Source organism: Homalodisca vitripennis, chromosome 5, assembly GCF_021130785.1.
Source record: "Homalodisca vitripennis isolate AUS2020 chromosome 5, UT_GWSS_2.1, whole genome shotgun sequence".
Classification (NCBI taxonomy): Eukaryota; Metazoa; Arthropoda; class Insecta; order Hemiptera; family Cicadellidae; genus Homalodisca; species Homalodisca vitripennis.
The window spans coordinates 116,386,668-116,502,530 of record NC_060211.1 but is presented as its reverse complement, the minus strand read 5'-3'; the positions used below and the strand labels follow the sequence as shown (position 1 = coordinate 116,502,530).

Here is a 115,863-nt window from a genome sequence, read left to right as displayed (position 1 = left end):
TAGTTTGTTGTTGCTTAACATCATTAGCCCAAGTTTATACTTCTCTTCGGGATTAAAAAAAAAAAAAATCAAATCTTTCTATTAATTTGGGTGGTAGTTCATACAAGTTGTTTGCAGCTGCACACTACCCATGTATAGTATCTTTCCGTAAATATTATTGGTGAGCAACCTGTCACCCGACATTGATAGTTGTGAAATTGTTAATGTCATGTTACAATAAAGTTCTTGATCTTAGATTACATTCTTTGTTTGAAGTTTATTTTTGCCGATGGAAGGATTGTGAAGGAAACAGGATTTTTCTGGACATTTGCCATCGTTCAGTGAAACAAAAAATCAGTAACACTACGTTTCGAGATCTGCAATCTTATCTCTTCTTCATGTAAATAAATAACCTAACACATAATTACAAATTAGTTTAAAATAAACAATTAAATTATACCAGAGCGTTGTGATACGCCTATGTCAGGAATTACAACCACCATGTTGTGCGCCAACTTCACTAACTCTAAAACATGCACTTAATAAAAACTATACACAACACTAATTATTAAAACTGAACTACAGAATACAGGTCACAATACGTCTGCATTCGTCTACCAACCTCCTACATCTGAACCTACATTACGTCTTATTACATTTTGTTTTATGATGCAGTTCCCATCCTTATTAAACATGCCAACTTTTCTTAGTTTAAAGGAATTAATTATTGAATTACAAGATTATTTATAATTATTTAGTAACAATATTTTGATATTTGTTTGCCGATTGTTACTTCAGGTAGAGTTTCTGAGACATAGTCAACTTGCAATTGTTAAGAATGAAATGTATTTAAACCCTAATACCTGACTGATTCAAGGTCAAGTAGAAATATATGTGTTGAAACTGTGAGTATTACTATATTAAAATCTATAATTTAGGTTAAATATCTATAGAACTGCTTTATGTAGATCAATTTAAGCATATTATTTTATTGAATTCAGCAAAAGTTAAAAAAAGCCTTTTTTTCCATAGAATCCTAGACTTTTAAAATCTAGTGCAATGCAATATGTAATAAGTACATTGAGTGTCCATTATTTTTATTTGTTCTAACAGTTGTAGCCTATTGGCCAATTTTTTCTTAAAAGATGTGTACTAGTTTTATGTTATACATAGTTAAGTATGTATAAAAATTGCAATACCATTTCCTCTTAAGTGCCATATTCGTCTATGATGTTTTTTATAAGTGACTGGACATATTTAACAAAATGTTCCTTATATTTATAAGTACATTTTAAGTTCCTTATTGTGATAACTTATTATTAGCTGTTAAAAGGCCAGACAATTATTTTTACATTCTCATAGAAATTCCACCTGAACTTTGTTTCCAGAGTTTTAGAAAATGTTATTGGCCAAAATTGCTTGTAATAACATACTGTTTAAAGATGTAAATCATATTTTATTAGAACAACATGTACTAGAAAAAGATAGTAACATTGTGTTGTATATTTGAACAGTATTGACCAATTCTTCATCATGTCGAGATAAGGTAAATTTAGATCAGGTTTATGCACTGCTTTTTGATGAACCCAGAGTGTTTAATAATGTTTTTTACAGTGTTTATCGGCTTTTAGTTGTTTCTTTAAAGTTTGTTATTGATGATGGATAATTTGAAAGGATAATTGAATTTCAGACATTTTTGTTCATGTAACAATCAATGGCTTTAGTGTTGTAATGATGTAAAAAGAGAATGACAATATTTATTTTTAGTGGCCTACTTGTATTCAGTACAACATGTTTATTTCAAAATGTTCTTGAAATACTCTTATTACATTTGATCAAGATAAAAAGACAACAGATATAATGAAATTAAATGTATTACAGAGGTGAAGTTAGGATTTGAAAATCCTCTCTGCCACTTAACCTGTAATAATACTGTTTGTTACATGCTATGATAAGAAAGACAGACAGGTCAACTTCTTGCTCTTAGAAATGAATTGGCAATATTGGTTGAGTGTAAATTCTAGGGATAGCTTTAGCCAATGTTGTAGAACAATGTAAGTAGGAATCATTGGATCTTTTTTATATGTATATTTTGAATAGTATACTTTGAAACCGAATAGTAACCCAATCTGAACCTGGTTCTGCATTTCTGTGTTTCCAATTTTGTTGTTAAATTTCAAAACAGGTACGCCAATAAGAATATATTTACAATTTTGAAATCATCTGATGGTTTTAAGTAAAATAAACTATAGTATTGTAGGATAAAAATTCATTGAACTAATAAATTAGAAAAGAAATATTGTAGACATACGTAATTGTCCAAACAAACACAATATTCATATCTTATACATTACACCTAATCAAAATCAAATATGTAGCACATTAGAACAAATGAATTCTATTAACTTTTGTTAAAGCTGGTCTCAAAACAGAATGGAATTATTAGTGAATGTTCAGTATTAAAACAGACAAAGAAATAAACAATGTTTCTATTCCCACCAGTTTGCCACCTGCGTGTATCGGCAGAAGTTTTTTTATTATAACCAATTTGTTAGTGGAAATATTTATTTTTACTGAATACATAATTTTATTTTTCTTGATTACTAAACAAATCTAAAAAAGAAATATGAAAATAACTTTTATTAATTTAATAAATAATACTGTATAAAAATAATTAACAATAATAAATAGTTCATTGGTATTTTAAAATCTGCGTTTTATTTTGTCATTTATATTTAGTAAAATAATTAATAACTATAATTTAATGTGGATCTCAAAATAGTTTAAATTAAATATGCTATTTCATTCTCATTCGTATATTTATATATATAGTATATATGTATTTGTATAGTTATATTTACGAGTAAAATGTATAAAAACGTAAGAAGCCCATATGGTAATGCTTAAAAGGTTAATCTATTTGTTACATGTATCTTATTTTAAAGTTATGTCATATTCTACCCTGAGACAAAAAAATAAAACTAAATTGTTCAAAACATTAGTTACTGAATATGTAGGCTTAATAAATTTAAACAAGGATATATTGTTTACTAGCTGTTTCCCGCGGCTTCGCACGCTTTTCGTAAGTTTTGCCCGCGTATGAGCATTTCTGGTTGAAGTAAATTATATTTCCAACCCCGATGTAGATTTTACCTTGATGTCACGATCAAGAAAATATGTCAAAAATGTATTGTACATGCATAATGTATTTTATTACAAAGTGGTCTACCACTCAACCTTTAAGTTCAACCAAAAATTTAGTTTAGACAATTATACATCATAACTTAGCGCCTTCAAATAGTGTTTCACTGTTTAATATACGTATCTATCTCGTAATTGCAGGTTATAATGTGCAGGCGCTTTGAAAACTTTTCTTCACTTTATTCGTTTATATTCACGACATAAGCGAATAATTCAGATAATAACTATCCTATCTTCTAAGTTAGACTAAATTACGGATACATGTGAAATTTGATTGAAATTGGTTCAGTCGTTTTGGAGTTTATTGGCAACATACATCGTGACTCAAGATTTTTATATATATAAGATAATGGATAGGTTTATTTGAAATTTGCATAAAATACATAGCATTAAAACTTTTGGCTAACAAGTAGGTCAGTGTTTGATAACATGAGTGTCATTACACACCACTAACCACTATTGTTACCTTTGATAGGTGCTAAATACTCTATCCATATCTGAAATTCTTTTCTGAGCTCAATCAAATTTTTCCTCCATTCTGCCCTTAGTAAAATTAATCATTACGAAAATGTATTTTGGACAAATAAATATCAGAATACAGTGCATAAACCTAGAAGATGGTTGACTCCCTTATGTACCTTCATGGAAGAAGTATTTTTGACCAAATTATTCAGAATAAATGTTATTGGTTTGTATTTACATTCTAGTCATGTTGTGCAATGTTTTACTAATTGTATTGTTGTTCCAACTTGTGATTGAAAAATGTAAAGAATGTGATTAGATTGAAAATATACAATTATATATTTATTTTTACGAGTTGTTTCACTAACCTTAACTCCTCTCATTACCTTTCATAAAGAAAGAAGATTTTAAAGAAGATGTTACGCACTCGGACAAGCAAGGGTGTAAATTCAAATCTCTTTATTGCTGTACATTATAAAATATATGGCAATTATCAGAATTAGTCATTTAAAATTTTAACAAACAACATTAAATCGACAATTAAACATGCAGTATATAATCGTCAGCATTACAAAATGCTTGGGACTCTTAACAAGCATTTCAAACAAGTAATTAAAGTCTCAGGTTTTTCCTTATTGAATTAGATAACTTATCAGTATAACACATCACCGCCTGTGAGGGTAAGTGTTGGTGTGTTTCCCAGTTCGATAGGGTCTGCCTCTTATCTCATGTCCATGTATGCTCAGCCCCTTCTCAGTGCACATTTAGATCTACAAAATAAGGCTGTCTCCAAAATATACAGACTAGGTAGAGTCCAACAGTTGTAACTTTTTAAAGGCTTCCTTACAAGATTCTCTGAACATTAGTTGTACAATTATCCGAATCGCTTGCGTTTGCATTTGAAAAACTTTAATAATTAACCATTTATACTACCCCTTATCCAAACTGTAGGTAAGGTATGGGTGAATCTTGCTGTAACCAGAACCTAAATAGTGTAGTATTTGGCCAAAGACCTCAGAACAATGCCCCAGGACAGTATGGAGCAAACATGGTCAATAAGAGCATTCCAAGGAAATTGGAACAATCAACTTCATTTATCATAGTATCATCCAATAAGACAGTTGGCTTGTCATTAGAATCTTCTGATCTCAACACGAAAGTCAGAAAATTTGATTATGAAGAGTTAATTGTGAGGCTATTAAAATGGGCATAATCGTTAATTTTAACAAAAGATTGTTGTTCTAGGATTGTTTGAAGGTGTTGAGAAAAAACATATGTTATCCAACTGACTCTCTCTTTCAGGAATCCTCCCTACTTTCACTACGACAGTTATATATAAAAAATTTACTAATTCACATCTATAAAAATGCTAATACAATATTTCCAGAAATTTTGCCCTCTTACCAAACAAGAGATTCAGAACATGTTGGTATCCATGTAATTAGATTAGATAAATCCTTTTCAAAAACCAATTCTTACTGTATTTCACATATTCTATTTAGAAACATATGTAACAATTATCAGAGTTTAAATTTATTTGAATCAGGTACTATTGCAAATTTTAAATATAATGTCACAGAACTTTTGCAACAAATGGAGTCCAAGGATCCGAGACTCATTCACTCAGCTGGGGACCAACCTGACCTTGACCCCTCTCCCTCCCCCCCCCTGTTCTTGTCATATCACGGTCTTGTGTATGTGGTCTTACTTCTACTGATGGTTTTGTCTAATATGACAGTATTATCTCTTATCTCCTTCATCACACAACTAAATATTTCTACATTATATGACTTAAAACACACCGACACGTAACAGTAACACTTTTTTCGACATCTAGATAACAGATAATTTTTTCAAAATTCACCGTTACTTTATTTGATTTAACTAAATATAAACTTTATTTTTATATATACATATAACATACTGTGCTGTCATAGAATATTACCTCTTTGTATTTTTAATGACATATGTTTTTATTTAGTACAAAATTGTTTATGTTCCTATTGTTATTATTACTTTTATTCAGTTGTGTGAGTCTGAAGATGTACTCATTGAGTATGAAAGGCCTCACAAAAATAAAAATAAAAACTACATTATTGGAGAGTTTGTTTGAATTAATAGATAATTTCCAATAAGAGAAGAGCTTCAAGAATGTATCTAGATAACATTTAACTTTTTAGTACAACTCTAGCCTACGCTCAGGTTTGATTGCCCACATAGGCTAATTTCCATTGTAGACTATATGTTTATCTGTAATATATAATTTAATAACTCGTACTTAAAATTAAACTGTTTTATTTTATTGCCGCTTAGAAGTATAGTAAAAGGGTAATTTATAAATTATCATCTGTAAATAGTTGTATATGTTTTTGGAAATAAATAATTTTTCTGTTCTGTTCTCTTTATTGAGACTAATACAATCTCAATGCTTATGAATGTCCATTTTATAGTGAAACAACACATATGTTGACATTCTTACCGGCTATTAAAATTAAATCATTTTCTGTACAGACCTGTTGAGTATTAATTGAAATTACTGTAGCTGATACTATACAGGATGAACCAGGTGGTCACCTAGGCCACTTATTGTAGTGGTATACCAAGTAAAGATAGAAACTTCGTTTCAACAGTATCCCCCCCATAGGGTAAAGTGCATCACGCGCCTGATGGGGTACATGTTGCTATGCATTTCCTTTTTGAATTTTTATTATTTGCCTGTCTTGGTATTTTGTTAAATATGATCATGTGCTTAAAGAAGTACCTCAGACTATCGTGTGCCCCTCACGATTGCTTATTTTTTAACTTATTTATGTACCCCTTGGGGTACATAGAGAAACAATGAACGAAAGTTTGAAATAAGTTTTTTGTGCAAAATTGCGAAGCCTAGATACTTGTTTTAGTTATACTTAGATGTTTAATGTAAAAAACTATTGCAGCTTGTTGCCGTTATTATTACAAAATTTGACAGTATATAAAAAAAAGTCTGGAAAGTAGCCATCGTAAACATGTTAAACTTATTTTGAGGCCAAAGAATTCGATAAAACTATTTTGAACCCCCCAAAAAAATGTGTAAGTATAGGATGCTTCCTATATTATTTAATTATTTATAGGAATCTTTATATTTTAATTAAGAGAATTGTGAATTAATATAATAAGTGAATTGTAAGATTGTGATCCTTCCAGCAGTGCTGAATTTCTTGTTGATTCGGGTTCGAGGAATGCTAGAAGCTTCCTTTTGTATCTAGGTATTGAGCATAGGTTACAGGTCTGGGTGGGATAGGTACCATACAATTCAGACATTGTGTTTGCTCAATTTCGATTGGCCAATGATAGGTTGATTAGATGGTGGGAGGGATTTCTAGATCCTTCCGGTGGCTTCAACCACGTTTTCAGGGGATTCTTTGCTGTGTGCTCAGAGAGAGAAGTTCGTGTAAAGTGATAGCCTACTCTTGCCGTATTGATTTTTCGGTAGGAAGGTTGAGTATTAAGATTAAAATTCTTTTCAAAATTTAAAGTTCGTTTTTTTTTTTTTAATTGATAAATCTATAATAGTCATTTTTGTTACTTGGTGAAGTCTTCAGGAGAAGTGTGAGGTACTGTGAAAGTTAGAATTTAACACTTAAATAGTAAATTGCTTGGTGATATTTTCCTGTTCATCTTGGTTTAATCAGGAATAGCCTACTGAAAAAGAAAATTTATTTTATGTTCTGAGATTCTATATATATTTTAACAAGTTCCTAAATTTAACATTCAAAGCCAAGCGGATAATTCTGGATAATTAAATAATTTGTAAATTTGAAATTTATGCAAAATAAGTAGTTTGAAATTGATACAATTTTGAGTTTAACTGGTTGGACATTGTCTTTGTTGATATATTAAATATTAATATTACCTTAATTTGTTTGATTTTTATTTTGAGAAGAAGTCTTATTTTATTATTTGTTTCATTTTATATTTGAAGAAGATTATTTTATTTTGAAGTTTAATGAAGATTTTTATTTCGAGTTTGTGTTGAATACATTAGCACTGAGAACTTGAAGGACACAATTATTGAATGATTGATTGATTGTTAATTTTAAGACTGGACTTGTGAACTTTTGATGGGTTAAAAATAAGAAATAATTGAGAATAAATTAAAAGTAAAGAAGGATAGCTTGGCGTTGCTGTATTATTGATTTCAAATTTTTATTAAAATCACTATTAATTTATACTGAGTTTGATTATTGAATTCCATTGGAATTTGTGCATTTTAAAAAAATAAAGGGTTATTAGTTTAGAATACCATTGATCACTCTTATACTAAAACAAAAATAGTTGTGATTTGTTTATAGAAGTTAACCTTACTATAGACACGTTACAGTAAGATATTTTTGAGGGGTGGAAGGTTGTTTTTGGGAAATTTTTAAATGTATAGGGCATTTGGTACCTCATTTTTAAGGTCTCTTGACATAGATAATTTAAAACAAAATTTCATTTTATCTTGCTGTGAATCTACGGGGTGTTAAAATATCTAAAAAAAGCTTTAACAGGTCTTTTTATTGTTTCTTTATTGAACAACTTATGAACTCCAAATGTTACACAAAATAGTTGAGGACCTACCCTCCAAAAATTAACTAAGAAAGTTCAGTTTCAAAAAAGTGTCAACATATAAAATTATTTACATTTTGAAAATAAAAATGTTTATAACTGAAAAATAATAAGTATAACAGTATGGTTTGCATTACACCAAATTAAATGCAGTAAAATAACAAAACATTTATATGTATTTAAATTTAGGTTTTATCTCAAACGGTTTTGGTTCTGTAGGCAAAAATAACAATCTCAAATGATTTAACCCTTTGAGTGCTGAAGCATAGCTATTTGCAATCCTGCATTTATATGCAAGAATTTCCAGAATCGCTATTTGCGATTTCTGCAATAACGCTTATATTTTATATAATATTTATCTAAATTGGCTCAATGACTATACATATGCATTCCAAAGGCTTCAATGTAATTTTTGATTAAGGTTTTGTTGCATTCAGGTTAGATTCTGATTTTTACCGTGGTTGTAAAGAGAGCGCGTCAGTTGAGTTTAGAATCAACAGCTACACGGACGAGCCGTCACATGTTTTGTTTGCGCTGGTGTTTATTTCACAAATGATTGTAAATATTGAAAGTTTTTAAGTGTAAATGGGTTTGTAGTGTCAGTATCTTCATATTATTTTGTTTGTGTATGTTGTTCTAGTCTGTGTGTAAGTAGAACAAATGACTTGACCGTAAGTTACGGTGATCGTAAGCAGCTAGTACTTTACTAAATACATTTGTATAGTTTTTATGTTTTTTGTGTTTGTTCAGTGATATTTATAAACAATGAGTCGTAAAAACATAGCCGACAATGAAGACCTACTATTGCAGGCATTAGATTTAAGCATTAGCAGTGTATACAATACACAAGAGTGTTAGGTTAGGTTAGAACATTTTTAGTTTTGTAGCAGTTCACATTTATTTTCCAAACTTTATTATTTTATAAGTATAAAAAAACGTTTTATATGTCTTTTTGTTAAGAATTAAACAGAGTATAAGATAGAATAACTGAAAGTGAAAGAATAAAATATTTCAATAACACCAAGTTGTCTCAAAATAAAAAACAAAATGTTTTATCTCATAAAGTTTTCGTTAGTATTTTTTTTATTGGTAAAAAAACATTAAATAAGTAATCAATGTATTATTTATAAAAAAAATATATTTATCTACAAACAAAAACCCAGGACCAATAAATAATTTTTGTATAATTTTTAACCAGACCCTTGCAAAATCAGGCATTTTCACTTGGCATTTTATGCATACCATATAGCAAAACGCCGCGGCACTCAAAAGGGTTAAAGCATTCATGCAATAAATTTTAATAGGACAGTTGAGCCCTACTAATACTTTTAAGTCATTCATTAAGCCCACCAACACCTTATCTGTAAGGTTGCATCTGTGCTCAAACTGCTTCCAATTGTTGCCAATGCTAAGCTCCATCTGCCCTTTGAACACTGGATTTCTTCTGGAATAATGGAAGCTACTGCATTTCGTATTTTTTCCATTACATCCTCTCTAGTAGTTGGTCTTGTAGCATAAACCATACACTTCAACCTCCCCCCAAAGATAGTAGTCTGAACTGGAGACCGGGCAGGGACAGTTACACCCCGTCCTATCCATTTATTAGGAAACTGTTCATTAAGTGTATTACTAACAGTGATAGCAAAATATGGAGTGGAATAATCTTACTGCAGCCACATTCTTCGTCTAATTTCGTTCGGAAGACTCATTAGTAGCTTAGGCAAGACATTGTGAAGGAAATAATTGTACATATCTCCACTAAAATTTCTTCAAAGAAGCGGGGCCAATCATTCCGTTTCCAACTATGCCACACCACGTGTTCAACATTCAATACATTTGATTGTCTACTGCAAGCATCCAATGTGGACTCTCAAAGAACCAATATTGCATGTTATGGTAATTCACCTCACCAAATGTCGCCTCATCACACCAGAGAATGTCATTAAAGAAGTCAGGGTCTTCATTCATTCCCTCTTGGGCCCACAAACAAAAATTAATACGCTGAGGATAGTAATTTTTGCTAAGCTCTTGATGTAATATCTTGTAGGGATGCATCTTGTTTTCGTGAAGGATTGTCAAAACCATTGTTTGACTAAACTCAGTCAGCTGCTTTTCTTCAGATTGAGGTCTTGTGGGTTTTGCAGAGCAGCCGCTAAAACATCGGCAGATTTTTTGCTTCTAACTGGCCTTGCAATCTTCGTACCTTTGTTGTTATCACAATACACAATCAGCTAATCTTTGAAATACCTTTGTGAGTAGAGATATCTATCAGGAAAGCGTTCAGCGTACAATGCAGTTGCTGCAGTGAAGTTTTGATAATACTCATCCAAAACCATCAATATATCAAATGCCTCGCACTGGTGTAAGATTTTAAATAAATAAAATTACAAATGAAATAAAATTGCTACAATTTTACATTGATTAAGTTTTAGAAACTAAGTATTAGAAATGTTGCAAGAGTAACAAACATCAAAGGTAATTCTTCCTAGCTACCATTTGCTTGTTCGGTACCGAATTGGCTATTTAAAAATTAGCAAACCAGGTTAAGATTTTATAACAATAACAAAAAAAGCTGCATTATTGTTATTGTTTACCAGAAGAATAATGCATACCTTATAAGCTCACAAATGTTGACAGTCAAATTCCAGAGAAGCTAAACTCATAAAAACATGAAGATAAGGCAAATTGCCTTGCACAGAAATTGAAATTGGGCTCGTAGACTTCGGTATTAGAGGATGATAAGAGTTTGAGGACCTGCGACAAATTTAAAAAAAATTATAAGGACATTGTTTAGATGATATTGTTTGAAAACAAATTGTAATAAATCAATTAAATTGTTATTTTTGCCTACAGAACTGAAACCACTCAAAATAAAGCTAAAGTTTAAATGCAAAATATTTTTGTTTTTTTTTTACTACTTTAATTTGGTGTAATACAAACCACATGAATTTACTTAATAATTTTTAGTTACATTTTAAGATAACAAATTAAATAATTTATGTCAAATTTTTTTGGAAGGGTAGTTCCTTAACTATTTTGGGTAACATTTGGAGTTTTGTAAGTTGTTCAATAAAGTAAAAATAAAAAGAGTGTTTTTTATATATTTGACTCCCTGTACATATGAGTTAAGAGACCTTTATAATGAGGTACCACATGCCCCAACTTTACATTTAAAAATTTTCCAAAAACAACCCCACCACCTCAAAAATATACCCCTCACAGTATTTTTGAGGGGTTTCAACACAATTTTATCAAATTTTTTGGCAACAAGATAGGGGAAACAGAGTTTCTATCTTCACTTGTTATACTGCTATAATCAGTGGTCCAGGTGGTCTGATTCACCCTGAATACTATTTGTGGACAGGATATTTTATGTTAAACTTCAATAAACGCTCTACAATTTTTTTTCTTTTTAGAAAATATTATTGAGCCATGCCAAAGGTAGATTTGTAAGAATAGCTTAAAATTACTAATTTTGCTGTCATATGAGTATGATTATAACATACATAACGATATTAGTCCTACCTTTTCTTGTTTATAATTTCTACCTAAAAGCACAATATGCTGAATGTTTCAAACAGATATAGCTTATGTTTTAAAGAACGTTACTTTTACAGAGAAAGAAACTAGACATATTATTGCTAAAGATACAAGCCTTGTTTTTGGAATTTATTGACTCAATTAAGTGGGTATACTAATTAATTAGCTTGCAGCCATGCATCTTATGCTCCGCTTTCAACATGGGTTAAAGTTTAAAACTGTGTTATAAACTCATTAGAAATCCATAAAAGTTTTACTTAGGAAATTTGAATTTGTCTCATAGCCAACGTAAAAAGTACGATAACCTCTTAATAATAATGGTTCATTATTTATATTCAGTATACAATTTCTTGTGGGAAAATCAATTCCTTGGAATACTTATAGTTTACAGACATTAAATCATTAAACTGAAGACGACTAACATCTTTACAGTGCAATTTCCACACAACAGTACAAATGCTATCACGGCAGCAGAAATACTTGACATTGGAAGTAGATTTTAATAGCCAGAATAAGACGTTTTTTAACTGAGTTATAATTTACTGACCTATGTATATATATGTGTGTGTGTTTTATATATATATATATATATATATATATATATATGTGTGTGTATTTTATTAATCAGAGCAATAATGCAAACACTACTATAACATCAGAAATATCTTAAGACCGTTAAGTACTCGTAGATTACAAGGGGGAAAGTAGACACTTTTTGTCCAAAGTATGTATCTCAAAATGTTTTTATTGAGAAATATACAGACCACGATTCTTCCACTCTGGCAAAAATACTTATAAGTGTTACTAAAAAACTGTTGGAGTTACTTAATCAAATGTTCTTTAAAGTTGCAAAGGAATTTGCTTATATTATTGGTACTCATAAAACTGCTTCACCGAATCCTTAAGTCCAATTTTGTAATGGTATATGTGATTGGAATCTTCCAATACACATCACATATCTCAGGAATGTTTATTACGCAATTTAAAAAGGATATGTATATAACGTCCCTTTTATTCAATAGGAAATTGCATGTTACACCGCAGTTAACTGCTAGTTGTCCATAATACTCAACCAATCTATTTTGATGATCATGATCTTAAAATACAAATTAGAGGAAAAGTATTTTTAAACCATTACAAAAATATACGTTTTAATTTACCACTCTTAATACTCAACATAAATCTCAAGTTAGATAAACTAATCTAAATTAAAAATTTAACAATGTACACAAAATATATACAATAAAACTTTATCTTGATATAGAACATTTTATGCAAAGGTAACTGATTTAAATACAATGATCTCTAATAAAATCTAAAATGTATCACAAAAACACATATCTCTTTAAATATTTCTCTGGTAGACAAGCATTGTAGAAGTAAATAGTTTATGTTATGTCACATTATTCACTGATGTCCTTGTTGCACAATCAATTATTTCAACGAGACAACGACCAAACTCCTCCAGAATAATTCTCTCCACCTGCTCCGTGAGCTGGCCATCTCCCTGAGCTAGCAGACACTGACACGTAGCCTCCACCACCTCTTGCGTCATCAAGTTGAAAGGCTGTCTGGAATTGAAATAAAATATTCTTAAGCACGAATTTTTGTACTAGGTACATTAATTTAAATTGCATATCACTACTTATGAAGGTCACTAGCCAATTTTTAATTTAAAACCAGGGTGATATAGATCTGCAAGACAAACTATACATTAAAGCCTTTCCCATCCAATTACCCAGGTATCTACTTTAGTATTAATTTGATTTAGCCAACTTTCTGCTAACAAATGTAGTATTTTACAATAATCTATACAGCATTATATTGACAGAACCAATAAAAAGTGCTATGGTCACAGGCAGTATTCCTCCTGCAAATACAGAGGGCCACTTCTAACTGGTTTCCATCCTGACTGACTAATACTGAAGATAAAATATTAGGAACAAGAATCATGAAGATATCTTGAAAGATATATTTTTTCAGTTTGTAATGAAGTGGCCTGTTAAATCAATGTGTTGTTTTATTAATGTTGTGATCTCGTTGAGTCCATAAAAGGATGAATTTACATATTAAAAGAAAATAGACATTCATTGTAGTAGTGATGTGTCCAAGCCGAATTCCAAATATTAAATCAACCAAATCTTCAACAAAGATTTGGATTTGAGAATCAATTGACGGGATTCAACAATCAAATCCGTGGTGATCTGCTATGTCATTAATTATTGCTGCAACGTCAGACACAAATTACTGATTGGTAAAAAGTCTTTCTGCTGAGATTTGTGTTTTAAAACCATAAATAATAAGCAAATAAACAAATTATCATACTTTCGTGAATAATATTTTGCTTGCAGTAAGTTTTTATGCATTTCAGTTCCTACATCACGGCATATATTTGAATACTTTTTATCATGACAGGGAGTGGTTTCAAATTATTCATTAAAAAAAATTAAAATACATTTATAAATGATAAAAATGTATGGCCGTACATTTTGCAGATTCACAACGTATATTCTGGAATCCCTAATTACAATCTTTAAAATTAAAGTAGAAGATAGGGGATATAACTTAGTTCTTAATATCTAGCTTTATCTGAACCTCAGCTGCAAGACCTTTTGGTGGTATTCTTCGATTATTTTTTATATTATCAAATCATCTCAAGGCTTTAAGGATGGTAGAAATTGAATTGGTAATAATTTTGCTATAATTAGTAATCATAGTTAAAAAAACTTATTAGGATTTGAGAATCGAGAATCAATTTTTTAATATTTGGTATCAGATTTGAGATTAGAAAATTCTGGATTTGCCCATCACTACATTGTGGATTGTCTATTTAGTCACTGAAATGAGGAATACGGTTTAATGAGAAAAATAAAGAAAGTTTTTGTAAGGTCCTAGGGTCTGACGGTACCCATGACTGGTCAGTTGTTTTCCTCCTAAGATGTTGTAGAAAGCCTTTATGTATAAATGGTCACCAGTATTGCTTGTATTATCTTGATGCTACGCTATGCAGAGCACTTTGTAGGATCCAAGCAATTTAGCAATGAGGGGCTTTTGATTTAACATGTGTAAAACAAATCATTCATATTTAGCAGCTTGTGTAACAGAGTACCAGACGTTCATATACTCTTGGGATGCTCCAGAGCTCTGGAACGTCCTTACATTTTTCCTGAATGAGTTAGTATTGGGAAAGAAGAATATAAAATAGTATTTCTAAGGTGCATATCAAACGCTTCATTGGAGGCATATTTTCGTTTGTGGTGCAGAAGATGAGAGTGGTGAAGCGAGACCAATAGTTAAACCCTCCATGCCAAAACTCTAGTCCTTACCACTCTCTCCTTCATTGGTGGGCACTCTACCATCAAGGGCTTATTCCACTATTTCAGAGACCTGATAAACTTCTTGTGTTGTTCTAACGTCTGTTTGAAATATTCTAGGCTTGACAAAAACAAACTATTTCATTATCATACAAAAGCAAGGCAGTTTAAGTATTAACTGGAGAATTATTCATTGTAGTGTTTAAAAATTAATAAGCCAGTTTGTGAATATGGTTCCATCTTTTACAAGTTCAATCTATTACAAAATACATCTTTTGTTTTATAGATAAAAATTCAAAATGAATAATCTACTGTTCATAAGATTTTTTTCCTTCGTTTTGACCATTGTAAAAGATGGATACTGAAATGAATGTATACTTATTCCGTGAATAAAACAAGCAATATGAAATTCTAAAATTAACAGTTGATATAACAGTTACTGCAAGCGATGAGCATGGCTGCTCCTTGGATGGTGGTCACTGATCACTCATGTCTTTGCAACCAACCCATATGTTAGCGTATATTGAAAACAAAAAAGAGTACAACTCTGAGGAGAAATAAACTGTACTCTTTATTTCAAGCCTTGTATTACTTATAAAAAAACAAAAAAAAAATATGATAATTTATTTTTTCATATTTGACCAACTGGGGATGAAATAATATTTGATCAATAACAATATATTCCTATTACATTTGAACAATACTAGCTTGAAACTGATATCAAAACAACTGATATGCATAGCCTGGAAAAAGTTCTTTTATCATAAAAATCCCTATATCTCAGGTGGTTTTAGTTAAAAATGAATTTCAGTTTGTGATAATGAATATCCAATACCACAGAAAGCGCTCTTCAACAACCTTTAAAACGATTTTACCATATTTATTGGATTTGTCCTTCAAATATTTATATTTATTTTTCAACATTTATATGTAATTGAAGTATTTGAGATATGTTGTGACCTAAGTAAAATAGTACAACATAATTTACATTGGCTTTTTTAAATATAAAATAAGGAATCTGACAAGTTTCAACTAAGACATGGACGGAGAGAGTAATATTTGTCAGTGATTATTAAAATTTAATTTCACTAAGTAAATTAAAACACATATTATTAGTAAATTTACCTTGTGCCCTGACTCGTTAAGAAGTTCTGAGATTTATATACACATTCTTCAATTTCAGACTTTAATTTGGATTTTACTGCTATTTGTTGATTTATTTTACTCCCTTCACTATTGTTCCTTTCTCGAGCATCCTTTGACTCCTCAACATTTCGACAGCCTATACATTTGCAGTTATTTGAGCAAGGTATCTTTGCCTGAAACAATAAGGAATAATTTATTGAGTATTTAAATTTTGTACATGTCTTATACATGACAGTACTTTACTGATACAACAAATAACATTGGAAATAATGAGTTCAATACTATCACATAACAATAACAATACTCTGGTAGGCACTGTTTGGCCACAAAAAATAAAATTGTCTTTATTTTCAATGCAGTCTGCACACGAAGATGACCAACATTGTATACTACAACTTTTGATTCAGATCAGATATTGATTATGAGCATTATTTATGTTGAATTCATAAAGAAAAGGTATATTTACAAAATGTTATGACAATTATAGACAAAATATACCTAGTCATACAAGCAAAGATTAAAATAGTTTATGCATTTCACTATAAAAAGGAGTAAAATCACAATACATGCATTGGTGTTTTATTATTCTCTGATGATGGTATATTTACACAAAAACACTTAAGCAATTTGAATCTTGGATTTTACGCCAAGGTATATTTTATTTAACAATTCTTCTTCTTCTTTGTCTATTGTCTAAAATTTTGCAATCCAAAATTATTTTTTTAAATTCTTACGAGGAGAACTTTTAATGGTAGATATATCACTTGTGTACCCAAATCGTGCTTCCAACTTTTTTCTCTCCCCACTTAGGACAAGAAGCTGAGAAATGGCACTTAGTCCTAACAGGACCTTTGCGCTGCATATGAAGTGACAGAATATTCTTGATGGGTAAGGTTGGGGATAGGGGCCACATCCTGCAGAGGTCCATGAGGAAAGATTTTGGACATTAATCTCTCAGTCATGTCTTCTTGGAAGAAGGGGAAGCCAGCTCTGTACCACCCTAGGCTAGCAACAGCCCTTAACACTTAGGAAGCCCAACAAATTCCATCTCCCGCCGTAGACTAGACCTATCGATACACCCTTGCACTCCAATATCCAAATATTTGCGGTTAGTGATATACCACTCCTGGATATGTATAAGATTGCCCAGATTTAAGTAACACATCAGTTTTTGCTGTAGGTTAAACTGGAAGCACTGGGGTTTCAATTACTTAAAAAAATGAACACAATATGAACATTTTTTGGTTTTGTATAACTATTGGACACATGTTGCATCAAGTTGTCTACTAGTTTTAATGTTTTTACTATTTTTTTTAACATTTGTTAGCCATTAAAACCTTATATACATATAATTTCTAATCTAAAACAACAAGAATCTTGTTAGCTTAACTGTTGTTTACCACTGAGTAGATATTATTCGCACATAGACACAGCAGATGTGGAAATGAAAAAATATAAATAAAAAATATGAACTTTATGTCCAATATTGTTATAAAATCACAATATTTTGAAATTAAATCAAAATATCTTTATTCCTTCTACAACATTACACTTCATGCATCATATAATGGTAGGAATATACTCGACCATCCTACACAGTTTTGATGGCCGGCAATCAAACAATATACACTATTATCAGTCACTACTTTTATGACACTGAGAATTGGCATTCAGCCTCTGTAGTGCTATCACTTTATTCGCTTACAAACTGTTGTGGACAATCTTAAACCATACTTATTAATATAAAATTAAGCAACCAAAACATAATTACTACAACAATTATAAACAATTCTTATCAAATACTGCTATTTTTGTAGTTTATTTGTTTTATTTTAAACCCATGAAACATACATTTTCCCTATACTCTATGTACAACCTTTTCAGCACTCACATATATACATTCAGAAATATTTTATTCAATTATATCTGTTAATTGTTTGGTTTCCTCAGAGTTCATCAGCCATTTTTTCAGGTGAGCTTTAAATGTTTTATTAGATCTACACTTTTTTATATCAATTGGTAGGTAACATATTAAAACACTTTGGGCCTAAAAAAAAACAAACAATTTAAAAAAGAAAAGATTTTTTAACTTTTGGTCTTAAAACTGCTTTGTTTTTTACGTTCCTCGTCATGTACGTATGCTTATATAAATGTTCTGTTCTATTGTTTCCGCTTCTTCTGAAAAAAATTTGTAATACTTTATAAATAAATAAATGTTGGAGTGGTAAAATATTCAACCTTTCATAGAGGAAAAGATGGTTCTCTCTTGTTTTTATATAAAATTATACGCAAAAAATGGTTTTGGGTTGCTCTAAGTTTACCTATTGAATTTTTAAAAGCTCCTCCCCAGCAGTAAATACCATATTGCAACCTAGAATGTATAAGAGCAAAATATAATGTCCATAATAGATCTGCGTTACATTTATTCCTTATATAATAAAATTTCCTAATTTGACGCTTTAAAGAATTTAGTATATATTCAATATGTTTATCCCATGACAATTTACTATCTAGAAAATACTCCTAGATATTTAAAATGCTTAACTATCTCAATTTTCTCGCATTTACGTATGTTTGTTTGATTACAATCAAAATCATGAAAAGTTATATCATTAATAAACGTAAAATCTCTTAAATTAAATTTAACTACTTTAGTTTTAGATAAATTTACAATCATTTTATTTTGAACACACCAAAACTTCAAAATGTTTAAGTCTTGTATTATACATTGCCATATCTCCTCTTCGCTTTCATTAACATATAATAGAACCAAATCATCGGCAAAAGCATAAATTTGCCCTTTGAATGTTTTTTTTTCAGTAAATCATTAATGTAAATCAAGAATAATGTCCTCGAGAGAACAGAGCCCTGTGGCACACCTTTTTCAACTATTTCTGGGTTACTACAACAGTCTTTAAATTTTACAATTTGTTCTCTGTTTGAAAGGTATGTATTAAACCAGCTGTGCGCCACTCCTCTTATTCCTGCATGTTCTAATTTAGAAAGTGACATTCCTTTTCTTACTTTGGTTATCTCTATGGTTTTCATACAGAAAGAACAACCAACAGATTATTTAGAAATCAGTCATTTCTTCACTGCTGAATAACTGATATACACATATTAACAGGAGCGGCGTTAGGGTAGGGCGCGGTTGGGTGACCGCCCAGGGGCGCCGGACGAAAAGGAGCGCCAGAAGCCATTTTTTGTATGTAATTGAATTGCAGTTAGGGGTTGCCGAAGAAATCTCACCCAGGGCGCTAGTAGTGCTAAAACCGGCACTGTATATTAACATGCTGTGATGTATGAACATAGACGTAGAAAATACGAGTTTCAAGTCCAATATTATCTTTAAAAATCACATTATTCTTATTTTCTATATCTATTTACAATTTTTTATGAATATTTTACTAAACCATTTAATGGAACAAATGTGTAAATGATTTGAAGTACAAATTAACACGTTAGATGCCAACCCCGAAAAATACGTTTTAGCGCTAAAGCGCCAAATTTTTAAAAGATAAATTGTTGTAACCTTTTGTTATTTTTCTCTTCTTTGGTTACTAATAAACATGATTTTATGATTTATGTATATTTATTACGTTTATAAAGCGTCGTGCACATTGGCCCGACAGAGCTTTTTACAAGGCGATATGTTACATAAATCATTTGCCGTCGGGCCTATACGCCCGACGCCTGATTCAGGGATATTCCGTTTTGTTGATGTGAGCCTGAATAATTCCCGCGCTTTAGTTCTCTGTCTGCAATTGCATCAGCTTACTTCTAACCCGCCTTTTCCACATAGCTGAGTGCCAATTGACGCGTTTTGTTACTGGAATCCTACATTGTGTTTTTTTATAAGTAATGTTTCGATAGTTGTGTGCGTGTATACTATTGATCGGTAAAAATGAGTGGCGATAATCTTCTTACGGATGAAATCGAACGTATGATTGAGAATCCGTCTTCCCTGGGTGATTTTTTTGCTGAAATAAGTGATGATGACAGTGTGGAGTCAATGGTGGTTAGTGATATACCGGATGACACTGATAGCGTCCTAGACTTTATTCCTGGTACTGATTCAGAATATTACTCTGATGACAATCAAGAATCAAACGTGGAACTTAATTCTACTGATGCTAATGGAACAGTTACAGATATCACAGGTACTTCTTTTATTTCTACAAACGCCAAGGACAATGATTTGGGCTGGGAAATGTTTGAGGGTAAGCAGAAAACGTTTCAGTTCACTCAGACAACAAAATTTAATTTTTGTTTACCAAACAACAGAAAACCAATAGATTTTTTTCGTCATTACTTGACAGATGAAGTAGTTGAACTTATGGTTGTAGAAACTAATCATAATGCAAATGAAGTAATTTCAAAGCTGCGACTAAGTCGTAAGAGTAGGCTAAAAGACTGGAAAAATACCAATCATGGGGAAATGAAACAATTTATTGGCCTTCTTTTATATATGGGTTTAGTAGGACTTCCAAGAATCAGTGATTATTGGTCAAAAAACCCTTTGTATAAATTCTCAGTTGCCCGAAAAATAATGAGTAGAAACAGGTTTCAGTTACTCTTACGTTTCTGGCATTTTAACGGTAATGAAAACCTCAAAAGAGATGGGCGAATTGGTAAAATAAAACCTATGCTTCTAGCACTAAACAATTTATTCTTCACTTTGAAAGTAGCAGAGCAAGATTTAGTTATTGATGAAACTATGGTGCCGTTTCGTGGTAGACTAGGTTTCCGGCAGTATATTCCCGGAAAGGCCCACAAGTATGGGATAAAAATATTCAAGCTGTGTGATAAAACAGGTTATACTTATGCAGTAAAAGTATACATGGGGAAAGGTACTACAGTAGAACCCCTCATATCCGGCCACCACGGGACCGAGCCCCTGGCCGGATAACGATTCGGCCGGATAAACCAACCTACAGTACACAGCACTTGACGAAACAAAACAATTGTACTGTACTGTACTAACCGGACTGGAAATAATCAACGAACTGTTTACAGGTTAAACCTATTAGCTCAACTGAGGACAACACAGGAAAATGTAAAGAAATAGATACACCAAAATAACGCAAGAGTCGTGGGAGACTAGTGCGTGCAACTGCGCGTCTGCAAGCCGTGGTAAATAAATTTCGATATTGGCTTCCGGGAAGTGGCCGGATAAACCGAGGTGCGGTAAAACCGAGGCCGGATATGAGGGGTTCTACTGTATAGAAGTGACAAAAGACAGATCTGTTGCGACTAAAGTGGTACTGGAACTCATGACAAACTTTTTATAAAGGCCACAAGTTATATACGGACAACTACTACACATCAGTAGAATTAGCTAATGCTTTGTTGTCAAATAAAACACATCTTGCTGGTACTGTGAGAAAAAGTCGTAAAGGCCTACCAAAAAACCTTTTAAAACAAAAACTTAGTAAAGGTGAAATGGTTTGCTCCGAAAATAAAGATGGTGTAGTTGTTACCAAGTGGAAAGACAAAAGGGAGGTACACATGCTTTCCACATTCCATAGGCCGGAGTACGTCGTCCTTGACAAAAAAAAAAAGTTGGAGGGCCAAATGTAATGAAGCCATTACTCATCGTTGACTACAATAAGGCGAAGGTTGGGATAGACGTATCTGATCAAATGTCATCATATAACACTGCAGTTTGGAAGACAATGCGTTGGTTCCACAAACTAGCTGAAGAACTTCTTCTTGGAACTGCAGTGGTAAATAGTTGGTTGGCCTACAATAATTTTCTTAACCACACTACATCTCATAATAAAAAAAACAAAACTTAGTCTCTATCACTAAGTTCAGAGATGAATTGGCCTGTTCCTTGATGAACGTGCAGGAAGAGCCACGCATTCCAAATGTGACCACTACAGGGCACCACTACCTGACGTCATCTGCTTTTGTTGGTGGAAAAGTACAAAAACGCCGACAAAGAAAGGTGTGCAAGTTGTGCTACAAAAATGTATCAGAGGAAAAAGGACGTAAGGTAGCAAGAAATTTGACACAAGTAACTATGTTTTGCAGTGAATGTCCCGAAAAACCATTTTTGTGTGAAACATGCTTCAAAATTATACACAAATAGTATATCTTCATTCATCTTTTGTATAGGGTAATTTTGTATTTACTTATTTTTCTTTACTTATAAGAATTGAATTATTTGAATAGTAAGGAAAGCAAAAAATATGAAAATAAATAAGATACAACCTTTTATTTACTACATTTACTTTTTGTGAAGCTTATAAAATAAATCTCTTTTTACTGTAAAATAACAAATCACATATTTTATTCTTCCTGGTAGCAATAATAAGGCTAAAACCTTATTATTTTATATTCTAACACCTATAAAAATACCCTATCTAATACCTAGTCGGGCAATGTAGCCCAACAAAAATGGCCAATGTAGCAATATCATTCATATCACTAATAACGAAAATAAACACAACAAACAACGTTCTGTTAATAGCTGAACTCTTCATAGTTCAATCAGTTTCAGTTAAAGTCGTCAGGGTGCAGCACAGGCACGAAGGTAATCAAAATGGTGGGTACCGTCCATTGTTATGCTGTCTGGCCACTTTACCCGACGTGCAATCTCTTAGAGACGTAGAGCGTCGGTCCATTTGGCCCGACGTGGCAGCTAACGTGTTAAATCATCTTTATAACTTACTCATTAAGAATAGTTAAACGTCAATGCCAAATTTATTGCATTAACTTCCAATATACTAGAAGATCGGTGACAAAAAGTTACTTTAGTTTTTAATTATTAGGGCTGAAAGCCAGGGAACATTACTAGTTGATAGGAAAATCTGCAGAATTACCTCGACAAATGGGAGACTTTAACATTAATGTAATGAATCCCACCGACCCCCTAACCCAGCGGCTTCGCGATGTTTTAAATTCTTTCCGTGAATTCACCGACACACGAGTGACCGCTACGACGAGTACTGCCATCGACAATGTTGTCACAAACATTCCTGACATCACAGTCTCTGTTTTGAAATCTGCAATCTCTGACCACTTTGCGCAGGGGGCCGTGATCCGTGGGTGCAAACTTGAAAGTCAAAAATTCAAAATTTAAAATTGCAAGAGTGATTCGGCCCCAGAACATTCGCCACTTAAACGATGTTTTTGGAAGCTGAGCCCTGGCAATTTTTGGATAACTCTGGAATGTCGATGACATGTATGCGGCATTTCAGTGATAGTTTCAACTATTATCTGGAAGTTGCTTGTCCGTTCAGAAGGACCAAAGTCAATCACACACCTAAAAAAGGCACGTGGTTGACAAAAGGGAATTCTTGTATCTCGAGAAAAGCTTAAATTCTTTCACAAAATTTTCATTGAAACCCAAAACGAACATTTCAAATTTTTTTTTCAGAAATTACCGAAGGATTATAAAAAAGTCATACGAGCTGCTAAAGCCTATGATGTTAATAAGGCCTTGGGTAACTGCGAAAAATTTCTCGAAAACAGCTTGGAAAAATCATAAACGACTTTTCTCGAGATACACACCAGATAAAAAACACCAAAGAAATCAAAATTTAAAATTGAAGACAAAATTGTTGAAAACCGAGCTCAAGTGGCAGACGAATTTAATAAATACTTCTCTTCCGTGGCTACAGTGGGTTCGGCATTAACTGAACCACGGTTCCACGGAGGAGATGCTGTTTGTATCGGTTGCATCCATGGCCCTGACTCCTGTGTGTGAGGGGGAGGTTGCACGAGTCATACAGGGACTCAACTCAAAAAAATCTTGTGACGCAAACGGGATGTCAGTGTGGCTACTCAAACACTGCTTCAGGCATATATTGAGACCACTCACAAAATTGATCAACTTTTTTCTTTTGAAAAAGGAACCTTTCCCATCACTTTTTGAAGACATCCAAAGTCATTCCGATCTTCAAACAGGACGATCCTTGCCTTGCAAGCAACTATCGTCCAATCTCAATTCTTCCAGTCTTCAGCAAAATTTTTGAAAAAATTTTCTATGAAAAGCTTGTAAGCTTTCTAGAAAATAACAATATCCTAAATCCGGAACAATTTGGATTTAGGAAAAAACAGATCCACAATAGACGCTGTGAACAATCTTTTGGACAATGTTGTCCGATGGATTGGAAGGACGAGAACATGTGCTCAGTATAATTCCTCGACCTATCCAAAGCGTTTGACTGTGTGCATCATGAAACACTTTTGCTCCAGTTGGATAAATGCGGCGTTCGGGGTCTCTCGCACTTATGGCTCACTTCTTACCTCAAGGATTGAGACCAGTGCGTTGAGGTATCGAACGTCGTCTCAAACAAAATTAAAATGACCCATGGTGTCCCTCAGGGCTCCATCCTTGGGCCTCTTTTTGTTCCTAGTTTACGTCTGCAGACTGAATTCAGTGATCCAGCATGGAAAACTGGTTCAGTATGCTGACGACACAACTCTCTGTATCAAAAACAAATCAACTCAAGACCTGGAAATCACATCCTTCATGGAACTGAATGCATGCATTCAGTATTTTGATGAATTGAACCTGAAAAAACAAATCATTCAAAAACAAATGTCATGTGTTTTAGCCTTCGACAAAAATGATCACGAAGTTCAGCCTGCCGTGTTTGTGGATGATGTGCTTTTAGAGGAAACTAACTCCACAAAGTTTCTGGGACACACAACAAAGGACAGACTGTTTCTGGTCTAGACAGAGGACTGACCTGGGCTGATCATGTTTACAATGTATGTGCTAGAGTGGCCTCAGGCATATATGCCTTGCGGCACCTGGCAAAGTTCTGTTCCCCCAGAGTTCTGAAAATGGCATATTTCGGCCTGATTCATCCACACTTTGCGTATGGAGTGAGGACTCTGGGGAGGTTGTTCCAAAAACAAAATGGAAAGAGTTTTCAAGCTCCAAAAAAAGGCAATCAGAATCATTGCAAATTTAAATTACAGAGAGTCGTGTAGGGAATCTTTCAGGGAGTTAGAATTGCTGACTTTGCCCTGCCTTTATATTCTGGAGGTGATCACGTTACTGCGAATCAAAGTGTGATTTGGTTCGTGGCGGTGACGTTCACCACTATGAGACAAGAGGCAGGGACAACTTCCGAACTCGGCAATACAGACTGACATTATCACAACATCTCCCTCAACAAGTTGGTGTCAGACTAATCAACAAGCTCCCTGAAAGTGTCAAACATTCCGCCAATCAACATCAATTCAAAAACTCGTCTTAAACCCCTTTTGGTGTCCAAAGCGTTTTATTCTGTCGATGAATTCATGGTCAGCCGCTGGGATGTCTAAATTTAACTTGGATCTGAAGTCAGTTTGAATGTGTTTGAGTGAATGCATGAATTGTAAGTATGAATGTGTTTTGAACGTCTAAGCCCTGTGGTTTATCTTACTTACTTCTGACTTTTGCAATACAATGTCCCATTGTCAAAATGCAATAAAGAGATTGATTTGACAATTATGTTGTACCACAGTATTCATTGCTGCATAGCAATAGGTGTATTAACACTCAAAAGATGTATGGCAGGTGGTTGAGTTAATATTATCTATGAGTGGTATACTCTGCTAGAGTGTATTGGCCCTGGTATAGAACACATATGTCTTAATGATGAAAGAGGATGGCTTATGTGTGGTGTGTAGTCCGCTTGGTATCAGACACAGCTCTCTATCATTTCTTTTTCACTCCTTGTTTGTGGACTTAGCAGTCAAAGTCAAATCAGTATTTGCCTTAGAGCACTTAACCTTTTAGAGAGAAAGAAAAAAATAGTTTAAACAATAATCATGACATTTGACATGATTATGCATTTTGCAGTAGAGGAGTAATCACGTCATATGATTGATTTGAAGTCTATATTTTAAGGCTATGTAGCAAAGTTATATACAATAGTTATTAATATACTGTTGTTGTATCATAGTTGTAAACTGTTGTGGGCACAATCTAGCCAACAAAACACAACAGAGCAGTAGTTCTATCTCATCATCATCATCATCATCATCGTCAGACGTTTCCGTTCTCACGGGTCGTCGTACACAGCCTCCTCCACTTTAGTCTATCGTTCCAGGTCTCCTCTTCATCCACCTGTATTTTCTGTAGTCCCCTTCTCTCTATGTCTTTCCACACTTGGTCCTCCCATCTTCCTCTCGGTCTTCCTCTTGGTCTTCTTCCTCCTTCTCCAGTGCTATTCTGGATATTATAGTTCTATCTATTTCCCACAAATTGTGCAGAATCCACTTTATGCTAAACCTATATGCCTGCCAACATCATTGCAGGAATTCCTGCCTTTTCAGCATCATTGTAACATTGCGCCTTTTATGTAACCATCAGTTAGTGATTGAATGTTTCTTTTAATGCACAGATGTAAGTGTATTCCTAAAAACTATTGAATTTTTGTTAAGAATTCTTTTGAAAATGGAGCATGATTGGGACTGTTAGTTACAAAGTTATGAAATTATAAAAGAAGTGGAAGGTTTGTTATTGAAGAAGATGGTTCTTATGATTGTGATGCAGATGTTTATGACAATGAAGAAGATGAAGCTAACAGTTCTGACTCTATGGACATCAAAATTAAATATAATGCAACAAGAAACGAACCTCTGAATTCTACGGTCGTTTCAGTAATACAAACTCCACAATCGGACCTCCCAGAAAACTACGATTACCAAATAACGTCCTAAGTACAGACCCTTTGTGTAATATATGTCAATTACACCACAATAGTAATTTTGTGAGTCTAACATTTAGAGGTAGATGGCAAACCTTTTGAAACGTTGAATGAAAGCTATATTTTTGCTCAGTTGTTTGATTGTGATATAATTTTACACATAGCAGAAGACACTAATAAATATGATTATGCTAATTTGCAAAATGAGCTTATTTTCAACTGGTCGAAACAAATTGTTAAAAATACATATACTAATAGAAACACTGAAGTGTTAATTCATTATAACAAAAATAAAACTGGTGTAGATTGACCGGACCAAATTATTGCCTACTACCCATTCAAGAGGAAGCAAATAAAGTAGTGGAAAAAATTATTCTTCCACCTGTTCATGACAGCAATTGCTAATGCTTTTGTGATTTACTGTGAATCGAGTCTACAACATCTGAGGAAGAAATGCCACCTTTATAGTTTTATCAAAGCTGTTGGTAAATCTCTGGGTGAAAAAGAACGGATGCTTGCTGGGGCTGGTGATGGCACTTCTTCAAGTTTGCTTTCTAATCGACTGACAGGTAAGCCTAATAATTTTTGTATGTATGACTTTTATACACACATATATTATTTATATAAAACAAATATTTTTGTTGTACTACATTACTATTACTTCACAACTTTTGGGTTTTACAGCTAGACACTTCCTGGGTAAGATACCACCTACAGAGAAAAAGGACCAGTGTGCAAAGTATGCTCAGAAAAAGTGAAGGAAGAAACTGGCAAAGCTAGAAGGAAGGAAACATCCTGGTGGAGCCCAGACTGTACAGTGTCACTTTGTGTACCAGTTTGCTTTAAAAATTACCACGCTAAGGCCAACTACTTGAACTAACAAGCTATGTAGCAAAATCTGTATGTATTTTTTACAAAACATTCAAGTGTATGTAATAATTTTATTTTGAAAATAAACTTTATATTTGTATAAATATAAAACAGTATCTCTACCTTTAAAATGTTATATAGTATGAGTTTTTATCATACTTGCCCTTTGAATGCCACAAGGCAAAAAATTTAGTACAAAAGAAATGCACTAGCAACTATATTGCAAGTCATATGCGAAAAATGCCAGGGAATAATAAGAAGTATTACCGGGCTTCCGGAAAAAGAATATATTTTTTTTATTTTTCATACTATTTTTATGAAACAGGTATCAAAATGTTTGTAAAAAATTGTATTACAATAAAATGTTACAAAACAAATGAAACAACATAAAATAATATTAGTTTTGGCATGTCAAAACCAAAAAATGTATAAAGCAATTTTTATTTTTTAGTTTTTATTTTTTTTACAAATCAATAAGAAACAATTTTACTATGGGAAGAATTTTTTTAATATTCTTTATAACATTGTTAATGTGAAAAAAATAATGGTTAACTTTTTTATATAATTACTATAGTTACATAACAATACTTGAAATTATGTACATAATGAAAAAATCATTTTTCAGTACCGGTAACACAACACTAAAACAAAAATAATTAATGCAGTACTTACATTTATCCTTTGGTTCTAAGGTATATCTACTATATGGTCTTCATATTTTCCAAAAAATATGTATACACACACATACACACACACACACACACACACACACTCACACACACACGCGCGCGCGCACGCACGCACGGAGATATCAATTTAACCCTTTGAGTGCCAAGACCATATATTGAGTTATGGAACTTTTTGCAACATATGTTATATTCAGGGGTATGTCTAAAAATGCCAGACCCGGAAATCCCAGTTGTGTAGCAACTTAGTAAAACATTTTTTTAACAGGATTATTTCCATAGAAACTTATCATGCTGTAGATCAAAATGCTTGGTTTTAATTGGGCTATACTTTTATTAGTAAATTTTCTTACAGTTTATTTCTTATATATATATATATTTTTAACACAAAACAAAAAAGTTTTCTTTTTTAAAATTTTTTTAAAGTTTTATTGCAGTTTTTACAAATAAAAAAAAACATTTTTACTATGGAAAACACTTTCTTTTCTAAGGGAATATTACTAATAAAAAATGTGCAAAATGTCATAGTGTTATGTTCAAAACCGGGACAAAAAAAAATTTTTTTTTTAGACCAAAACAGTTTGGAAAAAATACACACATAGCCTCATCATATACATTTGTGTGTGGTCTAAAAGAAAACTTATAAAATTTACTCACCACATACAGTATTTCTTATGCTCAAGAATGAAAGAATGAAATTTCAGTTCAAAATCTTCACTAAATGTTTATATACAATTATTTATATACACTATTCACAACAGTTTGTCTTCACTTCACTTCACTTGCATTTGTGCTTTGGGAAGCAGGTGCCATGACAGCCTTCCCCACAGTTTGTGCAAACTGTTCTAGACCTCTTCCTTCCTGTTTTGAAATCAGGCCCCCTCATTGTACATACAAAACAAGTCTTTTCTTTTTTTCCGGGCAATTTTTCTAATCCAATTTTTCTTTTGTCACCCTCTACGTTTACAGTTTTACCTTGCTGTGATACCCATTCATCAGAAATACTTTCAATGATTTGCACAGTATACTGGTATCTAGAAAGAGGTTTCCTGTTGTTTTGGACACAATTTTCCCTATATATAATGTAGGAATTTATTACCATTCTTGCAAAAAGATTAAAAACAACCTTTTTCCAATACTTAACTGTTCGTTTTTCGTCAAGGTAAGAATAGAGCATCATGTCGAATGTGTCTATCCCACCCATGTGCTTATTGTAATCTAGTATGATGGATGGTTTGTTTTCAACTGTTACCCTGCCATGCCTCCTTTTGGTATGTACAATATCTTTTATCTCAGCTTTTGAGGACAGCAAAACAACTGGTTTTTTTTGTGATGCTTGTTGTCTATAGGCCAGTGTCACTATGTTTCCTTAATGGTAGTACTTCTTCTGGCCAACTTGAAACTTTTCTTTGATTCCATCAGGCAAGCCTTTTTTATTCTTCCTTAGTGTGCCAGTAAAAAAGGTTTTTTCCTCATACAATTTTTTGACCAGCGGAATACTAGAAAAAAAATTGTCTGTAAAAACATGAAACCCTTTCTGTAAATAATTACAAGCACGAAGAAGAGAAGTGACAACCGAATAGCCAAGACCATATTTTTTTACCTCATCAGATGGAGATGTGTTCTTCTTACCCTGATAGCAAAATAAGCTCATGCAGTAATTAGATACAGAGTCACACAACACCCATAACTTTATTCCCCACCTATGGTGGTGCTTATTGGGGAGGTATTGTGTGATTCCGGTTTGACTTTTCGTCCCAATTAGAGATTCGTCGACTGACAACTGTTCATGGGCTGTATAAAAGAATTTAAATAGCCTATTACAGTGCTCAATTAAGGGTTTGAACTTTTGAGTGGGGTCGTAACCTGGTTGGTTGGCTTTAGGTAGTTTTTCATTGTCAACAATGTGAAAGAAACTAAGCAAAATTTGAAATCTATTTTGTGTGAACATCTTACTAAACCATGGAGTTGCTTGTGAGTCACTAGTTGACCAATAAGAGGGGATAGTTGGTTTCCTAATCAGGCCCCTATTTAAAACAGCAGCAATAAAAGCCTTCATTTCCAAAATGTTCACGGGGATCCAGCTGTGCCTACGACTACCAGGTGAGTCATTTTCTGCAAAAGACGAAATTGTCTGGTTAGCATACCTGTTGGTTTCAACCACAAACATAGTCAAAAGTGTTTCTGTAAAAAATAGTGTAAAATAGTCAATGGGCTTAGAGTCAACAGGTGGGCAATGTCTAGGTCCTGGAGATTCAACATAAGAAAAATCATGAGTGAAGTTACTGCGGCTCTCTTCGTTTATACTAAGCCAAATATCATTGTCTGTAGGCCCGTCGGCATCATCACCCGATTCAGAGGAACTGGATAACACACTCCTATCAATGATTCTACTTACGTTAGGTCTAGGCCTAACCTGTGTTCCTGACGTACTAGGCCTAGGTCTAGAAACATCAAAGTCACTCTCTGAGGATTGACCTCTATGTACATTTTTTTGTGGCTCATACAATGGATCAGCATCACTATCATCACTAAATAAATCACTAAGATCGTCTTCTGAGGTTAGTAAATTACCATCAGATACATCACCATCAAGTTCTCTGTCCACCTCACTTGATCTAAGGTTCTCAGGATCCATTATTCAGCCATTTGAAAACTACTTAAGTGTTTTACACACTAATAATAAACACTACACGCACAATTCAAACGATTGTAGCACAAAACGTAATAATTACGCTATTAGAATTCAAGCAACAATGTTTCAAAAGAAACAACACACTAGCACGCGGTTCTGCATTCGTCGTCTGCCACGCTAGTCAGCTGTCGGCAGCGCTGTGATGGCCATTGTTTTTTTTTTAGATTCTCTTCTGGATTGGATTTTTTTTTCCAAACACCACAGAAAATTAAAGGCATATTATTGGAAATACAATTTATTACGTAGAAACATAAAAATACCGAAAAATATAAACAAAGGATCTTAAAATAATTGGTGGCGAAGATTCGTCACCATGGCATTTCTCGCATATACAACTGGTGGCGAAAAGTCGTCACCGTGGCATTTCTCGCATTTATCATTGGTGACGAAATTTCGTCACCGTGGCACTCAAAGGGTTAACAAAATCATTTTAGAGATCCTAACCTCAAAACGATGTAAACACAACCATGTGACCGAACGTATTATTTTAGATATTACGCATACTATACGTAGCGAGTTGTTTACGCGCCAACGATGTTACGTGCCCGGTTGATCACCGCCAGCTGTTGTTGCTTCTATTATTCTGTGTTTTTTTTATCTTCACTAATATAAAGTACTATGTGAACTATTATTTATCTATTGCAGGATAGTTAACAAATAAAACAATATTGGTTGTGAAAAGAATTCATGAAAAATAAAGCGTTAAAATTACGATAACAGACGGCGACGACGGATCGTCGCCTGGCACTTTTCGCAAGGGTTTTTGGCGACGATGTATCGTCGCCGTGGCAAAGGGTTAAGGGTCTAGGGTAATAACTACCTATTTACAATGTATTTATGGCTAAAAATAAACTCAAAAAACATATTTACAACCGCGAAAAAATGTTCTTACTCTATTCACTACTATGCCAAAGTACTCATTTAAGGTAGGTTTCGTGGTACGTCATATAATGTGATTATTCCTTAAAAAAAAGCTGTTCGGATTATAACCAATATGAAGCCACGTGACAACTGCCGAGAGGCTTTCAAAGATTTTAACATTATGACAGTGGCTTCTCTATACATACTCAAAGTGATTCTGTATACTTCAAGACTTCACTTGCCAAAAAATAATGAGATCTACAGATGAAATATTGGACAAGATAATGACTTCTAGCTACCAACTCACAGGACAACTCTGAGAAGAAGCCTGGATATACTGAAGCAAGACTTTTCAATGCACTTCCTACAGAGCTAAAAATATAAAACACCAAGAATCTGAAAACATCTCTGTAACACTGACTCATAGACAAATCTATCTACTACATCAGCAAGATCCTCACCTGTGCAAGTGGTCAAGTGCACTACTTTATATACATTATACATACTTTTACTAAAATTTCTTACTGTTAGTAAAGTATGTAAAAGTGTTTTACAAACACTTTTACATACTTTAATAACACAAATATTCTTTTGACTTTTGTTCTATTCTCCAAAAATATGTTCAGTAAAGAATCTGAATTTTATACTTATTCTGGAATAAGTTTCAAGTCAAACCATTAGCTATTAATGAAATATATACTCACTTCATAACATTCACAGTAGTTCTTGAGACAACCTGATCGTTTACAGTTACAGCCTTTATTGTGTCTTCTTTCGTCTCCAACATATCCTTTCCCTATCTTTGGCCGAAATGCATTAGGATTTCTCTCTAGACATGCTTTAATAGCTCTCTGTCTCTCCTCTTCATGGTCCAAGTTATTAAAACAGCTGTTACAGTTGCACTGGAAGCAGAATTCTCCATTGGCAAAGCAATCGCAGTACCTAAATGCAAAGGAAAACATGTATTCAAATTGTGTAGATGCGAAATCATAAATGCACATGCCATACACATTTTAATTTATAGATATTTGTTTATATTTTATTCAGTTCATATACAATTTTAATCAGATAGGAATTAAGTATTTTTAATTAACAAAACATAAAAAAATATTATAATTACTTCGTTTGGTAAGGATATTGTATGACTCCTTTACTCTCTCCTGTGTGACAATTTTGGCTCGCCTCTGTATTATGTACATAGCCTAAGTGCTAGTTATAGTATTATATAATTTTTGTTGTATATTACTTCTGCTATTTAACCTTTTGCATGTCAATGTGCCTTCTACACGTTAGGAAATTAGTCATTTTGGCAAAACAGCTGACGTTCCATAATACAAGTATATCTACTTTATTGGCTTATTCATTGAAATTCAACTATTCAATACTAAAATATAGGAACAGATGTGTTTACTTTGGTTTATCGTATTTTTTGGACATCGGTCTTACCCACTACTCCTATGATCAGCCTGTCATTGAAATAATCACTGTGCTGATTGGGTTCGTACTTATCTTGTTTATTTTTTTTTTAAAGTATATTTTATACTACTGCCATGTTTATATTGCAAAATTAATAAAAGAGAGAGAGAGAGCACCATTAATTGAAAATACTATATGGAATGGGGGTAAATTTTATGGATGACAAACTCAGTGACGAATTGATTAAAAATATATCAAGAGAAATTTACAGCCATAGGAGTGGGGTAAAATGGCAGCTGTGAAAGCTAAATAATGTTTATTTACACTTAATTCAACTGTTAAGCGAAGGTAGCAAGGTAGCAGCTCTTTACTCCTTCGCCAATGGATTAACAGTTCAACTAGTATAAAAGATTACTAGATACATTTAAAATAACTTTCTTATACACCCAAGACAGTTATATAATACTCATTTAATCAAACAATTTTACTTTTATTCAGAAATTACCTGGATTGTTTTCATAGAGGAGAACAAGGATAGGAAGTGCAAGGAGGGCTTGAAAGCAACATGGTTTCTGTAGATGGTCATTCTAAAATAAATTGAAAAAACTGTATTAATACAAGAAACAAAACAAAAGAGTTCTATGAATTTATAAATCTCCATTAAACACACTGTACACCTAATATTATATGCAGTTGTATAATAATAATTTGTGTTGTATATTTATGATGTAAAAAGAGCAAGCTGTGCTATTCTGACAGTCTTCATTTTAGCCCTATAAGAACAATGTTTAAACCACACACACACACCTTTCTGCCCTAACTTTGGCCATAGAATTATAGGAGATTTAAAGATATGGTTATCTGTAGAAAATTTTAACCCTGGAAGCATGTCTATCATAAATTCTAAAGTGAGCATAATTTTTGTAGATTTTAAAGGGTCACTTTGTATATTCAACAAAAATATATTTATTTAGTATATGTATTTCTTATTGAGAATCAGAGAATAAAGTTATATAATTTTAAAGTAAAAATAATGACTTTATCAGGGTCAATTGCACCGTCGGTCAACGTTTTTAGGGTTAAAATTTGGAAATTATAAACTATAAAAAACTAAAAAGCTGTCTCTTAACCCTTTTAGTGCCACTCTTAAAAATATATGACTGTCCAGAATAAACTAGCAAAAACTGCAAAGGTGCAATATGTACTAAAAAGCTCTTTTTTTCTTATTTCTACTCGTTTGACCACCAAATTTCTTGGAAATGACATGAAATAACTCAATGATAATTTTTCTGCTTCGTAAAATATTTTCAAAATTGTTTTACTGCTTATGGAAATGTTATTACTGTGTTAGTGATGATGAGATAAAATAAACAGAACTTATTAATCTTTATAACAATACTTATACTTATGTATTTAACCAATGCAATGTTGTGCTAAATAGAATTATTAAATATTCAATTTGGCATGGGATAGAAAATAGTTAAGGCACTACTTGAATTTATAGAATTAATAAAATATAATTGTAATTTTGATTATAAAGCATATCCATGGCTATTCAGCAGTTACAAAGTTTTTATCTAAGGATCACATTAATAATTCTGATGAAATAAATGTGAAGAAAGCTTCTTATATGGGCATGCAGCTATTAAAAGATAAAAACGTTCAATTGATTCAAAATTTACTTAAATTTATACAACAAATAAGGCAAAAATAAATTATAAATTAGGAATTCAAATAGTAGCAAGACTAAGAGAAGGTTAACTACTAAACTACTCTAGGATCAAGAAGTCTAGATACACAAATGTTAAAGTTAACCACAAACTAATTCTCCATTGTGGTTAAAAAAAAACTACAATAATGGAATCCATTAAAAGTGAGCTTGTTTATTTCTGTGTTTAGACATGTAAAGCAAATTATTTACAAACTTCCCATTTTTACGTCAATAACAATGACAAATGCACTTATTTTTAGTACTTGTCAACCAATCTTCAAATAAGTCTGTCAAAGATCAAATAAGAGCTCTAAAACAAAATCAAGGTTAAATTGTTGAATCTTTAACTGCCCAGCCAGGATGTTAATTTAATATCAATTTTTTTTATATAGTTTTAAAACTCTGAAATATCATACTCAGTACATTTGTAACTGAATAAGAATTTGGCCTTAATAGAAGCACACTAGTTATGATGAAAGCACAAAGTAGCAGTTTGATTGAAAAGACAAAAAAAAACTGTACCCTTTTCATTATCGACATAATAACTGGAGATTATTTATTAAACAAGAATAATAAACAAGATAAAATTTAACATAACTCACAATGTTTTAGTTTTATTTGATAGTTTGTCATCAAACTTGGGTATCTAAACTTTTTGACCCGAGAGTAGAGTCCAATTAAATTAATCAAAATGGAGGGGTAACAATAAAGTAAAGAGAAGATCTTTAGACTTCTGGAAATTCTAAAGACAAAGCACTTAATGTGAATCTGTAAATACTGTAATGATAGACTTGCGCCTTTGCCCTCCTTCATCGTGCACATCAGTTCGGCCATCTTGAAACTTTCTACACCATTCACGTACAACACTATCACTCATAATGTTTTCTCCGTAAACATGACATATTCTCCAATGGATTTCTGATGCACTATTCCCATCTATTTGCAGGAAATGAATAACACTCCTTAATTCACATTTGGTGAGAAAATCAATAGAGGCGGCCATGTTTATGTGAGCGCAAACTGGCTGCTTGAACTCAGCACTGACAAACTCAGCGGGGAAGATGTGCGATCGACTACTGTGCACTTCACGGATCTACCATGTGTCTGGTCGTCCTAGCCCGAGATCGGAGTTTGAAAATAAAGGTCTTCATATTAATAAAATAAGTATGTTGAAATAAGGTAATGTTTTTTTTACACAATTGGGAATTAAATACAACAAATAAAAACAAGTAAAACAATATTGTTATTGTTAGAAAGCCTAGTTTTTAGAATTACCTTTAATTTTCAAAAATTACAGATTTTCTTTAAAAAAAGACTTGATTTATGTCAAGTAATTTGAAATACAGTCAATCATTTGAAACTATATTTTGGCTGAAATAAGCCTCAGCAATTTTATCTAACTAATAAAAACATGAATGGGCACTAAAACAATTAATGCAACATTTAATGATTGAGTGTTTGCTTTACTTGTATTTGATAATTGCTATCCTTCATAAAGGATTCCGGTAGAATAAGCGTCAAAAAGGGGATCAGTATGGCATAATATGATACATATATATCTTAAAACTGACTGATCGAAGGGGGAAAAAAAATCGAAGGAAAAGGGAAATCCCTTGCCAGGCAAACATAAATGTAACAGACTAGGTATAAAATTAAACTATCAGAACTTACAGTTTTAAACATTGAGATTTCGTGCAATTACATGGTTTGCGTGGCCTGATTCCATTTGGGCCCTCTGAAGATATTTTACTTTTTGGCGTTGATTGTATTTCTTTATTGCTCACAACTTCTTTTGATTTGTTGAGTAAAGGCGGTGGTGGAGGCACATTATTGGTAGGTTTTGGTGGTGAAGGTGGAGATTGCTGAAAAAAAAAAAATAATAATTAGAACCAATGACTAAAGAAAGTACAATAGAAAACAGTAATACTGGGTGTTGTTATGCAAGATAGAGATTACATTTATTTAATTGCGATATTTTGCACACAAATAATGCATCTAATATTTTTAGCAAACCTCACTACATGTCAGTAGTTCCATATTTTCTGCTGTGAGTGCGAAGAAATTTTATAACGTAGATATCAGAAAGGCAATATTCAACTACTACAATATTCAATGTTAAAACCATGTTATACTGGGCTTACATAAACTTAAATTTTGAGCTATTTTTGCAGCACAGAATTTCTAACACTGATTAATAGTATTGAAATGAACAGCTTTACCCACATTTGGACAGGAACGCATGTTCTCAAACTGCAGTTCTCAGTTTCAAACAATTGTTGCATGCAGAACTATACCAAAGTTACAAAAATGTGACACAGCACATAGAAAATTAGAAAAAACAGATTATTAGTATATTTAAGATATTGTAGTCAAAATAAAAAAAAAATGTTAATTATTAGTTTTCATAATGAAATTACCAATATTATTATATTGCACACAAGCATAATAAATTGTGTTACTTTCTTCAAAACTCAAGAGAGCTATTTAACCGCTTGAAAACAAATATATATTTTCTAGCTTTATTTTTTTCTAATTAATGTGATCTATCTATTTAAGTTGGAAATCAAACACAATACATAAATATTTGTATGAATTACACTTATCAATTTTATTACAGGTGTAGCCATTTTTATACAGGAAAATTATAAATGTTAGCATTCTATCCGATAAGATAAAGAGTGATACAATTTATTTGATAACATCAAGAGAATGTCTGAAGTATTTTTATTGATCCTAATCCCGTAATGACATTCCATAAAATATGGTTGTGTTGAATGTCATTTGCAAGCTGTTCTTTAATGATTTTCTCTAGCACCTTACAGAACACTCTTAATAGTGGAATGGGATGATAAGCTATATATATAGCTTGCTCCCGGCGGAGCAAGTACTTTTTGCGATTCAATGTTTATTGAAATTATATATATATATATATACTAGCTTTGTGAAGTGGGAATACTTTAGCTAACATAAAACTATAAGGGAATATTCCATACGCCAAGCTAAGGTTTATAATATGTAGAAAAGGTTTGGATAAAAACTGAATATTGTCTTTGAGTGTAGAAGCTGGGACACCATCATAACTAGGAGTGGACGCACCACGTAATGCTGTAATGTGTCTGATAACCTCCATTTCAGTAACAGTCCGAAGCGTTTATCCATGATTCCTGCCCATAATCTGCATCATCGATAATCAAAGTTATGCCCAACACTAATAAAAATAAAGTTGAAATTATTAGTGACCTCTTTATAGAATCAGAATCAGAATACTTTATTCATGAACATAGAGTACAGAATAGGCGTCAAAACATTACAAAGATTTAAATAAAAGCATACATAGTTGTTGACCTTTAAGGCGCTGTCGGTGGTGATGGTTAAGACTACAAGGGTTGTGTAGCTCTCACTGGAATACCGGTGATGTTCTCCAGTTCATGAACTCCTCAACTGTGTAAAATGGTCTCTCCACAAGCCAAGCCGTTAAGCGTTGTCTGGTGCTGCTGATGCTGGGGCCTTTTATTGTCTCTGGTAGCAGGTTCAGGAACTTCGCTCCCATGTATGAAGGCTTTTCTTCAAAAAGAGTTAGATGATGGACTGGAAGTGTGTAATTCATAGCCTGTCGGGTGTTGTGGCCGTGCCTATCCATACCTCGTTGGAGCTGTAGCCTGCTTGCGTAAGTAGCCACAGCTAGGATGTACAGACTTGTAATCGTTAGGATTTTTAGTTCACGGAATTTTGGTCTGCAACTGTCTCTCTTTCCAATATCTGCTAATATTCTTATTGCTTTTTTCTAGTGGATAACGTCTGATGTTGGTTACTGACGAGTTCCCCCATACTTCAAGGCCATATCGAAGATGTGATTCAAACAGTGAGCGGTACGCAATCTTGGCTATGCTGGTGTCACTTATGGTTTTCATCCTCCTTATCACGTAGATGCTGCTACTCAGCTTACTACACAGGGCTGTCAATGTGGGGGGGTCCATGTCAGTTTCTGGTCTATTATTAAACCTAAATACTTGGTTTCTTCTGGGCCTTCGATGTCTGGGATCCTGCTTACCCCACCATTTCTCCTGCCAAAGACCAGTTGTTGTGTTTTTTCTTCATTAACTACTAGGCTGTTGTTTTGGCAGTATTGTATTGCCATGTTAATGGAAACAAACGAGCTGATTTCAAGGGCTTCAGGGGTTTTTTCTCCAAGGAGGAGTACGGTGTCATCCGCATACATTAGAGTCCTGCTGTAGTCTTCCAAATAGCGAGGGAGATCATTTGTAAACAGGATGAAAAGGATGGGACCCAGCACAGAGCCCTGTGGAACTCCCCTCACTACAGGCAATGACTTTGATCTTACTGTTTGTGTAGATCCCTTTTCAGTGTATTTGAGTTCAACCATCTGACTTCTTCCAGTTAAATACCTCTTGAACCAATCTGCAGTTTCCCCACTAATCCCAATTTTTCTCAACTTGTTACACAATTGTGTATGATCTAAGAAGTCAAATGCTTTGCTGAAATCAAGTAGAATTGCGGTTGGTGTGTTTCCTTCTTCTAGATTATCTATTACATATTCAGTTAGAGATATTATGGCAGATGTGGATTTTCCCTGTACAAATCCATGCTGATGTGGTGTGAGCAGTTGATTGAGTGATAGGTGTTGAAGAAGTCTGTTTAGTACTATTTTTTCGAATACTTTGGAGAATGTGGGAATTAATGAGATTGGGCGGTAGTTCTTTGGGTCCAGATGGTTTCCTTTCTTGAATTTTGGGTAAACCTTTGCAATTTTAAGCCCACTTGGAAAAACTCCTTCCTGGAAAGAGCGGTTGATGATGTATGTTAACGGTCCAGCAAGTTCTTCTTTGCACTTTTTTAGTAGACTGGCGGATATATCATCTACTCCAGCAAATGTTTTATTCTTTAGGCTGTTGATCACTTGAGTCAGTTCCTGCTCATTTGTTAACTGAAGAGACATCTCAGGTATCTGACAGCGTACCTCTGTGATTTCTGCAGGCTGATTGTGGTTTTGAGGATTTTGTGCAAGGGTGTCATTAGCTATGTTAACAAAGAACTCATTGAGATTATTAGCAACATTTTGAGGATTGTTGGTTTTGAGGCCATTTATTTCTAGTTTGATTGATTTTTCTGTGTCTTGAGTTGGCTTTCTTTCTCTGTTGATAACCCTCCAAATTGTTTTGGTTTTATCATCAGCTTGCTGTATTTGGACTGCTGTGGCCTGTCGTCTTAAGAGTCTTCAGTTTCAGGTCGTAGTCTTTTTTTCTTGTTTGACATTGTAATTTTGTCCTCTGCTGTTCCACTCAGTAGGTATTTGTTCTGAGTCTGTAGAAATTCTTGCTTTAGTACCTCAGCTTCGTAGTTTGCTATAGGACTCTGTTTTCTGGTCTTTTTTCTTGACTTTACCATTGGGCAGGATTGGTTAATAGCTCCTGCAATAATCTTGCTGAAGTTACGATAAGCGTCCTCTGATTCATGTTCATTGAAGACACTTTCCCAGGTTTCATGGGTAAGGATAGATTTTAAGTTCAAAACATTCCTTTGGTTGAATTTCCTAGAATAGAAAGTTTGATTCTGAGCTTCTGGGGCAGAGGTATTTATTTTGCAGAGCTGTGCTGTGTGGTCTGAGAGTCCGGCATTGAGAATGTCAACCTGGATATCATCATTGCCTAGGTTTGTGCAGACACAGTCGATTGAGCTTATTGTAGTAGGTGTTATTCTTGTAGGAAGCAGGGGGAGGCGTGTCATATTGTGGCTAAGAAGAACTTCGTTTAATTTTGTCATTTCAAGGTTTGGCTCCAAGCAGTCAATATTGATACCGCCTATGAGAATAACTTGATTTTTCCATGTTTGTGCTTTTTCTAGGGTTTCAGAGATGACATCCAAGGATGAGTCCAGGTTTCCTTGGGTTCTGTAGATGCCAACAACGTGTAAGTTTTTCTGGCCCTGTTTTATTTTCACAGATATTAGCTCACACTGTAGTTCGATGTTGAGGTTTGTTATATCTGTAGGTGTAATGGTGTACCTAGCATTGTCATTTTTATAAATAGCTACACCACCTTTTTGGTAGCTGGTTCTACTATATTCTGCAATAAGTGTGTATCCTAGAATATGGGTATTCTGAATTTCTGCCTGCTTTAAGCCATGTTCAGTCACTACAAGGAGGTCTGGTTTAAGGTCCTCCAACAGGTGAGTTAATCTTTCAATTTTATTTGAAAGCCTGTCCATATTTTGGTGAAGTATTGTGAGTTGTTCATATTTTTTTGACTTTCTGGCTACATTTTGGTTAAGACTTGTCAATTTGTCGCCTTGTCTCTTTCTTTCTTTATTGAGCCAATCTCTAAAAAAGGCTGATTGTTGAAATTTTGTGAGAAATGTTTACTGAGATCTTCTTTTGTATATTGCGCAGTGCGTTGGATCCACTTGGTCAACACATCTTCTTTTGATGTCGATATATATGTAAAAGACTGTGTGTCTTGTTACGGCCACAACACAGTGGGGATTTGAATTGTAAATTTCCTCTTCATCTTTTGACATTCTTACCACTGCTATGTGGGCGGCTTGTTTTCCTTGGAATTCATGGATGGTAGAGCAATTATATCCCCACTTTTTCAGCTCGTGCTTTTCTGATTGTTTGAAAACCAAGATTTGATGTTTTTCTTTATCCACAGGAAGGGTAGCAATGTTTTCAAAAGGTAATTTCTTAAGCTCGTTACTAATGGCATTGCTTGAAGTCATACCCCCTTTGTACATATTGGACAGCAGCTTTGCTACAATGACAGGACATCTGTAAGTGTGATTGAGGGTTTTTGTGGTTTTTGCAATGTTCAGAATGTCATAATACATTGCATTGCACTTTGGATTTCTATTTATAAATGGAATTTGGTGCTGGTCTCCAATCAAGATTATCTCTCTTACCTTTGCCAAGGCTGCTGTAAAGAATATTTCTCCGGCATGTGGCATGAGTGCCTCATCAACAATCAGCCTCCTGTAAGTTCCACCTGCTTTGAGATGTTGTGTGGAGTGAATTATAAAGGAATGGATGGTGTGGCAGGAATCTTTTAATCTTACAAATTCTTCAGGATGTTTTTCCTTTAGCCTTGAGCGAAAGTCGGTGGCGCCTTCTCATGTGAGAAACAGGACTAGGTCATCTGATTCAAAATTGCCCAATATGAAAGTTGTTTTTCCACAGCCGGGTACTCCTTGAACCAGGTTGACCTCAAACTCACGAAGTAGCTGGCCAATATAAATTTCTTTAACAGAGTTGTACAATATTTGATCATTCATAAGTCTAGTTTCATCAGATACTACTACAAGGCTGTTTATTGGTTGTGAGTTTGGTGCTACAATGACTTCTCCTTCATCATTTTGTATTAGTTCCAAAAACCTAGCCCCATCAAAGCCATATTGATATTTTTTAGTCTCTGACTGTTTAACTAAAAATTCTCCACGTTGGAGGTCAACTAATGGGTAGTTGTCTTTTGACTTGAGCAGAATGTCTTGGACTTCAGTGTTGACATTTTCTCTCTTATTAAGCCCATATTCTCTATACACTTTAGAGAATTTCTCTAAAAGAAGTTTCTCCTTCACTCTCCATGATTCTTTGAGCTCAAACATTGCTGCTTTGATGAATCCAGGTGTTGAATCAGTTCTTGGGCGACATCGGGTGTAGATTTTTGGACTTGGAAATGAATTTGTCACCATTCTCCATGTGTTGTATATTTCTCCGTCCAGGCCAGGCGAGACGTTTTATTTTTCTTTGGTGGTTTTGTATAGTGTCAACTGTCTTATCTAGAGTTTTCTTGGAATTTTTCACTGCGGTGTAGAGCCGTATTCTATGCAAATAGGAGTTGCTTGAAAACTGAAGCAGAACCTGAAGCAGTTCTCTCTCATCGACCCCAAGTACTTTAAGTATGTAATCTATTTCCAATGAGAACAATGTAGGGAACTTGAAACACTCACTTGCCAAGTCCAAGAATCTGTATAGCTGTTTTTTCCAATTCTTTTTTTGTGGATGAATAAACAATTAGAATGTGGCTCTTGCCCAGTTCATCATTTGCTGTTAGAAAGTTGTTGAATGACAGCTCTTTTCTGAGGATTCTTTCCTTTACTCCAGATATGATATTAGTTGTCAAGGAGTGCGAAGAACACTTTCCTGTATCTTTGTTAAAAAAGTTAATGCTACATGTGTCGGAAAAGTCCTGATCTGTTCCTAACTGTGTAGACAACAGAAGAGTTTTGTCGGGTGAGAAGGAAAATATCTTCAAGGTTTCTACATTCTTGAGGTCCTTGGAATGCAATGAGGACACTTTTCTACTGTTGATATTGAGATGTGTTGTTCTGAGAGCTTTGGCAAGTTTTGGTCTAGTGTCAGTAATCTCAGTGTCCTCTTCCTCGCTCATTGGAGGCTCTAGACCCAAAAAGTCAAATCTGCACTGTAAGTTGTCAGACTTGACTGCTTCTTTTCCGCCAGCCATGAGATTTTGAATCACAGAGCTGTCACATTTGTTACGGAGCACATATGTCAGGGTGGACATACAATCAGTTTGATTGAAAAAGGGTATTGAAAAATTAGTAAACATATTCGGATTGCTGTAGTTGGATATTACGTACTCTACAGCTAAAATAAGCAATATACCCTGAATAACACTAGAAAATACCTTTTACTGAAAATTAACCCTTGTTATTATTTTTACCTGCCAATCCTATTAATTACAGCCCAAAAAAATTACTATCATTTTGGGATGTATTTAATTTAGACCAGTAGTAAACATGCTTAGAAGTTTTGATAGAATCGGTAATATACTCCCTTAAAGCATGATCATTATTTTAAAGAATTACATTAAAAGGCTGTTTTTAACTTTTGTTTCCAGTCCTCTATTGCAAATTAATTTAATCAGATCATTTGTTATTCAAGAGTTAATGTAAATGACTTGTACTCCTAGATATAACAATCCCTTTAACTACCATTTAACAAAAGTATGCAAAACCATTTGCATTTTCGTTCTGAGAAATCACACTCCTGTTGATACGAGTAAGATTACAGGATAAGAGTGTAGAGTCTATAATCATCTGTGAAGCTGTATTTATCATAACTTATAATGCTATAATATATTGATATTATCCCCTTCTTTTGCATACAAATTCATATTATAATGTGTGTATGCATGTATTTGTGTATGTACATGTATTATACCTTGTGAAAATTAAGAGTAAGAAATAATATTTCAGGTAAAGCTTGCACTATTAAATTTATATTCTCAGCAGTCTTTATTACTTGAAGATGCAACTGGCTTCCATTCACTGCATTAATTAAATAATTTTCATTACAGTACTGAATGGATGAACGTTATCTTAGCACAACTACATGACCCGAGGATGACTGCATCACCAGCAGTCGAAAACACATTTGTCGTAAATAAGGTAACGTCATCCATTCAGTACTGCAGTGAAAATAATTAAACAATATAATATATCATAAAATCGTTTTATTTCTATTTTTCATGTAATGTTTATTTTCCAAAATTTTCAGACTTCTAAAATTTGAAGATTTCATTTATTAAAAATAGTTATATTTTGAAATTATTACTCAAAATGTTATTACCATAAATCCTCAATCAATCAATAATATCTTTATTCAAGACATACATAAAATGTACATGAATGCGTCATTCTTAATAAATAAATTCAAGGTGATGTTATATTAGTTGCACATATATACAATCCTTTGAATGTAAATTATTTTCAAAATCTTAACATAGTGGAAAATAGGTTTAATATTATTTAAATAGTTTTTTTTTATTACCAAATTATAATTAATTCCACTAGACTTCAGAAATAAAAATCAAAATACATGGCTCTGGGAGTAAAACTCTTCAAAGTTATAACATGATAAAGCAATTAAAAATGGTTTTAATTTATTTTTGAATCTAACACTATTTTTTTTATTCCTGATGCTACCTGGCAGGTTCCCCATAAACTTGTTTTCTAAACATTTTCAGATAGTAAGATATTTACAGTATTTTTATTATAAAGTTCACATACAATATTTGTCACACAATAATAAATTATATAGATTATATAAAACATATATGTCCTATAACGTTATGTATTTTAAGGCCAGATATATTCCAAAATCAACATATAATTGAATTAAAGTTTACATCTAGAATATTTATCACCTAAAACTTTTAAAAACTAATTTCTTCCTACTAAAACAAATCTACACATAGTTCATATTGCTTTAAATTATAAAAATAAATTTTAAATTATTTAAAATTAAAATAACATTTTAAATAAAATCTGAAAACTAAATAATGAAATAACTCTATAAAATACTTAATTATGATAAAGCAAGTCCGCTCATTGAATAAAAATACTAACGATTCGCCATAACGGCACGAAACAAACCGATTTTCAACATATTTGACAACAAATCGAATTAACTAATATCTAAATTTTAAATCCATATTATTAATTATTTATTATATTTGTATTAGTTGTCATGATCCCAGAGAATTCAAATAGAACCTTAGTTGGTTTTTATAGGTTTTATACATGATTTTTACCAGTGAGACTTAACATTTCAGCTTAGAATATATCATAGTTTAAATTATACTAATGCTTTATAGATAGTCAAAATATAGAAAAATTAACTATTTTACTACATTTTATTCTGTTTACTTCTATTGGGTTCATCTTCATCAGTTGTGTCCTACCCCTAGTCCTTCACATAATATACCTTCTCTCTTCATGTATCAGATTTGACCAACACTCAGAAGTCATATAAGTAAGGTAACAAATAATATCAAAAAAACATTATTGTTTGTGATGAAACAAGTAGCTAGCTGATTATAGTTGGTTATGTACACAGTCTGATATTTAATTTCAAAATCTGAAATGTATTCATATGATTACCATTTCCACTTACATTAGTGACTGGTAGAGGTTTGTACTGTTTCACATATTCTGCTGGAACCATGACAATGTTACTAGTTGGAGGTTTGGAATCAGGCCCAGTAGCTGTTAACTGACTCAGACCTGGACTTACTAGCACTCTTTCAAAAGAATTATTATTCTGAAAATACAAAAAAGAACAATAACTAATCAAAATAATTTAATAGTAATGATGTATAAAGTGCACTATTTACCCACATTTCATGAAATCTAAACAAGACACAATGTTATTGTAGAATGCAAGAGCCCTCACATCCTTTGGTCTTTGGTGGACCTTCTCCCTCCCATCAAAAATTACTTATCCATGGTATCATATATACATGAGGAAACTAGTCCATGTCAATGGATAACTAATTAATACAGTGCAATACATTATCATAAAGTTAAAAAAAAATAATAAAGCTGTTCAACTTAAATATAATTTCAGTGACACAATTAGATTTATAGTTTTCTTTAGTCATACTACACAGTGCTTCATTACAGCTGTCATGTTATCAAAATAAAATGCCATTATAGGTCATAATACTTATTGGGGTACTCAAAATGCAGGAATGCAGAATATGTATGTTTGAGCTCATACACAAAAACATACACAAAGAATGTGTTTTCTACATACACAAAAATGAGAACCGTACACGTCCAACCAAAATGTTTGGCTGAGTGTCAAAGCCTTTAAGATAACTTGTGATATGGCATACTCCTACCGGTTACTAATGGTAAAACTAAAAGTTATGGAACCTATGTTATTTCTATAAAAAGTAAAATTAATTTAAGTGATAATATCAACTGATGGGTGAATTGTATAGAAATAAGATTGATATTTAAGAAAATTATAAAGCGATTTTTATTATAGTTTATTTAGGAACATATTATTTTATAATAATACAAGTTTTATAACATAATTGCTAAAAAGAAAGGTACGGTACGTTTTATTATTCTAAAAAAATTCTTTCAATACAAGAAAAACTTGAAATTATAAACCAAAGAAATCTAAGTGAATATTTACATATTTTAATTGTACACAAAGGAAGTAGAATTGTTCAATAGTATTTTATTCACTTCATTTCCCCTTACCCAGTATTATTTTTAGTAACACTCCCATCATTAGCTATTGCTCAGGAACTAGATAAAACCTCACATCCTGGGGTACAGGCCAAGCAAAGTCAGGCTGACAAAGTCGGGTTAACCTATGCATATAGATGATAACAGTTGAGTTGAGATGTGTTCTCTGCAAGTCACCTGTTTCTTCTTAATCTAGTACACAAAGTGCTAGATTATTTAATGTAATTTCTTATTTATGGGTTACAATTGTATTTTCATATTTAATGCCATAACATTATGCTACCAAGTTTCTTTATTCAGATTTCCCCAGACTTTCCTGAATTGACTAACATTTACCACAAGCAATTCTCATGTAATCGGACATATTCTGCACCCATGTCAAGATGTAGTTATGCAATTTTCATTTGTGAAATATAACATCACAAAAAGTTGAACCACCATCTACAATATTCTAATTTATCCTGAAATTTTTCAATTACTGGATTACAATGCACTATGGACTATATAAATGTACTGCAGTGGCTTCATTCTTATGCAGTTTTTTAAATAAGCAAAAAAGTTGCTCTTAAGAAAGCTCCTTAACATAAAACTTGTAAGATTGCCCACATTGCACAAATATTTGTTTTGCATGCAGAAATGTTGATGTATATTTACTTGAGAAGCAGAAGGTTGAGCTGGAGCTATAGGCACCACTTTAAGCTGTGATGCGTTAGACAGACTAGTGGTCAGTGCCACTGGGATAGGTCTGGACATGGGGGTGCTGACCGACGTGATCAGGACAGGTTCTGACTTGCTCACAGTCTCCATGGTCTCAGTCGTGGCTGGGTTTACTAGTCTCACATATTGTACCTGACATAAGTAAATACTTACTTGAGAAGCAGAAGGTTGAGCTGGAGCTATAGGCACCACTTTAAGCTGTGATGCGTTAGACAGACTAGTGGTCAGTGCCACTGGGATAGGTCTGGACATGGGGGTGCTGACCGACGTGATCAGGACAGGTTCTGACTTGCTCACAGTCTCCATGGTCTCAGTCGTGGCTGGGTTTACTAGTCTCACATATTGTACCTGACATAAGTAAATACTTACTTGAGAAGCAGAAGGTTGAGCTGGAGCTATAGGCACCACTTTAAGCTGTGATGCGTTAGACAGACTAGTGGTCAGTGCCACTGGGATAGGTCTGGACATGGGGGTGCTGACCGACGTGATCAGGACAGGTTCTGACTTGCTCACAGTCTCCATGGTCTCAGTCGTGGCTGGGTTTACTAGTCTCACATATTGTACCTGACATAAGTAAATACTTACTTGAGAAGCAGAAGGTTGAGCTGGAGCTATAGGCACCACTTTAAGCTGTGATGCGTTAGACAGACTAGTGGTCAGTGCCACTGGGATAGGTCTAGACATGGGGGTGCTGACCGACGTGATCAGGACAGGTTCTGACTTGCTCACAGTCTCCATGGTCTCAGTTGTGGCTGGGTTTTACTAGTCTCACATATTGTACCTGACATAAGTAAATACTTACTTGAGAAGCAGAAGGTTGAGCTGGAGCTATAGGCACCACTTTAAGCTGAGATGCGTTAGACAGACTAGTGGTCAGTGCCACTGGGATAGGTCTGGACATGGGGGTGCTGACCGACGTGATCAGGACAGGTTCTGACTTGCTCACAGTCTCCATGGTCTCAGTCGTGGCTGGGTTTACTAGTCTCACATATTGAACCTGGACAGTCATTACTCTCATATATTATCTGCTACATGTTACAGGTGGACTGAGACCTGGTATAGGATGAGAAATAGATGACTGAGCTAATAGGATATTTAAGTGAGGCATAGGTGCTTAAATAAATTAATATATCTGTACTTAGTGTCAGTATTAGAAATGTATAATTTTCAGGCACATGAGCGAAATTCTTTCACCTTTTCTTGTTTGGCATTAAAAAATGTTTATATTAACCCGCTTAATTGTCTGTTTTGCAATCAATTTTAAGCGTACAAGTGGTGGTCATTGTATTTTGTAGTGTCAGGCCATTTTAGAGCTGAAAAAAAAAAAATATATATATATATATATACATATTCATTCAAACCAGTTTTAAAAGAAAACTACAATAATTATTGACTGTACAATATTTTGTTGTTACAACTTTTCAAGTACACTGTATAAAGGTACACTGAATAAAAATAAACAAACAAAAGAAGAAACACCTGATAACAAATTTTCTAAATGTAAATAACAGTTTTGACATTCAAACAAATTTTTATTAGTTGTTGACTTTGAAAAATAATATAACGTAACATAATTTTGATTTTAGATCAATTTTATGGATGTTATTGTGTTTCCATTGAATAGACCTTTAAAATAACGCCACAAGATAGGGGTTGTAATTTGAAAATCTAAAGTTACCCCCCTTTAAAAGGTAATTTAATTAGTATGATGAAGGTTGTACATTGATATATCAATCCGTTTGGAATATATCTAGGCTTATATGGACTTAATTTACACCCTGTATGTGAGACACATTGAGTCCACTTTGACACAGTAACTGGACTGCATGTGTCTCACATACTAACTGGTAACTAATAAGAGATGACATGGAAAAACCAGCTATTGGTATTCCTAGGACTTCCTAATGGACTTCGGTCAGAAAAAACTAAACCTAATAAATGCTATGTTAACCATGGTATTTTTATGTTTGTTGATTCTTGTAATAACTTGTTTCATTTCGGTTTTTTATTTTTAATATTTATTATTAATGTTGTTGATTTCGTGTCGTAAGTTCTCAAAGCAACTAACTAGTGAGTAAATGTTTTATCTGCTGTACAATAACTTAAAACTGTGGGAGTTTTATAAACAATCAAAACTTTAATTGGCTACAAAATTTAATAGAGTAACATTAGATACCTCTAATTTGCACCATTCTTCTTCTTTATACCTTTAAAATAAGGTGTTACTTGATAGGGTTCGTATTTAAAATTTTTTACTTACCCCCAGAATGGGGTATTTTGGGAGAAGAGTAAAAGATTTTCATACATAAAAAACTCCTCAGTTGGTCCAAAGTAAATCACTCCAATTCTATTCATAAGGAAGTTAATGGCGGGGAGAACTTTTTAAGACACCCAGTGATGACATATATTGCCCCAAAGTAAATCACTCCAATTCTATTCATAAGGAAGTTAATGGCGGGGAGAACTTTTTAAGACACCCAGTGATGACATATATTGCCCCAAAGTAAATCACTCCAATTCTATTCATAAGGAAGTTAATGGCGGGGAGAACTTTTTAAGACACCCAGTGATGACATATATTGCCCCAAAGTAAATCACTCCAATTCTATTCATAAGGAAGTTAATGGCGGGGAGAACTTTTTAAGACACCCAGTGATGACATATATTGCCCCAAAGTAAATCACTCCAATTCTATTCATAAGGAAGTTAATGGCGGGGAGAACTTTTTAAGACACCCAGTGATGACATATATTGCCCCAAAGTAAATCACTCCAATTCTATTCATAAGGAAGTTAATGGCGGGGAGAACTTTTTAAGACACCCAGTGATGACATATATTGCCCCAAAGTAAATCACTCCAATTCTATTCATAAGGAAGTTAATGGCGGGGAGAACTTTTTAAGACACCCAGTGATGACATATATTGCCCCAAAGTAAATCACTCCAATTCTATTCATAAGGAAGTTAATGGCGGGGAGAACTTTTTAAGACACCCAGTGATGACATATATTGTTTTGTTCAGAATGAAACAAACATATTTTCATTGGATAATAGGCCATAACAGATTGTCAATATTGTTTTTTATGACATGGAAATTATTTTGAAAATAATTCTAACATTTGAGAGAGAGGCATGCTTAAAAATGAAGTTGTGATGAAAACAGAAATGTAAGATAGACATATTGTGTCAAATATTTTCTAGTTTTAGAAAACATCAACATTATTTCATATTTAATTTATAACAGGAAGTTATTATGCAATTTATCAGCTCCATATAGAGAGTTCAGACTGAAACACCAGAAACTGTCATGCCAGTACCAGTGTAATATATTTCTATTCCCAGTAGAACGATACAACTCCTGCAGCAAGCAGCAGACAGTCAAAACAAAATTTTCATGTGAAAAGTTAACCTAACAATGATAGCAAATTCGATTTCATAACAGAGTGTGAAAACCTGTACATGTCTACCATAAGAAATATAGTTAACTTTGTTAGAAAACATAATTGTAAGTTTGAAAAAAGTCTAATATAAGATAAATGTTCCTAAGAACTGGACAAGAACTAGAATCTATCTATTCTAATTCTATAATTATACCAGAATAGTAAATAAGAACATACATTTTTCACTTTTACTGATGAAAAAGATAAAAGAACAGATATCTCATGACATCTTAAAAGATCCAATCCACTAAAATACAAATAAAATGTTAACTAAAATATGTAATGTATAATTTTATTGTTTACCTGTTTCCCTGGTATATGAATTTGATGTATTTGATTGTTGATATTTTCTTGGGATGTAGGTATTTGTAGAATCTGCCCTTGAGTGCTAGTGGAACTGCTTGCTAGAATAGTTCCAGAGAAAGTTCCAGATTTTACTGTTGGAGACTGTAACAAAAATACTATTTAATTAATAGTTATTTTCCACAACACTACCAATTGCAAACTGATCTTACAGACGTGTTAATTTGGTTATTTTTACATTTATTATATGTTAAAGATTACATAGTCAGTTTCAGTCTCACATTTAAATTACAGTAACAGCTGTTCAAATACTGTCCAATTACGGGCTATTTAGTTTACATGTGCAATAAGAAACCTTCTATTAAACCTATTTCCTAAGCAATTTTTACATATGAGGTATCCTTGGAAAGGAAGTTACTTAAAAACTTTTTTGTGTTATAAAATTTTGATAAAGGTAGTGGTTTATTAGACATAGACCCATTTACCAAGTTTTGTAGCGATCTTAAAGATAGCAACACAGATACAATTATTTTAATTACAAAAATCTTAAGTAACTGCTAAACAAAATGAAAATTGGAAAAACTATTCTTAATTTTTAGCTCATAATCACACATAGCATCTGAAAATGCATAGTCAACTCATCCTTTTTGTTACACTTGTATATAAAGTGACTGGTGACAGAGATGCATTCTTTTTTCAATTAATTATCAACAACAATGGTTATGTGCTCCAAACGGTTACAATAACTAGTATTACATACCTGACGTATTAGTATTTTATGTGGTGCTGAAGTCAAGGTGTTGATGGTTGGCGAAGGAGCAATAGGATGTAGCTGACCAGACGTTGGCAATGGTAAGATTTTAGTTGGAGATGACTTGACCATTGTAACAGTTTTGTTTGCACTCACTACCATTCCCTTCTTGACCATATTCTAGAGAACAAATAACATTCATATTCTTAGTTTGAAGTTTGTTTTTGACAATGGAAAGATTGTGAAGGAAACAAGATTTTTCCTGGCGTTTGCTAGTTTGTATCCGTTAGTGAGACGAAAAATCAGTAACACTAAGTTTCAAGATCTGAAATCTTATCTCTTCTTTTGGTAAATAACTAACCTAACATATAATTTTTTAGTATATTTTAATAAAACATTGATTGGGGTCTACATAAAAAAAATACTTAACAAATAAGAAGTATAATTGTATTGCATTTTGTCAAACATATAATAGATTGAATATTCATAATATATAGCATATTAAATTACAGATATTGAAGAAATAATTCTGTGCCTTAGTCATAGTCAAACCACCATTCTATTATATATACAAAGTACAAAGAATGCCATCACTTTAATAAAACTACTACTAATATGTATTAATTTAAATACATACATTTTTAACCCCGACAGTTCTTGATGTAATATTATTTTCATAGCGATTGCATTAAAGTGTGTTACTGATGTGGTATTACGCATTGTTACTTTGTTCTTGTTTTATTCTATTGTCTGCCGTAATATTACAAAAGAAAATTTCTATGACAACTGTGCATCATAAGTAGTTTTGGCGTTCCCTACTAGATTTCTCCACTTCCTTGGTCCTTTGTCATGAGTGTTTGCACCTTGGTGAGTTCACTGTAGTTTGCACAGTGCAGACAGCTAACACTTGTTGATATTGACAAACATCCTGGAGTATTTTATGGCTTTATTTCTAGTGTAATTGTACTATGGAAATATCCTATCCACAAATAGATGATTGACTTCATTTTGCGTGTTCTTGCTATGGACACAGATAGTAAAAATAAGTTAGTAGAAAAAAAATATTTAAAAAATTTGAATATTTCTTTTCTCTTCTGTTGTTCAACTCGGCAAATTTTGCATCTCAGTCTTTTACGGGTAAGTGATCTCCTGAGGAGCTAGCACAGAAAGAATGTTGCACTTGTTCCACTTGAATAAAATGTTTAATTATCACGTCCTTAAAGCTGAGGTGTCATCTTGCCACTTAGCTTCGAAAAGATGCACGCACTGTTCCAGAGTGCGATATCCATGAGATGAAAGAATATCTTCATATACCAGCGTAGGGATTTCATTGGACTGGAACAGTAAGATAGCATTTGATAGCTTTTGTCAATGCCACTCATTCCTTTGTTATAAGCTACGATCATAGAAGGCTTCTTTGTAACTGTTCCTCTCTTGTTTGTGGCGTCTGTCATATCAGCCCCATGTGCTGTAGAAATACATAGCACATTACGTTTGTCCCGCTATTTCATGACAGTTACTTCGCTTTTTTGCCTGCTGATAAATTCACCCCTCTTCAAGTTAGCCTGAATAACTTCTTGTGTGTTGCCAACTGCCAGCTTGCAGGGTCAAGACATGTTGGTTTGATTTTTGAACAGGTCTTCAGCTAGCTCAACGCTATTGTAAAAATTGTCTAAGTAGACAATATGGCCTTTGTAAAGAAAGTTTTCCATTAGTTTCATCACCACCTCAAATGTGTGACTCTTTCCTTGGTGTTGTAAGGTTCCTTTGCCTTCATAAATGATTACGTTTAGAATGAATCCATCTGATGTACATAGTTCATACAACTTAACTCTGTATTTGTGAGCCTTGTTTTTAATATACTGCCGGAATGATAAACTTCTCCGAAACAAAACCATCGCTTCATCGAGGGACAGTGATTTTCCGGGTTTGTAAGTATCGTTAATATTTTGTGAGAGGTGATGTAACACTTGGCTAATTTTGTGCATTCTGGCATCAGTAGGATCTGTTTCAGAATAATAAAAACACAAACATTGTAGAATGGTTTCATATCTATTGCGAGACATTGTATGCCAAAAATATGGTATGTTCATATAATGGATCATTCGACCAATAGTGTTTCAGTGTGGGAATGCCTAAATTGCCCATAAGCATGGTTAGGCCTAAGAACTTTTTTAGTTCATCTTTGGTAACGTTGACCCATTTGTTAAGAAGTGAATATTTAGTAAGAGGGTTTCCTCGGGAGACTACAGCTCTTTTGTTCGTCCAATGGACGATTTTATCTAGAAGACAATCGTCAAAAATACTGCTAAAAACTTCTACTGAATCATTAGTTTATAGGTTGATTTTCTCACTACCTGTAAATTGTGTGGCTGATTGTATCTTTCCAGAAACCTTGCAGATTATCGTAACGCTCATGAACAGCGTTGACAACAAACTGTACATTAGGATTGAGATTTATTACGTTACCTTCATTATTATTATATCCATTAACTAGTTCCATGTGAACATCTTCTTGTACATAAGTCAATTCAACTTCACCTTCAACATCATCACCATGTTTGTTCATCCCAACCGAACTTGATTCAGTATCAGAACAATCAGAGGGACTATAATCACTCTAACCTCCTGAAGAAAGAAACTAGATTCACTGTCACTCAGAAAACGATCGATTTCACTGTTTGTGCTAATAAACAATCTATCTCTGTTAGGCTTCATTGTCAAGATAAACTAATGAACAACTCACAAACACAGTTTGGCGACTCCAAACATTGAGGTTATTTGGAGTTTTTAACGGAAAACATATGGTAGTTTAGTCAGCTGTTTGTATGACGTCACTAATTGTCAGACCCACAGACCAAGTGCCTCACATATGCGGCAGTCATCCCTGTAGACTGTTATGAAATGATCAAGGCTTTAAAATAGACTTACTTTTTTTCAACTATTTCATTATAGGAGAACAACGTCGCAAATGTGCGGCAGCAGTCTATTTTAATGAGACCAATGGCCACAAATGTGGCATTTATATAAATTGAATGTAAATAAAAGTCGTTTGACAGGTATTTGGTCTTCCGATCATATGTTAGTTTGGTTATTTAAATGCATATGTGACAGATACGGTCAAATAAAAAATAATTGAATCGTAAAAAGTAAGGCTCTGTGGTGTAATGGTAGCACATTCACCCGGCAAGTGAGAGATCCGGGTTCGAGTCCCGGCGAAGCAAGTACTTTTTGTGATTCAATGTTTATTTAAATTATATATATATATATATATAATGTATGTATGTATATATATATATATATATATATATTATGTATGTATGTATATATATATATTATGTATGTAATGTATATATATATATATATATACACAGGGTGATTCATGAAGTTCTCCCCCCACTTCTACAGCACATTGTACTAGTAAAAAATAATGAAAAAATGTTATATAAAACATAGGTCCGAAAACGCTTGTGTCCGATTTTATTCAGTATAACACATTACTAGTTTTTAAGCAAAATTAATCAGGTTGGGCCAACCGTACGCACCTTTTTATAATAGATGTTCGAAAATGAGGCCATCATTATCAATACATTTTGCAGCACGTTTGTGTATTGCTTTTTGTTGCGTTTCTTAATTTTTCAGGACTTTCCTGTATCTGCACAGCCGAATCCATAATACGGGCAATTAATTCATCACGAGAATTCACTTTTTGGTCTTGTATACAATGTCTTTCATCCATCCCCAGATGCAATAATCCAATGGAGATAGATCTGGTGATCTTGGTGGCCAAGGGTGAGGCCCTCCACAACCAATCCAGTGTCCAGGAAATTGATGATTTAAGTAAGCAGAAACGGCACGTGAAAAGTGGGGAGGTGCTCCGTCATGCTGGAAGTACAAATTTTGTCTGAGATGTAAAGGAACATTCTCTAACAGCTGCGGCAAACTCTTCTTGAAGGGAAATGCAAATAAAACTCAGCATTTAGGCGTCCAGGTAATATGAAAGGTCCAATCAGACCGATTGTGCAAAAGGCCACACCAGACATTGACGCTAAATCGGTGTTGAAAAGTTCTGTTCCACTACCTCATGTAGATTTTCTTCTGCCCATGAGTGTTCATTGTGCAAGTTATTGACACCATCCCGAGTGAATTGTGCCTCATCCGTAAACAAAAATACGCTTGTAGAGTTGAATATTAATATTAAAAAAGTTGCAAAACTCCAAGCGAAGCGGACCATCCCCTAGCTGTAGATGTTGAACCTTTTGTTTATGAAAACGAATAAAATTTGTTTCGATTAAGTGACCTCCACATCGTTGACTGCGAAACTCCTATCCGCCTAGAAATACGTCGTGTACTTACACCTGGACTGCGATGAACAGCATTAATAACAATATCATCATTCAAGTTGGACAGCTCGTTCATAATTGGTTCTAGTACTTGGTAGTGATCCTGTTTCCCGAAGAGTACGAAAAGTTCCTGAAAATTGTTTTGGTATCTGGAATCCTCCTATTAGGGTAACGTAGTTCATATTATTCTACAGCAGCTCTAGCATTACCATTACAGTAACCCAAAATAAAAACCATATCAGCGTATTCCTCTGATGTAAATAAGTAAGGCATTTTTTCGCTGAATAAACAATCGAATTATAACTCACAGAAAAATTGCATTTAATAACACGATTCACAGAACCCACGATCTCCTGCTGTAGCTTGCAAATACCACTAATACACAGTTCTAACGTAACAGTACAGAATACCATTGTTGATCAGCTGTTATTCGTGCGTTACCAACTTAGAAATTAATAAAACAAAAAACTGCATTTCGATGATTAGTAAACAATAATGGGAAAATGTTTGCTTCATTTATTTTCAAACATTTGATGTAAATTTTTATTTAAAAAAAAATACAACGTAAATAAAACATGATATTTTTTTATTTACAAACAAATTTATTTAACAGTTAATCTTGTTTTCTCAATTTAATCTCATCATTAAGGAAGAAACATTTTGTTTTTGTTTTATTTTAACTAAATACCGTACGGTATTTCTTTACAGCTAGTAATGTATTATACTGAATAAAATCAATTTTTTGGTACTTATTTCTGTTTTATTTTAGACTTTGATTATATCAATTTTCTCAGAATTAAATTCTCTACAATTAATGTTTGTTGATTTTTATGTATTTATTACCAATTTAACAAAGTTATTGTACATCAAACTTAAAAAAACATTGTTTCGGGCCCCAATTTTTTTGCATTTAACCCTGAATCCCTCAAAAACTACTACAGGTACAGTTCTGAAACCTATTTTATTAGCTTTATCAGGTAAAAATACATAAGAATCCACGATATTTCTTACTTAACCTTTCCAGCGTTATTGACGCGGATCCGCGGAGGGCCACTACAAGCTCAAAACGTTATTGCCGTGGATCCGCGTTTTTTGCATTCTTTATTTTCTTACTGCTATGTTAGTTGAATATTTTGCTGTTAGATGGTTCTAGTCGTCATGCGACATACAGACGGGTTGCCCTGCCTCAAATTCTGTTACAAATGGGAGTGGCAGTTGCTTCTAATTGGCCAAACACTGTCTAGCGGGCGTGGCCCCGCGCCTTTTCACAAAGTCATTGACGGGAGCTCCCGTCAAGGCATCTAGCCAGTTGTTAGTGAGAAGCGTCCGGTACACGCATATGTATTTCGGTTATCGCTAATTTTCTGTTGTGTCTTATTCTTTTTAAAGTAAATTATTCATATTAAATTACACAGCAGTTTCCAGTATTTATTTAGTGTTTTTTTTAACCATTATTCGTGTGAATGGCCTATCCAGACGATTCGGAATTTGAAGATTTGGTAATTCTGAGCAATTACTTGGTCAACCCCAAACTTTTTAATATTTTACTACGGTCATAAGGATGTTATCACAAAGCAAGAAACATAATTCAAGCCCTGCAAGGCTGTCCTACACGTTGCCGAGCGATAAGAAGGTTCAAAAGTCCACGCGATAAACAGTGGCTTGCGGGAGACGCGTGGAATGTCAGTTGTGGACAGCCCGCCACTAAATAAACACTCTTTGTCTACTTTTGTATTTTTCTAATTTTATTGGTTTGTAATATAGTATACGTTTATCTATAAAACTGTGTTTTCATTTTCCATACTTACTGAATAAATTATAAAAAATATTAGTGACAACTACACTGCTATTCTACGATATTCTCAAAAGTTAAAAATTATCCTAGGTAATCCAAAAAAGGCTAAACGAATTTTATTTACCGTTAAATAACTCTATTTTGACATACAGAAACGAAAATAAATTTAACTTTACACATTGGAAATTTAAAAAAATTGTAACTTTATCAAAGATCAGGTCTAATTTTTCATGACGCTTAAAGGGTTAATTAACCTTTCCAAAAGTTCAGTATGGCTTTATTTTACTCTTTACCCAGGAATTCAGGCAAAATCTTTCGCTAGCTGTAACTCGCTAACGAAGCGTTTTCGGACCTATGTTTATATAACATTTTTTCATTATTTTTACTAGTACAATGTGCTGTAGAAGTGGGGGGAGAACTTCATGAATCAACCTGTATATATATGTATATACATACATAAATACATATATAATAAAATACAATTTTGACATTGAACACATCAAAATCAGGTGATGTTTCATCACTTATTGTAGTCATTTCATCATACATTGGCGGCTTTGGTTGATTAACCCCCCTCCCCCTCTCAAGTTCAGAATCTGTAGGTTTGTTTCTCTTTTGCCTGTCTTTTCCTATTATTAGAGGGTTCAGGCACACAATCATTAGGATCAATTTAATGAGGAAGCTAATTAACAATTTCAGCTGTTATAAGACTAACACTCACAATAAACAATGGCTCAAAGCTGTCTTCACTAACCAACTTTTCTTTTGCCTAGGTCTAAGATCACATAAGTTTGTAGTTTTTCATTTCTTCGTAGTTTTTCATTTCTTCGTAGTTTGATTGTGGGAAGTTTTGCATTAGTGGAAGGCCTATCATAAACACACTTGGCCTCTCACTTACCTCTTAATCATGAAGGCTAACCTCAAAATCTGGGTTGAGATCATGGTCATCAAGAAACCCACCCTCTGATGCAGAATCATAAAGCTAGTCCAAGATTCTTTAGAATTGTATATTTCCTTTCGATTATTATATATTATTGTTCCCCAGTGAATACAAATAAAAATGTTTGGAAAGTCATTAGAATACTATCTCTACTGGTTTAAAATACCCAATTTTTCTCCTTGGCATGAAAAATCAGAAAATCCAAGGTTCTACAACGATTAAAAAGCATGTGAGTATGTAATAAATTTTAAGTTTTCTTAGTAAATGTTTTACTTTTATATAACAGGAAAATGTAAAAAATTGTCTTGATATACAAACATTTAAAAACTTAGAGGCCTACTGCAATACTCTAAAATCTAATGTGATACAATACTAAGAAAACAGAAAAAATGCATACAACTGTATAGTTAGAACTATTTCTTAAGAAATAAAAACATAAATCTGATATTTTATAAAATTACTGATACAGTATTGTTGTGGTTACCTTAGATTGGTTCGGCAATAAGTGGTGCACTTTTCCAGAGGTGAGCAGTCCCATCTCCCTGGCCTGGGCAAGAGTAATGGTCTTAGGGGAGGAGGTGACTATGGTCTTGTTCTGGCCAACTAATCTGATCGCTTGTCCTCCAGCCTCTCCAAATATAACTGGTGCATCAGGCGCTGCATGATTGTTGGGAGTGAATATCACCTTAGTCAACACCTGAACAAAGATCATAAAATGTGACTATAATAAACTTAAAAGAGAAAAATAAACCAGGTCAAAATACCAAACACAACCAAATACAGTACAATCCCTACAAAGTAAATTGATTTGTTTTCTCTATGATAAGAAGCCGCCAAAGAATCCTCTACACTGATCTTCACTGTTTCTGGAGTGACAGGATATTCAGGAAAATTAGGTTGAGGTATTGGGTCTGTCTCCTATTAAGATCTTATGCTGCGATCACCATAACAAGGAATAGTGGGTAGTACAGTGTGTTGATAAAAACCATTATTTTATCTTGCCTCCTAGATCTCCAGATATTAGTTTGTGTGTGTGTGTGTGTGTGTGTGTGTGTGTGTCACACAACAAATTATCAAATTATGACCAAACACATCATCAGGCAGACAACTAACACTTAACAAAAGAAGTTTTTTTCTTAAATGCACCAAAAAAATTCTTAACTCCACTTGACATGACACTTAAAATAGGTAAACAAATCAGTAATGATGAAAAACAATGTATTAGCTTATCACTTCTGGAAAATAAATGGGTGACGGATGTTACAGTCTTGCTGTACTATGATACACACTCGTCTTTTATTTTACAATCTGACAAAAAAATTTGTCTCATGAATGCTGTTGTAACACATTCAATCACATGCCTCATTGATTATGACCATCTTATTAAAACCCCTGAAATTAGACCAAAAGTCACTTGTATTTTTCCCTATTCATGATCTAGTTCATAACATCAAAATTAAAGACTGATGATACACAAAACCTTTATAAAACAGAAGGTTCACACTGGAGCCTATGGTTTTCTTAAGAAGTATAAATAAATTCCTGTACTTTGACACAAGCCAAACCTATAATTTGACCCATGTTTAGGAGGTAAGCAAGAAAGTAAATAAATAACTTAGGGTTGAAAATGAGATTTCTCTTCATATTGTGGTAGTGCCCCAGCAGACTAACACAGTTGACTGTGGCGTCTATCCGACAATGTTCACTGGCCTTATCTTACAGGTGGACAAATATGGTGACCTTGACACCCTTGGGGTGAATGGAAGTCGGCTACTGTGTTAAATTAAACCTGCTGACATCATGACAAAACGAGGCCAACTTGCATAAATATGGCACAATCATAAACATCTACAGTAGAATTCGCTGATATTCTCTGATATGATGGAATCCTCTGAAACCATACCTGTTCAGTCTGTACCTGTGGAGAATAAATTTAATAAGCCCAATAACCAAAGAACAAACAGTGTAAATTGGCAAAAAGTCTATAACTCTAAATGTACTAAACACCATAATAGGAAGTCTAACAAAGCCAAGTCAAAATACGTAGATTCAACTTTCTTCCCAAATAAAATCTTGACCAACTTAAGGATCCGCTAGGAACACCTAAAACAAATCAAACCAGATTTAGGAGCACAAGATGGAAGGGATGGATCTGTGTAGGCTCCCATGAGATTGAACAAGTGAACCTTTTTGCAGATAGTGAAGGGAGAGGGCTTCCTGAAATTGTTGGCTCTTGTAGTAATGGGAAGATCTCAATAGATGATTAGCAAAGGCTGGTGATAACATAAAACATCATTGTGATCAGGCTGCTAAGTCATAGCATGGGCTCCTCGTCCTACTAGCCGGAACTAACAACCTTTAAAACAAATCTCCACAATTTATATATAAAATAGGGAAACCTGTGATATAACCCGTTTCTGCTCTGAGTTGCACTTTGAAGAATCCGTAACCTTCATAGATGAGTTGAGAATTATAGTGGTTTGATATACCTTACTAAGTGGTTCAAATAATACCATAGTGATACTACCCTTATTCTACAAAATCTTTTTAAGCGATACAATTACCATTACTGTACTTAAATCGAAATCAAACAAGAGGAACAATTTCTTAGATAATGTTTTGCAAATAAGAAAAATTTTCAGGGATATCCCTCTTGTCAAATTTTTATTTCCCTTTCTCAGATCACAGTTGCATCCCCGTCGATCTACGGAAAATTTCAAATTACAATGTCCAAGATAATCAGTAAAATAGTGCTAGTGATTTAAAAATAGTATTTTCTAAACATTCCCTTAAAGATCTTACTGTGACATTGGCATCATATGACTGGGATGTCATAATTTATCAATATTATAATCATAGTGATGTACCACTTCTCTTCAGCAAATTTTGGTCTGTCATTGATGATGCTTTATTGAATTTCGAAATTCTACAATATGTTATCTCCAGTAAACCAAAGAAAATAACAAATAAGTGGTATAACCAGAACTTGGCTAAAATGAAGAAAAACCTATTACATTTCCATAATATATAAGAAAATAAAATCAAGTTAAAACAATACTTTTTAACCCTTGAAACTAAGTAGAGACAAGCTATTGCCTCAGCCAAGCTTCTATACAATGAAAATTATAAATGGAAGCAATAATAAATGCAAAGCCGCTTGGAAAATTATTTAAAAAAATTATCTGTAAGATACCAAATTAATCCAATAAAACTAATTAATCTGTCCTGATGTTTTCAATAATTATTTCATCAACTCTGTCTTAGATATTAAAAAGAACCTAACTCCAGTTATAGGAAAATTATTTGAAGCCCAGTGTATAAGCAAATGTATAACTAACTACCTTGAAACAAACAATACATTGTTTGATTTAATACATTAAATCCCATGAAATTTGGTTTTAGAACAAACAAATCTACTTTTCAAGCTTTAGGTAAATTAGTATGAGATGTCTCACAAGCATTGTCAATGATCCTTTTTTTTTATGACAGTAAAATGATTTTGACTTTGACTCCTTGAGATAGTATCCAGACTAATGGTGGCTATGAGAGTTTTTACATTATTTGATTACTTACTTGCTTGGAGTCACCTGTTTACGTCTGGCAGTGACCTTGACTTAGAGCTACTTAACAGTAAAATAATGCACACAAATATAGTGTGCATAATTGGTGTAAATATATTGGTTCTCTCAGTAAAAAAAACTAAGCATCTTTACAATTAAAAAAAATAAATGAATTTTTCATTCTGATCTACTGGAGAATGAATGTGAACTAAATTACTCTAATAATTTCTGTTGTTAAAATTATCAATAAAAGAAAACTAAACTTACATTTTTTTTTGGCTGAGCAACTGTAATGAAAGATTTTTTTCCTTTAAGAGTATCAGGTAATGGCCTAATAGCTTTCAGCTGAGGTAAAGTAGCAGCGGCCTGTTCAACAACTGGAGTAACAGCAGGCTTAATAGGAGCAGTCTTCACCTTTTCTTGATCGCTAGTATTTGTTTTTTGAGCATGGTCAGCCGCTTTTTGTTCATGTAGACTTGGTGTTGCTATAGTAATCGTTTCTCCAATATCAAGATTTTCCTCAATGATCGAAAAGTCACTCAAATCTTTTGACTGGTCATCTATATCCGTTATATCTGGCAATATGGCACCTTCTTCATTTGCTTGTTCTGCGACAATGGTAACCTCATGATCAACAACATTAACATCATCTACAGTTGGTATTGACATTATTTCATCAATAGTAACATTTTCACTTGCTTCTAATTTTTCCAATTCTTCTTGTATATCTACAAAATCTGAAAGCTGATCTGGATGAAATTCTGATAGTTCTTCGACTTCAGGAAGAATACTTTCACCTTCATTTCCAATAACTGGACAGAAAAACATATTATTAGTATTGAAATTACTTTTGAAAAAAGTATTAGGAAACACTATGTCTCTCATATTCTTTTTTTAATAATTAGATGAGTTATTCCTCAAGAAACTGGCAGCAAAAAGAAGAATATTTTCCAAAGAAAATCATTACATTTTCTATAATTCATCAAAATTTAAAAAAAAACTATATCCATTGAATGTTAATTATATCTGAAAGACGTTCAATTTGATATTCAAACTAGTTGAGTCAACTAGTCTTTTTGGAACAGTTTAAAAATAAAATGTATGGCTAGTAACAAAATTATAAATCTCACATCACATGGAGTTACGTGAATAAACTAAAGGTTTGTGCAAAAGTGCGGGAATATATTTTTAAGTGTATAAGCAAAACATGCTATAGTTTTTCTGTGATAATGTAAGATCTTAGGGGAGAAAATCATAGTAGATTTACTAATAAGAAACATTTTAAGTAGATATCATAGAAATCTGCCTATTACAATCACCCTTATGACGAAATTTCAGAGAGAAAATTTTGGGTTTTCTTTTATTGTGACCCAATCCAAAACCACCACAATCCAAACATTTATATATATATTTTTTTAGCTGGGACTGGAACTCGGATCTATCACTTGTCAGGCAAGAATGCTAACACAACATCACAGAGCCCTTCCTTTTTCGATTCAATTCTTTGTATTTGACTGTTTCAGTTTTTCACATATGTAATTAAATAACCAATCCAACATATCATTGGAAGGCCAAATACCTGTCAAATGACTCATTACATTTGTATGAACATCAAAAACCTGATTTAATTTCAATAACGATTGAATCACAAAAAGGTGGTAAGTTAACGTTCAGAACCAGCAAGTAAGAGATCTGGATTCCAGTCCGGCAGAGCAAGTATTATTAGTACCGATACTTACCCAGGTACAAAGGCAATACTTGCACATCGCCTGGATGAGTTCGCTGGTTAATAATTAAACTTATAATAATTAATGGTCTTAACCAATTAAACTTTCAAAATAGCGGCCATTTGAAGTTTGGAAAAGGAATGGTTATATGAGTTATTATGCACAAAAAAGTGTTTTAGAAATCTTAGGAAGTCTACAGTAATGAATGATACACATTTAGAAGCTTTACATATGTATAAACAAGTGAGATATGATTACAACAATCCTAATGGCTGCAGGTGGCTATCATCTAACCAAAAACTTCACTGTTTTATGAAAATTTCAACTTTATTAAACATTAACCCTTATAACCCGGGCGGACAATATATTGTCCGCCGAGTTACTCGCCAAACGTACGGGCGGACAATTTAGTGTCCGCCGATTTCATGTTTTGAAATAAAGTATCTTGGCTCAAGAAATATATATTTAATTGTGTTTATAGTTTTTTGTAGTTTATTGGTGATTTAGTAATCAATATAAATCATCTATTTAAAAGTCTTTGACTTTATTTTATTATAGATACTGAGTCGTTCACAGCTGATCAATGCGTCTTGGCAGTCGGCAGGCGATGCTGTTTTACTCTGCTTCAAGCAACTGTACCAGATTAAAAAAAATTGTAAATATATAAAATAGTGTTTGTAAAAATGTGTAAATAGATTTTGTGACTTAGTGATAGTGAACAAAACTTCATTGGTTCAATGATTGGAACTCCTTTTGATGCTATCGGTGAGTGATTTGTATTTGATTTAATTTTTCCAAAAATTGGCACATAATTATATTTTATTTTATTATAAAATTATTATTTGTTCCCCTAAGGGTATGAAATTTTGATATGTTATAGCTAATTAAATGCAGAACTGAAATATTTGGCTCTCCATAGTAAAGTTTTTATTATTTCTTGTAGTTTTAAGGCTGAAAATTTATTTTTTTAACATTTTTAAAAGTTTATAAACATAAAAAACATATAATAGCTAATTATTAAATTGCTTTGATAAACTTTAAAATTCTTTATTTAGTTAGAAAATTTAATTCTGCAAATTTTGGTACCAGAAACATTACAATAGCCTGAGTAGAAATCAGAAAAATAATTTGTTATAAAAAATCATACAAAAACAAAGCAGTTTTATGAGACTTTCATAAAATTAGTGCAGCAGTTTTAAGAGAACATTGTTTTTTCTCCCGGGTTAAAAGGGTTAAAACTACTACGAAAATTGCATAAATATAACAAATAATGCTATAATCTTGAAACAAATATAGTTCTAAATAAATAAATCAGTATTAATTTTATTGATATTAATCAATAAATGGAGTGTACTGTATAAAAATGTTGAGAGACTATATATGATAGAGCACTCAAATCAAATATTTTTCAGCTCAAATAGCTGTTCTTGTTCTAACTGAGATGATTTCAAACTATACTGTTGTAAAATTGGATGATCGTGCTAAAGTTTGTTTGGCATAATTATAGTTGTTACATCGTGGTATAAGTTGTTCCACTTTGTTCATGGCTAATAGCTAGTGAAAATACTGTGTGCAATAATTAGAGTCCGTGCACCAATAAATGTCCACAGGTCATGTACTAAAAATATAAATAAAACTAAGCATTTATGCAGGTATTAAAATTAAACACTAACCAACATTTAAAAATATTACTACATGTAAGAAAATAAAGTTTTGACTAACAGTTACAAACAGTGTGCATTAGTTCATCATCATAATCACCTGTTCACCACCAAGAAGGTGATGTACATACATAAAACCAACAGAAACACTGGCGTTGACAAGTAATATGTTAATTTGAAGTAAAATATTTTTTTACTGTTTGTTTCTAAATAATTTTTTATATACAAAGAATTGCAAAACACATTTTAGCAATCGGTAACTGCATACTGCCAATCAGTTATTATCTGTGAATAAGCGCAGACTCTCAACGATGTGCTAAGATAAATATAGAAATACAACTACAGTATAGCCGGAATATTATTCGTTAAAATAAATTAATTTATATGTAAAGAAACTTTACAAAATAAACTACATTTTTTCACATAGGAAGTACAAAAAAAGTATACAAAATCGGTAATACTGCCAAACAGCTTTCATCTCTGAATATACATATTAAAGTTTGAGATATAGTTCAGACACATCACTGAGCTATATAATTTTATTATAATTTTGTAATACTGTGACATTCCAAAAATATTTTAAACAATTCTTTTGATCTAGGAATCTAGTTATGAGTTGTGGTATCGATTATCAGAATCGATCCATATCCCAGTAAAATATCCAGGGTCATTATAAAACACACATAATCTAAACACTTTTTTTCCGGAACTAAAAACATCGTATATTCACGTGTTCATGGACAGTGGCAGCCCTAATTATAGTTACACAAAAAAGTTATATGCGACAGAAGTTACTGAAGTGTGGTTAATTCGCGATCTGTAGAATGAGCAGAAATCGGTAACAAACCGTACCTTCCATAGCTGCCATTGGAATAGACGCATAATTAACGTAATCTATTACTGGCGCTTTGATATTTTGTGTTGGGGCTTTTCCTAGTGCGCCAGGCGCGGCTCTGGATTGTTGTCTTAACCTCGCCCCCCTGGACATTGTCATTCAGGCTATGGCCAGGAGGAGTGCCTACTGTCTTCAGCAGATGGGACTCTGGTCGGGCTGCAGTGGTGGACACTGCAGAATTAGCACTCTGATACAGGAGGATGTTTTGCACATGATCTCTGATCAGATGCCACAACAATTTTCCTTTGACAAACCCTTTAGGATTATTTTACCCTCAAGGGATGATGGGTCAGAGGGAAAGAAACCTCTTCCACCAGCGGAGCTCGAATGGTTCACAGACGGCTCTAAAACAAAAAGCGGCACAGGCGTTGGAATTCTGGGAGTGAGACCATGTAGGGAGCTGGTGGTCCCTATGGGTCCGTATCCGACAGTCTTTCAAGCGGAGGTCGCAGCTATTATGGAATGTACTCGTGAGAATCTTCGTCTGCGATATAGGAGCAAGACGATTAATATTTACACGGACAGTCAGGCAGTGCTGATGGCGCTGGATTCTTGCGTGATCAAATCCAAACTGGTTTGGGATTGTTATCAGGCAGTTTCCTCCCTTGCCAGAATCAACAATGTAACCGTTTGTTGGGTTCCTGGTCATGAGGGGATTCTTGGGAACGAAAGAGCTGATGCCCTGGCCAACCAGGGCTCAGCGACAATTATGACGGGCCCTCAACCGTTCTGTGGTGTTCCAAGGTGTGAATCCTCTAGGGTTGTCTCGAAATGGATTCGCACGGAGCATGAGAGAAGTTGGAGGTTGCATCCGGGTTTGAGAGTGAGTAGAATGGTATTACAGTCACCTTCCTCCAAGGTGGCTTCAGACCTTCTCTCATTAAACAGATCAATGTCTTCTAAGATCATTGATCTCATTACGGGGCATGGTCACCTGAGGAAGCATCTTCACAGAGTTGGCATCCTTCAGAAGGATCCGCTCTGTGGAAGGTGTAATGAGCAGGAGGAGACTGCTGAGCACCTGCTCTTTGATTGCCCTGCAATAGCAAGAGAGCGGTATGCCATCTTTGGTATTTTGGACAGGGGTGGTGAATTTTCTCAGGAGGACTTGATAGGTTGTTTTCAGCGGTTTGTTGAACTGCTGAAGTTGTAGACTGGTGGGCCTCATGGTGTGTTTCCTCATGGTGCGCAAAAAGCCCTTGATGCTTAAGTGCATGGCAGTAGGCCGCCCCAAGGGGAAAAAAAGGCTCTTCATACACATAACGATTGGTTGGACGGTTTGTTTTAAACATTTGTACTATCCTACTGATTAATGCCTTTTTTGAGGAGATTGATATGTAGATTTTATTACCAGTTTTGTAATAAAAACCGTATATATTGTAGAAAAATAATTTTTTACTCACAACTATTCCACATTTGGTTTTGGCATAACTCACTCCAATAAATATTGAAATAAATGTTTCAAAATAGCATAAATACATGAGTTCTGGAGAACCAATTCTTAAAAATCTTTACAGAAGTCCCCCTACCTGAGGAATATTCCTATCTCCAGATCCTTCAATTATTGGCCTCCCCAAAATATTTTCCTATATTTCTCACTGACTTGGTATATTAACAATTAGTTCACTGTACATATAGACTGTTTATTATAAGAGTTAAAACTAATTTGAATACATTTTCTACAAACAAATTGCCCATAGCGATGTTAAAAGACAAAATAATTTTCTTAAATTAACAGGGCCACTCAACCAGGAAAATTTCAGATTTTCTATCTCTAAGAGCTTATGAAATCAAGAAATAGTTTGACAGCTCATTGAATCAGGAGTGACTAATACCAATATCATATTTTATGACACATGATTCGTTAACTTATAAATACACTTTATGTAAACCTAAATGGCCCACACACTGTGTCACAGTTGTTTCTCTTAATTCTAGTCTAGTTTCATTATTACACTATCAAAGTTCAATAAATAGTGAGCATAACCCTCCAACTTATAGTAACTTAACCCATATAGCATATAGTAACTTCGGTACTTTGGGATTATACCGACCACACCAGTATGAAGAACACAAAAATAGAAATTTATAGAAACAAACATGATAGAACGAAAAAAAACAACTCTTCAATTACAAAATTACAAACTTACAAGCATTTCCAGGTATTGTGATCGGTATTGTTGTCGCTGTTATCTTATCTTTCTCGAGAATCCTGATTACGGCAGGCCGCGCGCGGCATCACGTGATTTGCACGGTACATCATTGCCTTTCCATTACAATTCAATTTATATTTCTGATTAGCCCCTCTAGAATTTGATATTTTACTGATAGGTACTATCTCGAGGGATGTTTTTCTTTCGTCGACATCAGCGCGGGGCAGCACCGAAGGTGCTGTCGAAGCCCGCGCTGATGGCCGGAGGCACTCGCATTTTGGGTGGCGGAATGTGATCAAGAATAAAAACAAGTTTTGAGTGTTTTTTTAATAAAAAGTTTAGTTTGGTAAATGTTTGTTTTTGTTGAATTTTTGTGTTTGGAGAAATGTAGAGGTAAAACACGGAAGTACAACAAAGCGATGCACCAGCTGAACGAGCGGCGAGACTCTGCAATCACGTTATCTACTAGACGCTCGACTTTGACCTCTGTCTGAGGATGGGGAGGTGTTTGCGATAAGACAATTCCTGTTTTATATTGACGAAATATTGTTCTACGCTAATCTAGTAATCAGTAGAAACGAAATGTGAAATAACGATTCATATCTGGGTGTGGTCGGTATAATCCCAAAGTACCGTAACTTCTATTCTAGAAAACCCATTTTAGGTGATTTACACGGATTTTTAAACTTTTCTAAAATTTACATGCTTTATGTAACTAAAGGGACTTATAGGCTACTATAATTTGCACGGTATGTAGAATTTGAATGTTGAACTGTAGAAAATATTAGCACTTACACAAAAGGCAATAAAAATACTTTCCATAAACTTGTTTGTTGAGCAATTTCAGCAGGAAACAAATATTGAGTTTTCTGTTTATGTAACAAAATATTTTTAGAAATAACCAAAGGTACTTTGGTATTATCCAGAAGCCACTGTTTCTGGAAGAGTTTTTCTTACCGGGGACCTGACAAATCTACATTATTAGAAAGAACAGAGTTTATTTTACTTACTGTGAAAATTACATGTCATTATAATGATCGATCGGCTATGTTTTCTGACTCCAAGTAATGTCGACTTGAAGGAGGCCACTCTGTCCCTACCTACTTGCAGTAATCTTCAATAAGTTACTCGTAGTACCAAAGTTAAAGATAACCCTTATGTAATCTGAACTTGAATTTGTATACTATATCAAGGGATCTTTTTCTTTTTTCACCAGAAGTGCGGCTGATGGATAGGGGCATTTCCTACCTCAGATCATGTCCTAGATCATCCACCTTTTCCGACGTCAGATGACGTTGGGAGGAAATCTGAGGTCGGGAAAGTACTGGAAATGCCCCTTCTGGTGAAAGAAAATAAGCCCCCCAAGATCGTACCTAAATTCAACCTCAGATAACAGAATGCTTGTTACATTTTTATATTTATAACAAATAGTAGTTAGGGACATAGTGGCCTCCTCGCCGACATCGCTTTCATTTGGGAAGTAGAAAAGGAGACCCGATATTCATAATGACATGTAATTTAAACTAAGTCAAATAACGTCTGTTCATTTTAATTATGTATTTGTTTTAGGTTCTTCCACAAACAGTGGCTTCTGGATAATACTAAAGTACTAACAAAAATAGCCAAAAAAACAGAATTTTTCAACCAATAAGAAAATATGAAACACTGTGAAAAACTATAGGTAATTTCTGACTAAACAGAGGCCACCTGTTCAACAGCTAAAAAAGTATGTATATAAGTAAAATTCTGTTATGAACACAACTATACCTTCATTAAGTAAAATTATAAACACACATTTATATTTGAGTATTTAAAAATTCGATGAGGTCCGTGAAAAGTGTGATGGAAGCGCTGTTGCTCGCACCAAAATATTGATTTTAATTGTCCGCACAATGGCAGCCTACTGTGAGAACAGCATGTATCCACAGCAAGTTCAATTTTTTTTTGGCACGATATAGTGTTAAATTGCCAAAATGAATTATTAGCAGTAAAATACAATTTCACGTTATGACCATTCACACATTGTTTCAGCAACGACAAACATCCTTTACATCCTGTAAACACAATACAGTATCTTCCTCAATCTTCGGCAAATCTCAAATCAAAATAACTCATACTCATTGTACTACTTACAAATCACTAGATCAAGTATACAGTACGAAAACAAACATAACATTGAGCTAATGAGTTAGGTTATGTATGATAAACCGAGACACAAATCTGATAAGAGCATTGCAGTTACGTTGGTTAATGACCTTCGACTTGACATACTTTCACTGATTTGACTGTCCGAGCAGATAACAATTCCTATAACATGATAATTGTGTACACATAATAAACAAATATGTTCCATAATATTTATTGTGTAACTTTCCACCTAAAGTTGCTAAATCCCGTTTAAGTTATAATAGGTGGCCTCCATTTAATCAGAAAGTACCAAAATATGTAAGGTGTAGGCCTATATTAAACGATCATATATAAATAAATATCAAATTAACCAAAAATGCAGTGGTTTTTTTTTTAATAGGTAAAAATAAAATATTCCTTTCCTTAACATACAAATACAAATAATTTTATGTAGTAAATCCATAATTCATGTTGGTATTTTTTTCAAATTCAATAATATTTTAAATAGTGTACAATCTAAGATTTTTATTGATATATAATGCAAAAGGAAATGCCCTTCAGTATGGTACTTGGAAATAAAGGTACATTTTTTCTTTTCTGGCAACTTATTAGCTAGCTCTAATTATGCATCTACTTTATAAATTAATAAAGTCTAGTGATAAAGTTTTTGAAAATTGCATTAACTATTTAGGATGTTTTAGTTCATTAAGAACAGGAAAATATTTGCCGAGGTTAAAGCTCCCTTGGATAGAGTATAAGCGGACCTGGTTTTCTACTGAATATCAACAAACACTATTGGGGTAGACTTTAATAAGTGTCATACACTCTTTATTTGGTTGATTTAATCAAAAGGTTTGATTGTATTTATCCAAATGAATAATTCAATATTACAATTTATTTAACAAAACAAATATGATTCCAACTTATTATTTACAGTCATTTGTCATGTAAACAACAAGACCAAGTAACTAATTTAATGAAAATTTGAAAATGATGATGAAAATGAGTAAATTATGTTATATATTTCTAGATATACATACATGTGGGTTTGGCTACTGCCTTCACAAAAGCGGTTGCTCACTCTACTATCCACGCAATCTATAAATAATGTAACGTATTTCTGATGTGTAGGTCTAGGCTATATGTGGATTTGTTTTGCAATGTTAGGCCTATTGTTAAATTTATGTTATAACAAGTTGTAATACATTATTTTTGTTGTTAATGAATTATAATTCTTGTTTCGTAGATTAATATATAAAATTGAATTTGAATAATATAACGAATAGTTCGATAATAACAACTGAACGAGTGTAGGCTGCTTATTAGTCTCCCCCTTTATTGTATATTGAATAATAACCGATACTAATAACTGATATGTTAACTTAAATCATCTGTACCAAAGTGCAAACATTTTTAGCTTGTAAAAATAATATTTGATAAGTGACTTCATCTAAATAAAAAGGATGGTTAACTTTTGAAAACTAGGCAAATTAGTATGCACCTAAAACTAAATATATAAATTTAAATACTACTACGTCAGAGTAGTATCCTGTAAAAATGTCATTTTGTGGACTCAACTGATTTCAAAGTTAAAATAGATTGAAAAGTACTGAAATAAGTATTAGTAATAGCGTACTACAGCATAATATTATACATTTTCAATGTGTTTGCTTATTATTTGCTTATTGCTTGCTTGTTAGCATTGTATTTGCTTATAGACCTAGTGAGGTATAATCAAATCAACCTTAGTGAACAATAATAAAAAATCTCTATGTTTAGTGAAAGAATAAAATCACTTTCTTAAATGCTGTAATAAACCTAATAATTTGATTTCAGTGTCAATCAATTAGCTGTGCATCTAAAAAAGGCTATACAGTATTATCAAGTATTCAATCATAAAACCACTTTTGTGAACTGAAACATTCAGTCACAAGTGAATGCTACTGCACACGAGAAAAATGTCTGCAATGGTATAGGCGAGACTACAAAGGGGGAAGTGACTAAAAAGAGTCTGCAATCTACAACTGACAACCTAATTTTGAATGCTATAGACATGTTTAACTTTTGTTCTAAAAACCTAAAAGGTATTCAATACTTTTATGTAGAAAGTGAAGAGGTAGCAAAATATGAATCAGAACTACAAGTTTGATTCAAAGAATGTCTATCAATTCCCAGAACACGATCCTTTCACAGATTTGTACATATGGCAGATTACAAAGTACAGTGCTTTAGATCATCAAAATGCTTAAAATATATTGAGATGCTAACATCAAAAAATGTTTGAATCCATTTGGAGGAAGGAGGAAGGGGATATTATTGCCTATACATATGACGAACAGTGGTGGATTGAAAAGATAAAATCTGTAAACCTGAAACACAACGCTTGTTATGTTCATTTTTTTGAACCGTTTGGAGCAAGAACTTAATTTAAATTAAACAAGAGAGATGATGCATAGGTCCCCTTAAGGAACGTATTGAGAAAGCTCACATCATTAGAGTTAACCACAGCAACCACAATATTACGCAAGCATAGTGTGATGAAATTTCATAGCTTCTCAATGCTAATTAATTACACAAATATAGGTAAATTTATTAACTTGTGGTAGCACATTTATTTACAAATTTCAAAAGAATCCTTACTGAAAAAATAAGTACATTTGTGAAGTGCCTGATGATGGAATCTTTGATTCAGAAAGGCCTTGCACAGAATAAAAATTATATATTGGAAAATGTTGAATTTGTTTATACTAGTGATAGTACGATAAACCCTTTTTTCCAATGCTCCTAGATTCTACACACATGCTATTATGTTATTAGTAATGTAAAACTTATTTTTGTACTTTTTAATGTTTTATAATTGAAATCAGTTGGGTCCACAAAATGAAATTTTTACAGAATAATACTTTTACTTAGTACTATTTAAATTGATATATTTAGTTTTAGGTGCATAGGTCCTTATTAATGTTCAGTGAAGAGATTGGTTTTTATTTTAATCTTCTAGGATCAATAGAAGATGATATTTAATTTAGCGCAGAGCACTGAAATCCCTAAAAATAAGCATTCAAACAATAGAAAAATGGCCAAAATCGGCTGAAAAATTTTTTAAAAATTTAAATTGTTGTATTTTTGTACTTCCAGTGAATTGTACTTTCAAGAATAAAAATATAAAAAAACTTGAAGCAACCAAATAATTTATTTCTGGACAACTTGATATAGATTAACCCATAATAATTAGTATATTTATTTTTATATTTTGAATTTCACTCTTTGAATTCATTTTAGCCTACCATACCGAATGCTACCTAATTTTAGCCTATCTAGATATAAGCTACTGCAAAAATTCTACAATTTTTACAACTATAAACACATCAATGATTCAATAATAACACTGCCAAGAACTCATGTCTAAAATGTTTAATTTTAAGAGAGGCAATCACAATTCATAACTTAAATGACATGTACGTATTTATGAAAAAGTTTACAATAATCCCTAATTGTAAACCAATTAAAATTTGTATGATTGATATTAAATCGGTATTGCTCTTAATCTGTCACAGGTATACCTATTACACACACAATTTGTCCTATCCTTAAACGGTGAGGGAAAATATATTTGTTTGCTTACTTTCATGTTATTTGAAATTATAATACAAACTATTTTAAATACTGTACTGATTCAAATAATTTTCTTTTTCTATTTACTTTGATCATTTAGACTGTAAGATATAACTTAGATCATTTAAAAAATTGTATGAAAGATAAAAAAGGTGTTAATGTATGATAAAAAATTTTAAGATATGTAGACCCAGTATAAATGTTTACAAACAACAGTAATAGGGTTAAATCTAACTGAGTAAATGTATTCATCAAGGTAAGATGAGTTAAGTTATTAACTCTGGAATACTAATTTAAATATTTTAAGATAATTTTTGTATAATAACGATAGACAAAACTGACAAGGCTAAAGTTATTAAAATATGTAATTTATTTGTAAAAATATGATATATAGGCTACAATTTGAATTGCACTAGGATGTAATCTCGCTCTGTAAAAAGTATGTTTTTTAAAGCATGACAATAAAAATGTAAATAAAACTAAGACGACGTATATAACAATACAGACTAGGAATTTCAAATAGATATGGTCACCTGTAATAAGTGAAGACATCACGATTGAGTTCAAAATCACGCGCCCACCATTACAATCCCAGTATGCACTTCGAAAAATGAACCATTTTTGAGAGTTCAATTTGTGTTTAATTCAATATTGTTAAATTGATTCGAAAAAGTCCTAATAATTTTAACATAATCTTGAAAATTTTGATATTTATAAAATAAACAGATTATCATATGATTGTATTACAATTTTTACGTCACAACATTGTTCACTAACCAAATACAATTCATCAGACAGTATATTACTTTCAGATTTCACTACATCCGCTTAATTTGAAGAGGCCAACCAACAACATATGAATTAGATGTCGTCAGAGATACAGAAAGAAAGTAACAAAAAAGATTTCTTATATGTACGAACATGAAAGTATAAAAGAAGGAATTATATAACTAAAGGAATTTTTAGCTTAGTTTTAAATGCGCAATTAAAACCCATAAAACTGCATGAATTTATTATCTCAATGCAATTTTAATTTTTAAACGTTAAAATACAATCTAAATCTTATTGAAGCTCACGTATGTTCTAGGCAAATTCCTGCTTCCAGAAAAACCACAATGATTAATAGTAAAATTAAAGTGGTAAGAATAATCATGTTCTTTTCAAAATATATGGTGGGAGTAAGCGACCAAACTATAAGCTTCGTCATTACTACGAATTACTGTTTCTTATGTAAATTAATACATTAAAATTTATTTTGTAAAATTACTAGAATAGCATAGAAGATTTGTAAGATAGATAAATTAACATATACTTAAGTAACTTAGTTGTATTTTTTAAAAGAAGTTTTAAATGTGACTATTAAAATTTGTGTTCAAGTAAAGTTACAGTCTTCAAAGTGCGCAAATATTTACCAAATGTCAAAAACACGACATTTTCGGCTCCATATAACTCACATCCAAAGGGGTGCATGAGAGTATATGAAGAGTAATATCTGTTCCTTTTATTCCGTTGGGGAAAACGTGAAATTAGGTGTTACTGATTTTTTGTATCACTGAACAATGGCAAAAGTTTGGAAAATCCTGTTTCCTTTACAGTCCTTCTATTGTCAAAATCAACCTTCAAACAAAGTGTTAAATAATAATAACATGAAATAAATATGGCTTTATTGTTTTAAAAGAAAGTCTCTTTAAAAAAAGTTTTGACTTTTCTAGTTTCCACTCACTGCCTTGTGTGAGAAGACTGGGACTTCTGATCTGTTTACTAAAACTAATATGATAGCGCCAAGTTATACTACAAAATAGCACCGTCTTAGTCATCACCATTGCAATATAAACTATGTATTTTCCCTTCCAAGACTTGATAGATAAGAAATTAAATTTGTGATAAGATTAAATTATTTGACTGTAAAATTATATAATTGTCTGGTTTTTAAGCGGCCAATAGTACTACTGAGTCTCTATTTTGATTATAATTTGGGTTTTTTTCAGAGACGTTCTTTTAAAACAATAAAGCCATATTTATTTCATGTTATTATTATTTAACACTTTGTTTGAAGGTTGATTTTGACGATAGAAGGACTGTAAAGGAAACAGGATTTTCCAAACTTTTGCCATTGTTCAGTGATACAAAAAATCAGTAACACCTAATTCGTTTTTTTGTATCATTGAACAATGATAAATGTCCGGAAAAAATCCCGTTATTTACCACCTGTGCATGCACTTACTGTGCTATTATGTTTCTTGGTTCGTTACTAGTGATTTGTTATATTTGTTCCTGTTATTGTTATTACATGTTGTTATTATTTTATTCTAATTTAAGCCTTAGCGTTAGCTATGCTGGCTTCAAAGTACGGTACACAGTTTTATCAGCGAAGTAAACTTTTTATCGTGTCTATACATAATTGTACCTACCCAGAATTTGGACCCGTGATATATCAGTTACACAGCTGAGACTATTATACATTAGTCTACGGAGGACAATGTTGTTATTTTATTTTTTGTTGTCAATATTTTATATAGCTTAGTTGTAAAATAGTGAAACCATAAATAAATCAAATATATGGAAACCTTTTATTAGATACTACAGAAATAGGTACAATGGGATTCAACAACAAATATTTTGTACTGTGTTTGCAATAAACTGAAAAAAAAAAACAATAAACATATCTGTAACCGAAGTGGCATGTAGCTGAAGCTACAGTAAGTGTCCTAGTGAATTACCATTTATTTAAAAAATCATAAGAAGAACATTAGAAATAATGAATCAAAACTTATTCCGAACAGCTGTATAGGTTTGTTTTCAATTCTTCCTCTATAGTTGGTCATGTTTGGAGGGAAACTAGAGATCCTGAGTAAACCACCAATCGATAGTGTCTTTAGACGGCTACGATTGATCATACACTATAGTGCTGGTGCATACAAGGTGAGATTGGATGCTAATAATTACTTCTTATAATTTGTTAATTATGTATTATAATGTATTTTCACAATGATTCATTAGTCTTGCTATTGATTGAACACAATTTAGGAATCGCAAGGTTCACCTAAAAGTAATATTAATGTTGGTCACACCTATAACCCAATCTTTAATAAAACCACTGAATGACCATTTCGGTAATTTACTGGTTTAGGTCGAGTATTTTTTTTCTCCTGGCTCAGCTGATGTTAATAAATTAGTATACACTTCAGAGACTACCAAAAGCTACCTAGAAACAAATTGTTTTCAATGTATCCAGCGAATGACCGGGGCTAAAGAGTGTCGGTCGTTTACTAGGTGAATGGTGGTCATTTATTAGATATAGGTATAAAATTCTAATTTATTGTTTTTTTTTTTACATTTAAGAGCTATGGAAGAAAACACGGATGAAGGAAGAGTTGTACCAATGGAAAAAGTGGGTGGTAAAAGGAGTTATCTAAGGTTCACTTATACATTAGAGCAACAACAACACGCTATAGACGTGGATCCCAAACAATATGGGATCCCTATAGCAAATTTTAATTAAAAAGCTTCATATGGACAATCCCATGGTCCACCTTCTGTTTTAAATAATGAAGAGGAAGGTAGATTAGAAGCATGTATAATAGGGAAAGCAAGGCTTGGGTTCCCAATACATCCGTCAGAAGTGCAGGACACAGTCCAAAAAGTAGTAAGGGACGCAGAGAAACAAAATCCTTTGGTAGACCAATGGTAGACCAGGAAAAAATGGGTGGAATTATTTTTAAAGAGACATCCCGAAATAGGAAAATAACCTAAATAATATCCAAAGCTAGGGCTTCCGTCACTGAAAAGCAGATACGTGATTAGTTTAATGAACTAGAAGTGTATTTAAAAGATGAAAAGACAGAGAACACATTAAGAGATCCCACGAGGATAATAATTTGGACGAAACTGGTGTTTCCACATGCCCTAAATCTGGCAAGGTTTTGTGGCCAAAGAAGTACTTCAGGCCTCTGAAAAATTCCTGGAGGATAGTAATTAGAATGCTTAAGCAAAATACAGGGAAATCCATTTCCAAGGTTAATTTTTGTGTACTTTTCAAAGAGGCATTTACTTCAGTAACTCCAGAAGTTATAAGGAATGGATTTAAAGGGTGTGGCATTTCTCCTTACCATCCAAATAACGTGGATTACATTAAATGCGTCTCGAAAAGACCTGAAGATCTTGCTAATGAAAAGAAAGATGTCACCTTGAATGAATACAGAACTGAACTGAAAGTTTTTGAGCATGAAATTGGTCAAGCAAAGGCAGAGTTCTATAGACTTGTGCATTAAGTAGATAGAAAGCCAGTTGCATTAGAACACAAGATGATGTTTTCAGTATGGAAAATAGTTAAGAACAAAAAACCTAAAAAGGTTAAGCACAAATCGACAGATTCTGATGAGAGAACCATTATAAATGGATCAGAGGAAGATGGACGAATACAAGATAGCCACATATCAGAAGAAGCAAGCCTAAATGATGATACGGTTTTACCTCAAATGGCCATAAATTCAGATAAAAAAGTAACAGAAGGAAGAGTTGAAGAGGATGTGGTACTGATGGAAGAAGAAGAAAAAGAATGAAATGGAAGCTAAAAACGGGGGCAAGAAAAAGAAAATAGTTGACCTAGTACAGTTTTAGTCAGTAATATTGGCGACAATTTAATGAATCTGTCTGATGTGACGATGTAGCGTCACAAATTTGTGATTTTGATGTATTATCTAATGAAAAAGTATGTAGCAACGTTGAAGTGTCAGGTACTGAATTTTTATGGCCAAGAAAGGAGGAGGAAAGAGATACTCCACTTAAATTGAATATCAATTAAATAAATGCTAACTTAACACTTGATCCATGGACGACACATTTACATTGGCCCAATATTCTATCAAAAGATAAAAAGAGAACTTTGGAAACAGCTCCTTTCGCTATGACATCAAAGAAGTGGAAGAAATATATTGACAAGAAAATAAAAATAAAGCAAGAAGAAAGTGATGCAGTAAAAGAAAGGAAAAGAGAGGCAAAAATCGCTGTTTCTAGTAAGTCTATCGCAAAATCCAAAACCCGCAAAAGAGAAAAGCCTTTGGTAACAACTCTTTTCTTTGACCCAAATAATGCTTCCGAACAATCACTGGGCCTATGTTCAACAGCAATAAGGTCTGTGCCTATTTAACGCTGTAAAAATTTTGTCATCATTCATAATAAAAGTGCTTGATTTGTCCTGCTCAGATTAAATTAGACAATATGTCCGGAGTGGTCGAACTAACCACTGGTGTTGTCTAAAGGATAGAAAACCTTTTGTTTGTTACTGAAAATGACATAATGTCAACAGTCAATGAGCCGAAGATTACTAGTGACATAGGCCTTTTTTACAATATCAGAAATAGACATTTTTATAAGCCTTACCAAGCCTAACTTGTAAGTTTTTTTTTTTAGTTTGTATGCTATCAAGCAAGTCTACAACCTACAAAATAAATGTTATAGGTTATATCTGTATAGCACCTAAGGCCTAATTTATGTACAAATTATAATTTTAGAATTTTTACTGTAGAACAAAAAGTATTAAACTTCCAATTAGGAATTTTTTTCAATTATAGCCTATATGGCCTATTTTACTTTGAAAAGACCTAATATATTTTAAATTTGTCCCAGTAAATGACCACTAAAACCCCTAGAGAATGACCGTCATTTACTAGTGCAGACAAGGTCATTCACTGGATATTTGTATTTATATATACATATAGAAATTAGGATTGCTTTAAATTATTATAGTATTGAAAAAAACACTTTAAGAGAAACTTCAATCACCTGGCTATACAAAAATACACTATTGAGTAACCAGTGGAAAATGAAATGGCAATGGAAACGGAACCAAAATCCACAACCCTAAAGGTTGGGGACACACATAACCGCACCGTGCCCGACACGTGAGTCGGCCGATTGTCGGTGCGGGCTCGGCTCGGTTACCGTGAGGCCACACATGTCCGTATGCAGTCCGAGCGCAACAATCTCACTGTTTGTACTAGAGCATGTTTCTTTTGAATTCAAAGTGACAGATACTTAAAAAATATTTGGAAGATTAAGTATTGCTTGAGAAAAATTGTTAATTTCATTGTTGTTATGTTTATTAATAGCTGTGGTGAATGATACATTGCAATGCTACAGTAAAGCTTTGTACAATCAGCTAGTGTGTAAAGTTTGTAAATAATATCATTATCTTGGTTATATGTTTAATGTATAATGTATAATTCTTGTTCATTGTGTTTCATTGCAGTGAATTTCGGTCAAATACACTATAAAACAGTGTATTTGGTGTTTTTTTGTATTAAAACCCAAGAGCTATAGTGTGATGCCAGAGAGTTTGCCATGTTGCAAGCCCGTTTATAATAATTTGTAAAACATAGTAAATGTTTGTAAAATATATACTGGAGAACATACAAAAAACAAATTTTACAAAAATTATTTTCTTTTATAGCTCCGAGGACAAATAATTTATTGCCAGAATTAGTCAAAAATAGTAGAAAACATAAATATATTTCCTAAAAAAATTAGAGTATGGTTGATTGGTCAAAATGATATTGAGTATATGTTTAGATAATAAATTAGTGTATGATTAGTCTTGTCTGCTAAGTTATAATAATATTTAAAGTTAGAACATTATAAAATAATTATTTATAAATATAATATTTAATGATACATGTGTAAAGCCTAATATTTGAATTGTAAATCATGCATAAATCCTTTTTGTTTTAATACAGCACAATAGTTATACTAAATTTAAACCTTGAAACGTAATAGTACTTATTTACTACATAAGTTACAATAACTAATTTTTATCATTTCATTCTTGCTCGATTTTACCCTTTTTGTATATAGTATCCCCCAACACAGGAACAGCCTCTTATGGTACCTAAATTTCCCTTATTTTGTAAATCAATTGGCCTAATTTATTAGGTTTTTAAGAAAAGAAAGAAAAATCTAAAAGGATGTAACCTACTTTTTATATTTTATAACTCTAAGTACATAAATTAGAAAATAAAGTAAGTAGAAAACATTTTTTTTAATTTGTTATTTACTGCTATTGTAAATACGTTATGTCATAGTCTTATTTTATTACTAAGCACTGGCAATAATATTTATTTGTAATATTCAGTTTGTTATTATGGGGAAATAAATGATTTAGTATTATTATTATTTATTTTAACATGGGTTTTTCTTGTTTTGAAAAATCTTATTGTAAAAAAAATATTTTTATTTTTACTTTATTGAAGTGAAAAGAATAATAAATAAAAATGTCATAGAGACATTCTAAATAAAATATGACTCTTACAAAATACCGGAATAAATTTATCAAGTAACTTCAAAGAAAAATAGATTTTTGCTCAAATAATTACATGCTTGTTATTTTTTAATTAATGAAAAAATGTTTATAGACTTTTTAAATAGTTTCGAATTTAGTTGTTTAAAATCACTTAATGTACAACATGGTTTTCAAATTTGTTGTAATAAGAAAATATGCACAATAAGAAAATATGACTAGTTTACTCTAATGTAAGAAAAATGTAATAGCCTACTTTTATCAATAAATATGATTTTGTACGCGAACACAGGATGTAGAGTTAGTAGGCTATACTAAATAATTCAATAAAAATAGAACGTGTAGACTACATAAATAGTTTTTAAAAAGAAGAACGCAACAGTAAAACAACATGATGCCGCTCGTAGACCGCACCGTGCCCGTCAAAATTCAAACTCCACATATCGGTGACGGTGCGGGCACGACGGTCTGGTGTCGGTGCGGACAAGTATGGACTTGCAGGTTGAAAACTGCGCTGCAATTCTTTTCACCGTATGACGGCCAGCATACGGCCGACTGACGTGTCGGGCGCGGTGCGGTTATGTGTGTCCCAACCTTAAAGCGGGCTACACACGGTCAGTTCGGTATGTCACTTCGGTGTGTTCACTTCTAACTGAACGCAACAATCGCCTCCACACGCTCACTTCTGTGTGTGTCAGTTCGTCCTGCCATCCACGAGTCGCCGTGAACGCCATTAGAGTTGAGCCTGTGTTTTTATTTTACATGTTTATTTTGACCGTGTGTAGACCACTCTGTGTTTGATCGTGTATTCAGATGATGAATTATTGTTTATGTGTAGTGCAGTAGCATGTGTTAGTTAAAAGAAGAAAGCGCAGAATCAAGCGCAATATATGGGTTAAGGATTGGCTTTCAAAACGAGCTAAATACTCACATATTAACATTTTGGATGAGCTGGATTCCATCCAAAAGACTGGCACAATTACCTCAGGATGGACGAGGATAGCCTACATATTTGGACTTATTATCTCGTGTTTCTCCTCTGATTAAAAAACAAGATACGGACATGCGAACAGCAATAACGCCCCATGAACGCCTTACAGCAACCCTCCGCCATTTAGCAACGGGAAGGTCATTGGAAGACTTGAAATTTTCAACCATAATTTCGCCACAAGCACTGGGAAAAATTATAGAAGAGACCTGCAAAGCCCTGTTAAAAGTGTTAAAGAAGGAATTCTGCAAGGTAAGTTATCAAAGTTTTTGATTTCAAAAATGTTTTATTACATATATTAGTCGTGTAACAAATAATGTTTACAAGGTAAATTTTATCAGTAACATGTAAATAGCCTACACTTACGAATTAAAATTATAAACTTCGTACAAATTGAAAAAAAAACGCCTTAAGGTTAAACATCACTCCTTTTAATTCCTGTAAAAAGTTTTAAATGTTCAAAAATTCACAATATACGAGTGTGGCTCATATTTAAACGTCACAAATTATAAATAGGAAAAGCCAAAAAATAAAATAATGTTCAGTTTTGTGGTGTGTTTGGAGCATAATTAGAATAATACTGATATAAGTTCTGTGCGCCAGATGTACCTGGGAACTGGATTGGTAAGCTATGAGATTGTGATGTCTGCTGTTGATAGTTGGGTTGTGTAGGTGGGAAAAATGCATTGGACATGTTAAATGTCGATATTTGTGTAAAGCGCCAACCTCCACATCGAAAAGTGCATAATTAATTTTCTTTTCTGCGTATATGCGCTGTTCTTGGGGTAAAGAGCGAAGTTTCGCAGCAACATTTTTTCCAAATATATCGAACCGGTCTTCACGTTTAATATCAGCAAGCTTATCACCAACAGTGGCCAACATTTTATCTTCTACCTTTTTTGGCGCTTGAATTGACCTGGACCTGTACTTCTAGAAATGCTGGAAGAGCAGGAAGACGGACGTGTATATGGTGTCCTCGGGCTATCGTTTTGGCTGTTTAATAACTGGAATGACTCATGCTGCGTCGAAGCCGTGATAGTTGAATTACCGGCGTCATCAATATCAGAATCCTAAAAAGAGAAAATAAATTCAATACTAGCAATCCCGGTGCGGAAATTCCGTAATATGCCCCAACTTGTTGTATGACTATGTAAGTTAGAAATGGTGCGTTTTATTTGAATATTTGCGTGAATTATATACTTTCCATACATACCTCACAAATACAATGTGTTTTTTTCCAAAGTGTAGAAAATAACGCACTGACTCCGAAACTGATAAATTTTGGTGACGGAAATCTACGGAAAACCCCGGAACATAGGAAAAACGTTAATTTGAGTACCAACATGAGCAACTTGAGAAAAAATCCGTTTTTCAGATTTTCCGGGGTTTCTCGACGTAAAAAAAATTATCATATTCGGAATCAGGGCGTTATTTCCTACAGTTTGAAATTTTTAATTTCTTAGGTTCGTATAGAAACTATAAAGTTACCAAATTTGCCTTCTTTGTAAGTATTGTAAGTAATTAATGCCATGTTTTTAATTTACAGTTCCTCAGTGCCGAGGAAGAGTGGAAGGAGATTGGAAGAGGATTCTATGAACAATGGAACTTCCCTAATTACGTGGGAGCCATAGATGGCAAGCATGTTCCTATAGTTCCTCCACCTGGAAGTGCATCATTCTTTTTTAACTACCAGAAGTTCCACAGCCAAGTCTTACTGGGTGTCGCTGACTACGACTACAAATTGATCTATTTTAGTTTTGGTGTAAACGGACGGGTCTCTGATGGAGATGTTTTATCGTATTGTGATTTGTATGAAAAAATGGCGAAGAAAACTCTAGGTCTACCACAACCAAGTGTGGCTGATGGCACATTGTTGCCATATGTGTTCATTGGTGATGAAGAATTTGAACTGAGAGAGAACTTGATGAAGCCATTCAATGCGAGTGTGTTGAATTATGAGCGACGAATTTGTAACTACAGGTTCTCGCGAGCACGACGAATTATCGAAAATGTTTACGGTATTTTAGTTGCTAGGTTTGGAGTTTTACAAAAACCTATCACCTTGCGTATCGATCGCATATCAGACGTTGTGCTTGCCTGCTTTGCTCTGCACAACTTTTTGCGAGCAACGTCACCCAACAAGTACACCCCTTCTGACTGCTTGGACGAAGAGAGTGAAGAAGTCCTGATTCCTGGACTACGTATCGACTACGCAGTTGTAGGAAACTGCAAAGAAATCGAAAAGGAGCGAAAGAGACAGATGGAAAGAAAACGAGGGATGCATTTGTAAATTACTTCAATGGTAACGGAAAGGTTGAGTGGCAAGACAGATATGCATAAGCTCACTTTCCTGCTCTAACTTAATCCGCCTAAAGACAATCACATCCAGTGATGTATAGCTTTTTTTGTTTATACATTTTCATTTACCACAAGTACTGTAAAGCAACAAATCATTGCATTTGACGTTAGGCATTTTTTTGTAACAGTGAGAATAAACAACAACTGTCCATGCAAAACTTTGTCATACAATGAAATAAAATTACATCATTAATAAGTTTCACTTGTATTATTAAACCTGTCGCTTGACTTAATAGGGCTAATATAATAATTGTTACAGTATTAATATTATTAAATTATTATGAAACATGTACTTTTCATATGCGAATCGTTGAAGGATTCGTTTAATTATTTTAAAATATACTTACGGTATTTTACAGCTGATTTCACTGCGAATAAACACATGTCAGTTCCCAGAATTTCTGTTCTAAAACAGTTTTTTTTTTATTTATAATTACAACATCTTAAAATTATAATTTCCACTTACCTCATTACCACTTGATTCTGCCAAGAAGGATTTTGCAGTCATTGGTGTCTCTTGGTCTGTTAGGAGTAGCAATTGGTCGTAATACCACAATTTGGGCTGGTCTTGGTAAACTTCATCTGCACCCATACCACTAACGAATTTGTCCACTATTTCAATTCCTTACGAAAGTCACTTCTCAAACTATTGATCTTTCTGGTAACTACAGCTTTATTAGCAGCTGGATCAATCTCTTTAACTTTTTACACAAGTCGTTTGTAAGATTCCTCACGCTTTGTTTTGTTGTGATAATCCTTTGAGGTTATTTTCCACAAACATTCTTCCCCTCTGAATAGTTCTATAAGTTCAAGGAGAAAATCTTTGGTCCAAGCGGCCATATTAACTGTATTGAGTAAGACACAATATTTATAAACACAGACAGTTTTATGGGAAAGACTTTGCCACACGCAGACGACGTCGCGACGACCAACACGTGCAAATTTCAGCCTACTAGCATCTGTGCGCATGCGCAGATGACTGATGTGAGCAATTGAACTAACGCGACCGTACACACGCTCACTTCGGACTGCCATCAGTTAGATGTGTCACGCCGAAATGATGAATTTTCATCATTCCATCAGTTCAGTTTTTTGGTGTGAGCTCACATCAATTTTGCATACACACGTTCAGTTGTTCACAGAATTTTTCACACCGAACTAACCGTGTGTAGCCCGCTTAATCTGTCATTCATTGGTAAACTCACCCTATGTAAAGAAATTAAAAATCAACAAGCAACAATTGATTTATTGCAATCACTGAGTTAAAAGTAAAACATATCGATGATTGTTCTTGTTAGATTCTTCCGTTCTATCTTCACACTGATATTAGTACTTATTTTTCTCTTATAATTTTTTTATAAAAAAAACAAGATCCAATTTTTCTTCTCTATGCCAGACCCTTTCGCCGCTCAGCTTTGAGCAGTTTATTTTGATTAACGTATCCTATCCCTACCTAGCCCATTTGTGATTGACTTGGAAAGACGGCGCCTTTATTGTGAAGTTTGTGTTTATAAATAGTGTTGGTTAGTTTTGAAAAGATAGACTGTTACGCTGTTTCCTTATTGGCTTATTTCATAATTTGAAAAGGATAAGGTAAATAGAACCGTGTTAATTTTTAGTGTCTCATTTTGTTCTTCTTTGCATGATTATTTACTAAGCTGATAAAGTTGTCCATGTTAGCCATTAGTTTTATTACAGTAATTCCATTCTTAGGATTTTTCTGGTAATATAGCCTACACAGCACTCCTAACCCTTTATTATTGACCAGCTAATCTGTATTGAGTGGCTACTTTTCTTTGTTTTGAAAGTATATTATTATAATAACCTTAAAATTGTTTGTAAATATTAAGTTATGAACTAGCCTAGTCTAGTCTACAACTCTTGAATTTAAGTCATTTTTAATGTATTCTATGAACAATTTTAACGGGCTAATTTTTTGTTGTTATCTTTTTAACGGGTTGGGTATGATAAGCGGACCCGGTTTTTTATATCAAAGAGTGTAGGCCTAATCGTCAATACATAATATTCGCATCTCAAATCCTAGACTATCAATCGATAAAAACATATCTATAGTCCACAATAACAATCATATGTTTTAAGTTAAAATATGAATTTAATATTTACAGTGATCAAACAAATTATTATAACCAAAATTAGGAAAACTGAAGACGCCATATTTGCTCCTCTCACAGTTACAGTTGTTTCTTTCTCACAAGTTTCACATGATGTGTTTTTCTGTACGAGTCCAACATTTTAAGTCACAAAAACATGTCATCATCTTTCAAAGCAATGTCGTGTAATTCTCTAAAATGACTGCCATTTTTAATAATCAAATGTTACTTATATAAAATTAAAATATTACATTACGAGTATTATTTGAAAGTGTTTACAGCTGTTGCTATAGATTATTTAAGTTAATTGTTCAAAATAATTAATCAGTATCGATTGATTATATTGATGGTTATGATTAAGTAATATCGTTTGCCAATTTATTTTGATATAAAAAACTGGATCCGCTTATCTTACCCTACCCTTTTTAACACAGTAAGAATGATAATTCAGTAAGTTACAGGAAGAATGGCAAATTTTAAGAAGATAACAGACCAGGTTACTTTTTAATTACAATTTCGGTATCTATGGAGTTGAAGGCCGTCCCTGAAAATCACGAATTTCACTTCATTAACTGTTCTGCTCATCCTTCCGAACAAACATATTATACGTGGTTTTAGGGGGTGGAAATCACAAGTAACTTTGTTTTTTAATAAATGTAAATGTGAATTTGTTGTTATATTTGTGTACTCGCTTCTATGATTTTTATATTATCTTTGATTTTCAGAGTTATCTGTTCCCGATAGCTTATCTGAGTGTTTTGTAGTCAGAGCAGTTTAGTTATGCACCATCTACTGGTCCATTCAGTTTATGCACCATCTACTGGTCCATTCAGTCTACGCACCATCTACTGGTCCATTCAGTCTATGCACCATCTACTGGTCCATTCAGTCTATACAACAATGGTGTTTACTCATATTACTAAATGGAGACTCGTTAACTCTAATAAATTTAATAAGTTTTTTATGTATTTGATTGCAGATTATATGAGCACTTACAGTATTAGGAAATTTATTCCTTTTCAATTGGTCATCATGTTTTTTCCAAATGAGATTAGGCTATAAGTTTGTTGTGTAATCATGTTATTTTTAAATCAAGAAAAGCTATCTTTGGTGATCTGAAGTTACTACATGGTATATAAGTACATACAAAGTTATGGTTACATTAGTTTTGCTTAATTTTTAAACTCATGTTTGTGTTTTACACCTTTTATTGGTTTATTAAAAGCTTGATTCAATTTATATTTATTATTTTCAATTTAATTTTTATCACACTGGAGATTCATGTTATTAACCTATTGCTATTGTCCTGAACAAAACAAATATAAGGTTTTAAGGTATTAAAATGATGAATAACGAATTTTAGAACAATGAAAGTGGAACTACTCTTCTTGCTAGATAGTAGGAAGTTATGGTTGGATGAATTTACAATATTTGTGTTTTTTCAAGTTGCGTTTCCTTTAAAGCAGTAATTTCTGGAGGCATTTGTGATCAGACCATTTAAAATTTGATTTTTTACTGTTTAATACTACTTTGAGGAATGTTTTTCATATGTTGCCATTAGCGTGAGGCAGCGCAGGTGCTGCCGTAGCCGCGTGCTGATGGCCGGTGGCACTTGTATTAAGCTGAATATGAATTTTTTATTATTAGAATGTCTAAATTAAGAAAAACGTCTTTTATTTGGGTCAAATTCTCCTAATTTTAACATTAATTATTGTTATTTCACATACCCAAAGATGGCGTAACGGCTGACGTCAGCAACATCCAATAGGAAGTTAACTAACAATCATAACAAGACCACGTGACGCCCATAGATTAATGAAATATTACTCTACGGGAGATAAGTAGTTCCACTCTTAATGTTCTATAATTTTGTTACTAGTCATTTCCACTCATAGAAACCTTATATTGTTTTCTTTAAGAAGACAATAACAATAGATTAACAACATGAAACTCGTATTTTGCCGGTTCGGCTGTTAACTTTACAATCACCCACATCTCGGTGCCTTAACCATTTAGTGCTACAGTGTTTTTCCCACTATTATACCCAAAATTTGCTAACCAATTTAAGACAAAACTGTTATGGTTTAGGATAAATACTCATAAAATACTTAGGGCCTATATGATGTGATATTATCATAATTGTCTTTTGTTTTCCTCATAACATAGTTAATAGAAATATAAAAAATATGTTGCCTAAATGTAACAACTTAAATTAACACGTTCACGACGACATGTACTCTATCGGCTACATGCAATCGAACAATTGCTGTCATGTACACAATCGGGTACACAATAAGACTTTCGTAAAGCCTGGAAAATATAGTTAAGTATATAAATTTCAATTTCCAAGATAGCCTAAAGGTAACAAATTCAGCCTAGTTGTATAGAAAATGTATAGTTCTGTATAAGTCTTTGGGTAAATAAATTGGTTTTCGTGGAAAAACTGAAAGTAGTACAAGAAGCGTGGGTTTTGTAATGAAAAACACATAAAATTGTAAAAATGTTTATAAATTGTTATAAACTGTAAACCTAACTAAATATTGTGAAAAACCTAAGATCTCTAAAGCAATTAATTTAGTATAGTTTATATATATATATATATATATATATATATATATATATAAAACTCTTACAAAAACAAAAAAGTGGGTGAAACTATTTTTTCTACAAAGACGAAAATAGCAACGTCATTCTAAAATTACTCCGCTGTCATAGAATAATAAAAAAACCTATGCTGTGTTCAGTAACTCTTCACCTTTCCAGTGGTATATGAATCACGTCGATACTTGATTGGTATTTTAACAGACGAGATTAAGCAGGCGGGCGGGCCCTTCGGTTAAATCAACGGATATCTGTTGATTGGCGTTTAAGGAACAAAAATAAACAACAGATATCCGTTAAATGACAGTCAGAGGGTTAAAAAAGGATTTGTAATTTATATGCAACTTGAGTTTCATGTAAAATACTGCTATTTAAACATTTTTAACAATTAACTTTTTTTTGTACCAACCAACTAAAAATAAACATAAACAAAAAATTATTAATTTATCTAAAAAAATAAAGATGAAAAATAAAATAAGGAACATTACATGTGTGCCAAATGTTAAATCTATGATCCACACCACAATCACATTACTCAAACATCATCGTAATACGTACATCATATTACAAAACACTAATTCACAATACAAAATTTATTACACACTAAATAAAATGCTGAAACATTTCAATAAAACAGGTTCCTGGCCGCCAAGTAGGAATGTAAACAATCTAGCTGAATCAAGCGAACTGAATGACATGCTCTTTTGCTCACATATGTTAGACTAAACAGCCGACTGACAATTAAAGTGCAAAAGTCAAAATGTTGAAGCCTTTGGAATAGAAAATTAGGTGCACTGGTGTTATCCGTAGGCAACTTTGGAAGTTGTTTTTACTGGGGACCTAAACAAAAATGGAGTTCAAGTATCTTTGGCTCTTAGAACTACTGTCTTTTACAGAGGATATTCTACACACCCCAATACTCATATTATAAGCACAGTGCCATGCCTGCATCGCTTGGAGAGTAGACTAACCTGATCACTTCTACAATCAAACACTCAAGTCTGAGATTGTTTTTAATAAAAATATTATTGAATTATTTTCATAATGATCTATGTATTCTTCCTTCTCAAAAGAGGGGGCACCCTGGCACCTCAGTTGTGGGCTCTGGTATGATCATCTGTAAAGATTGATCAAAGCAGAATTGTTTTTTCATAAAATCCGAGTGAGTTATGAGTTTATGCGAGTTGTCCAAATTATTGATTATTCTCATATGCTCAGCAAACTAGTTTAGCTTCCTTCGATTCAATCTTAAATGACTCTTATAGCACTAGGAGCTGCCTTTTTTTAAATTCAAAAAGAAAAAACAACATAATAGCAATTATTCTGAAAAGTTAAAAATTTTTGCTGGGTTTACTTTTGTAAGTTTAGTTAAAGTCTTAAGTTTAAACAACTGACAGATTTTTTTATATAGCTTTCTTTGTTTTAGGTTCTTTTTATTGAATTTTATTTTATTCCCTTATAACATACATCACACATACAATTATTGTTATGCCTATTCCTACTACGAAACAAGTACCTTTTCTCCCATATCTTTGTTGTTATTTTCCAGTAGTAACACTAAAGCTTATGATAAAATATTTGAAAACTATCTTCTTATAAATAAAAATGAATTGCAAAATGTGTTGGTAAGCGCAAATCTCGAGAACGGCTGGATCAATTCGGTTAATTCTTTTTGTAAAATGTCCATTGAAATCCGAGGAAGGTTTTTATGAGGAAAGAGTTAAGAAAAGTTACCTGGAATATTTTGGAATTCAGAAAAAATTGTAGTTTTTACGTCATAATTCAAATTAAACTGGCACTAAACAGCTGTTGACAGCTATAGTTCGACAAGCTTTCTGAAACATCTGTTTACATTTAAATTTTATCAGTAATAAGTAAACAGTTCTTGATCGGTAGTGTATTGCACATAGTAAATAAAACATTAATATATAAATTTTACTCCAGATTTTGCCAGTGACGAATTAAAATCATCTAATGCATTAAATACTGTTATAAAACTAACCTTAATGAACGAAATTATGAATGTTTTCACATAAGTTACTTTAAACTGGTAGGCTTCCTTGACATTATATTACATTTCAACAATGGCTTATGGAAAAACAGAGAAATGAATACTAACATGCCTCAACGATTCATTCTTTTCCCTGGCTACAGTCCAAAAAACAAGTGTAATGCAAAACTTTAATAACGATTATTTTTGAATGTTGCATAACCTTAATAAGGATTTTCCTCTTATACCGAAAGTACATAAGAAGTAGGTAGGACTTCCCCTTAGATCGTAATAGGCTTTTCAGTCCTACTTATGTGTGTATTTTCTTCATCAGGACAAGGCAAACTCAACTATGTCAACATGATTTTGACCAAAATATATTTCCGAGAACTAGATAATCGAACGTATATAGTACAGTGGAACCTGGCTAATTCGAACTTCTATAATTCGAAATCTTCTTTAATTCGAATATTTATATTGGTCCCTAGCATTTTCTATATAAGTAATGCTAAAATATTGTGGTTAATTCGAAGTTTATTTAGGATAATTTTACCCGATGCCGATTTTAAAGTGGAAAGATTCGCGAAAAGGCGCTGCACTCTTTCTAATCGCAAGGCACTTGCTTCAAGGCCATTGGACACAGATCTAGCCACCCTCCCGCCCGACCGGCCGGCTCGGCCCTATGCTTTTGCACCTATAGTTTTGTAGACGTGACTCATCGCGACTGGTACAAGCTGCGCTACCTGCAAGATCACTCCACCCCCACCCACTCCACTCCTCACCAGCTCTTTGTTTTGTAAATTGACTCAACCGGGACTTTACAACTGTGCGGGTGTGTTACGTACAGTACTGAATGTCTTCCGTAATTTTACGTATGATTTGTTAGTGTTTGACTCTTTGTTCGTTGAGCAAAATGTCGTCACCTCGTAATCCTCGAACATACAAAACTTTGTCTTTGGCTCAAAACATAGCGGCAATCAAAGAAGTAGAGAAGGGGGTTAAGAAAAAATCTGACATTGCCCAGGACTTTGGAATTCCTCATCCTGACACATTGTTCCACCTACTTAAAGAATAAAGAAAAAACTCTCTGGAGTAAAAGTGAGAACATTAAAGACCGGAAAAGGTTAAGGGAGCCAGAAAATCCAGATTTCCAAATCCAGATTCGAGACAAAATTTCGTTGAAATCCATTTGTGTTGAAAGTGGAAACATTAATCAACATGAAGCCAACCATTGGAAAACAGATTTGGAGGAGAAGATTCAGGATCGGGAGGAAATGGGACATCTTCAATGTTGATGAAACCGGACTTTTTTTTAATGCACCCCTGACAAAACACTCGCATTTTAAGAATAAAAATGCCACAGAGGAAAACTGAGTAAAAAGAGAATTACTCTCCTGGTTGGTGCAAACATGGACGGATCACTCCCTTTACTAATGATTGGCAAGTCGGCTAGTCCCCGTTGTTTCAAGAACGTCAAATCAAAACCAGTGGAGTATGTGAACAGCGCAAGAGCTTGGATGACCAGTCACTTTTTTGAGAAATGGTTGTTGAACTTAGACAAAAAGTTCATAAAAGAAAAACGAAAAGTGGTCTTGTTTATAGACAGACAACTGTACTGCCCACAACGCGATTCCAGTAACGGAAAATGTTTAAGTAATTTTTTTCCCTGCCAATATGACTTCGGTTGTCCAGCCTATGGACCAGGGGACCATAATAAATCTAAAACAGTTTTACAGACGTTTATTAGTTGAGTACATACTGACTAAAAATTGTGACGCCCTAAAAATGAAGTTAGACATCCTTCAAGCCTCTCGCATGTGCAAGAAAGCTTGGTACAAAGTTACGCCCAAAACGATCAAATATTGCTTTAAAAAGTTGGTTTTGTAAAAAAGGAGGACGACGCCGAAAAAGCCAACGACATTATAGCGGAAGCGGTACCTTCAGTTGACGGCTGGCAGGACGTCATTACTGACCCTGCCATCTCGTTTGAAGATTTTGTCAACGTGGATGAAGATGTTGCAGTATGTGGTGAGATAACAGACGCGGAGATCATCGCTGAAGTGCTCAACAATAAACAAGATGGTGACATGGCATCGGGTGACGAAAACAGCGAGTCATCAGTTGGAGCGAAAATAAACGTTCCGAGTGCGGCCGAAGCAGCTCATCACATCATGGAACTTAGACGTTTTTTGAAAGTAAAAAATGACGTAAGTGAGTCCTTTTTTCACTTCTGAAAGACTTTAGAAAACAAGTGAAGATTTCCGACTTCTTTCAAAAATATTAAATAATATTGTACTGTATAATGTTTCTTATCACCATTCAACTTAATTTCTTTTATTCATAAACATACATTGTTATTGTGTATTTTTTAGATAATTCATTGTTCAATTTTGCACTGTTTTATTATACTTTGTTTAGTAGAAATGCACAGAAAAACATACATTTACAACCACTCATGTTATTGTCAATAAAGGTTTTCAGCAAAGATGTGAAGTGTCATTATTTTATGCCTTTAATTCTTAACTTTTTTAATTCAAATTTTTGGATAGTTCGAATTTTGTATTGGTCCCTTGAGATTCGAATTATCCAAGTTCCACTGTATTTTGATCGAGGCAATATGGCAAGCTAAACTGTAACATATTAGGTAAGAAAATTTAAACGGTCTTAAGTAGGCACTTTTTAACCGAAGTAGGCATCTCAGTCCTACGCAAGTATATATATTTTTTCTTCCTTCAGAACAACAAGGGAAACTCTTATGGTACTGGAAATATCTTAGACCTGAAATATATGACAAGGACTGGAAATATACGCTTTTTGACCGAATAAAATTTCCGAGATTTGTGTTTTCTTGATCGGGATGACAAGGCAGATTCAGCTGTAACGTTATGTATATAATTAATTAGAACCAGAAATGCTCCTACACGTGCCAAACATGATATAATAATTAAGTTAAACTCTTATACTATTCACCATGATTTAAAATAATATCTACCTAATGTATATTACTTAAAAACTTACGTAAAAAAAATTTTATAGACTCCCATCATATTACATCACAAGTGCTTTTACTAAGTAATATAAGGACTTCGGTTCTAAAGATTGTGTGCGAAGCCGCAGGTAACAACTAGTTATAAATAAAAGCCACGTGTAGTTACCTACTAACAAATAGGTTGTAGTTTAATCTTTTTGGTATTTTTCTACCTACAAGTAAAATACACTGTAATTAAATGTTAATAAACCTTATTAAAATATTCATCAGCATATTAAAACAAAAAATGTTTTTAAAAATGTCTTTGATCTATATTTATGAATTAAAGCATTTTAAGAATCAAGAAAGACAATAGAAGTGTTAACCTCTGTGTTAAATATCCATTATTGGACTTACTTTTTTCCTTTTGTTAGTTTTTATGAATAAACTAGCTGTTTCCTGTGGCTTTGCACGCTTTTCGTAAGCTTTGCCCGTGTATGTGAACTTAAATGGTTTAATTGAATTATATTTACAACGCCAATGTAGAGTTTGCCTTGTTGCCACGATCAAGAAAATATGTTTATGTTTATAGCCATTGTGCACGTACATGTACTTTGTTATAAAGTGGTCTAACACTCTAACTTTAAGTTCAATCAGAAATGTATCTTAAAGACAAATATACATAATAACTTAGCCCCTTCAAATAGTGTTTGGCTATGTAATATACGTAACTGTTTCGTAATTGCAGTTTATAGTGTGCAGGCGCTTTGAAACCTTTTTTCTTTTGCAGCCCCGCTTGGTGGTGAGTTACATCAATGGGCATAGCTTATAAACCTTTTCCTTGGAAAAATACGTATACATACAAATTTTCATAATGGTCAGTCTAATATTTTGGGATTCCATAAAGGACAAACACACAAACATTCATTTATATATATATATATATATATATATATATATATATATATATATAGATATTATTTTTAATTTCAATTTAAGGCACCATGGACATGTTTCAATCCTTGATTGCTCAATACTTCACCAAAACATCAAACAGTGTTGTATTAATCTCAAAAACTTAAAATACCCTCGTTTTGGTTTTTTAAATGACTACTTGGTAAATAATCAATTTATGTGTGAATTTGAAATGTTTATTATTTTTCAGATGACAGGAGAATCAAGAACTGAGTTTAAATTGAAATCTCCTCCAGATGATGGAATTTCATCTGTAAAATTTGGACCAAACTCTTCTCAGTTTTTATTAGTGTCATCATGGGACTGTACTGTATCACTATATGATGTTCAAACAAATAATTTAAGAATAAAGTATTCTCACGATAGACCTGTCCTGGATGTCTGTTTTCAGGTAAGTATTTTTTGTTCAATATATACACTAGTGAAACATTTTTGCTTTTAATTTAGTGATGTAGTAATTTGGTTATTAACTGTCTTTTAAAGTGTTCAATACATTTATTTAAAAAAAAAATGTATCTAGTACCTTTATTATAGCATTATTCAGTCATTTCTATTATCTAAATGTTTCAGTTCAACCACATCGGTTGTGTTAATGGACTACTTAAAGCATTTTAATGATACTTTCATAATGCTTTCATGATTTTTCTCTGAGACATTTCACAGAAGAAGATGTAGAATTCATTAAGCTTATATTATTGTATTGAATAAAGGTGTTATTCATGGGTCTGTGCCATGCCATAAACGATTGTATTGAATTTTGGTAATAGCAAGGTAGGTTTCCATGTGGATCTGAGTGAAGACTTTAGTAAATGTGTCATTTCTTTGTAGTGTTCAAATTGAATTCATTGGGTGATTTCAATTTCTTTCCGAGAGTGATTCTTGCCAAAGGGGTAGAAAGCTAATTACCCAGTCTGACAGTTTTGCTTTAGGCCAGCTCTGGGAATATATACTACTTATGATTGAATATGGCTCTCAACAGTTAGATCTAAATTTCTCAAGATTTTGTATTAGCAAAATTTGTCATCTCTTGCTCATGCTTTTCATTAGCAGACAATGTGTGTGTAAGGATCTTATTATTCACCACTTCAGCTGTACTGTGAGCTTCTTTGTTATATCGAAAATTACGATTCATTTCAGAAATTAAATATGTTCGTAGTTCCTACTTCATCATCTCCTTAACAGGGCTATTGTACTGTTACTGTGCAATTGGATGATAGGAACAATTCTCTAGTAAGTTAAAGGTTATCTAATTAACTAAGGGTTATGTCATTATTGCTTAAACTAGCCCCATATTGTGGTTAACGTTATTAACATGTAATAATTATGTTTAATAATGTTTAACATTATATTAAATACAGTTAAAGTAAAAACCTTGTGCTGCCACCGTCTGGACTTACAATACTCTGATGAGCAATGATGTCATAAATCGCAGTTATTGATGAGAAAGTGGGACTGTAATAGTGAAAACATTCTCATGATGTTAGAATGATTATGGACAAACTACGCGTCTGAGGCATTGGCAAACCTGCTGCAACAGGATGAGATGATGACTTAATGTTCTGCCATTACGTTTACAGGAACACTTTATTAATACAATACAAACTTATGAACATGGTAACTACCGTAATTTTTAACTTGTTAACGTGATTAAACTTGTAACAAAAGTAGAATTTGCATAGAGTTTGGATTAGTTCATTAACCAGTCTTAACCCATAACATTTTTCAAGATGGCGAATTTGAGCAAAGATGTTTATTTTTCTATTTTTGAGCATATAGTCTAAATGACACGTTTAAAAAAAATCTTCAATATTTTAAAACTATTTGTATCCTGATACATTTTTGTATCTTTTAAGATGACAAGATGGCAGTTGCTCAAAGTTTGGAAAAGAGATTGTTACATTAAATTATTGTGCATCATAGATAAAAACATGTTTTAGAATTCTCAGGTAATTTACAATAATGTTTGTTATGTGTTTTTTATATTTCGTAAGGCTTTTTGATAGTGGCGGCACAAAGTTGTAAGTAGGCCTACTATATAGTGACATTGTGGAAATAGTCATGAACATTATAATTGCGTTAGTTCTAGTTGATTCAAACTAAACTTTGTACTAAGCGAGTACTTACACATTACTTGTGTAAGTTCATTAGTTAGTTTCAGCTAAAGAATGATTTCAAGATGTTGGTCATTCACATTGTTCAAAATTTTTACATCAGGTATTTTTAAACATAAATAAAAATGTTTATTGTTGAGTAATTTCAAACAACTTTTGTTCTTAATCAATTCTTAATAACTCTCAGAGGTTCAAGAGGCTGTTCATTGTTAGAAAAGAAATGGTTATACATCACTTGTAATACATATACTAAAATGAAAGAAGTTTTATAATCCTCTGGTAATTTTCAAAAAGGTGTGTTTTAAATATTTTATGACATTTCAAGGTAACGGCTGTACAAAAGTTTTAGATGTATACAATAATAACAATGAACCGTTAGAAGTAAAAATGTTTAAAATCCTTATTTATGTTTTAAGGTTTCAAGGTGATGGAGATTCTAAAGTTTTCTAAGTATTGGAAAGTGTTACGAGTATATTAACATGCCAACCTTTAGAACTGTTGTACAATCAATGTTGTAAAATTTAACCGTCTATCTAATAATACATTTCTGTTTGACATTTCAAGATGACAGCCATACATGAAATTTACCTGTTTTCCTACTAAGCTGTAAGGGATACTATAATATACTTTACGATTGCAAATACCTCTGATCGTATTAGGGCTCTTTCAGACAGAGCGTATGAGAATGCGGGGCTTAAGTATTGCCCTGTTCACGCGAGCACATTCTTCCTGGTGTTTCTCCCTCATTAATACTTAAGACAAGAGTTAGATTTATCATACCATGAGCATTGTTCAGTGGACTTTTGGAAACTGGATAAACAAAAATTGCAGCTGCTGTACCTCCTGTACCTAAAAGGAAAGCGTAGGAAGAGTAGTGTTTGTATTGACCCTATTATTGTGGATTGACCTAAATATGGTGCTTAAGGGTGCGCTCTACCACAGGCCAGAAATCGCAGTACGATGTTTCAAAAATCCGCTTGGAGCGCTGGTAAAATCGGTTGTAGGGAGGGCAATGAGTAGTTGCTGTGGAAGGGATCGGAACTTACCGAGCGCCTCCGACATTTGCCGAGCGAGGGACCCGAGTATCGGGACTACGGAGCATCTCAGTTATTTGCCGAAAGAAAATGCGTTTGGCTCTTAACAACGCACTCGCGCCACGTAGTGTGGAGATCGGCTAAATCAGTATGAAACTGTAACCGGTACTTTCCTACCGTTACTCGTTGGTACAACATACTTTTATTATTATGCAATAAAACGTTTTAGTAAAATATATTTAATTTTTGTTAATTTAAATTCGGTCTACTGAAATATTTGAAAACGAACAGAAACGTAATCATTCCAGTGATATTGTCAGGTCAGAGTGTCTACCGATCTGGAATACGTGGAAAAACTGGGCAAGGCAGGAATTGTTATGAAAACCATAGAAAATTTAAATAATTGTAATGTTATCAACAAACCTAACATAATTTTATTAATTCTTTGATACATAATGTAAACCCACACATTTTCTTGTAAATATAATCATTCTTTCATGTTTTTAGAATTATCAGATCAGATAAGATTTTTAAGACTAACTAACCACGCTACCAGCAACAGTATATTAAAAAATTACATATTTTATGAGCTCAGTTCATATATTTACGGCTTAATACACACAGCTACATGTCACTCTCTGTGTGTCTGCCAAATTAGAATGTAATTATAACTTTGTAACAACAATAAACTTTACAGAATTGAACAATAGTAACATAACAAAATTCAGCAACAAAAAACAAAGTCACAACAAGACATTAAAATTACAATCAAGCAAAATATCACAAGACCAACATGAGAGAAATTACAGTTTTTACTTAGCAAATTGTATAGGATAAAAATTTACCTGAGTATATTACACTGAGTATATACAGGATGAGTGGCTCTTGGTGTGACAACATTTTTTTGGTTATAATGCAATGTAAATGTGATACAATGGTGGTTATAAAAAAGTCTAACTCCAAAAATTAGGTCTAAAATGAATTATTTTCAGTTTTTCTAAAAAACCCGTGTTTTTGTATGTAAATCTGTCATGGAGTTCAATGCGCATTTTCATCACAAAACCCGTAAATAAAGTGCATATCAGCGTATTCTCCAGTAGTGAATTCCATGGCAGCCTACACGACTAAATTGAGCAGAAAAATAGTTTATTGGAGGTAGAAGTAATTCATGCGGATGCTGGTCTTACAAAACAAGATAAGGAATGAATGTACAATACTGTATAAAGTGATAAGATAAGGAATTAAAACATTGATAAAGGATGTGACCATTAATCTGTAACTAGCATCCACAAAATTATTTTAAACTGCTTTACTTTTTTGTAATCTTCAATTCCTTGTTTTATGAGACATTTTATAAAACATAAAAATTAAGTACAGTTGTTATTAAATTGTTTTAATCTTTTTGTAGTTTGCGTGTTTTTAATATTCAAACCGATAAAAGATTAAATTGATTGATTTAATTGATTAAATTGACCGCTGTTAAAAATATAATTGTCCTTTCGTTTAAATCATAAAGTATCAAACGAGTAAAAGTATAAATCGCAAAGTAACCTGAACCGTAACACGGTGAACAGTTTAAATTAGCGACCACTTCGTTCAAATTCGTCTTGGGGACGTAAAATGACAGCTTAGAATTAAGTTACGACGTTGATTTTAGGTGTCATTAAACTGTAGACGTGTATATAATTATCGAAAAAAATATAGAAAATCACTTTCGGTCGGAAAATACACTTGAAAAACTCTACTGATTAGAACTTCAACTAATTTGGACTTCAGTGTTTGAGGTAAACGTGGTGTTTTCAATTGAGTTAGGACGACGATTTTTGTTATCATTAAACTGTACACTGTACCTATATAATTATCGAGAAAAAAATCACTTTCTGTCGGTAAATACCGAAGAAAAGCTCTCTATAGATTAAAGTTTTGACGATTTTGGATTTCAATAGTTGAGTGGTTGAGGTAAATAAAAGTGGTACTTAGAATTATGTTAGGACGTTGATTTTATGTATTAATTCTACGCCGACTAATACATATATAATTATCGAGAAAATCATTAAAATCACTTCCGGTTGGAAAATACGAGGAAAAGCTCTACTGATTCAGATTTTGACGATTTTGGATTTCACTGGTTGAGTCGTTGAGGCAAAAAGTGGTACTTAGAATTATGATAGAACATTGATTTTGGATATCAATTGAACGCCCGACTGACACCTATATAATTATCGAAGAAAAATTGAAAAAATCACTTCCGGTCGGATAATACACCGGAAAAACTCTACTGATAAGAAGTTCCGACTACTTTGGATTTCATTGACTGAGGTATTATTTCATTTTTCCTTAGAATATTCCGATCGGAAGTGATTATTTTTGTTTTTTACTCGATAATTATATATTTATTAGTTGGCGTAGAATTAATTACATAAAATTAATGTCCTAACAAAATTATAAGTACCACTTTTACCTCAACCACTCAACCAGTGAAATCCAAAATCGTCAAAACTTGAATCTGTAGAGAGCGTTTCTTTGGTATTTACCGACCGGAGAAGTGATTTTTTTTCTCTATAATTATATAGGTAGTAGAGTACAGTTTAATGATAACAAAAAAATCGTCGTCCTAACTCAATCAAAAATACCACGTTTACCTCAATAACTGAAGTCCGAAATAGTTGAAGTTCTAATCATTAGAGTTTTTAAGGTGCATTTTATTTCCGACCGAAAGTGAATTTTTTTTAATTTTTCCGATAATTATATACTCGTCTACAGTGTAATGATACATAAAATCGTCATTATAACTCATTCATAAATACCTCAATCAGTGAAATCCAAAAGTAGCCGAACTTCTAATCAGTTGAGTTTTTTTCCCGGTGCATTTTCCGACCGTTAGTTTGATGTGTACCCGAGCAACGCTCGAAAATTTCCCTCCTTTTCTAAAGGGTTTTGGCCGTCAGTAGCCCAATGTTCCCGAAGGGGTATTTCATTTTCTCCACAGAATATAGTTGTGTCGCTTGAGTGAAGCTCTGTTTTGTTCTTTTCTTTCTTATCCAGTGAATCCAACATCGCTTTGGTGCCTTCTTCTACTCGGCCAGAATCAAACTTCGTAAAGTTTCTGTAGGTATACAAGAAAATTTGTGGTACGAGAGTTGAATTTGCTTATTACATCTTTCCACTTTCTATACGGCGTAGTTACTAAAGCTCCATATTTTTGGTATTTACCTTTTACCAGTGAACTCACTGGCAAATAACACACAAAACGTCCCCCCGGATCTCCTGGTTTTCGGACCCCCCCCCCCCCCCGAACGAAATTTCTGGCTACGCTACTGGCTGCTCTTGTCACGTCTATTGCATTAATACTAACATAAAATTGCAGTTATAAAACATCTAGTCTGTCTCTCACAGGAAGCCCTCGAGGGTATCTTGGGTTAATTAGTTCTGGCAATATGCATTTGTAGTAAAAAGTAAAAAGTGGAATTTTAATTTAAATGTTGAAATTTTAATTCCTTTTATTTTGTAATGGGTAATAGCTGCTCATGTAATGAGATTTGTTTAACAATCAAATGAAGCAATCATACATTAAGTCAAATAAAAACCTATTATAGTTAGACTATAATATTGCACTAAACAAAATACCTCATAATGAGGTATGTCACTCATATTTTGAGATATTGACATTATTCAATAATTTATTGTTCCCCAGAGGTAGAGGTAGTTGTTAAACGTTACGAATTTATTGTTACGGAAAGAGTTTCGTCAACACTATTTCGGTACAGAAGATGTATATGAGGTAGTTTTCATAGCATGGGCGCGTAACGATGGTGCGTAAGTAGTGTTTTCGTCCATGGCGTTGGAAGACCCGGGGGTAGATTTATACATCAACAAATTGAAAGGAACACCAACACTGAAAGGCCACACGTTATAACCTAGCGAAAACGGGTGAGGGGAAATATCCAGCAGGTAGTGGTGGGAGAGTTGCCTACAGCCGGCTGTACCCGCCACGCGCGCCACCTGACAGAGCGTTGAATAGCGCTTGCAGACCTTTCATGTCTGCCTTATTGTACCTTAACTTCAGAACTTTTTAATAAACCGTTTGCAGTTTTACTCTTACTATATTCCAATCTATGAATGTCTGTATTTTATTCTTTAATAAAAATTCGCGTTTTTATTTTATGAAACGTTGAAAATACCCCTTTTTAAAAAACTTTCCACCTGATGTGCAGCTTAATTGAAATTTCAAAAACTAATGCACGTATACAAATATTTAGTTACTTAAATAACATCAGTATGTTTGAAATAGCTCAAAAAATGAGCCTACAATGAGGCAGATTCAAAACCCTTGCATCAGCGTTCACCAGAGTGGTAGAGCGCAGCCTTAAAGATTCTGTATGGAATCCTGAGGAAGAATAGTAATGTTTTTCAACTTTTACCAATGTCACTATAGAATTTTGACAAATTGCTAGAGGAGCTACAACCACAGTTGCAGAAGACCTCAAACAAACATGAGAGACAGTGTTCAGCAACTGATTAGACTAACCGTTACATTGAGGCGAGTTTTTGGCTATGAAAGATCTCAAAGAATAGTTGTGTTAAGCTTAAATTTGAGATGAATCTATACATTATATTGGATTAATATCAAAACATAATGATATACTGTTAGTTTATTTTTGTTGCTTTATGTTGGAGGTTTTTGCCCATAAATTTTCGAGCAATCAGAATTTATTTATTTTGTAACTGATTTCAAATTATGGGGTATCATTATTTTTTGTTAATAAAAGACCTTAAAAAGGTCAATCTTTTTCAGACATATCTTGTTCCATGAAGATTCAACTCGTTAACCATTCTCCTGGTTGTTGCAGCTCTATAGTAATACGCTTCCAAAGATTTATCCCATATACATGGTTCTTGTGACAATAGTGTTATTAGGTTTTTAATATTGACATTATCAACAGAGCTGATCTCCGTCATTTTTAGACTAAGAAAAAACCAGCAAAAACACTAACCACAGCACGGTCTACACTGGACTGAGCATGAGACTATACTAGAGTTTGTCTCTATAAGTGCGGCCAAAGAGTGCCCTTTTCCGCATTGTTTGAACAGTGCATTTTAACTCAATATACAAAATTGGTTGGTGAGACACGGAGCTCGCTCAACTGTTTTGATTTGTGCGGAAGTCGTCTGGGCCAGCAAGATCACTACACAAGATGAGAAAGGCCTTCTTCTCTTCTGAAAGGGCTACATTTAACTCAATAGTAAAACACTGTTTTTGATCCGTGTCCGCTCTGTCTGAAAGAGTGCTTATCCTTTCATTGCACAATAGACTTTATTAATATTTTGTTAAAATACAATTAACCTAAATGATTGTTAAAAATATATTTTGCAGCAGAGAAAGTACGGAAAATTTCTGTTCCTAAACAAAATTTTAAAGTTCATTATTTTATTTACTTGTCAGCTGCTGAAAATCTAAGTAGATACTAGTGGTCTTTTGTAAAACACTAAAAAACTTCATACTTCTAATTGATTGATATTTTCATGTGTTTTATAGGATGCTGTTCACAGTTTCAGTGGAGGACTGGACAATACACTCAAAATGTATGATTTTAATAGTAATTCTGGTGAGTTATAGTTATATTACATAACTTTCTGAATACTACAGGGCTTATACTCTTATTATTAACATTTGAAATTCTGCTTAAAACAAGTCCCCAAATACAGAGAGGAGGTTTCATAAATGAGTCTGAAAGACAACTCCTTATATATGTATAATCTCAATTCTAAAATAATTAAGTTAATCTTATAATTGATCTGAAAAAAATGGTGACATTTATTTTAGAAAATTATTTTTTTTCTTATTGACATTTTGGTTTGTACTATTAGTTAATTCTTCCGCTTATCACAACAATGCTCAGAAATGGACAAAGTTACAAATAACGTAAAAAGGCATGTTTACTTGACTAATTAGGCAGTTAGAGATTTTACAAAACATAAATTTTTCATAAGTTACAGTACCAATCGTTTTTTTTTATTACTGCCATTTGAGACAATGATATTGGAAGCATATTAGACACTCTTTCCAATAACAACACTCACAATTATTGTATAGAACAAAAACCATTGACCGTCAATTTTGACAAGCAGTGGTTTTAGGAAATACCTTAAAAATAATAATCAGAAATGTAAATAAAAAAGTTTATAATAATTATTTAATAAATATTACAACGTAATTAACTATAGAATATTTTATGTTTCATTAGGAAACATTAAATCTTCTTTATCTATTTAACCTTTTACTGCTGGACGTTTTATTTATGTTGTAAAAAATGCCATACTATAGCTAAGATATCGTGCTAAAAAATATATAAATATATAGTTTATAAAAGATAACTTGCCAAGATATAATTTTATGTGCATCTATAATTTTCAGTTAATAAGGGATAAAAAATAAAAAAATAATTTGCTTTTCTCAAAAATGGCTAAGGTTTGAATGTTTTGCAAAACTCTTACATTTTGTCCTAAAGTTGTTTGGATATTTTACGTATCCCTTGAAAAATTAACAGCATTAAAAGGGTTAAGTACAAGTAGTTAATGCACAATTAATTACTTTTTATCGCACCACAGTCTAATTGAATTGCTTAAAAGTAAGAAAATAACATTGAATCATCTATGCTTTTTTTAATTTAAACTGTATAGTTCTCAGTATTAAAAAAAAAACTGCAATCTTCTTTTATTTTTAATTCTTTAAAATTGACTGTACTGTAGTTGATAGTTTGTTTAAAATTAAATATTTTCTTAGTTTATAATGTCTTTTATTGTAAAATAAGGTTATTTGGGATAACAATATAAAACAAATGCCAGATGTATAGTTTGCAATACAGTATAATGTTACAAAGATTTATACAAAATGTAGCTTTTGCAAAATTGTAACCAGATATTCTGTAATAATGCAATCTTTCTTTATTTCTAATTCTTGTGTAGTTAAATAGAAAATCTAGTTAAAAATTACAATAATTCAAAAATATTATAACACTGATCAAATTGAGTATATTGTTATAAACCCTTTAAGTGTTGAGTTTTAAATTATACAACTATTTACTTAGATAAAATTACTAAGACCTAACTATGTACCCCCCACTCTTTTCGTCACCTGTCTATTGCTCATGTTTTTCATCCCTCAAAATATGGACTTTTTGAGAATAATTCAACAATTTAATTAACATTGCAAATGATAATTAATTTAATCTGACTCCTCTAACATTTTAGAATAATTTGTGTTAATGTAATGTGATTACTGCCATTAAATTATAATTTCAAATTCATTTCTTTTCTTTTCTCTAGTTTACAATCTACGGTGTAAATATTTATTCAAATACAAATAACTTCCTCACCTATAGCATTTTATAGTGTTTAATATGTTTTCCTAAATATTTCTCATTGTTTTGGTGGGATACCTTGATCATTTTAATATTCTAAAATATAAGATGAAAATGGCTTACTTTTTATTCAGTGTTATTAATATTGCAAATAATATTGTTTCTCTAGTTTTGAAAGAATTAGTTAGTAAGATGCTCAGCTCTATATTTTCTTTTACTTGCTGAGATTATTCATTGATCTGATTTTGATTTTATCATGTGGCAGAGAGTGTATTGGGTTCTCATGACAATGCTATAAGAGCAGTGGAATATTCAAGTGAAGTGAATGGAATACTCACTGGGAGCTGGGACGCCACAGTGAAGATGTGGGATCCAAGGGCATCTCGATGTGTTGGAAATTATACACAACCAGATAAGGTAAAATTACAAGACAAAGAAAAAAACTTAAATAGATTAATTTTCACCTACCCTCTGCCCCCCCCTTCCTATGTTTAAAAAAGTGTTCTCAAGTGTTTGTTTTGGAGCCTATTTTTTTATTTTATGTATCTTTGGTATTCCAGCATACACTGAGCAGTGTTGGAAAACAGTTAGGCCAGACACCCACTGCATTGAACGTGACACAACACAACGTTATGTTTTGTTCTGTTCTGTTTTGTCGGAAGCACTTGTAGCTGCATGTGACTTAACATGACCCAACAACTACAATGTAACAGTCCGTGATATCTGTGAAATTTATCTAGATAGTAGTACCATAGTCGTGCATTAGACTTGTAGATACAGTGTTGCTCCATCTCTATGTATATTTTGATTTAGGTTATCCAGTCATAATTATTGTTGGTTAAAATCAATAAGAATCGATAATGAAAAAGAAAAGCACTCTCTATGTTTATATCTAAGTTTACTGATGCCCATATATGTTCTCTGAGGTAATATTAAAAATAAAAATATGCTTGATGAAATATTTTATTACAAAACCCTAGAAGAATACTTTTTATTTTTTTAAAGGGGAGGCTAACCCCTTTTTGACGTATTTTGGACCTCTAGCTTATGCAAGTATCTTATCAACATAATATAGTGAGAGTCCGTACAGCATAAGGTCAGAAGTACTGATAAGAAGTACGACAGTCTATACCGTAATTGAAACACTGTGCTATATATATAAGACTGCCTGGTAAAATAAGATATCTTTACTTTATAAACCTATAAACTCATAAACCTATAAATACACTCTTACTTAGTTTTCAATATGGCTCTAGAATATGGTACGTCTCATAATTTTCTTTTAATTAAGCAAATATAAAACAAGAGGTTAAATATGAGTCTTTCCACGCTCAAACCTTGTATACAGGGGTTTGACTAAAGATCTTGTTATTTTAGTTAACTTCTGCCTTTCTACATGTCCAAACTCATAACTGCTGAATATCATTTTTATCATGGGGCTATGTCCAGTTGTGTTGAATAATGAAAATAAGTTGTCAATTTGCAAAAGAAAACTTATCAAATTAGGGCAAAATTTTACATAAAATAAGCCACTAAAGTGTTTACAGACAAGTAGATAGTCTTTTTGAAAGTTTCAATGCTTGTCAATTGCTAGACTTCACTTTGTTCAGATTATATAAACTTTTTAAGAAAATTAAATGTTGTGTGTTGTTTCCTTTAGGTGTATACGATGAGTTTATGTGGTGAGAAGTTTGTTGTGGGAACTGCAGGACGTAAAGTATATGTCTGGGATCTGCGTAATATGGGCTACATCCAGCAGCGGCGAGAATCTAGTCTGAAATATCAGACTCGATGCATAAGATGTTTCCCAAACAAACAGGTTTGTTTTAAATTCATAATGTAACAACATAAAGCCATTAATTTTAAGTAACTTTATCTTGTCTATAGTTTTAGCTTGATCATAATACAGGTAAAAAGTATGTAAAATACCAACAAGGGCTCTTTTTTTATACAATAAAACACACTTGTTGAAGTAATTGATTGTGGCAGATTTTTAGGGGTTTTCAGCGGGCACAAATAACACATTTCCTTGTCCCTCAGCTTTTTTTCTAAAAAGTAAATGTGCAAGTTGTATTTTTTTTTATTTGTAATACATTTTTCTTTCTGTATATTTTGTATTTTTATTTGAGTGACAAAGTGAAGTGCAATGCTGCGCTAAATGTGAGAAAGGTCAAAAAAATTTTCTCTAAAAACCAATTAGTTACTTTTCGACGTGTGATGGTAAGTAATTTTATCATTATTTTACTATTTTTTAAGTTTTGCTGAAAAAAGTATTGTTACATTTTGGTATTTTTTATGGACTGATTATTTACTTTCAACTTATGCTTACAAAACTCCTGAAAAATATCTAGCACTACAGGTTAATATGGTAAGCACATAGAGAGTTAAAAGACCAGGACATTTCTCTTATAGTTTTAACACTTTGTATCCGGAGCCCGACTATATTTAACCCTTGACATGGTTGTTTCAGTCTGCAACCGCTTTGCTAGGACATTTTGTAACAAAGCTAGTATATATACACAAAGGTTTAGTAAAGCCTTAATATCTTAGTTAATTTTGGTCATGATGTTTTCACTCTAACACTCATAATGAAACTCACAACACATTTATTATAATTTTTGTATTTAATTATGTTTGTATACTTGCATTTTTTGGTACTCTCAGTCAACAAATACAAATTGTCTATCCAGCAGTACATTAAGTAAATAATTAATACGTACATGTAGGACAATATCAATCCACTGTTTACTCATGCCAATATGACTGTAATCACCTAACAGAAACCTGTTGGATATTGAGCAAAATAAAATAACAGAATAAAAACAATACAAACATGTGTACCTTGTTTTGTTTACAACGTTCTCTTATAGATACTTAATTGAAATAATACAAGAATTGGCCATAAGATAGAACTGGCGTTATATGGCATTATATGGACATCAAACCATATAATGAGGTCATAAGTCCATTTAATCTCAAACCGCATCAAAGGGTTGATTTAATAAAAATGTATTTTTGTACTTTCAAAAGTAGAACACATTTTGTAAGGTATGCAATTTTAAATTATTTTACTCATTTACATAGTATACCAAAGTTTGCTTTTCACTGAATGACAAATGTGTTTTTTACTGTAGGGATACGTGTTAAGTAGTATTGAAGGAAGAGTTGCAGTGGAATATTTGGATACTGGAGCAGAAATGCAAAAGAAAAAATATGCTTTTAAATGCCACAGACTTAAAGAAGGAGGCATAGAGAAAATATACCCTGTCAATGCCATAAGGTAAGTCCAAATAACACTCTTTTTATATGTTAAAAAGTGAGGATAATTTGATGGCTGAATCTTTTTATAACAGATGCTAACACAAATCCAGATTTGACCATGCCTTGAGGTTTTGTTTTACCTGCAGGCAGATTGCGATTGACAACTAAGTACATAACCGAAGAGTCAACTGTATCACTTAATTATCAGAGTGTGTCATATAGTTACTAATCAAAGCACTCTTTTATACCAATATGATAGTTTTTTTCTTACTTTAGCTCATTTAACTGCTGTACACTACTTAAGTTATGAAAAATGTAAACTGTCCTGGTTATGTTTTTTTTTAATGGAAACTAAATATGATTTAAACTTTGTGTCTTGTAAAATAAGTGTTGTTTGTAAAATAAACAAAAAATGCCCTTTTGAATTTAAAATAATTGATTCATTGATTTTAAAGACAGTGATCAGTTAAGTGAATTATTATGAATCTAGATGTTACAAAAAATTGGCAAGCTATAAAATTTTATGAATTGAATAAAGTAAAATTCCAATCACAGTGACATTGTATGTCTATGGCATACATCACAAGTGATAAACTAGTTTTCTCTTTCAGATTCTGTTTGATTTTGTGGACAAAACAAGTATTTAAGAAACCTCCTTCTATTGCCATGCAATTATTGAAAATACTGTGTCTATTGTTCTAGATATGGAAAGTTGTTTAAATATCAAAAGGGTAGATATGAGAGGATATGCTGTATTTTATTTCTTATTAGATGTTAAAAAATTGTATTTAAATTACTTCTTTACAAACTAAAAATGTTGGTACAAAGTAAATTTTATAATGTGGTAAAATAAATCTGTGTAAATTTTAACAAGATATCAATCGAAATAATGAAACAGATGAATACACTAGAATCATATTCAGTAATTTATCAAACGAGCAAATCTCCTCTGATGGATATTCTGAGCTGATATCTATTTAGAGCCGAAAATTGAATTTATTTTTGTTCTCATTAATCCATGCTATGTTCTTATTTTATTTCTCTAGCTGTTCTGTGAAGGGTCAATATACTGTAGATATTCAGACATTGAAATACATATAAATTCATACAACCTTAGACCATTAATTGTAGCATTTAAAGCAAAACATGAACATTAAGGTAAATTCTGTTATATTTGTGTCAATTAAAAAATAATGAATTGTTCAAAAATAAATGTTATTGTGTCTTACATTCAATAATGTTGATGTGCCAATAATTTTACTTATTTTCAGTTTTCATCAGGGTTACAACACATTTGCAACAGGAGGTTCTGATGGATATGTCAATATTTGGGACGGTCAGAATAAGAAAAGGTTATGTCAGTTCCACCGGTACAATGCTTCTATTGCCTCTTTGTGTTTTAGCCATGATGGTAAGTAATAGAAGATAATTACTCATTTTGTTTAATTAAGTTTAGAAATACCTAGTACGAGACATACATTAGAAAACATTCTAAATCGTTTTGTTCAGTAAAAAGTTTGTTTATACAAAACCTTTCATACAAAACTTCTAATATATTTTTATTTTCATGAAGCAAAATTAAAGCTGCGAGTTTTGTAAATGATATTAATATCTCACTTGAAGCTAACAGGACCAACCTTCTTTTCAGCTATCTAACATTGCTATAATGAATATTTATCTTCAGATAACTGTAAAAATGTATGAAAAAACAACAAACTAAACAAGTTCTAAACAACAGTGTCTGTTTGTTCTACATCTAGGCTGAGTGGTTAGCAGTTTATGTGGAAGTGCCGGATTTAGGTTGGGTTTTGCTTTAGGACTGTATTACAGTCTTGAAAATTGTTTGTATATCAATATTATTTAGATTTTTGTGATCAATTGCATATAACAACACTTATACTGCTGAATAGCACAGTGAAACTTGGATAATTTGAACGTCCAGACATTTATATTATGTATTATGTTAAAATTGGTCTCTTAATCTTAATTTAGTTTTGGATCATTCAAAATTGTTATGGTAATTTTACAATATTTCAGTGTTAAAATTCCTAAAGTAGACAAGGCAATATTAAATATTAGTATTGCAGGTAGACAGTTATACAGTAATATAATATAATTATATTATAATTCAACATACTCAAGAATAAAATATCATAAAAGTTACAAATATATATATATATATATATTTGTAACTTTCATATAGGGCTATACGAGGGGGTACCCAAAAGTAACCGGAATTGTATTGCTGGCAGCCGGCAGCGTGTAGTACACATTCCTGCCGCTAGGCGTGTGTCGCGCAACCCATTGCGAGCTCAGTGACCCCAGTTCCGTTGTCCTAGTGCATTCTGTTCGTTCGTAGTGACTGTTTTCGCTAACCCTGTTTTGTTCTTGTTTCGTTTTTTGTCATGGCAAGTTTAAGTGAACAACGTGCAGCTGTGAAATTTTGTTTTTTACTTGGTAAAAATGCTGCAGAAATTATTTTAATGTTGAATACAGCTTACAAAGATGATGCTATGGGGAAAACTCAGGTCTACGAGTGGTTCGCTCGATTTAAAAATGGCGACATGTCGATTGAAGACAAACCTCGTTCTGGACGTCCATCAACCTCTCGAACGGACGAAAATGTTGAGAAAATTCGTGAACTTGTGCTCACCGACTGTCGACAGACAATTGAGGAACTATCAGAGAGTAGTGTTTTTTTTTTTTTTTTTTTTTCCTTCTGAGGGAAGAGGACACTTTGTCCCCGCACTTAGTCCTAAAAGGACCTTTGCGCCTCCCTTAAGTAGTGGGTTAACTTGGAGCTCGGTTCAGCAAATTTTAACAGGAGATTTAGGACTGAAAAGGGTTGCTGCCAAATTTGTTCCTCGACTTCTGACTGACCATCAAAAGGCACATCGAGTTGAAACTTGCCGCCTTCTGAAAGAACATCTAGAAAATGATCCCGATTTTCTGGAAAAGGTAATTACTGGTGATGAGTCATGGTGCTATGGTTATGACCCAGAAACGAAGCAACAGTCAAGCCAATGGAAGTCGCCATCTTCACCTCGTCCAAAAAAATGTCGGCAAGTCAAATCAAACATCAAAACCATGTTGATTTGCTTTTTTGATGCTAAAGGCATAGTTCATTCTGAGTTTGTTCCTCCAGGTCAGACTGTCAACCAAACATTTTATTTGGAGATTTTAAGAAGATTGCGCAACAGTGTTCGCCAGAAAAGACCCGATTTGTGGCAGACTGGAGACTGGTTCTTCCACCACGACAACGCACCGGCACACACAACCATCTCAGTTAGGCAGTTTTTAGCCAAAAACGGCATGGTTCCGCTGCCCCACGCACCTTACTCGCCTGACCTCGTTCCATGCGACTTTTTTTTATTTCCACACATGAAAAGAGGCTTGAAAGGTCAACGATTTGACAGCGTTGAAGAGGTTAAGAAAAAAACGAAGCTCGAGCTTGCAGCCATTTCTAAAGATGACTACAAAAAATGTTTTGATCAATGGAAATACCGTTGGGACAAGTGTATTAGTTGTAATGGAGATTATTTTGAAGGAGATAAGGTCGTATTGTAAAAAATTTGATAATATATAATTTTTATAAAATAATTCCGGTTTTTTTTTTGTATCCCCTCGTATATATATATATATATATATAATTTCAATAAATATTGAATCACAAAAAGTACTTGCTCCGTCGGGACTCGAACCCGGATCTCTCACTTGCCAGATGAATGTGTAGGATATATTTATATGTAGGAAAATATGATTGAAATAAACGATTCAAATATTGAATCACAAAAAGTACTTGCTCCGTCGGGACTCGAACCCGGATCTCTCACTTGCCAGATGAATGTGTAGGATATATATATATATGTAGGAAAATATGATTGATGTTTTTTTGTTTAGTTAGGGCGAGTGAAACTAAAATAATGCTATAACTATTTCACAAATAGTTTATTATGAATCATTGGGTCGTTCCTTCTTTGATTGTGACCTTAATCAGAAACAGCTTAAAGTTTACTTTATCAAAACTCCTGTCTTTGTAATATATTCTCAAGTTATATTATTTTTAATGCCTTCACTGTGGCTTTATGCTGAGTGATGATTACTAATCTCACAATATAACACACACCACAGCATCTGTCACAGTCAGTATGTTAATGCATGTAAATATTCCAGTATAATTGACCCACTCCCACCACATACCTCTTGGAAGACTCAGAACGGTTCATGCTTCATAATCCAATTGACCCCTAGGGCCACCCATCTAACACTTAATGCATATTTTTAGTAGGATGTAAATATTGCAGTATAGTTGACCCACTCCCACCACACTTGACTCTTGGAACACTCAGAATGGTTCAAGTTTCAGAACCTGACTATGCCTTGTCCACTTAGTTACCAGAATCCCTCTAGCCTTTAGAAGTCCTAACCTTTACCATATCTCAAGAATATTCCAGCTAAGAGCTGGAAGTTCTCATAGGTCAGAAGCTCTATCATATGTTGGAGTTGAGGTTCCTAGAGGTAATTAGATATATCAGATACAGATATTCTGATATGTCAGTATTAAAGTTGTGGCCTCTAGAAGCTAGATAGTGCCTGTAGCTAGAAAATTTAAGAGACTAGATGGACCCATAGCTGTTAATCCAAGAAACTGATATAACAGTATATAGTTAAGACCTTTTAAACATTAGGTTGCCACAGAAATAGTATCCAGTAAGAGATCAGGTAAATTAGTGCTTGCAATAGTACATTGGAAATCTACCTTAGTCTTGTGAGTTAAACAGTCTTGTGACTCTCAAATTTAAAATTGTGTTAACGATATAAATGTGCTTTTTCAGGCTCAGTTCTTGCGATAGCCTGTTCATACATGTATGAAGAAGATACTCCTCCTGATCCAATGCCAGAGAATAATGTCTTCATACGCTACGTCACTGATCAAGAAACAAAGCCAAAGTGATTTATATCCATCAAGATGTAAAAGACTACAACCTTCCACTCAAAAATCTTTTCTATTGCATTTTATGGGATAGTATAATAAATTATTATTGTGTACATTTATTAATGGCCTGTTCACTGTTAATCTTCTTGTTAACCCTATTCAACATGGTCATCCTGTTTGGAGCACATTGCTAGCCATAAAGAGCTTCCAAAATATCTAGTATATTGCTAAGTTATATATGAGCCGGTTAAAGGCAAAGTGGTGTAAGTCACTCAATCAAAGTTTTGAGATATAAGGCTCTAAAGTTGAGCAGGTCTCACAAATTGAAATGTGCTAAAACTGTTGTTGTTGTTGTAAAACTCGTTATAGGAAATGTTAGTTTGAATTTTTAAGCAGTTTTCTATAGGATACAATGTGTTTTTGTGATATATTTTTAATCAGTAATCAGATAATGTGACTTACACCACTTTTCCGGCAAACTGTTAGATAATAGAGGTTTTTGAATAAAGTAAAAATGTACAAAAGAAATGATTTTATTGTGAACATTTTTCAGCTATATGCTGTGTTATGAAACTGAAATTGACTGTGTTATGATACTAAAACTGACTGTCTTATGAAACTAATCTTGGGGCTCGTTGACTTCATCAACAAGGGGTCCAACGTCAGCGGCATCGTCAGATGTTGTAAGGCCTTGATAAAATCCATGATGA

At 33.1% G+C, this 115,863-nt stretch overlaps 3 protein-coding genes across 4 annotated transcripts; 2 read left to right on the top strand and 1 right to left on the bottom strand.

Moving 5' to 3' along the window:
• Positions 1–12,903: 12,903 nt before the first annotated feature.
• LOC124362782 (protein lin-54 homolog) lies at positions 12,904–76,003 on the bottom strand. Of its 2 annotated transcripts, XM_046817563.1 has the most exons (11): positions 75,699–76,000; positions 63,255–63,799; positions 59,912–60,124; positions 52,359–52,529; positions 51,599–51,742; positions 48,658–48,852; positions 46,051–46,197; positions 36,795–36,985; positions 32,701–32,938; positions 16,209–16,402; positions 12,904–13,340 (listed from the first exon to the last, which is right to left on the bottom strand). In XM_046817563.1, the coding sequence occupies exons 1-11, from the start codon at positions 75,715–75,717 to the stop codon at positions 13,163–13,165; spliced, it is 2,235 nt and encodes a 744-aa protein (XP_046673519.1). In that variant the 5' UTR covers positions 75,718–76,000; the 3' UTR covers positions 12,904–13,162. The 2 variants fall into 2 exon arrangements, with proteins under 2 accessions (XP_046673519.1, XP_046673520.1); XM_046817564.1 differs by lacking the exons at positions 12,904–13,340; positions 16,209–16,402 and adding an exon at positions 33,918–33,999 and having other exon boundaries at positions 32,753–32,938; positions 75,699–76,003.
• An 8,047-nt stretch (positions 76,004–84,050) lies between these two features.
• On the top strand, positions 84,051–85,737 carry LOC124363592. Its single transcript, XM_046818849.1, has 2 exons — positions 84,051–84,071; positions 84,994–85,737. Exons 1-2 carry the CDS (start codon positions 84,051–84,053, stop codon positions 85,735–85,737), a joined length of 765 nt encoding a protein of 254 aa, XP_046674805.1.
• Positions 85,738–86,870: 1,133 nt separating this feature from the next.
• LOC124362781 (mitotic checkpoint protein BUB3) lies at positions 86,871–115,272 on the top strand. The gene is made up of 8 exons (XM_046817561.1): positions 86,871–87,398; positions 96,641–96,841; positions 105,132–105,201; positions 107,222–107,373; positions 108,617–108,775; positions 110,091–110,236; positions 111,489–111,628; positions 115,053–115,272. Exons 2-8 carry the CDS (start codon positions 96,641–96,643, stop codon positions 115,169–115,171), a joined length of 987 nt encoding a protein of 328 aa, XP_046673517.1. The 5' UTR covers positions 86,871–87,398; the 3' UTR covers positions 115,172–115,272.
• Positions 115,273–115,863: the final 591 nt, after the last annotated feature.

Excerpts from the sequence above, each read along its gene's own strand:
- LOC124363592 (XM_046818849.1), top strand. The coding sequence starts at position 84,051 with ATGTACCTGGGAACTGGATTG. Across the intron at positions 84,072-84,993 it reads TGTACCTGGGAACTGGATTG|TTCCTCAGTGCCGAGGAAGA; the intron begins GTAAGCTATGAG and ends TTTAATTTACAG.
- LOC124362781 (XM_046817561.1), top strand. The coding sequence starts at position 96,641 with ATGACAGGAGAATCAAGAACTGAGTTTAAATTGAAATCTCCTCCAGAT. Across the intron at positions 107,374-108,616 it reads ATTATACACAACCAGATAAG|GTGTATACGATGAGTTTATG; the intron begins GTAAAATTACAA and ends TGTTTCCTTTAG. Across the intron at positions 111,629-115,052 it reads TTTGTGTTTTAGCCATGATG|GCTCAGTTCTTGCGATAGCC; the intron begins GTAAGTAATAGA and ends GTGCTTTTTCAG.
- LOC124362782 (XM_046817563.1), bottom strand. Across the intron at positions 60,125-63,254 it reads TTGCTCAGCCAAAAAAAAAT|GTGTTGACTAAGGTGATATT; the intron begins GTAAGTTTAGTT and ends ATCTTTGTTCAG. Across the intron at positions 36,986-46,050 it reads AACCTCTACCAGTCACTAAT|CAATCTCCACCTTCACCACC; the intron begins GTAAGTGGAAAT and ends TTTTTTTTTCAG.